A 144179-nucleotide genomic window follows, 5' to 3' on the forward strand; every position below is an offset into this window, starting at 1 on the left:
AATCAGCGCTGGTCACAAAGATATCAGCAGTTAAGTCTCCTGGGGCGAGGGAAGTTGGGGCCCAGGTATGAAGCCTCCGCTAGTTTGAATGGGAGAGGGTAAAGTAAAATAGAATTAAATCACTGGGAATAAAGTAACAGAAGTTTTAAAGTAGCTCCTTATAGGAAGTGGATTGTGGGCAAGGAGACAGGAGAAGAAGGGTAGGTCCCAGCAAACATGGGAAGAGGTTGGGGCCTGTGTGGAAAGATGGCAGATGAAGCTGAACAATAAATGTCTAGTCATCTGTTTTAAACTGTTCTTTCCCGGTGGTCTTTTCTGCCACAATTCATACTACAAATCTGTTAAATACTCATTCACCCAGCAACTGCTGCTTCTCATACTGCAGACCTTTGTTAGAAAAAAAGAAAAAGGAATAATTTTGAAGTCTTTACTTTCAGGGCCACTACTGAAGAAATGAAGACTATACCTTAGTGTTCCATGTGTCCTGGGAGAGAATGGTATTACAGACCTCGTAAAGGTAAAGCTGACCCCTGAAGATGAGGCCCATTTGAAAAAGTGCAGAAACTCCTTCGGAAATTCAGGAGCTCAAGCTTTAAAGTTACTTAAAACTACTATTCTGAGGTTATTGAAAAAGAGATGGTAGTTACAAGATTACATATGTCAAACTTCTGAATAAACCTGAATTCCTAAAAGTTGGAAAAATGGGGGAAGGGGGGCAGAGTGAGTCCTCTATTTAGCCCTTCAGCTCTGTTAGTTATCATCCCACATTTGGATGCAAATTCCTAAATGACTGCATCAAAGAAGGTGGTTTGGTGCCTCTGATGTACCAGTACTTGCCTTGTATATTACTTATGTAGTAGCCATTTGGTCCAAAAGGATGTTATAATGTATGTTTACTGTGTTTAGAAATTGATGCTTTTCATCAAGTTTATGCTAATTCTTTTGTTTTGGCTGGCTGATATATCCATGTTCATTTATATGCTGTAATAAAGCTGTAACTTCCTCTACCATGTAAAAATAAAAGTATATATACACAAAAATAACTCATATAAATGTCAGCTTCAATCCTAACACTGAATTAAACCTTGTTACTTTTTATTCTGATAATTTTTACAAGTAGATTTTAATTTTTTAAGATTTAAACTGTATAAACTCTTCAGTGATGAGACCAAATTGGTCTGTCTTCTCTTGGGAAGATTGCTTCACACCCTACATACCTTAAAGTATCTTAAATTAGAACGTTCGTTTCTTTAGAATCTTCCAGCTCTCATCTGACAGAGAACACTCTGTTCTGCTGGGTTAGCTCTATGGGACATATGGGTCGCTAGGTGGGTGACCACAGTCTTACCCAGAGTCACTCACCAGGGAGACGGGCTGTAAACGACAGTAAGTGCAGACAGGCAGTGTACACTGTACCTTCCTCCTCAATTGTGGCCAGGTCATCCTGCTGAGTTAACATAAACTCTCAGATGTGTAGCTTGGCACTGGCCACTCTGCTACTTTCATGATGAAAACAGTTATTGTTCTGTCAGGTCTGGAAAGGGAAAAAAACTACACAGAATTGGCAGGAGGATATGAGGACCTTTCACAGAAAAAGTCATTCAAATCCAAACATTTGAACATTTGGATTTCTATGTATTATATCCCATATTGAGTAGAATCCACTTTATATGCTAGAGAATAATTCTAGATTTCAACTCATGATGGATATACTTTGCTAAATTAGAAGCTGAGCTTTACTAAGGTTTCACATGTTTTGTTTCATATATTCTGTTGAGTAAAGAAGAGAAAAATTATGCAACAAATTTTATTTAGCATAGTCAGTCCCAACATTCAGCACAAAAAGAGTTTACAGAGGATAGAAAGTGCATTAATAAAAGCCAGTCTTTACCAAAAGAAAACAGAAAATATATTATTGATTCAAAATATTTTACACTTGAATGATAAACTGCAATAACTTATTTTGGGCACCTACTGATATAAGAGAAAGGAAGAGAAGAAAAGAATACTTTAGAAGAGTTCAGTCTCCCATCTGGTATCAGAGAAGTCAGTAGAGGTCACTGAGACCGGCAGTCTTTCTTGCTTTCTGCATTAGTGCCCTCAGCTGGAACTGTTTACGGGACAGAAGACGTACATGCTGTGAAGGGGAAGAAGTTGAACAGTTTAGACTAGCCCTTATCCAGGTCCAGGCATAAACTAGCAGACAGTTTGTAACCTAGATGGGAGTTAGGAACCCTAAACTCCTCAACGGTCCTCTGGAGCCCAATACTACATTTTATGTGGCTGTTAACTCACTGGATTGATGCTGGCAGGCTGTGTTAAGGAACCTGCGGAGGCTTTCCTGGCGACTCAGATGGTAAAGAATCTGCCTGCAATGCAGGAGAAACGCGTTCAATCCCTGGGACAGGAAGATCTCCTGGAGAAGAGAATGGCTACCCACTCCAATACCCTTGCCTGGAGAATTCCATGGACAGAAGAGCCTGATGGGCTACAGCCAATGAGGTCGCAAAGAGTTGGACACAACTGAGCAACTAACACACCTGTATTCAGGAAAGTAGTCTTCTGAGACCATACAATGTGTCACAGGGAAAGCACCCCCATGCAGGATCTGGCTCAGTTCAAGCTACATCTTGAGACAACCAAGACGCCTGGGAAACTTGTACTGTGATCCTAACAGAAGTTAAAAAACTTTTAGAACTGTTTGTCACTACTTAGCTAAAAAAGGGGAAGGGCAGGGATGAGCAGCACAAGGCCACCTTTGGTCCAGTGCCTAGCAAACAGCATCCTTTTCTCACCTCTCCATGTTTATCTTGGCCTAAGTTATGCCACCCAAGCAGAGGACAGCGTACAGAAAGAGAGCCCTCTCTTGGGTCCCAGCTATTCATATGCTTCTACCAGGTCCAAGAGTGGTTTGGCCATACACTCACAGTGAGATAGGCAGGGTCAGCAAGCAACCTGACCAGCCTTGCAGGCACACTGAAGCATCAGAAGCAGCTGTACTGAATATCCAAAGGGTGGCTGTTATCCCTAAAGCCATGCTCCTCATGACCTAACAGAGAACAGTAGCCAGACTTGGCTTACAATCTTCCACATCTGTACAGTAGCATTAAGCCTGGAATAATCATTTAGAAGCCCCTATTGCTAGCAGGGCAAGCCCAATACTCTACAAGGGGAAACAGGTATAAAAGTATGCAAGTCTAAGAAAATTAACAGAGGGAAAAAAAAAAGCAACAAGGATGGGGCAGTCAATGATCTTAATTTAGATGGTGTGACCTGAAAGAATGGAAATCTGACTGTGCCTGCTGCTCCACCCGGGTGCAGTAGTAAGAAGAATTACATTCAGCTTGATGCCGCCTTGGGGTAGGAACTGCAGCCACTAAGCCCACTTTTCCTCCCATACTCAGATTATCCTCAGTCCTCTCTGTAGGTGGGAAGACCCTGCTCATAGCCATTTACCCCACCTGCTCACTTTTGGAAAGAAAAAGAATTTTAACTCATCCCCTACAGACAAACCCTCTTGATTTGTGGTTTTCAGCAACAGTGGTTCTAAAACGTTCCAAAACTCTGGAGAGCAGAGTGAAGAAGACATACCTTTAGGAAGACATCTAGGTCTATCACTCCCCGCCTCAAGGCTTCTCCCAGGTAAAAAATAGTGTCTTCAATAGCATTTTCCTCTGCATACAGATTTAGGATCTGTTTGTATAGTGGGGCTGTGGGAATGATAACTTCATCAATATCATTGTTTTCAGACTGATTTTCCATTTTCTCCAGAGCAGAACTGAGTTCTTCATCCTTCTTTCTCAAAAGTTCTATGTTTTTATCAACCTCCGCCTGAAAACAGAATAGTCCAAGCATGATGATTTTCCACTAATTGTAATTATCCGTTTGTCAGACATCTATAACCCAACTGCACAGAAGCAGAATTGCTAATAAAACAATGCTTAAACAACTCATGGATGAGATTCACGTTTCAAATATAACACATTTCAAAGTTAGAGGAAAAGGTGTGCTCTAATAAGCTAAGTGCTAACAGGAGATGCTAAGCTGAGCACTTTTGGTGGCAGTGATAAGCCTGTTACTTACCAGTGATAAATACTGCAAACTAAACCTTCACACAAGACATGTTCCAGCAGGAGGTTTCTTACATTAAAATCATAAAAGAGGCCCTTCTTTCAAAACAAGGGGACATCTGCCTCAGAGGAACAACTTTCCCCAGTCTACACAGACAATTCAATGCACAGAACTCCACAAACACCTTAATTTTAGTCCCAAGATATAGCAGGTGGTGGCTGCGGGCTCTGAATTGTACTGGTGCCACTTTCCTCAGTGTTTGAAAATAGCTGACCATCGAGCAGCTCATTTTACACACTAGAACCATTTATTAGACTAACATGTACATACAAATCACTTTCTCCAAAGCCCTCAAACACTCAATAAACTCTATCCTTTCATCAAAAATGCACACTTACTGGAACGATTCTCCCTCACAAGAATGAAAGTGAAGGGTGAAGCTGGTACTCAAATTAAGCTAGTGCCTCTACATCTTTAAACTAAAGAAGTCACAGGACGGACTTATACCGACTCCTCAGGGCACAGCAGCCTGATAGAAACCTGAGAAAGCTGAAGAGCTGAAGGCTGCATACCAAAGATACTTTACATCGAGTTCAAACAATGTTGGCAAACAAAAAAGAACTGATCCTTAAGTCTGCACCCTGAGACTGCAGATCTTTATCATGGCTTAGAACTCTCTCAAATTCTCATTTCTGGTTAACTATCTGGTAACATCAACAGTCCTCCTATGGGTCAAAACATTATCCCACAGTATGAAGGTGCAAGCGAAAAATCCTCTAAATACATCCACTTCCCAGTCAAAGACTATATTTCAATCATAGGCTCCGTTTTTTAACAAGCTGTATAGGAGCTATGTTCAAGTGCTTAAAGAGTATGTACAATCGTTTGAACTCTAATACCCACAGTACTCAGGGTCCACAGTACATACAGAAAACTTTGCCATAGCTACAATTAAAATAGTGCAGTTATGCAATGAGTTACTTACTACTTCTTGATCTAAACGGTTAACCATCTCTTCGAGTTTCTGGTGACCTTTTTTCAGGTCTTCCTCTGTTCGTTTCAAGGCGTTGAGTTCTGCCTGGGCACGATCCATTTCCTCCTTCATCCGCCATCTCAGTTTGTCGCTGACTGCTGAGATGAGAGAGGCTCGGATAGTGTCCTCACTGATTGTGCCATCCCTACTGGGACCTGCAGGAGGAAAAGGCAAAACGCTTGCTTACTTCCCAGTCTCTCTCTATTCCTTTCACGGGAATCATCACAAACAGGACAAAATACGGGTCTACACTTTCAAAGTGTGAGGAAAGAAAATGCTGTATGCCATATCATTAAACATAACATTAAAACAGGAGCTGATTCAGAAATACTCTCCCCATGAGAGGTTACTTCTTGTTCAGTCACTAAGTCATGTCCAGCTCTTTGCAATCCCATGGGACTGCAGCATGCAGGCTCCTCTGTCCTCCACTATCTCCCGGAGTTTGCTCAACTCATGTCCACTGAGATGGTGATGCTAACCGTCTTATCCACCACTGCCCACTTCTCCTTTTGCCTCAATCTTTCCCAGCATCAGGGTCTTTGCCAATGAGTTGGTTCTTCACAAAAGGTGGCTAAAGTATTGGAGATTCAGCATCAGTCCTTCCAATGAATATTCAGGGTTGATCTCCTGTAGGACTGACTGGTTTGATCTCCCTGCAGTCCAAGGGACTCCCAAGAGTCTTCTCCAGTACTGCAATTTGAGATTACTGTTTATCCATATTTACCCACTTTCTTTGCTTACAGCCCAAACAATTAGCTATTTTCTCAATGAGGCAGAGGCTCATTGAGAGCCTCTACAGTTATCTCTATAGATTACAAAGATCCCTAAATCTCCAACAAATGGAACAACAAATTATACCAAGGAAAAACATCTGATTCAGGTCAAGTCCATTCTCAGGCTTTACTGCTAAGCTGAAAGAAAAAGGCACCACCCACTCTAGAGGCCATTAAGATTGAGAATGGGCAGTTTCCTTAAACCAATGTAGAGGTTAATACGGCTTCCCTTCTGTAAGATGTTTATTCCGTTACCAAAAGAACAGGAAAGAACAGATGTGCAAAAGAGAACGCCATCCAAAAAATTCAGCTGATAAACTTCTGTTCTCAGATTCTTTACTCTTTACCTTCCTAATCAGTGTCTTATATAAAACTTACCCCTCAGATATTTTCTTGAAAAGGTTCCTCCCTTTAATATAAGCATAGATACTTTTTATGACTACCAGTGTTCTTCAGCTAGGGTCATAAATCAGCAAATGAGACACGGTATTTTGATTTTCAGTTATGTTTGATGACAGAATACCATGTGGGGAATTATACTTACCTTTACTGCTTACAATGAATAAAGAATGATTACAGGCTAACACTATCACTTCCACTCTGAGCTGAAAATTTTTATCACCTTGATGCTGAGTTCTACTTACTGGGGAGTGGGGTGGGGGTGGGGACCTTTTAAGTCGGTTTGTAAAAATGTACCCAGATTCTCAGCACTCATGTTCTCATCCATCACAGGCCCATTCCTGGTCCCATGCAAAGCGCACAGTTTCTAAAAGGAAACTGCACTGTTCAAACTACAGCGCAGCCAGCACCACCTGCGCTCCCCACTGCTCCATCTAATCACAGCTCTTGCTATTTCATATGCTGATCTGGTCACTCCACTTTTTAGTTTTTGATAAGTAACGCTATCTTCTCCCAGAAGCTGGCCCGTAACCAGGATACCCTGAATGCTTTTCCAGGCTTTTGTAAATGACACTGGGAGACCTTGGCGTCCTCAGATGTCACTGGTTTCAAAAACAGAGTCTAAGTCTACGGTTCTGTTTCCCTCCCTTTTTTGTTTCTACCACAGAAGAACTGTTTTTTGTCACTTGGATTCTATTCTTCTTGCAAGTGAAAATGAGCACAAACAGCACCTCCCATGGCAAGGTTTCCCTGAGGAGTGTCCTCTGTCCATCTGTGCTAAGGACGCTGCATGTATGTGGTAAAAAGAAGAGCCCACCGTCAGACTCTCCTGCTAAGTCTCCCTCTTTCCTCTCAGGAACATCCCGCTAAGAAGCGCCCAAACAGCACCCATACTCCAGCATTTACAAAGAGGCAATTAATACTTTTGATTATTATGACATAAATCCATATATGCTTTTCAGAATTTACTTCCAATTTTACAAAAGTATGTCAGCTTATTATTTCACATTTCTGAGAAGCAAAACTATTAACTTTCAGATGTGTGCTTTGGAATTCAGAGGTGTAAAGCCAGAGGGTAACTTGAGGTCTTATTTTTCACATCCCTGACCTCTTAATACCTGACTTTTCCAAAGCGTTCTCATCAATTTACCAGTTACTGTATCATCTCTGGGCTCATTCCCCTCAAGTTTTCCCAAAATCTTCCTCAGTGACCACCTCTCTATTCACATTGTCTTGTACAGACACCGGATGACTCTTAGCGACCTCCCCGAATTCACCAATTCATATCTCCACTCATTCCTCCTCGTAGCTTTGGCCTCTTGCTTCTCCCACTCCTGTTCCCCATGAGCATCTCCCCCCAGCCCTAACCCCCTGCCCATCTCTTGGTCCTGAGCACAGGCTGCCTGCCATGACGGCCTCTCTCTCGTTGTGTCAGATCGCCAGCCATCTTCCAAAGGCCTTGTCTGCAGGAACCTAAACCAAAACCTGATCCTTTGGATTCTTTCCTAAAGCCCTAAGCCCTCTTTAACCATCTTCTCATAAAGAAAAAACAAAAACAAAAGTCCTCAGAACATGTTCAAAGACTGAAACTACCAGATGGGAGTCTTCCACTCTCTTCTCCCATTCTGCTTTGGAACAAGAATCCTAATCCTTTAATTACGTGCCTGACTCCTCACTATTCAAAAGCACTCACTTCCCTTTCTCAGGAAGACAACCTGTTTTCCTCTCAGTATGACTTAAAGATTTAGCTGTTTTAGACAAAACATTTTTGACATAAATTGATGTCAATCTCCCAAGACAATAGAAATAAAAATGAAAATAAGCAAATGGGACCTAATCAAACTTACAAGCTTTTGCACAGCAAAGGAAATCATAAACCAAATGGAAAGACAACCCACAGAATGAGAGAAAATATTTGCAAATGATGCATGCGACATGGGCTTAAATTTCCAAAATATACAAACAGCGCATCCACCTTGACAACAAAAAAACAATCCACTGAAAGATGGGCAGAAGACCTAAGTAGACATTTCTCCAAAGAAGAATACAGATGGTCAATAGGCACATGAAAAGATGCTCAACATCGCTTATTATTATAGAAAAATGAAAAAACTACAATGAGGTGTCACCCCACACCAGTCACATTAAAAAGTCTACTAATTACAAATGCTAGAGAGGGTGTGCAGAAAATGGAAACCTCCTACACGGTTGGTGGGAGTGTAAGTTGGTGTAGCCACTGTGGAAAACAGCTTGGAGGTTCCTCAGAAAACTAAAACTAGAATTACCATATGATCCAGCAATTCCACTCCTGGGCGTATGCCTGGAAAAAATTGTAGTTAAAAAAAGACATGTACCCCAATGCTCACAGCAGCACACTCACAACAGTCAAGGCATGGAGACAACCTAAACGCCCATCAAGATGAGTGGATAAAGAGGATACGGTATATATATACAACAATACCACTCAGCCACAAAACAACTAAATAATGCCATCTGCAGCAACATGGACACAATGAGAGATTCACATGAAGGGAAGTCAGAAAGAGAAAGACAAACACCACATGGTAGCACTTATATCTAACACGTGGCACAGATGAACCTATCCATGAGACACAAGCAGTGACACAGAGAGCAGGCTGGGGGCTGCCAAGGAGGCAGTGGGAGAGAGACGGCCAGAGTGTGGGGTCAGCAGACAAACCGGGGAGGTCCTACTGTACAGCACAGGGGAGTATATTCAATGTCCTGTGACAGAGCACAGTGGAAAAGAAAACGGAAAGCAACGTGTGTATACACATGTGTAACAGTCATTCAGCTGTACAGTAGCAACTAACCTTATAAACCAACCATACTTCAATTTTTAAGAAAGACTTAAAAAAGAAACACTTTATTTGGACAGAATTTATGCCAAATCAAAATCTCTAGTTTTTCACATTGCACTAATTTATTTAAGTCCTAAGTGACAGCAAAAAAGGGTACAACAGCTTAGCATTTTGTGCTCACAAGGTGATTTACAAAATAATGACTATAGATGGTATTTCACTAAGCCCTCATTTTATGATAGATGCATTAACAATAGGAATTTTAAAACTTTTTTCTGAAAGAACTTTCTTATTACGCCCATCTGAAATGTTACTATGATTCCTGTGAGATACAACAAAACTATTCCCAGTGATTAGGAACCCAAATGATATGAATATGGTTAGGCATTCAAACGTGTGGTCAATCACATGCCATCAAAGTGTCCCATTCATCTGTGCAGAGATGATCTGAACTAGTACAAACTTGAGGGTCTTCTTATAACTAGTTTGGATGTTTTACGTACAAACACATCAACAAACTTTGCTAAAATTATTACTTAAAATGGATCAAGTTATACTGATGCTAAATTTTCAAATCCAATTAAAAAAATTTAAGTCCTGGAATTTATATTGTTTCTCTTATAAAATATATTAAGGCAAATGAAATGCTACCATACAGGACCAAGTAAGTCCTTCCAAATAAGTTTCCAGCTAAAGCCACTATCATTCAAAACGGGAAGGAAGCTGAGGCAGCAGTCACTTGGCTTTCAACAAAGGTCACAGTTCACCGGAGGAGCCTAGAAATGCCAAGTCTAGACCTAGTCCTCTGCCTTATCACACATAGACATGTTCAGTATATCTGAACATTTTAACATCTATCTACTTTCTAAATAGAAGAAATGAATTGTAATTAAGTTATGAAATGTGAACGCCAAGAGAAAAGCCCAGATTAAAGTTCAAAATTAAATGAACCATGACACTTAAAGAGATTGTTTATGGGGGGTGGGAGGGAGGCTCTAGAGGGAGGGGATATGTATATACAGAGATGACTGATACATGAGGTATAGCAGAAACCAGCACAATGTAGAGCGATTATCCTATTAAAAATGAAAAATAATACATACATTAAAAAACAGATTGTTTATATAAACAAGTAAGAAAAAAGTTTGGTAGAAAATTCTTTTCTTCTTCCTGATCACTTCAAAAAATCTTTTTTTCTTCTCAAATGTCTTAAGAGAAATTTTAATTTGTTATAATGAGCCTTGGATTAATAAGAGTTTGTGGCAAACTGCCAAACCTCAAGTCCCTACACATTGACCTTTTACTCATGCAGAATCAGATTTCAGAAGTGCCCTTCTACAACTCCAGATTAGCAGCAATTGAAAAGGTAACAGAGATTTTGAGAAACAATCCTAAACAAAACTTCATTTAAATGTCAGATAGGATTCAATCACTAACCTTAATCCTTAAGAAGTGAGATAATTTTTCTAGTGTTAGGAAACCAGTACTCTACTCAGTGAATCTGATAATTCAATCAATAATTTGGGCCAGTAAAGTGCACTTTCTGATTTAGAACCATTTTTTAAACATTTAAAGATCATCAGTTTTATTTATCTCATAACAATACTTACTGATGATCACTACTTCCTACAACTCAAAAAGAAATTCATTAGAGAAAGAATCCATAGTAACTCCAAAGAAAAATACAAAATAGTAACTTTTCTGACCTCACATCTAACCAGCAAAAGTGAGTCATTTGCCTCCCCCAGCATTTTTACTTCTGATGTTACCTGCTCAAGACTCACATAATCAACTTCAGTAATAATGACATTTGTGCTACAGAGCAAATTACAGAGCCTAAGCAATCTGAAACAGAAGCTTAATGACCAACTACTCAGAAACTAGGTCAAGCGGACCCTGGGGATCACCGGATCAAGCTCATATTAGTTCCTTTTATAATAAAAACAAAAAAACAGGTCGCTCTAAAACAGAAACATTTCAAACGACTATATGAGCAAAGTCATTCTGATTTATGCTACTAAACACAAATCAAGCAAATTCATTAAGCTGTGTACAAAGGGATTTTTATTTATAGTCTATGAACAAGTAAGCTTCTGATACTACTGGCCAGGCTCTGGGCAGGTCATGGAACTTTCTCCCAAAAAAATCAGGGGACCTTAATTTTTTAAAAATCTTTTAAATACTAGTAGAGCAATACTCTGAAGTTTCCATAACCACAACCAATGAGAAAAAAGGAAAACATAAGCAGGTTAACACTTCTTGAAAATAAACACACAGCAGAAAAAAAGATTTAAATTAATTTACATAACAGTTCAACAGACCTTATTAAAATAGGATACCAAAGTAGTAACTATTTAAAAAGAAATGCTGCTACTATCATAATAATGAAAGATGCTACTAGCAAGGTTTAAGCACAAAGGCCAATTAATCTGAGGGACAGATTCCATCCTTAAAAAAATGGGTCAGAATCAGTCATTCCTGAAGATTATTTTGTGAAAGAGCACAATTAAAAAATTCTATAATAAGAACAAAACCAGAGGTATCGTGCTCCATGATTTCAAACTATACTACAAAGCTTTTCAGTAATCTAAACACTATGGTGCTGGGATAAAAACAGACAGATTAATGGGACACAACAGACAGCCCAGAAATAAATCCACACTCACATGGTCAATTGATCTCTGACAAAGGAGGCAAGAATACAGAACGGGAAAAAGACAGCCTCTTCAGTAAGTGGTTTCGGAAACACTGGACAGCTTTGTGTAAAAGAATCAAACTGAACTACTTTCTCACACTATATACAAAAATAAACTCAAAATGAATTAAACTTAAATGTTTGTAAGTCCTGAAACAAGACTCCTAGAAGAAAACACAGGCAATACTAGGGGTGAAACACACAGCATGATCAATGTAACTAACACTGCCATATGGGAAAGCTGTTAAGAGTAAATCCTAAAGAGTTCTTATTTTTTTAGTATTTTTTTCCTTAAAGTATTTTTTTCCTTTTGTATCTATAGGAGATGACAGATGTTCATTAAACTTATTGTGGTAATCACTTCATGATGTATGTAAGTCAAATCATTATGCTGTACATTTTAAACTTATACAGTACTATATGTCAATTATATCTAAATACAACTAACTGTAAGAAAGAAACTTAAAAAAAGAAAAGAAAACATAGGCAGTATACTGTGTTTGACACTGGTCTTCACATTTTTTTGGATATGCTTCCTCAGGTAAGGGAACCTAAACAAAAAAAAAAAGCACCACCCCCCCCCCAAAAAAAAACCCAAGCAATAAAAAAAACAACAAATGGGACTACATCAAACTAAAAAAAGCTTTTGATCAGCAAGAACTATCAACAAAATGAAAAGGTACCCTACTGAATGGAAGAAGATGCCTGCAAATGATATATCTGATAAGGGGTTAAGATCCAAAATATACAAAGAACTCATGCAACTGAGGATCAAAAAAGACGACCTGGTGAAAAACGGGCCGAGGACACCCAGATGCTGTGACAAGCTCAACACCACTGACCATCAGGGCGCTGCAATCAAAGCCAGAGTCAGAATGGCTGCTACCAAAAGGAGAACGGGTGCTGGTGAGGATGCGGAGGAAAGGGGACCCGCATAATCGCAAACTGGTGCATCCACCTCAGAAAACAGTATGGAGGTTCCTCAAAGAAATTAAAACTAAAACCACCACGTTACACAGCAATTCCACTGCTGGGTATTTTTCCGAAGAAAACAAAAACAATGATTCAAAAAGATATATGCACCCCCATGTATTGTAGCATCATTTACAACAGTCAAGATATGGAAGCAACCTCAGCATCCATCAACAGACAATGGATACCCCTCTTCAGCACATGTGACCACCTCCTCTGTCCTCACACAGGTCCAGGCCACCATCTCAGACCTGGATTCCTTTAATGGCCTCTTCAAGGAGGCCACCATTCCCTTCCAGGGTCTTGCACAGAGGTATCTGTTGGAACATCAATCAGATCAGATCACTCCTCTGCTCAAAGCCTGCCCGTGGCTCCCCAGCTCACACAGAGGAAAAGCCACAGGCCTCGCCCTGACCCACAAGGACTTAGCTGAGCCAGGTCTGTTTCCTCTCTGACCCCATCTCCCCACACACCCTTAACTCACACCACTGGCCTCACTACTGTTCCTTGAACCAGAAGCATACTCCCACCTCAAAGTATAAGATGTAGAAGCCTTTTTCCAGGCTTGGATAGAACTCTTCAAGCAGAGGTAACAGCAGTGAATAGATCTCCAGATCACCATACAAGCAAGCAGAGCACAGATGGGGCTGAAACAGCAAACCAGTGTGTTTGCTGCTCAGGGGGCTGCAGGAGGCCAGTGGTGTAAGCAAGGTGGATGCAAAGGAGGTGAGAAGAGGAGGCAGTCCTCCCCCTCCAGGTCTTCCTGTGCCCCTCTTCAATTTGAATGTTTCTAGATAGCATGTGTCTCCACCTGGCACACTGCCTATTTGCTGTAAGTTTGTTTCCTGTCTTCCCTCACTGGAATGCAAACTCCATGAAGGCAGTAAGTTACTTTGTGTTGTTCCCAGTGGGGTTCTTACTTCTGGTACGTAGCAAGCACTCAGTAATTATACACTAAATGACCACATTAATAAACAAATAACTAAAAAAAAAAAGAAAAAAACAAGGGCTTCCCTTGTGGCTCAGCTGGTAAAGAATCCGCCTGCAGTGCAGGAGACCTGGGTTCGATCCCTGGGTTGGGAAGATCCCCTGGAGAAGGGAAAGGCTACCCACTACAGTATTCTGGTCTGGAGAATTCCATGGACTATACAGTCCACAGGGTCGCAAACAGCTGGACACAATTGAGCAACTTTCATTTCACTTCAACTGAAAAAACAGATGAATAGATAAAGAAAAGGTGGTACGTGTATGTATGCGTGTGTTTGATGTACTGACAGTACATCCTCTAATGACCTTCATAAAGGAGCCGGTATGTCGACGGACTTTCTTCATATGTATATTCAAAACATGCGGAGGTGTCACTGAGCAGCACCACACTTTTCTGGGTACCACATGGGACCACACTTCAGTAACATTCTTGAACATTCGCTTGATACATCTTAAATCTTTCTTAACTTGGACTATAATATCCAACAACTTCATCACTCCTAGACTGCCACCTGGGTGCACCACCAGCACACTGGAGTCTGACAGAGAGAGAGTGCTACACGTGAATCAAGATGGAAGTGACTGGTCCCACATCACGCCACTCTTTGCTACCCAACAGTTTGGCCTTCTCCATGGGAATGCCCTGCTGGGGACCAAAGCTTTTCAAGGTGCCTGTTTTTCAGCCCTGAAAACATACAAATGACCACATATTCATACCTGTTTCTGCATTTTTCTGGGATCTGCTATTAGAACAAACAAATACTAATGCTGTCTCCTAAACTTATTCTTTATAATTTGGTGATGGTCAAGTAGTTTTAAGCCTTTAAGATCAGAGTTCAAGTTTTCTTATAGTCTTGGCAATGCCAACTTGGTAAAAGTTATATGCCCAGTCCTAACAAAAATGTTTGAGTCTTAAGAAATATATACTTGAATCTGAAAAAACAGAAATTAAAAATTTTCAGTTTTAGATATCAAGGAAAGTTCACCTTCCTTCTGATGCTTTGTTAATAAATACTGGGCAGAAAATCTCAGGAAAACCATCCAAATTCCTCATCTTTTCCCACTGATCTTCCAGTAGAAAATGTTTTTGATAGTCAAGTGCAAAGATGACATCCAAAAAATAAACCTGATCTTACAAGAACTTCAAGGAAGAATTTAAGTTACAGATCATAAATTTTCCCTCATTAAATAATATAAATGTATTAAAATATCAGACCTGATAGAAAAGCACCATCAAAAGGCTTTTCATTATTCAACAGCTGCTGTCACTGCTTAGTCAACGCCCTCTGCTGCTGCTGCTAAGTTGCTTCAGTCGTGTTCGACTCTATGAGACCCCATAGATGGTAGCCCATCTCGAGAAGGAAATGGCAACCCACTCCAGTGTTCTTGCCTGGAGAATCCCAGGGATGGGGGAGCCTGGTGGGCTGCCGTCTATGGGGTCACATAGAGTCGGACACGACTGAAGCGACTTAGCAGCAGCAGCAGCCCACCAGGCTCCCCTGTCCCTGGGATTCTCCAGGCAAGAACACTGGACTGGGTTGTCATTTCCTTCTCCAATGCATGAAAGTGAAAAGTTAAAATGAAGTCGCTTAGTCGTGTCTGACCCTCAGCGACCCCATGGACTGCAGCCTACCAGGCTCCTCCATCCATGGGAGTGAGGCAAGAGTACTAGAGTGGGGTGCCACTTCCTTCTCCGAGCCAATGCCCTCAGTGACCATCAATCTCATGGATGCAGTTTTAAAGGTCAGGTTAGGCCAGAAGCTGTCTGAGAGGTAACAAAAATATAAAATGAGATGACAGAACAAATTCCCTTATTTTCTTTTAAGTGGTGTTCAAAATCTACATGGAATGGAGTCAGAAAGAGCTGTTTTAAGTCCCAAGATCTGCATCAATCCTCAGTCTTCTGCATTATTTCAAGAGATTGCTATACAGAATGTCATCTCGCTCTTCCAGTAAGCAGCCTAACTAAGGTGATGTGCTATTCACTAAAAATGATGTGCTGTTCACTTGACCCAGAAACCCCCACAAAATCCAGCAAACGAAGAAGTTCAAATCTTCATGTTCACTTTAAGAACACTTGTGAAACTGCCCAGGCCATTAAGGGTACGCATATCCAAAAAGCCACCAAGTATCTGAAGGGTGTCACTCTACAGAAGCGACGTGTGCCATTCTGTCATCCCAACAGTGGAGTCGGTAGGTGCGCACAGGCCAAACACTGGGGCTGGATGCAGGATTGACGGCCCAGAAAGAGTGCTGGATTTTTACTGCACATGCTCAAAAGTGCAGAGAGTAAAAAGCTGAACTGAAGGGCTTAGATGTAGATTCTCTGCTCACTGAGCACATCCAGGTGAACAAAGCCCCTAAAATGCGGGGCAGGACTTACAGAGCTCGCAGTGGGATCAAGCGGTACCTGAGCTCTCCCTGCCACACTGAGACGATCCTAAGTGAAAAAGAACAGACTGTTCCAAAACCAGAAAAGGAGGTTGCATGGAAGAAAAAGATATCCCAGAAGAAACGGAAGAAACAAAAACTTACAGTCTGGGAATAAATGTCACCAAAAAAAAAAAAAAAGCAGATAAAAGTGTTGGTTGCATTAAAAAAAAAAGTAATCTCTATCAATTCATTTTAAGTGGTTCTTTTACTTCAATATTGTTCAATATTGTACAAGCATCCACACTAATAATAAGGTACGAGTTAATTAATGATGCCTTGAAACAAGTCTTTGTTTTATACCATAAGAGCAAATCTTTAAACTGTCAAGTTCCACAAAGGATAAATAAACACATTAATTCTTTCTCATGCCTAAATAGTACAAAAATAATAGCGCAAACCCTGATGACCACTGGCAGACTGAGAAAATACTGACTACTTGTCAACTCTAATATTTAAATGACACATTTATGTTTCTGCTTTCCTTTATGACAATTTTGAAGTTCAAGAGTGTTTTTCACAATGTACTCCTAAAATATGATGAAAAAAAAATCAAGTAGACAAGCAACAAAGGGTAGAAAAGCAACATACATTAAAGGATATTCTAGATAATCATATAATGATAATGTGTTTCTAGAGTTTCTAAGAAAGTACTCTTAGAAATACAATAAAACATTGCTTTGATAATTTGTTTTAAAAACAAACATTAGATTTGATCCAAAATATACCATTTTCCCCATATTCCTATTTCTTGTTACATGGATGTCATTTATTCTAAGCTATAAAATGCTTCATACCTATTGCATTGAAATAGGTTAACATAAAAGATCTTTGGAAACTTAGGTTCTCTACAAATCAGATAGCATCATCTCAATGAGAAATACAGGGTTATCAAACAGCACTATTAATTTATTGATCATGCCTGAGCCAAAATGGAGAACTTAACAGGAATTAGCATGTTTTGCTTATTGGAGTAAAGACCTCCCATCATCAGGTTTCTAACCCAAGCACTTAAATATATACTGTAGGACTTCCCTGGTGCTAAAGGGATCTGCCTGCCAATGCAAAAGATACAGGTTTGATCCCTGGTGCAGGAAGAGTCCACATGCTGCAGAGCAACTAAGCCAGTGCATCACAACTACTGCACCTGTGCTCTAGAGCCTGCGAGCTCAACTTCTGAGCCCACGTGCCACAACCACTGCAGCCTGTGCGCTCAAGCCTGTATTCCACAAGAAGCCACCGCAGTGAGAAGCCAGTGGCCACAACGAAGAGCAGCCCCCGCTCACAACTAGTCAAAGCCTGCACACAGTAATGAAGACCCAGCACAGTCAAAAATAGAGAAATAAAATTACACTGTTAAAAAAAAAAAAGACCTGATTACAGAAGGATGAGACAGACGGATGAGAATATTTAAAAAAAACAAAACCAATGCCACTAGAATCTCAATAATTAGAATGCATCAATGACAAAAACAACTGAAGAGAATACTTTTGCTGGGAGGGAGGGATATTTACAACAGATATCAGGATGGTTACAGTCTATCAGAAAATGTAATAGAAAAGTAAACTTCACAAGAGTCTATTGGGTTGGCCAAAAAGGTCATTTGGATTTTCCCATTTTACAGAAAAACCTGTATGAACTTTCTAGATGTTCCACATGTTTGTATACGTGTGCAGGGTTGTGGTGAGAATAGATTGGTCAGGGTAGGCCTGACTACTCCTTGCAAAGGAAATAGGCAGTGGACAAATCCTAAAATGAAAGAGTAGGAGATGAGTAGGAGATGAAGTCAGAAGTAATGGGGAGGAAAGCAGGATCATAAAGGGCCTTCCAAGCCTTAGAAATGTGGAATGAATTCTGAGTGAAACAGCAAAACCTTGGAAAGTTTTAAGTAGAGAAGTGATATAATTTATTTATCTTTTAATAGGCTCATTCTAGCTGTTATGCTAAAAACAGATGTAGGGGCTAAGGACAGAAGAAGGCTTCTGAGGTAAATCAGATGAGAGAATGGTGCCTTGGATCAGCACTGGATATGATCAGATTCTCGATATATTTTGAAAATAACAGGTTCCTGATGAAAAATCAAGGATGATGCCAAAATCAGAGTATTAAATAGGCATCATGGAGGTGATACCTTCAAGGATCACACCCTTGTCATGGCAAAGGGGCCTGTATAACTCATTGAAGCTATGAGCCGTGCTGTGCAGGGCCACCTAAGACAGATGCGTCACAGTAAAGAGTTCTCTGACAAATCATGGTCCAATGGAGGAAGCATTCTCGACACGAAAACCCCATAAACAGTATGAAAAGACAAAACAGATATGACACCAGAAGATGAGCCCCCCAGGCTGGAAGGTGTCCAATATATCTGGGATAGAGAAGAGGGCAATTATTAGCTCCATGGAAGAACGAAGCAAATGGGCCAAAGCGGAAACAACGCTCAGTTGTGGATGTGTCTGGTGGTGAAAGTAAAGTCCAAAGCTGTAAAGAACAATACTGCATAGGAACCTGGAATGTTAGGTCCATGAATCAAGGTAAATAGGAGGTGGTCAAGCAGGAGATGGCAAGAGTTAACATCAACATCTTAGCAATCAGTGAACTAAAATGGATGAGAACTGGCAAATTTAATTCAGATGACCATTATATCTACTACCACAGGAAGGAATCCCTTAGAAGAAATGGAGTAGCCCTCGTGATCAATGGAAGAGTCCAAAATGCAGTACTTAGGTGCAATCTCAAAAACAACAAAATGATCTTGGTTTGTTTCCAAGGCAACCATTTAACATTAATGGTTTAATGTTGGACAGTAATCCAAGTCTATGCCCCAACCACTGATGCCAAAGAGAGCTGGCAGAGAGAGTGCCTGAAAAACAATGGAAGGAGATTCATAACATTGTTGTACAGGAGACAGTGACCAAAATCATCCCAAAGAAAAAGAAAAGCAAGAAGGCAAAGTGATTGTCTGAGGAGGCTTTACAAATAGCTGAGGAAAGAAGAGAAGTGAAAGGCAAGGGAGAAAGGGAAAAATATTTACAACTGAATGCAGAGTTCTCAAGAATAGCAAGAAGAGATGCAAAGACCTTCTTAAATGAACAATGCAAAGAAAGAGGAAAACAATAGAATGGGAAAAGACCCATTCTCTTTAAGAGTAGGGAAAAAGCAAATACAGTGGTACAGGTGGTGGCAGATAGTCAGGAAGGGTGGTGGGAGTCTGCAGAAGTTCCTGTATCACTTTCATTTTTCCAGTTGAAGAAAATTACATTTCAGGTAACTCTACTAATAAGCAACATAAAAAAGCAAGAAATACTGGTCAGAAATAATAGGTCTTACCTGACCCACTCATATTTCCCAATGGTGCTTTCTTCTCCTAAAAATGCACATCTACCTTTACATATAACCAGGCTGGAAAACCTAAGAATCTGTTGATAGTTCAACACATACAAGGTTCACCAATAAAAACACAGGAAAAAGTGATTAAGAATCAATCAAATTTATTTCTATGCTCTGGTAGAAGGCTAATTTAGAGCCTTAGAAGGGATAAATCACTTCAAGATTTAGAGTATAGGACACTGATAGAACTCTTTCTAGAGTTTTAGCTCTAAAAAGAAAGAGTACTCTAACAATTCACATGTAAAAGTGAATGGGAGGAGGGTGATAAAACTGATGGCATTTAAGGGTACAAATCTGTAACAAGTAATAAACCACAGGGTTTCCCTGGTGGCTCAGTGGTAAAGAATCCACCTGACAATGCAGGAGATGTGGATTCAATCCCTGGGTTGGGAAGATGCCCTAGGGAAATGGTAACCCACTCCAGTATTCCTGTCTGGGAAACCCCGTGGACAGAGGAGCCTGGTGGGCTTCAGTCCAAGGGGTCACAAGAGAGTCAGACATGACTTAGTGATTAACCAGCAAAAGCAGCAGCAGTAAACCACAGTGATCTAATGCACAGTATAATGGACTTCCCTGGTGGCTCAGATGGTAAAGTGTCTGTCTACAGTGCGAGAGACCCAGGTTCAATCCCTGGGTTGGGAAGATCCCCTGGAGAAGGAAATAGCAATCCACTCCAGTATATTGCCCGGAAAATCCCATGGACAGAGGATCCTGGAAGGCTACAGTCCATGGGGTCGCAAAGAGTCGGACACGACTGAGCGACTTCACTTTACTTCACTTTATAATGAATATAGAATATAACAGTGTACAACAATTATGTAATTAATATTGCTATAATGCAATCACATTATAATATATAAATCTACCAAAATAACACACTGTACTCCTTAAACTTACACAACGTTACATGTCAAACTTACTCAATAAAAAAGAAAAGTGAAATGCACTTTTCACAACAGGAGACTGAATTTCCTTCTGAGCAGAAACACAGTTTTGAAGGGTACTTACCAACAGTGGTCACAGGAGGCTGGGAAGGGTACTGGGAACTTGTTGTGGCAGGATACTGACCACCAGGTGGGTAAGGACAGCCTGTGTAACCACTAAAGAAAAGAACAGAAAACATTAAATACTGTGATGGCCCAAAGAACCCCAGGAAGCTAAGCTGGATATTCTGTTGTTTTACCAGTTAATGACTTTCCAGTTTTAGAGCTACAGTCATCTATTCAAGCGAAGTTCTACAGAAATTCATTAATGACATTGGATTTAATGAAATACTCTTGCATGGCCGTGGTTTTTGTTTGCTTTTTCTTGGCCCACAGCATGCAGGATCTTAGTTCCCCAATCAACTATGCCCCTTACAGTAGAAGCATAGAGTCTTAACCACTGAACTGCCAGGGAAGTCCCTTGGCCCTGGTTATTTGAGGGCCACCGTCACAGTAGCAGAAAGCAACTTGAGTTTTCTAAAGGCAATCCAACAATATCAGAACTGAAAGCAACAGATATTTTGTGAGAACTTTTCCATTCTGATTTCCTAGCATATAGCACGCATATCCCATGAAAGTTGCACCTTTATTCTTTTCAATTCTCCTACTCATAATCCTGTATTTTCCTGATATATTAGAGTATTTCCTTATTCTTTGCTGGGTTTTTTTTTTTTTTTTTTGGTTTTTATCATACCTGTGACTACATAAATGAGTTGCTGAACTTGATGACTAATATGTTTCCTCAGCTGTAAAACGCTATTACTGTTTGCTGCTCCCTCCATCCCTAAATGCTTTCTTTTCTTAAGGTCATCCTCATAAATCAGTTCCTTCATTTATGAAGCCACCTCTGAGCTCCCACCTCCAAATCAGATGTGACCTCTCCTTTAAAGCTCAGTTTATCACAGTAGTTACCATTTTCTGCCTTTTCTGATATCAGGAACTCTTTCTAATAATACATGCTTGCTAGTATATATACCAAAACTGAAACAACTATTCTTGACATACTTTTTAATTCCCTTGTATACATGCTGCAGGCACTAAATAAAACTATCAAAAGATCTTAAAATTTGAAAGAGACCTTAGAGGTTATCTAGTCCAACTTTCTATAACAAGAATAAATATTCTCATATTCACTGTTTTAAAAATACAAATTCTTGAGTCACTGACTTATTAACTCTCCTTTAGGATAAAGGGAGAAGGGAAAGAGGTTCTCAAGCTCTTTTGCCAAGACCTTTCATATGCCAAAAGATATAGATAGCAATTTGAATAAAGTTACCCTTAACTCATCAGCATGTCATGAGATTAAAAGTTACATCACACACACACACAACCCCATTAAATCTTTGAAAAAGAGCTGCCTCAAAAAGCAACTTCTTACAAATAACCTTACAAAAGACACTGTGAAGGTTATGTAAGATTAAGTGAATATGATTCACATTTCTGTCAATATTTTCAGCCTTCATTTTTATCTACGAGTCTTTTTTGAAGTGGCTTTATTGTTCAGAAGTACATTTCCTTATTGTGTTTTTAATAATCATTCCCTATATACGTGAAGTTCATTCTAGCTTACTAGCAACTGTTGATTATAAAGGCTTCAGACAGAATTCCAGCCTTAAGAAATCCGAAACTGGTAACCGGTTACTGTATATAACAGCCATAGGAATCTGTCTCTCTTGTCTCTGATGGATGTTTATCTAGTCTCTGCTTACTCATCTAAAGGTAAAAGAGTATTTACTACCTTATTAAGCTAGTCCCTGAAACTAAGAAAGGCCCCCAAATAAATATGCTTGCTAAATTTAACTTATAAGAGCTGGCATATTATATATGTACATACATATGTTTATTTATGGCAGGTGTTGAGGAAATTTGGCTGCATTTATTTGTGAGGGTTTTTTGAAGCTGAGAAGAATTGAGGGTTAACATTTTGGTAATTCTTATTAATTTCTAGTAGCTGTAAATTTCTTCTAGGCACCAAGTACAGGCCTGTCTTGCATTCTAAGCTAGTCCCAAGACTACCTTGGATTCTAAGTTAACCCCAAGGAGTGGAACCTACTCCTAGATTGCCACTGAAACAGGGACACATTTAAAACATGAGTTAATAATTATTTTACTGATTTTTCTCACATGTATTATTCATAGACTGATTTTACTATTAGTTTACTTCTATACTATTATCATCATATGGATAATAAAGGTTGGCAATAAACTGAATAAACAGTAGTCTATGAACTGAATAAGTAAATATCATGGGGACAAGAGTGACCCCATCATATGAATTATTAATTCATTCCCAATAGTTTACAGAAAAGGTCAGTTTTTTAAAAAGGATATTAAAATATTTTTCTCCATGGCTGAAGTCATCATAATTAGTATTCCATTAATCCTTCAGCTATTTACAACAGATATACAGCGTTCTCAAAAGGAAAGAAGCAAGGATTTCAAGGTCCAAAACTAATCAAGATCATCGTCATTTCCCACCCCTTTCCCGTCTGTAAATAGAATAGAGCTGCATTTCCTTAGAATGGAAAAAAAACTCCTGTTCAACTATGTACATACCATAAAATTTCACCAATAAACTGAGTTTTACCTTCCATTAAACTGCAACCAAATTTACTTTAATGCCCTAGTTATCACCCATTATTTTATTCTAGATCTAACAGAATTTCTAAAACAATTATTCAAAAGATATTTTTTCATTACCTGGGATTGGGAGGGTACCCGGATGGGTATGCAGAAATCCCACTTGGCATGCCTGGCATGTAGGAAGCTAAAAATAATTTTTAACATTTTAAAATAATATGCACAGTCCTGGATATACAGGTTATTAAATAAGACTTACATCACCATCAAACCACGGCAAAATTTCATACAGGTAAAGAATTCAAATCTTGCCAAAAAACAAACACTCCATCCATATTAGTTCTTTACTACAGCTAATAAATATCTTCAAATCACCTAATTTTAAAACCATTAAACATGAGTTATGACAACACACATGACAATCCCAACAAGGAATAACTGGCCAACAGGTCAACTCGGTTAGCTCTTTAAGCCTAAAGCAATCTACAATCTGAGAGACAGGAGTCAATTCAGTTTGGAATTTGGAGGAAGGGGTCCAAGGTCAGTTTCTTACAAAGTGACCTCTTTATTATATCTAAGGTATCTTTTGATATTTCTTACAAGATTATGTTGACCGATTAGCACAGTTGGTTTTGTTGGCTTGAGTGAAGATTTTGAAGGACTTCAGATTACTATTAAGAAGTCCTACACAAAACTTATATTCACCTAGATTAGTTAAAACAAAACAAACAAAAGCTTGGAAATACTAAGGGGGAACACTAAGGGGTTCAAAGCTAGTATGCTTAAAGAATGTTTTATATATATTTTAAAGAGAACACTAATGATATAGAAGCTAGTCAGTGGTGCCAAGAAGCTAACCAACACTGGGGAAGAAAAAGAGAATTTCAGCCTTAACTGGAATTGACTTGTCTGAGAATCAATTATCCTCAGTGAGATTTTTCACACTGAAATAATGATGAATTAGCTATTAATTCAATCAGTCAATATTTTAGTGCCTTCCTATGAAAGGTATCAGACTGAAAAAAAAAAAAAAGACTTCCTGGCCTCAAGCTGCTTATAGTCTTATGAGATAAACAAAGGAATATCAATACAGAGAGACAAGTTGTTATGACAGGGTGAGTACAGAGTGTTATATACGGGATCATGTAGGAGGTAGCTAATTTCAACACAGGCTGTGGTGGTAAATAAGAGTGATCGAGTAGATGAATAGTATACAAAGGCTTGAAGAGAGGCGGAACCTTCGAGAAATAAACTTTTGGAGTACATAATGCAAGTAGATGGGAAAAGCTTGCTGGGATCTGACTATAGGCCTTAAAAGTCTTTTTTTTTTTCTTCTTAAAAGTCTTTATCAGAGTTGCTGAGCTTACATCTCCAAGCATCAGTGTTCATAGTTTTCTTAAGATGAATCTATAGGTGTCATAAGTAAATTTTTTCTTAAGAAAAATGAAGCTAAGGATGATGTTTAATGCTATTTCAGAAAGGGAAAACACCTTCCAAAATGTTACAACTGCTAAATCTCATAAAACATTTCTTCTTCCCAGGTCAAAACACGGTTGATCTTTATGAACATCAAAAGATGAGGCTGGCCACTATTAGGTGTCAGCAACATGTACAGTCACTTACTAGTTTCTCTCCCCATGTTAGTTTCTCTTGCACACATATAAATGACATTTCACCATTATAAGCAATTTTCTCATAATTATAAGTAATTTTCCTTTTCTAAGGTTCTGCAAAGCTATTAATTTGACCAAACTCTTCAAATTTTGATTTTGGGAAACAACAAAAGTTATCTGAGTCCAAGACTAATAAGGAAGCAGATAATGAGGTGAATTAATTTCAGGGCTAGAATAAAATGGAATACAAATAAGCATAACGTATATAAGGATTAAATAAGAACTAATATGAAGTGTTTAGCTGTGTCTCACAGTTACCACTGATTAAGTGTTGACTATTACTATTAAAATGAGGTTTGGCCATAGCACACTTTTTTGGTGTGACTTCTACCTAACTCAAAAGTCATCCTAACACCAAAGATCAAAAATGTTTAAAAGATAATGATGATAATAATAATAGAAGTACATAATTTTTCAACTAGAAGATTGTATTTGTTTAAGTATGGATCCAAATTTGTGGGCTATTCCTTGATGTGTATGTGTAGGACAGAATTCAGACCTTCATTTCTTTGCAGTCATACCTAATAACAAAGAATATTATTTAAATGTATAAAAAATATTGAAACTGTAATGGGTAGACAGTAAGTTGGTCTCTGAGTAATTCACATATATTAGCTCTAGACTGTTTAGTGATTTACAATGAGTGAGCACAGAATGGAACTGTAACAGTAATCTATTTAGAGAGATCTCTTTCTAGAATGCTGCACTTCCAATGTTAATATTAAACTAGGAGAAATTTAGGAAAAACGTGTTGCTTAGGAGACTAACTTTATCATAAGTGGTCACTGGCTGTGTTATTTGAGCAAATAAATATGAATGACAAGCTAGGAAATATTTGGCATTTCAAACTTAGATGGGCAAGATTAATCTTGTGTATTAAAATCAACACAATTTATTAAGATGAAAACAAATTTCTGGACCAAAAGAATCCCTAGAATCTACTTAATTAAAAGAGCTACAAAATGCTACAACCAAACTTTTTCTGGGAAAGTAGGGAAGGAAAAGGATTCACGAAATTCTGTTAGATTCCCATTCAGCTTGTGAGTCAAGATGCTACTCAAGATAGAATGAATTAAAGAGGAAGAGGATAATTTTCAGCAGAAGGAAAATGAAAGTTCATGTAATCTAACTTATAAGATAAATAATTTGGTTAATTACAATATTAAACAAAATCTGTTAAAAAAAACAAACCACAGCTCAAAACACAGTAAATAGGTTTAGTAAAGTCAAAACAAGTACAACCAACTCTCAATTATCTATGGTGATTTTAAAGTATCAGTAATAATTATTAAGAAAAAAAACAACCAGAAATAATAAGAGATAATGTACACCAATTAGGGGAGAATTGATACTGACTCCATGCCCCACCCTCTGGACTCAAAGTAAAATGAATTGGCTGTACTCAAGAGAAGAAAGCTGAGAGCTAGAAGGTCATTGTGTATACCCAGAATAGCTGAACATGAATGATATAGTTGATTTTTAAATTGATTATTATCTACAGCACTGATCCTGGAGTTGCAAAGAAAAGGAGGTCAGATTGCCTTTCAAGTTGTATCTGCCTCTAAATTGATCAAATAAAGCTATTCCATGGCATGCATAATTAAAAAAACAAAATTCCAGCTCTATTCCAGCATTCTTTCTCCTCCATTTTGGAATCCAGCACACCCATACTTAGATTTCTACCCACAAACGAAAGCCCAAATGCCAGTCTTTGTTGGGAATCTGTACATGCAGATGTGGGGCTTCAGAACACCTCCAAAAAATCCACTAACTTGATAAGCTAAAAAAGCAAAGGGAAGTCATTACAAAAAGCTCTTTTACAAGATTTTCTGTTTTCTTTTGTTTATGTGAGTTTAAAAATCAAATCTCAATTCTACTTACTATTTGGTGGCCCTGTTGCCTGGTATGGAGGATAGGATGCTGAAACAGTAGGACGAGAGAAGACAGGAGGCTCATCTCCAAACACCACAATCATGACTTGAATAAGCCCCAACAAGTCTGACTGTGGCTAAAAATGGAAAACAAATTTAACGCAGTTTTCAGATTTAATTTTTGGTAAACAGGAAATGTCTGGCTAGTTATCTGTTTTCAACTTAGCTCCACAATTTTCTTTGTAGGACTCCAAACGTGAAAATTACATTTAACTAACAGAGAGCTATGTGATTTCTTACTATTTATGTGTAGCAAGGCTGCTGTTTCATGTATAGAAAACCAGCACTAGCAAAAGCACTATACTGCAAAATTCAGATAGTACTGTTCTTCATGTGACACCATACAGCTAACCAAAATTTATTATATATCCAAAGGACAAATTAAGGATTCTGGTACAAATTTAGGAAAAGAAATAAGCACTAGTCACAAATATTATTTAAGGCCTTTGAAAACACATGTTCAACTAATTTTTATTAAAGATAGTATTGGAATTTCTTAAATTATAGGTAGACTCCATTTTAAAAATTACTAGATTGTTCTACAGAAGATACAAATTGTTAAAGGATCTTTCCTTCTAATACCATAGTCCAGTATTCTTGCCTGGAGAATTTTATGGACGGAGGAGCCTGGTGGGCTACAGTCCACGGGGTCGCAAAGAGTCGGACACAAGTTAGCGACTTCATTTTCACCATGCTAGGCAAAGTTGTTCAAACTGGCTTATCTGATGATCCCGTTTCCACCCCTTACTATATTTTGTGTGTAGCTCATCTCATATACTTTATTCATGAGTTCATCAAGTTCTGAAGGATTACTCAACAATCTTGATCAGCAAACCATCTTCATAATTTTCCCTTCTCCTAACAGAAGAATTTACTAGCTGTTTTCAACTTTCCTAAGCATCAATTTTGTTTACTTCTGTCCCAAATATGGTCAATGACAACAGATAACATTTCAGAAAGCTTCTTATGCAAACTTACTGATTCTCACTATTCCATTATCTTTCTTATGTATGTTTGTGAACTTACACACTGAGGCCGGGAGCAAGCATGTAAAGTATCTGTGTAGCACTGAAGAGAGTGGGCTAGAGATCATGGCTGGTGTGTGTGTGGGGTTGCTATTGAGAACCACAAAATTTAATCTCTTACTTTTAGTCCAAGAAAACTCCCAACTAACTCATAAAATGATTTTAAAATCATGCAACTTAAAAACTGAGATATAGCATAAAATTTACCATCTAAAGGTATACAGTTCAGTGGGTTTTTTTCCCCCATCATCACTATCTAATTCAGAACACTTCCATCATCCTTAGAAGAAATCTGTACCTATTAATGATCCCTTCCAATTTCCCCCTCCCTCCAGCCCCTGGTAACCACTAATCTATTTTGTCAATGGATTGCCTACTTTGAATATTTCATGTAAATGGAATATGTGTCTGATTTTGTTAATGTAGCGTATTAATTTCAAAGGCTCACTCATGTTGTAGTATGAGTAACGACTTCGTTTATACAGTCTCATAACCATCATTTTGTCAAGACAAGTTTTATTTTAATTCTTTATCATACCATTCCTTTCACGTTAGTTTTTGAAGGAAGGAAAAGGAATTGTTTTACATCTACTTCCAGGCCTATTATAAAGCAACAGGTCATTAATATTTCAGAATGACAAATGACTAATTCAAAATAATAAGGATACTAAAAAAATGGCAAGATATTAGTTTATTTTAGCTCAAATGCGTAAAGGTCAACTGAAACATATCTTTATAAAATTGCTTGCCTATTGAAAACCTGCAAAGAACAAAACTGCTTCCTTCCCTATCCCTGTTTGTTTGCTTTTCCAGAAAGCAATAAAAAGGTTAATTTTACATTCCAAGCAGTATATATGCTCAGAATTAAGATTAATAAGCAATTGGTAAGAGCAAGATAAATGACAGCAGCCCTCATTCATCCTCTGCATCATGCTGCTGCTGCTGCTGCTAAGTCGCTTCAGTCGAGTCCGACTCTGTGCGACCCCATAGACAGCAGCCCACCAGGCTCCCCCATCCCTGGGATTCTCCAGGCAAGAACACTGGAGTGGGTTGCCATTTCCTTCTCCAATGCATGAAAGTGAAAAATGAAAATGAAGTCGCTCAGTCGTGTCCGACCCCCAGCAACCCCATGGACTGTAGCCCACCAGGCTCCTCCGCCCATGGGATTTTCCAGGCTAGAGTATTGGAGTGGGGTGCCATCACCTTCTCCCCTGCATCATGCTAGATTACTGCAATAGCCTTCTGTGTGGCTTCTAGTTTTACTTATTTGCTATGATTGAGAGGACTGTCTATAGAAGTTCATGTTCCTCGCCCCTAATATAAGGTTGTTGCTGAGAATCAGTTGTTTATGCAGTAACTGCATTTTCTAGTCTCTCTTGCAACTAGATTTTCTAACAGACCATAAGCAGAAGAGATTTAACTTCTAAGCCAAGGTGCATAAGGAAGGCAGTCCTTCACTAGTCCCTCTTTGCTTGTCTTCCTTGATGCAGAGGACTCTGAAGCCCTGGCAGATGGTGGCACAATAAACTGGAAAGAGCCTGGTGCCTGAAGCTCTAGTGAAGGAAAGCTGGCTGCCAGCAAGGAAGACTCCTAGTGGACTATTATGTGGGCAAAAAATTTCCAGTGTTAAGTCTCTAGAATGTTTTAGAGCAGCTAGTGATTTTTCAGTCAGAAAGCTAATTAATGTATTCATCTAGTACACTTCAGATATTATACCTGATAATCACTGTATTTAATACCCTACTCTTGTTCAAACATTTAAAATGACTCCCAACTGCTTTTTAAAGGACAAAATCTGTAGCTAAAAATCAGGATCTTCCATGATATAACCTTGAATGCCATGCCAAAGTTAGCTATCATTATGTCTTGTTAGATCTGCAGAATATATCATACATAGATAAATGTATAAAACAAATGTAACTTTAAAGAGGAACCATAAAGGAAATATTTTTGTAGCCATCATCCAAGTTAAGAAGCAGAAGATTGCCAGTAACTTATAAGTTCTGGACTGTATTCCCATCTATCTATAGTTACCCACTTCTCTGACTTAGTGGATAATCATTCCTTTCTTTAAACATACTACATCTTATAAACAATTCTCTAAACAGTATGTTTAATTTTTCCAATTTCTGAAGTTCATATGAATTAAATCAAACTGTGTATTCTATTCAGACTTATTTCAGCAATGTTTGTAAGATACATTCTTGTTCAAGAATATAATTATAAATTCATTTTGATCACTGTATGGTATTCTACTGAGTGAATATACAACTTCTTTATTCATGCTTCTACACTAACAGTCACGTGGATTATTTATGTTGTCATGAACATTCTTGCTATGTTTCCTAAAGTATATATGTGCAAGGTTTACTCTTGTGCAGTGGTTTTCAACTGGGGGTGCTATTTTAGCCTCCTAATGAATACTAGAAACGTCTAGAGACATTTATAGTTGTCACAACTGTGTCATGATACTGGCATCTTGTGGATAACGGGCAGGGATTCTATATCCTGTAATAGACAGCCTTTCTACAGTAAAGAATTATCCAACCCCCAGCGCACAATGCCAACAGCACTGAGGCTGAGAAACGCTGCTCTAGTGTAAAAGTAGAACCAAGGCGTGGAACTGCTGGGACACAGGGCACAGGCGCTTACAGGTAAGGCCAAACTGATCTCGAGCAGCCGTGTAAACCTCCATCAGCGTGCCACATCCTAACTCTTGGTATGGTCAACTGGGAGTGAAAATTTAATGGACATGTAATGGTATCTCATGATTTAAAATTATTATAGATTTCCCTCTCTACTAGCAGGATTAAAATCTTTCCATATATTGATTGGCCATTAGGATTTTTTGTGAAATACTTATCCAATAGTTTCATCTATTTTTCTATTGGGCTTCCTTCTTTTTATGATTCCCAAAAGTTATTTTTATGTTCTGGATATTATACTGTAGGTGATGAGTATACTCTTTCAGTTTATGGTTAGTCTTTTCACACTTTTTAATTTGCGTTTAATGAACAGAAGTTCTTAATTTGCATGAACTCAAGGTAAAATTTAGTCTTTTCTTTTATAGTAAAAGTTTTGCATCTTCTTTAAAAAAAACCCCCACCTATTATGAGATCATGAAGGCAGTCTCCTATATTAAGTTTTACTTTTCTGCTTTTCACAATCTACCTGAAATTAATTTTTGTGTACAATACAAACAGGAATCTGTCCCAACTCCACTACTGAAGTTCTTAATCTTATTCCCACTGGTCTTCTATACCATCACTGTTATACATTAGGTGTTTATACTCAGGCATAACTTTTTTTTTTTTTTACTGTGCTTAGCTTTACTGTGTTTTCCAGATATTGCAATTTTTACAAATTGAAGGTTTGTGGCAACCCTGTGTTGTCAGATAATAGTTAACATTTTTTTAACAATAAAATATTTTTTAAAAACTTTCTTGAAATATACTTGATTTACATTGTTCTGTTAAGTTCTGCTGTACAGCAATGTGATTCAATTATACATATTCTTTTTCATATTCCATTATGGTTTGTTATAGTATACAATAATTTTTTTTTTAATTAAGGTATAAACATTGTTTTTTTAGACCTAACACTACTGCACATTTAACAAACTACAGTACAGGGTAAACATAACTTTTATATGCATTGGGAAACCATGCAATTCATGTGACTCATTTTATTACAATATTTGCCTTATTGCTATGGTCTGGAATCTAGTCTACAGTGTCTCCAATATATGCCTGCACAGTGGATCTTTTTTCTCGGTTATTTATTATGCTCCATCTATCCATTTGAATACTTCTCTGACAATTCCAAGCCATCTTAATTACTATTTTTTTATAAAACACTTTGATACCTAAAGGGCAAGTCCTTTCCATCTCATTCTTCTTGGCTATTCTCAATCTTTTGAATTTCCATATAAATTTTAGATTCAGCTTATCAAGTTCACAAAATTAAGAAACAAATACACAAAGAAACAAAAGCTTCTCTTAGGAAACAGTTCAGTTTGTAAATATACTACAAACTAAAGAGTCTATATAATACTGAGTCTTCCAATCCATGAATAAGGTTCTCTTTCTTTTGACTTAAGTCTTCTTTAGTGTCTTTCAATAAAATTGAAAATTTTCTCTGTAATAATGTGTACATCTTTTGTAAGGTTTGTTTCTAGGTCTCTAGCATTAAAAATATGAAGTATTCATATGCCAGTTCATTCTCTATTCCACTGAGTCCAATCTGCTACTGACCCATCTATTGAGTTTTTAAATTTCTATTTTTCTATTTTTCAGTTCTAAGATTTCTATTTGGTTCATTTTTTTAATATCTAATATAGTTCTCCACCCTGAACACATCAGTCATAATCATTTTCAAGTCTCTGTCTGATAACTGGGTTACCTGAGGGCAGTGCCTGTTTCTAGTGTCTTTTCCCCCCACTCTATCTATGTCCTATCTCTTGATGTACTTGGTAATTTTAAATTGTATGCTTGACACTGTTCATGAATAATTACACAGGTTCTATATACTATCTTCCTCCAGCCAAAGTTCACTCTATCTTATCCTTGGCAGATAAATGTGGAAAATCACCTTAATATAATCAGGGGCTAGGCTGATTCAAGGCTGGAGTTTTACAGAGCTCATTCTGAGTTCTCACTCACAGGGTGTGTTCCTCCAGCATGCCAACTTAAGAATCTAGGGTATTTACGTCTACCTATCCCTTATGGCTCAGACGGTAAAGTGTCTGCCTGCAACGCCGGAGAGCCGGGTTTGATCCCTGGGTCGGGAAGTTCCCCTGGAGAAGGAAATGGCAACCCACTCCAGTATCTTGCCTGGAAAAATCCCATGGATGGAGGAGCCTGGTAGGCTACAGTCCATGGAGTCATATAAGAGTCGGACACGACTGAGCGACTTCACTCATCCTCCTTGATAAGGTTTCAAGCTCCTACTGCTTCCACAACCTAAGACTGCTGAGAACTTGGCTGTGTTTTTCAGAGGCTCTCTGCTTGGCTTTTTTAACATCGTGTCTTTGAAATTTAGGAATTCAGCATATGTCTTGAGTGGGAAATGCAGATTATATCTGGCTCACTTCTTTGTAGCTTCCTTTTCTCCTAAATTCTTGGCTCCTAAAATACTGGGTGCCTAGCAGACAGACCAACAACTGTTGTCTTTTGAGCTCTAGGAGACTGTCAGAAACTTTGCAGTCTTCTTTGCCTCTAGCTAAAGCCTTCTGCCCAGATTCTCAGCCTCTCACCTTGCACCAAGAATCAGTAAATACTCCTAGGGAAAACTGGCAGAAAGTTGATTCATCTTTTTGCAGTTTCCTTCTTCACAGGATCTTGGCCCTTCAAGTCCTAATTGTCTCACAGTTCTGTAACGCGTTTCACAGATGTTGGTTCTACTTTGTTTGGCTTTTCTAGCAATATTTTGGATAGAAATTGTCAGAGCTAAACCATCAAAAGTTTCTTCCTATTACTTCTTGACTGGAACACTTTGAGTAATGAGATTTGAGCGGTTTCACAAATACATGCCAAACAATACTACTTTTTAAAATGTATTCCCCATATGTGAATTCTATCTACTCTTAAAGGTTCAACTCAAGCAAACAAAATAGTGACTACACGTATTCTGTAAAGTACCAAGCTCTATAAAAATACAAGACATGTTTCTTTCAAAGAGCCTTTTTCAATTACCCAGCTCAGTGATTAGTGATCTTACATGAATTTATCCTCCTTTAATCCTACTTGAGTGTTAACATAAAGTAAATGCTAGTAAACAAAATATATAATACAACAAATTCACAGAACACCATTAATACTTACGTGCTTCCACTCATGTAGATAAGGAAGATATATCTTCCCATTAGCATCCACATGCTTTCCTGTTTTAATAGTCATTGAGCTAGTAGGCTTAACGAAACAAATAGGGGGATTATACGGATATGTGTCCAGCAGCCACAGGCAGATTGGAATATTGTATGTATTACCTGACAGAGAAAGAGAAACTTCAGTTACTCTAATGGTTTAGTAGATAAGCAAGAAAGAGCTACAACTAAGCAACACTTAAAAAAAAAATCATAACAAATATTTTATGCTTCAAAGTCTGTTTAAGATCAGTTTCTCAAATTTTCAGTTTGTAAAATACAAGAGCAGGATTAAGGAGTTAACTGATCACTACTCTACCAGTGTGAGCTTACTGCTGTAAACATTATTCACAAATTATCTTTTGGTTCAAGCCATTATTATTTGACTTCAGTTACTAAAATTTCCTGGGAAGACCAGAGACAATGGCATTCTATCAGAAAGGGATATACACTGGACTTGAAACTCCCGTGCCAAAAGTCAGACTGTGTAAGACCTAACCCAAATGTCAAACAGATGCTGACTACTGGTCACAGCCTGACCATCGAATGGCTCTTCAGAGGTAGTTTCAGAATCAATGATGTCATCTCCTTCTCTTTGCTTTATGAAATAGAATCTCTCTCAGTTGAGAAATCTGCCTACATATAGTCAAAATGAACTGTGTTTCAAAGGATCCAATAGAGTTAATATACTGAACATAAATCAAAGACTTTTCCTACTAAGCTCAAAGCCCAATGTCCCAAGCAATCATCTGAATCACCTAACAATTTAGATATATGTCCCCTTCTTAGAAAGAGTGTTACTTCATAAAAGTATATATACATACATTTCACTTGAAAAAAATCAGTGATGGGACTTTGGATTTATTTTTTTATTCAAAAGTACTTCTACAATGAACCGACCCCCACCTCCCAAAGGATACATCTTAATACATAAAACATAACTTTATTTCCACCACCTAGAATTCTTTTTCTTTGTGAAAATGATGCTTTCTCCAGAATTAGGCTTAAGAACTGTGCCATATAAAAAAATGGTGAGGGAACAGAGGTTTAGTTTAGATAAAATGCACATAAAAAAGGGAACCTTTGTGCACTGTTGGTGGGAATATAAACTGGTGCAGCCACTGTGGAAAACAGTATGGAGATTCCTTAAAAATGAAAAACAGAAAAACAGAAAAAAATATGATTTGGCAATTCTACTTCTGAGTATTTATCTGAAGAAAATTAAAATACTAATTTGGAAAGCTGGAACATTAGTTACAATAGCCAAGATATGGAAGCACCCTAAGTACCTACTAATAGATGAATGGATAAAGATGTGGTATACAGATACACAATGAAGTAATACTGAGCCATAAAAAAGAATGAAATCTTGCCACCTGTGACACCATGGATGGACCCAGAGGGTATTATGTTAACTGAAATAAGTCAAACAGAGAAAGACAAATAAAGTATGACTTCACTTACAAGTGGAATTGAAAAAACAAAACAAATGAACAAACAACACTAAACAGAAACAGATTCATAGATCCAAAGAACAAACAGGCAGTTGCCAGAGGGGAGAAAGGAGATCAAGAGGTACAAACTTCCAGCTGCAGAATAAATGAATCATGGGTATGAAATGTATAGTGAGGGGAAAGTCAATAATTATGTAATGATTTGTATGGTGACAGATGGTAACTAGACTTATCATGATGATCACTTTGAAATGCACAGAAATATCAAATCACTGTGTTGTGTAACAAAAACTAATGCAGTGTTATCTGTGAGTTATCCTTCATACATGCACAAATAAGCAAATATAGAAAAAGAGATCAGATTTGTGGTTATCAGAGGTGAGGGCTGGGGGGAAGGGTGAATTATAGGAAGGTATCAAAAGGTACAAACTTCCAGATTATAAGATAAGGAACGTAATGTACCACATGATAAATACCATGAACACTGCTTTATGTTATATATGAAAGTTAAGAGAGTACACATCACAAGAGAAAAATATTTTTTTTCTATTTCTCTAATTGTATCTGTAAGAGATGATGGATGTTTACTAAACTTAATGTGGTAATCATTTCTTGACGTATGAAATAAAATCATTTCACTGTATACCTTAAACTTATCAATGCAATTATCAATTATATCTCAATAAAATTGGAAGAAAAAATAATGCTTTTAATTATGTCAACCAGAGTTTTCTGCCTCCTACTTTCACTCATACCTATTTCCTCACCAGAGCTTACTTCCTGGGGTAAAGGGAAAGTCAGCTATCCTGCATTTTACTCATACTTGCTCTATGAAATGCTGATGCTCAAGTGTTTTTTCCTTCTGAATGGCTGACTCATCCCTTAATATTAGGTTTGAACATCATTTCTTGGATGACCTTCCTATATGTTCCTGTTCTCCTCTATAATCTCACAGCACATATTTTATTATTCTATAGCAGTTATAGAATAGTATAAATATCTATCTATTCCCCATTTCCTCTATTTGTGTATTTCTTCCAGAGACAGTACATCTTTTATCCACCTTTGTATCCCTAGCCCTTAACCCCTACAACATAGCAGGTACTATATAAGATCAGTGGGTAGGTTACAGAGACACCGGCCTTATCTAGTCACAAGAAACAATTAACCAACAAAAACAGAACAGCTGCTTATGAAGCTGAATGCTCCATTATCACTTTAAGTATTTTAGCAAAGGGTGGCTGACTGGCTAAGAGATGTAATTATCCTTCATCAGCATTACAACCATAGATAATAGCTAATTTTGGTACCTCTTTATTATATACCAGTCTCTGAGCTAAGTCCTTTACAATATATATTATTATAAATTAATTATTCTTTGAGTTAGGACCATTATACAAATGCCACAGATGACCACTACCACAAAGCTTGGAGAAGGCAATGGCACCCCACTCCAGTACTTTTGCCTGGAGAATCCCATGGATAGAGGAGCCTGGGAGGCTACCATTCATGGGGTCACAAAGAATTGGACACAACCAAGTGACTTCACTCACTTTGTACTTTATCACTGGAGAAGGAAATGGCAACCCACTCTAGTATTCTTGCCTGGAGAATCCCATGGACAGAGAAGCCTGGCAGGCCATGGTCCATGGGGTCGCAGAGTCGGATATGACTGAAGTGACTAAGCATGCACCACAAAGCAAGAACTAAAACCCTACTCTGCCCTGACTGTAAAGCCTCTCTCTTAGTCACTACATTACACAGCTTCCCACTGTCAGGTAAGTTTGAACAGGATGGGAGGCTGAACTAGGAGGCAGCCAAGATCCCTTTCTAGTTCTAAGATTCTCTGAAACAAAAATCTCTAGTGCCCCTAGGCACATACTTGTTGATAAATCGTTGTAAGGAAGGTGGTGGCGAAGGAAGCTTTGTAAGGAAGCTGAAAATATTAGGTCCTGCTGCCAAATGAACTTCCACTAGAAGTTAAAGCTTCTATATCATCATGAAAGTCATGAGAAAGCAAGCTTAATTTACTTACAATTCTTTGGCAACTAAGTATGAATTAAAATGCATCTATGCTAGAAACATAAATCACAGAAGACATTTACCTCTATAAGGCACAGGAATTGTTCCAGTAAGGTTCATTAGTTCCCTGGAACTGCCATCATTAAAAACTGAAAGGTAAGAATATTGAGTTAATCAATAAGCATTTTGACAGATACTCTTACGTAAGTTATTCTTTCCGAAACAATGGCTACAATGCATTATTACTCTTGAAAGGGACAAACCTGCTAATGTTCAAACATTTTGTCCAATAACAAATTATCCTTTGTTGATTCACTTAATGGGATCAACTTTTGAATGAGTAAAGATACTATGAATTACTTGGGAAAATATATGTGAATGCTATAGTATCAAAAAATAAGAGCTCTGGGTCTTCAACCAACATGATTATAAGATTACTTAAAAATCACTATTAATTTTTGCCCTGGGGGCTCAGATGATAAAGAATCCACCTGCAATACAGGAGACCTGGGTTCGATCCCTGGGTCAGGAAGTTAACTGGAAAAGAGAATGGCTACCCATTTCAGTATTCTTGCCTGGAGACTTCCATGGACAGAGGAGCCTGGTGGACTACAGTCCATGGGGTTGCAGAGTGGGACACGACTGAGCAACTAATGCTTTCACTTTCACAAATATTAACCTTAATAGCATTAAATTTTAGATTTCTCAGATGTTCACTCCCACTCACTATGATTTTCAATCCCAATGCAGTATCTCACAGTAATAAAAAGGAAAAAAGATTTTCACAAATATGGACATCTTTTAATACAAGCATTTCTCACATCACACAAGTTTTCCTATCTATAATTGATTGAATAACTAGGGTACATAATCTGTATTCCATGGACAGCTATTATTTGCAACAATTTGGAATTAACCCTGTACTATATGGGAAAGGGCTATAATGTACAGTACAGGAACACAGAACTATACTGTTGACCTCAGTTCTTTTATCTACTATTGGCACTTATACCCTGTGAGGTAATTTACTCTGATCTTGTGTTTTAAAAATACTCCTCCATTAAATTCTAGGATGATATTTACTCTAAAAGCATGTTGATGTTAATGGTTTAGACTTGGTCCAGTCACACAAAGCTATATAAGATTTGTTCAATGAGGCTGCAGTCTTTGTCAATTTTGATCATCTATTCTTTCAGTATTCATTAAAAACTACACACTTACCATAACTTTCTAGCCTTAGTCACTTTATTCCCCCAGAGAAGCCATGTTAAAAGTAACTCTAACTTTGGAAAGATGAGTTTTTTGCAGCTCTAAATACACAGTGCAGCAGGTGGACAGGAGGGAGAGCTGGGCCCTCGTGTGGGAGAGGACTTCTGGTTCACGACTGTTCAGGAAATTCAGGACCGATTCCCCCTCTGCTGCCTCCCACCTCTCCACCAGGCTCCTGTTTACAAAGCCCTTGGGGTGAGTGGAGTTTAGAGCGAGTCTCAGCTACAAATTTCAGCTCCTTGCACTCACTGCCAGGGGCCTCACTACAGGCACAAGGCAGCACGGTTTCCCTCAGCCCTGGCACACTGTCTACACGGAGACGGGGTCGGAGAGATTACGTTAGGATTGGTGGGGCCAAAGGGACTATTAAAAACACCTCTAAATATTGTCATTTCTTACTTAAGTCACAACTTCATTTCATCTCAATTAAGTGGACACAAACCATCACCTACACACTCTACAGAATTAAGGACAACAGTTTTTAAGTGTTTTCTTCATCTATAAAATGAAAAGAATAGTCTAGAATATAATTTTACAAAATGTGTTCCTAAGAATACAAAGCGATGCTCTGGAGAGAAAAAAACGGTTCACTAATTAACTCTAGAATATACTGAACAATGTATTATCTTCTCTCCCCTCTTGGTGAGACAAAATACATAAACATATTAAAGGTTCTGAGAAATCTTGCTCCAAAGAAATCCATTTAATTTTGTTTAACCTGTAAGTATTCAAACTTATCCACAGAATCCCCTCCATCTCCCCACCCCCTAAAACAACATTCTTCACAACTATGGATACTATTTCTGGAAATGATGGACTATACTATCTATAACATCACTTCTAGGTCTAAATTTGCACCACTTTTGTTAGAGTAGTATTTTAAAACTTAAAATAACTAAACAAATATAAGATGTTATTATTACATCTTGTAATTTCCTCTCCCCCGAACACATTTTTAGGTAAAGGCTCAGTCCTACAATGAAAAAAAACAATAGATTTAAAAGGAAAATGGAAAACCCACGATTATTAACAAAAACAGTAAACTCCAACTTGATATTTTTATACATAAACTCACCATATGAATCCAATACAGGTTTGAGATCTTTGTATAAACTAATAACGTTAACAGTTTCACGTACAGTTAGGTCTCTGTATTTGTACTGAAAAGAAAAGTAAAAAATGTATTTAGTTTAAAACAAATACACAAATGATACTGCTAGTTCAACTTTTTTAAAACTATTTTCTTAATAGCACTTTTCTTTAAAGTATAATGGTTCTGACTAATCAATAACAATTAAATAAAGACTGAAAGAACCTCAGTAGCTTTCTCTGTCACCTCTTCAAAACTTTACCTTCATTTTAGCTTTTTCCAACTTAAAATATGCTCTCCACCAAATCAAATCTCATTCTCAAAGACCTAGCTCACATCTCTTTCCCTATCAATCAATTCTGTTCCAGACTTCCCTTTAGCCCATACCAATCTCGCCCCACAATGTATCATGTGCTGTATTGTATTCTCATACCCCTGCCTTGTGCCACTCAAGTCCAGGAAACCTAGGAACCTTGCTTACAGCTCTGAGCAGACTAGGAAACCAGGAAATGGGAATCTCCATGTGTTCACAACACCCTGAAGCTCCAGTTGACAAGCTCCACTCAGGCACACAAAGCTTTCAATCAGCTTTTAGTGCTTCTCTCTTAAAAAGGAACAGTCAGCTATTCCAAAAAGAAAGTCTCCAAGAAGCATGTCACAGACCTAAACAAACAGAAAAGAAGAAACTAAAAATAAAAATGGGTGTTCCCTGATAGCTCAGTTGGTAAAGTATCCGCCTGCAATGCAGGACACCCCGGTTTGATTCCTGGGTCGAGAAGATCCACTGGAGAAGGGATAGGCTACCCACTCCAGTATTCTTGGCCTTCCCTTGTGGCTTCGCTGGTAAAGAATCTCCCTGCAATGCGGGAGACCTGGGTTCTTTCCCTGGGTTGGGAACATCCCCTGGAGAAGGGAAAGGCTACCCACTCCAGTATCCTGGCCTGGAGAATTCCATGGAATGTATAGTCCATGGGGTCACAAAAAGTCGGACAGGACTGAGCGACTTTCACTTTTAAGAATAAAAATAATGCAAGGAACAGAAGAAAACTTCAAAAACAATCAGCATTGAAAATTTCAAAGAAAGAAGAAATGATATTGTAGTGATAAGAACTCTCAGAAAAGGACGGACTCTTGGACATTTAAACAAAAATAAAAGAAGAAACAAGACATTCTTTTTCCTCTCCTGTGTTTGCCCCTTCTCAGTGTTTTGGCTGGTTCTTTCTCTTCTCCTAACCTTTGATCGATTGAGTCCCAGGGCTCAGTCCTCGATCTTCTTCGTCTAAACTTACTCAGGAGTGGACCTCCATGCATTGCTTAAAATACCATTTATACACTGATAACTTCCAAATTTAAAAATTCCACTTTCCTGAACTCCAGACATGTATATCCAATTTGATATCTTCACTTAGATATCTAACGAAAGTCAAATGATGTAACATGATCAAATTGAACCCTTTGTCTTCCCCCCAATTCTATACCTCTTGCTGCTGCTGCTAAGTCGCTTCAGTCATGTCCAACTCTGCGACCCCATAGACGGCAGCCCACCAGGCTCCCCCGTCCCTGAGATTCTCCAGGCAAGAACACTGGAGTGGGTTGCTATTTCCTTCTCCAATGCATGAAAGTGAAAAGTGAAAGTGAAGTCACTCAGTCGTGTCTGACTCTCAGCAACCCCATGGACTGCAGCCCACCAGGCTCTTCCGTCCATGGGATTTTCCAGGCAAGAGTACTGGAGTGGGCTGCCATAGGCTTCTCCCTCTACCTCTCTTACATTCTTCCATATCCATATCCTTCTAGATGCTCAGCACAAAAACTTCGATATTATCCTGGATGCCTTGGTTTCCTACACATCCACAGTGAGTCTGTCAGAAAATCTTGTTAGTTCTACCTTCAAAATCTCCAGCATCTGATCACTTCTCACTACCTTCAGAGCCACACTTAGGTTATTATTATACAACAGCCTTTTTAGAGGTGGCTATCCCTCTACTCTACTGAACCCGCTACGGTCTAGCCTCAGTACAGCAGCTTGAGCTACACTGTTAATACAGCCCCACCACACGGCAAGATGCCAAAATGCTGACAGTGGCCTGCAAGCCCCTCCAAAATCTACCACTCCTTTATTTAGCAGCACTGTTTCCCTTTTCTCACTCCAGTCCAGCCCCTTTATGCCCCTTTGCTGTTTCTCTATCATGCATGACAAGAGGGCCCTTGAGCTTGTTTTTCCTTCTTCCTGGAACGTTCTTACTCCAGACTGTTCCAGTTTGCTTCCTCACCGCTTTCAGGGTCTCTGATCAAACAGACCTCAGGAAGGCCTTCCTTTACTATTCTATAAAACTGCAACCTATCCTATCCTCACATTTGAGAAGTCTATCACCCTTTCTTGCTTTACTTTTCTCCAAAGCACTTAACACCCTTCAACACGCTACTTAATGAACTTACTGAGTTGTTTATTCCTTCTATGCAAATTTAAATTCCACAGGTACAGAGTTTTCTATCTGTTCACTACTGTATCCCTAGAATCTAATAAAACAGTGTGAAGTGCATCACAATGTAATGATAATGTATCAGCTCTCTCCTAACTAGTTGGCAGTGACTCCACCCTGGAAAATCCCATGGACGGAGAAGCCTGATAGGCTGCTGTTCATGGGGTCACAAAGAGTCTGACAGGACTGGGCGACTTCACTTTCACTTTTCACTTTCACGCACTGGAGAAGGAAATGGCAATCCACTCCAGTGTTCTTGCCTGGAGAATCCCAGGGACAGTGGAGCCTGGTGGGCTGCCGTCTATGGAGTCGCAGAGTCGGACACAACTGAAGTGACTTAGCAGCAGCAGCCACCAATAGGAATGCTGTTACATACAGCATGAAAGAATACAGATAGCTGTCTGTATGAAAAATCTAAATAATTTGTGTAAAGCAAGATGGACCAACAACAGATATACCTCTCTTAATTACAAAGATGATGACAGAAAAGGATGTTCAGCTAAAAGCTATATTTAAGTTGGAAGCTAAAAGTTGCTCTAAGGAAAAAAATAACTGTAGTAATATATAAAAAGATAATATAAAGTTGTATGTCAATTATACTTCAAAAAACATATGTCAAAGCAGGTAGCCCAAAGTAATATGATGGGTGATGGAAGTCCCACAATCAGATAAGAGTAAAGGACCATCACCCTAGCAATGTGTCCCAGGTCCTGGCTACCAGTTCTTTCATTGGGCCACATCTACCTGAAAGGATAACAACTGAAGCTAATCCTCCACCAGAAGGAAAAAACTCCACAAATAGCTTCTATTATCCTACTTACTATTGCTACATATCTATCTATTAACAAGCTGGATAGAAAAGATGCCAGTAATCAGAAGTGACATCACCACTTGTAAGAGACTCAATTTTTCAGGTATTGGGTCAAGAACCAGATGAAAGACAAACATTCTCTCCCACCTCTGCTCTATGTCCTTTTTTATTAAAAAAATATTTATTTTTAATTGAAGGATAATTGCTTTACAGTATTGTGCTGGTTTCCACCAAACTATGTCCTTCTCTGCTCTTAGGATATAAAGAGGATGGAGGGAGGAGATGGCAGGTGTAGGTATAAAATATCTTTTAAAGATGTCCTGCCTCTGTCTTCGAAGGCAGGTTCCTCAACAGAAAGTTTAGGAAACTTGATTATGGTTTCTACAATTCCAAACCAATATTTGAATATTCTTGTCCTTATATATAGGTACTTTCATATACATACATGAAGGAATAAAACTTTAAGGACAAGATTTTTTTAAATGCTATGGAACAGACACCCTTCAGTTACATAGTATATAAAATAATGTACTTTGAAAAACTAAATGCTACAACATAGATTCAGGCCACAGTTTTCTAAGGCTCCCTGAAACTTCTTCTGCAATTAAAGATAAGTTTACTCTATCAAAAGAAAATCAACTATATTTTAATTAGAAAAAAAGAAAGAAAATAAGAAGCCTCGAAGATATGATTAGAAAAATCAAAGAGTAGCTTTATTTCAAAAATCATTAATTTCTCCTTAGAGATTATTTGCTCTTCAATCAAAGACTATAGGGATGATTTTACTGGGCAAAAAAGTATATTCTTCTAAGAAATAAGTTTACATATAATAATGTGTTTTAATAATACGGAAAACTGTTTTAAAATACTTCACTTTCTACCATTCTTATTTTGACAAAAGTATCTAAAGGTAAACCTGTTTAACTGGAGAATATTCAACTCTCAACCATTTCACATACATCTTATCCTCATTAATTAGCTTTGATAAATTGAAAAAAAAACACAAAACAACAAACCAAAAAGCACCCAATTCACTCCGGTATCAGGTGCCATATTTTAAGTAGTTGTTAAAATAATTCACGGTTTTAAATACAACTGAAAAATACAACTTTTTTAAAAAAGGAGAAAAACCAGAAAACAAACCCACACCGGTCTTGAACTGTTTAAATTAAAAATTTCAAAGTAAATCAACTGGCTTTATAAGCAGCATACAATTAAAAGGGAGTCACTCTGAGCAAATCAAAGACCCTGGAATGGTAATGGAATTCCATTTCACCCGAGGTAATGAGCTTCTCAGGACGTTTCTATTCATAATTGAGCCAATTCAACCAACAGTTACGATTTCCCGCGGGGTGGGCTATTGAGCTGCGTGAAGAATACAAACTGAAAAGGATACCACCTCAGGAAGCCGGGAGGGAAGAGCGAATAAAGAATGAAGAGCCCTGCACTGGGACAAGAGGGGAGGGGGTGCCCAAGACCGAGTTTTAAGTACAACCCCCTCCTTGTGTTGGTGAAAACTATGCTGCCCCACAGACCGCTCCAAACTCTCTCTCCCCGAAAAGAGGAGGGCGGGCGGCAGGTGGCAGGCGGCCTCGGCTCCGCTCCATTGTTGACCGTCGCCGCCCCCCGCCGGCTCCGGCCCAGGGACTCCGGCCCCGGGCGACAGACATCCTGGCGCGGGCGGCGGCAGAGGCGGCCGGGGGAAGCCCGGGGCTTCGGGCCCGCCTGGGGGGCTCGTTGGGCTGGTCAGGCAGGCCCTGGCGGCGCGGGGGGGAGTGGTGGGTGTGCGCCGAGAGGAGGGCGCGCCGCAGCCTCACCTTGGACACCATTTTCTTGAGCTGGCTCTCCGACCCCGCCATGGCGGCCGCCTCGCCACTCCGGTCCCTGCAGGCAGAGGGTCAGCCGCTCCGGGGCCGCCCCAGGCCGCCCCACACAACCGCACACGGACGAGCCAGCCCCCCACACCCCCGCCTCTAGCAACAGGAAATCGGCCTCCACGCCAGCACTTCCGCTTCCCTTACGTCACTTCCGAGGTCGGCGGTGGGTAGGGGTTGACGGCCTAGGCCAGCTCCAGGGAAACCCGTTCCGAGGGTGGAATTGCTGAGCCGGGCTAATAAGATCGGCAGCTCTTTCACAGTTGCCCTCACACTAAAAGAGCAGGTACAGGGAGGGTAAGAAGTAGGAGTACCTTTCCAGTGAGCTTTAATGACTGATGCGTCAAGTGGGAAGACTGGACTGGAGTCAGAAAACTATTCTGCCACTGACTTACCCTTCTGATAATTGCAGGCAAGTGCAAGGCTTGCTCGAGGCTTTTTTCCAACTCAAGAGGAAAGGCTTGGATTAGGCGATGCCCAGGGTGTCTCTGGTTGTCAGGTTGTTTTTCATTAAGCTTCATATTACATTCACAAGGGCAAAGTGCAGAGCTCTCATTTCACAGGAAGCCAGGCAGTAATTTCTTTACAAGAGACCATTCACTTAGGTCAGAACTCCACTGTGCCCGACATGAATGATAATACAGGCTAACTTCTTCCTTGGACTTGGTGTGTGTACTAGCCTGTCCACTATAAAAATCCAAGTCTTTGAAATCAGGCTCAGCTTCAGATCCTCATGGTTTTGTACAGTGCAAGAGTAGGTACTCTTTTTTTTGGCTGTTGTTTGAAATCTGACAATTTTTATTTCACAGCACCCTAATATTGAAAAAGTGAACAAGCAGTTGAAAATGGTGCTCTGAAGTTCTGACATGATACTTAACAGCTGTAAGTTGCTAGGTTACAAGCAAGGTGTACACAGATGGAAATGAACACGTAATATAAAAAGTTTAGGTAGATAAGAGATTCATATTTTATTTCTCCACTGACATATTTACAGTTGAATATAAATTAAAGGCCTGCTTGCACACCAAACCCAGGTCCTTTTGGTGGTTCAGTCCAAGAGGTAAGACCTCCAGCTGGCTCACAGAAGTGTCCACTCCTTGGCCCAGGTTTTGGGATTTTGCCAGCCTTGAGTTCATCAATAATTTCTTCAATATCCTTAGGTGTCAGATCCTCATAGTAGTTGCCATTTATTTGAACCATTGGTACATTTACACAGGCCCTCTAAACACTCCACTTCTATAAGAGGGAAACGTTTGTCAGGTGTAGTCTCCAACCTTTATTCCAAGTCTTTTTCTGAATGGCCTCCAGTATGCTGTCGGAGTTTCGGAGCATGCAAGGCCTAGCAGTGCAGACTTGAATGTGTTACAACTGGCTTTGGATTATACATTGTATAAAAAGTTGATACTTCATACACTCTCACTGGAGGTACTTGTAAAATTTCTTCAGCATTGTTCATAGCAGAGATGGGCAGCCATACATCCTGTCTCTGGGCTAAATCCAGAACTGGAAGCAGAGCTGCTGCCTTATGCCCTTCTGGGTAGTTTTTCACAACGGCCTCTATCCTCTGGTGTGAAATCAAATGGAGTTTCTGGGTTATTCTCAGGAGTATCTCTGTGCACAAATAAGCCTCCAGCTCCATTCTGAACAGCTGTCTTATGCAAATTTCTTATATGTCTTCCCCAGTGGGCGCCGCAGAGAGGAATATGGCTGGCCAAACTGCAGGCCTTTGGGCCTCACCAGGCACGGTCCCGAGCAGTTGGTACACATGGTGTGCACACCCAAGAATAGGTACTCTTAACTGAATTTCTACTACCCATAAAAGCTCCTCATGGTCATTTATATTAGTCATTATACATATATATAAGTGTATATATATACACATATATATATAATTTTATATATATATATATATATATATACACACACACACACATATATAAAAGTCATTATACATTAGTCAAACACCTCACTACCGGTTTTGTAAGTACAATGCCATTCAGGGCACTTGGGTTTGAGGGGGTGTGAAGTATGATTATTTGGATAATTTTAGCATCGTGGTACTGAGGAACAGGCTGTAGTATTAATTCTCTTCTAAATTGGCATCTAAATGAAGGTCACATAAAGAAGGCCTAAGTGAAGATATGTGGAAGCATCATTACATATTGTTGCCAACACACACACATAAAATATTCTATTCTAATAGGTATCTTTCTTTGGACACTATATACTAGTTATGCATACAGCTTCAGTCAAACCAAACTATAGGACAGTCTGTCCTTCCCTGTACCTCTTCTTTGTCACTTAAAAATATATGGTTTTCAAGCTATTCTTAAAGACACAGCTTATTAGCCAGAAGCACCTTCAATTAGAGCAACTCTGCTTTTATCAATTGGAAGAATGTAGGTTATATATTTTTCAAAAGGTTTTGTTAAAAATAATTTTTAAAATTTTGAAAATAACAAAATACATTCTCTTCATTTTGCAGTTAAGCCACTTAAAATGAAGTAACTAAATATCCTGAGGACTTATGAATCATATGAAAGAATCTTTCTCTTCAATCCGAATAAATTTCCTTCCACTCAATAAATTAGGAATCTCCTGGTAATTTTCAAGTCAAAATTTATTTTATTCATTATTCTTGATATTTAAGAATAATTATTTGATACAGTGTAAGTTGGAAAATATTTATCTCTGTTATAATATCAAAGAAGCATTTTAATCCAAGCCCCATTAAAAACCATAACAAGTAGAGGGAATGCATGATTTTGGAAAGATGAAAAAAAAAATGAAGGTTAATAGAAACCATCATGAATGTCAAATTATCACCAATTCACACTGAGATGGTGGTGGTACTACTTAACTTATATGTGATTTATAATACTCAACACTCAAGAAAATATGTGATAGAATTATTTCTATATTGTGGGTTTCCATAGGGCAAGGACTATGACTATTCATCCTTTTTTTTTTTTCTTTGCTTTATTCCCTCCCCCATCCCATCCCCCCAATTTTTTGTTATCCACCTTTGACTACTCATTCTAACACAGTTCTTGAAATAACAGTACAGTCAGTAAATATTGTACTGACATGTTCTTTTTATAATGCAGTTAATTCTTAGCAATTCCTCTATTTATACAGTATCTTATAATTAGGTTATTCTTCAAGAGCATAATAAGGTATCTGATATTAGAAAAGGCTAGGATAAAAACACAAGCAATGGTGCTTTTAGTTTTACTTTCCTAGTTCATACAGAAGGACAGTGAGGATACACCGTTACAGTTAACACCAAAATAACCTATTCATGTAGTGAAATTACACAGAACTAATGTTCATTTCTTCAAATGTCCAAAGTTTTTACACCTTTCCAAGCATATTAAATACTTTTCTTTTTTCTTAAACATGGAACATTGAATAAATTCACCTTTCCTTTATGATTTAAGCTCATCATTATAAGCATCCATTATTATGCTAAATCAGCATGAGTTTAACTACTTCCTCTCTGCCTAAAATGTGTCTGCTCTTATAATCCATTGGCTCCCATCTCACTGACCAGGTTTAGGTTCACCTATAATATGCTTTCAAAGCACCTGGGGCTTCTTCATATTACAGTACCACACTTGGAATTGTACATTTATTTGTGAGGTTTGTCCCTGCACTAGATTATAAGCACTATGGGAGCCTGTACCTAGTCCAGGGTTTGTTCACCATTGTATCTGCGGTGCCTAATATGGCACCTGGTGCATAGCAGGCTCCAAGTCTAGACTATCTCAATGACTAAATAACTAAATACCTACTTCAGTGCATACAGTTCGCCCCCCACCCACCCTCCATCCCCCACCAAGCTATTTACTAAGGAATTTACTAAATCAAAGAATCAGTGTTTCTAAAAAATGTGTTGAAGAAAAAAAGCCCCTACATGAGAGTATCAGAGTACAGACCCCAGCTTTAGGGTCTTGTGGTAACTGTTTTGACTCTTAGGCCTTTTTCCTCTTCTAGAGTTTAGAAAAAGTAGAGGTGGTATGGATAAGTGTCCCTTAGTCATGAGATTTGGGGCATTAAACCTCAATTTCCTCCTCTACAAAATGATGATAATAGTCTCTACCTCAGTGGGTTACTGTGAGGATTAATAAATGGTCCTCAGGAATAAAACAATAAAGTGCTTATGACACTGCCTGAAATATTGGAAGTGTTGATGCTAGGTGCTGCTATTAGTTATATGTCACATTCCTAATAATATGCTGTCTTTCACATATGAAGATGTTATTGACCCATCACCCATTCAGGGTGCATAATGGTGCACCCTGAATCATTTCTTCAGGAGTAGTTAAAGGATGTACCGTGAATCATTTCTTCAGTAGTTAAAGAATATGCTCAGAACAATCAGCCCATTCAATCAGTCTCTCCCCATTAAGACCAATGCCTTTACGAAAGCCTCATATATTAAAGTAAATGCTTGGCTTTCATTCATAACCTATTTCCACTAAAAATATGCATGTCTCTATGGTTCTACTTATGGCATGGTGTGTTCTTGAGATGCTAGAAATCTTATATAGCCCAGGAGAGATGACAGAAAATTGCAGAAAGGACAGTCCTGCTGGATATTAAACTACACTTCTTGTTCATATATTTAAAAACTGCATTTTCCTTTTTACTATATTAAAGTATGTGTACAAAGAAAAGTATGTGCACACTTCTTTTCCATTTTTTTGGTAGCTAATTAATTTGAAGAGGGAAAACAAAACCCTTTATTATTATTATGTTTTTTACCAACATTATTTTAAAGAAAAACTGTAAATAGCATAAACTGGATCCTTTGAATGTAGAGCTAGCACAGATTTTAAATACATACATACTGGGCCTTCAGCTTATGATGTTTAACAGTTAGAGGGTAATTTTCTTTTAAAAAGTTATGATTTTTAAAATATTCCCAAAGTGCTGAATGTGCTAATTGAGGATACATAATTTTTAAATGATGTATATTGCAGATGAATGTTTATCTTTGCTTAGGTTTAAAGAACAGTATAGATAATGTCAAGAACAGAGAAAATTAGATTTTTTTTCCTTTTTATCTAACTACCTAAGGATTTAAATTACAAAGCCAACCAAGAACCACCGACCTTAATCAAGCAGTTTGTAAGGATAAATAAGATAGAGAAGTTCTCCACCCCATATATATGTGTTGGTAAAATTAACCTTTCCTTTCAGGTAACTCTGAACTTTAAAATCAGAGTTTTAACTGTTGCTGGAGACCATGGATGGAGGACGCACTGCTCTGGAGTTTCTCAGTCACTGTTTCTTCTTTCACTGTGGTCTTGATGACTTCAGACACTCCACTCGTTCCAAGGATGCAAGGCAAACTTAAAAACACTTCACTATTTATATCATAATATCCCTGAAAGGAAAAAAAATTAGGATTAGAGCTACATCACTGCCATAAAGTTAATATCATAAATATGGATATTTTCCTCCTTTTCTGGTCCTAGAACTACAAAGTGATACAAGCTGAATTTTTAAAAAAACTTTGTTCATTTATTTTCTAAATGAACTGCAGTTAATTTTTGTGAGAAGGGAAGAATTTGGTCAAAGATACTCCCTTTATGGGGAGGTAAGCTAGCACCCTACAATATGGGTAACAGGATAGAGGTAAAGAAAAAAGACTGTCATTGGTTTCATATCTGGAGCAGAGAGGGGAAAGCCCAGGGATGTAGTGAAAGGAGGTGACCTGTTGCATCCCAGGGACTAACTTTCTGAGCTCTGTATCCAAAGCTTTATTCCATTAATGCTGGTGCTCTTGCATCTCACAGGTATATCCTGTTTGTCTGTTCTCTCCTCTCTATTTCATTGTCCCCATTCCCCCTCCTGGACATGCGGAAGGTCAGCACTGAAAGCGTTAAGCATCAGGCTTTGGTTCATGGTTTTAATTCCTTTGTAAAGTAAATTGGGCAATGCCAAAGGTTGTGGATTTGATCCTTGGAGGAAATGTGGGCCTTACAAAATGGGAGAGTAAATTTTGAAGGGTTTTATTGAAGAAATAAAAGATATTTTTTACATCTTTCTTCCCTGGAGACCCTCATTTTCATAACTTGGTTCCTGTTGGTTTAGTTAAACATGGAAAGTTAAGATGTTGTGTCCACCTGCCTTGGAGCAGACCCAGGTCTGAACTTTTTCAAATCCTTGATGCATTTGACTTGAAGGATATGAAACATGCAAGCACAGGTTACATAGTTCAGACCTACGTTCTACTGGATTAAGTTTTTCTTTAATGTCTGAAAGCATAGTTTTATGGTAGTCCTTTTGGGGAAGAACACAGTATTATCTAAAATTATTGGCAAAGTTAAATGTATTTTATATAACAAAGTTCTTAGAATGTTGAGAAGTAACTGAAAAAAAGAGTGATGACTAAATGTTTAGGCTGAGATAATTTATTTCAATAAATCTTTCAAAAGCCTTTTTTAAAATGCTGTTAATAAATTTCTGTGATTTTTCTTTTTAAATTCGTTTTCCTGAGAGCATAGCTATTTGTTTTTTATTGTGAAACAATAATAATAATAATAAAGCAAACTCTCAAAAAAAAAAGAAAGAAAGAAAAAAGATTGTTAGAGTGGATTCCCAGGGGAAGGAAAGTCAAATTTGGTAACCTGTTTTCAGTTTTTCCCTTCCATGTTTTATTTCCCTTCCAGTATTCCTAAGTTTTTGAGAATATTTGGTTAAGCATTTGTGCCTCATCTTAGCTGTGCTTTAGGGACTTTATACTTGGAATAAAGCAGTAAAGGACAACCTGAACTGGAGAAACAGCCTGATGACCAGCTGAGGCCAGTTGGCATGTCAGCCTGGGGTGACCTGGCTGGCTGAGGAGATACATGACAACCAGAAGTTTATGGAATATATAAATGCTTCTTGGGAATTCCAAAAATTAATGGGAGTGAAAGGCAACCTTGTAGAAGTCCAGACTTCCCATAGCCAAGCAAGATAGGGGTTAGACCAAACTATCTTCTGCCGTGTGTTACTCTGAAAGCTGGTGATACTCAAGACATCAGGTTACATTGTGAACAGCACTTTTTTTGTTATATTAATAATGTAAATACTTAAAACTATGATGAAACAATGAGAACAGCAATTACCTTTGCTAAAACTGATACAGAATGTACTTTCTTTTTATCATTCACAATACTGTCAAGCAGGTCAGCTACTGATAGTCCAACAGACCATGATCTTTGACCTTTTACCCTTAGTAGTTCCATGGCCCTAGGTTATAAAAAACAGAACAGACAAATCATGATTTCAGAAAATGCACAAAATATGTATGTTTAGTTTTAGCTTATGTATAAGGTATTAATATTTTTATGACACAGAAGAGTTATATGACAATTGTTAGGAAAACCAACAGATAGCCCAGTAATTAAGCTTTTCTTAAAATATTAGGCAGTCCACAGGGAATCAATACAGATGGCCTAATAATATAAAAAGATGCTTACCACCATTAATACTTACTAAATATGAGCTAAAACAATAAATACATCAATTTTGCCCATCAAAATTGGCAAAGAATAAAAAGACTAATGGGCTTCCCTGGTGGCTCAGCTGGTGAATCTGCCTGTAATGTGGGAGACCTGGGTTCTATACCCCTGGGTTGAGAAGATCCCCTGGAGGAGGGAAAGACTACCCACTCCAGTATTCTGGCCTGGAGAATTCCATGGACTGTATAGTCCATGGGGTCGCAAAGAGTCGGACATGACTGAGCGACTTTCACAAAAAGACTGATAACTACTTTTGCAGAAGCTACAGAGAAACTGGCATTCCCATAAGTGCTGTTCAGAGTGCAAAATTATTCAAGTTTTTAAGAGGAAGATTTGGCAACACCTGATCTAGAAATTACTCTTCTAGGAATTTGTCCTATGGCAATATGCTCAACTATGCAAAGATATACATATAAGTATGTTTGCTTTGTTGGAGACAGAAAAAATTTTGGAAACAATTCATCCAAAGAGGACTTGTTAAATAGATGACAACCAAATGTAGGACCATATATAGTTCTTGAGAAGAACATAAAATACATTTATGTATACAATATGGGAAAATATCCAACATTTATTATTAAGGAAATAAAGCAAGTTGCAAGATAATATGAATAGCATAAATGTATTATAAAAACAACAATAATGATGATAAGCCTTGCAGAAGCATGAGAAAACAACGTTTGGACACATGGATACTAAATTGTTAATAGCGGTTGTTTCTGGAGAACGAAATTACCCCTGCTTTTCACTTTATAGACATCTGCAGTATTTAAAGCTTTATTTTTGCTGTACACCAGAAACTAACACAACATTGTAAATCAACTATACTTCAATTAAACATAAAGTTTTATGAGTGGATACATTCTTTTTGTAACTAATTAAAAATTATACAAATTAAACAAACATGTTTGAATTCATTCCTCTTGAAAGCTATAAATGCAGGATTATATAGAGAAGCAGATTAGGATGGATTCTACAACATTATTACTATTCTCAATATGAGGCTATTCCTTCCAGTTGTTATAGTCTAAAAACCATAAACTGAAGGTTTAAGAAGCTAAAATCACCTGAATCAGAATTCAGGAAAGGATGTTATATTATGAGACAGTAAAACAACAAATGGCATGAAAATATATAGTATGTAGAGTCCAACCTATGGGGTCCAGACCCCTAGAAGGCCTCTGAATAAACACAAAAGATTCAAGGATCTGTGCATTATACTTGGTTTCTGCTTGAAATTATAATGGGGGTTATCCATTCACATGAGACTAATTTCCAAATGTATTCAACTAGGATTAATAAATACATACTGATTTTTAAGTGGTATGGGCCAATTCTCCTCTACTTTTAAGAAAATAACCAATATCCTTAGATACAGGATCCTGTATCCTAAATATAGAAGTGGTAAATCACTGCCTACAAATAAGGAGTCTATTCCACCCTTTAAAAAGTCAACTGCGTATCTAAATATCAGGCTTGCAAAATACTCTTAGATCTACTTTGAGATAAGAAATCAAAGAATAGAAAATACTGCTCCCATGCACTCTGGATTTGTCCATACTAGTTACTTTTATTTGCAGAAGCCTGGTAAGTACATGCCATGCAAACAGCCATTATGTTAGCTATGAAGTGTATGGATTTCAGTTGGATACATGCAAATCTACACTCAGCGTTACCTGTTGGACAGCTGCATCTGAGAGTCCTGATTTGTTACTTCCTCTTGGCCACTCCATATGGGCACTAAAAATTAAATGAAAAATTGATTATTATCTTGTCAATAAATCTCTTAGGAGGAAGATGTGATAAAGGATCATTTGCAGTCAAGGGTACCTGCATCTAACTTCATAAACATTTCCCCCCTTCTGGATAGAGTTACATACTTCCACTGGTGGCATTAAATGTGCTGTACTGACTGCCTGAGGTGAGAAGGCATAGAGCTGTAGTTCCCTCAAAACATGATCCCAGAGTCTACTTGCAGCCCGTTACCTGTTCTCTCTCAACACTGGGCCATTTTACTGACTGAGTAGAAAGATTTTCTCAGCAAGCAGTGTATAATAGGCTCCCATGTGCTGTAAGCCCTTGGCATTTGCTCCACTGGGAACCACACAGCTAATTCTATCATGACGAATAATTTGGTCACCTATGGCTTCCCTGGTAGCTCAGCTGGTAAAGAATCTGCCTGCAGTGCAGGAAATCCGTGTTTGATTCCTGGGTCTGGAAGATCCCATGGAGAAGGGATAGGCTACATACTCCAGTATTCTTGTGCTTCCCTGGTGGTTTAGGTGGTAAAGAATCTGCCTGCAATATACAAGACCTAGGTTTGATCCCTGGGTTGGGAAGATCCCCTGGAGGAGGGCATGGCAACCCACTCTAGTATTCTTGCCTGGAGAATCCCATGGACAGAGGAGCCTAGCAGGCTACAGTCCGTGGGTTCACAGAGAGCCAGATACGATTAAGCAACTAAGCACATACACTCTGGATGAGACTTCCACAGGTGTCAGAGAGCAGGGTCTTATTTTCTAAGAGCATATTTGGGTTTTCCATTTCCTTTCACTACACCATTTATAAAAACAACTTAAAAACTCAAAGCTATACATGTGAAATAGATATTTATACCATACTTTAATACAAAAAGTAACATTCTGAAACCTTTTTAACAGTCATTGATTTCTCATCACTGTGAAGACATTCTTTGATACAAATCTTTGGGTAGGCAAAATAGAAATACATTCAGATATGTAATACATATTTTACGCTCAAGATACAAGTCTTCTTTTCCTTGTTTTATTTTTCTGCTGTGCCGTGCAGCTTATAGGATCTTAGTTCCCTGACCAGGGACTGAAACCAGGCCCCGGCAGTAAAAGTGTCAAGCCCTAACCACTGGACTGCCAGGGAATTCCCATAGCTCTTCTAAACTGCATTAAAAGTGAGGCCAATTAGTGATTTCTCAGCATCAGCAACAAAGGACACCTTCCTTCCTCAAACTGATTGTTAAGATTCCAGGGGGCAGGGATCATGTGTCCTTCTGTGTCCTCTGGCACAGATTCTCTACCAAAGGAAAGAATGCACAGGAGGCAATACAGAACCAACCTCACACATAATCCATAATTATACTAAACAAAGGAAAACATGCTTGGAACGGTTAAGCTGGAAAACATGGAAAAGTTTTAGAAGTTTTGGTTTTTTTTGCTTTTATATATGTATATATTTGTAGATATTAAAAATCAGTTTTCATCTTTCTCTATGGTTTCCTTATTATTTAATGTTAATGGGGTCACCGGAGATTGCAGTTTAGATCTTTAAGTTTCAAGATACCCAAGAGAGAGAATGACTGAGCTAGAAAAGAAATGAACACTATTGAGGTGAATAGAATGGTATATGGGATTTTTTATCTCCCCTTTTGGGAGATGATTATGGCTTTGACTTTACAAAGATTTTCCTATGAGAAGAATTCAGGACATTTGGAAGGCTGAAGTGAAGGGGAAGTCATTATTCCCTGATAGAAATGAAGTTCACAGTAGTACCACAGCAAGCTCTTGAGGACTACGCCTTTCACTGTAGCAGACTGGATTATTTGTGGGAGATCCTCAAAAGTCCTCAAAGAATGTAGCAGCTTCCAGGCAGACACTTGAGCATATCTGGTTTGGTTAATTAAGATTAAAAAAAAAAACAAACCCCAGCATCAGTGTCTATCTCAATGATAGCCACTGAAGGTCATAGAAGTTTTTATATTAAGTAAAAAAAAAACAAAACAAAAAATTGTTACATGAACAATATAAATGCATGTGGACAAATTAATAAGGGTCTTTTTTTTAATGTTTCACTTGAATAGGACTATACATGAATTATTTTCTTAAAAAAGTTTGGTACATTAGTATATTCACAATAGACAGAAAATTGCAGAGAACAGTCTGCTAGATGAACGAGGATTTACAGACCTTAGGAAAATAAATAAAAAGGGAAAGGTAGGTATGGGAAAAGAACAGACACCAAGAAGTCTGGAACTTAATTATGAGTATTACTGCTATTATTACAAACATAATCACGTTTCATCTTTCCTCTCTGAGTTTAGACCTTTTTATTTGAGTTTAGACTTTTAAGAGCCATGAGAAAACAATGTTCAGAGATGGAGAAAGCTTCACTATGCTCAAATTTGCTTCTGACACAGTCATTAGGATTTTCAGTTAAGTTTAGATAGACTTAATTATTTCATTTTTTGTTCACTTATTGCCCAACCGTTCACACTTCCTAAATGCATATTTATCCTAGATTAAGGATCCCTTTCAAATATTGCATCTAATCAATCCTTATCTTTCTGGTTCTATTCCTTAAGAATAGTAATCCTCTGGTCCCAAAAATTTTAATAAAAAATGACCATGGGATATTTCTTTTCCATTACACCTAACACCTACCCCTTAGGTAAGACTGATATACACAGCAGATGAGCTAAACTGTTTTGAGGTCCAGTCCTTGGATTTCTAAAACATCACTTGAAGGCACTACCTGCACTTTACATGATTTCACTATCACAGCTAAAAACAGCAGCTCCAAATCACATGTTGTAACTAATTTGGTGGAGCACAGCAATGACCTATGATTACAAAAAGATGGTATCAGGATCATTCAAAATATTTCAAAACACATTTACTGAGGCCATTCCAAGTTCAAGGAGTTTACAGTCTGGTGGGGTAAAGACAGGTAAACATGCAATTGTAACACTGTGATAAGGAATATAATAGAGGCATGAGCTTACTTAACCTGGAGAATTAAGGAAGGCTTCCTGGGAGAGGTGGCACTCAAGCCCAGTCTTAAAGGATAAGCAGGACTTAGCCAAATGAATGAATGTTCAGGGAAAGGAAGTATCAGGTGCAAAGGCAAGGAAGCATTAGAGTGCATGAGCCCCTCAGGAAGCTGCAAGCTGATGTGACTAGCATAAAGTGCTTGTCAGAATGGCAGACGATGAGGCTCGGGAAGGAAGCAGGAAACAGATCCTAAAGGGTCTTACATGTCATGGAATTCTTCCCCATGTCATGTTGCAATTGTCATTTGTAGAGGAAATAACTAAAGAAAATAACACCTCCTTTTGGGGGTGTTTTTAAATTTTAAATGAGATTACAAAGCATTTAATACACACACTAAGCACTCAATAAAAAAATTATTCTAATTTTGCTATGGTGTCACCAATACAAAGACATAACCAACTGGTGTCTATACATGAAACCAGCAGAAAGTGAGTCACTCAGTCATATCTGACTCTTCATGACCCCATGGACTGTAGCCTGCCAGACTCCTCTGTCCATGGAATTCTCCAGACAAAAACACTGGAGTGGGTAGCCATTCCCTTCTCCAGCAGATTTTCCCAACCCAGGAGTTGAACCCAGGTTCTCCCACATTGCAGGTGGATTCCCTGGTGTCTGAGCCACCAGGGAAGCCCAGCTGAGGAAAACCAGCAGAGGGAGCCTCTAATCCGAGGGAAGGCTACCTGTCAGGGCAGGCGTGCCTGCTAAGTCACTTCAGTCATGTCCAATTCTTTGCAACCATATGGACTGTAGCCCACCAGGCTCCTCCGTCCATTGGATTCTCCAGGCAGGAATACTGGAGTGGGTAAGCCATGCCCTTCCCAGGGGATCTGCCCCACCCAGGGATGGAACCAGCATCTCGTGTGTCTCCTGCATTGGCAGATGGGTTCTTTACTGCTAGCACCACCTGGGAAACCCAAGAATACTAGAGGGTGTAGCCATTCCCTCCTCCAGAGAGGATCTTCCCAGCGCAGGGATGGAACCGGGATCTCCTGCATCGCAGGCAGATTCTGTACCATCTGAGCCACCAGGGAAACCCATCCATCAGTGGATGTAATTATTTCTCAAACAAAGTAGAAGACATGATAAAAAAGTGATCTGACAGCAGTCCAAGGCTCAGTGGTAAAGAATCCACCTGTAATGCAGGAGATGCAGGTTCGATCCCTGGATTGGGCAGGTCCCCTGAAGGAGAAAATGGCAACCCATTCCAGTCTTTCCTGGAAAATTCCATGGACAGAGGAGCCTGGTGGGCTACAGTCCATGGGCTCACAAAGACTCAGACATGACTGGGCATGAACATGAGACAAGACTAGACATAGGGAGTTTGGCTGGGGAGTACATAAGTAGCTTCATTGGCATTCATAGTGTTTTTAACTGAGTATGGATTCATGAATGTTTGGTCAACTGTGTTTTAAAACAAATATATACATTATATATATATTCTATGTATCAAATATTACATAAATCATATTTAAGTAATCTCAGTTCACATCCATCTACATCTATTTCTAGTTCCTACTTGAGAGTTCCATTCCTTGTACTTAAAAATATATATGTATTTATTTGGGGGGGGGGGGCTTTGGTGGGTCTTCATTGCTGCATGTAGGCTTTCTCTAGTCGCAGGGAATGGGGGCTACTCTTCCTTGTGGGGCATGGGCTCTAGGCACGAGGGCTTCAGTACTTGCAGCTCTCAGGCTTAGTTGCTCCAAGGAATGTGGAATCTTCCTGGACCAGGGATGGAACTGGTGTGCCTTGCATTGCAAGGCACATTCTTAACCACTAGACCACCAGGGAAGCCCAGTTCCTTGTGCTTTTACCCTACTTCTCTTGGACCTCTCTTAAGGCTCATCAATACTGCCTATTATATTCACTTTCTGTGTCAGTCTCTAACCTACCTAAAGACAGGGTCTTTATTCATTTATGTAGCTCCAACAGCAGTCAGCAAAGTGTCTTAGGTTTACTTATCAAGTCACACCATCCTTTATTTTCTCTTTACAATTTGAGATATTCCTATAACCATAATGTAAAATGTTCTTATTAATTCAAAAATTGTAACTTAGGGGATTGGTTACAGTTTGGTATTCCAGTACTTAAAAAGAATGAATGATGTCTATATGTTACTATGTAGTCATTTCCCAGTCATAACAATTAGAAAGAAGGCAAGATGGAGAATGATGTATGATGCATATTTCATATGCTTGTCCTTACACAGAACATTTCTAAAAAGTGGCATTGCTTCTACAGAGAGGGACTAGGTGTCTGGCATAGAAGGGAGACATTTAACACTACATTATTTTTTTTATACTATTTAATTGTTTTGCAATGTGAATGTACGACTTTTTCAACTAAAAGAACAGCTTAATAATTTACTTTCAATAAGGAGAAGGTACACAGACAAAATTCAAATTGGATCAGAATAAACAGCAACTTTACAAAAGAATAAACATCTTGAGACAATATATGATTAATTACATTTAACTAGCAAAAGCTTTTAACTCAAAGGAATGAGGGAATTTGTGATGAAGTGATCAGGAAAAATTTCAAAGCTAAGTAAGAGGGACTTGACTGAGACCTCAAAGAATAAGATTTGAAAATGCTAAGTGAGAAGGAGAAGGGATTATGAAAAAAGTAAACACAATGGGCAAAGATCCCTGTGGCTGAAGCAAAGCTGTAGGGCAGTGCCGAGATGCACAAGACCTTTAGTCCTTCTTTGACCTGAATGTAAGGCAACGCCAAAGAATGCTCAAACTACTGCACAACTGCACTCATCTCACACACTAGTAAAGTAATGCTCAAAATTCTCCAAGCCAGGCTTCAGCAATACGTGAAGCGTGAACTTCCAGATGTTCAAGCTGGTTTTAGAAAAGGCAGAGGAACCAGAGATCAAATTGCCAACATCCGCTGGATCATGGAAAAAGCAAGAGAGTTCCAGAAAAACAGCCATTTCTGCTTTATTGACTATGCCAAAGCTTTTGACTGTGTGGATCACAATAAACTGTGGAAAATTCTGAAAGAGATGGGAATACCAGACCATCTGACCTGCCTCTTGACAAACCTATATGCAGGTCAGGATGCCACAGTTAGAACTGGACATGGAACAACAGACTGGTTCCAAATAGGAAAAGGAGTACATCAAGGCTGTATATTGTCACCCTGCTTATTTAATTTATATGCAGAGCACATCATGAGAAACACTGGGCTGGAAGAAACACAAGCTGGAATCAAGATCTCTGGGAGAAATATCAGTAACCTCAGATATGCAGATGACACCATCCTTATGGCAGAAAGGGAAGAGGAACTAAAAAGCCTCTTGATGAAAGTGAAAGAGGAGAGTGAAAAAGTTGGCTTAAAGCTCAACATTCAGAAAACGAAGATCATGGCATCTGGTCCCATAACTTCATGTCAAACAGATGGAGAAACAGTGGAAACAGTGTCAGACTTTATTTTTTGGGGCTCCAAAATCACTGCAGATGGTGATTGCAGCCATGAAATTAAAAGACACTTACTCCTTGGAAGAAAAGTTATGACCAACCTAGATAGCATGTTGAAAAGCAGAGACATTACTTTGCCGACTAAGGTCCGTCTAGTTAAGGCTATGGTTTTTCTAGTGGTCATGTATGGATGTGAGAGTTGGATGGTGAAGAAAGCTGAGCACCGAAGAATTGACGCTTTTGATCTGTATTGTTGGAAAAGACTTTAGAGTCCCATGGACTGTAAGGAGATCCAACCAGTCCATTCTGAAGGAGATCAGCCCTGGGATTTCTTTGGAAGGAATGATGCTAAAGCTGAAACTCCAGTACTTTGGCCACCTCATGTGAAGAGTTGACTCTTTGGAAAAGACTATGATGCTGGGAGGGATTGGGGGCAAGAGGAGAAGGGGACGACAGAGGATGAGATGGCTGGATGGCAGCACTGACTAGAAGGACGTGAGTCTGAGTGAATTCTGGGAGTTGATGATGGACAGGGAGGCATGGCATGCTGCGATTCATGGGGTCGCAAAGAGTCGGACACGACTGAGCGCCAGCTCTCTAACAACATGACTGCCTCCATAACTATAACTGGGAAGAAAGATTAGGGCTGTATTTTGGGACTACTTGAATGGCAAGTAAAAGAATTTAATGATTTGGTCAGAGGAAGCCTGTGAAAGTTTTTGAAAAGAGGAATGTGATTTAGGAAGACTGAATTAATATGTGAAACATACTGCGTTTGCAGTGTTTACTGTAAGTTTTAGCTAATATCATTATTAATTTGGCATCATTTATAGGGTACACTAGAGGGAAAAGGGCAAATTAACTGGAAGATTTACAATAATCAGACAAGCAAGAGATCAACATGGACCAGAACTCAAATGGCAATAATAACATTTGGGGTCTTGGGTTTATTTGAATCCCTAGACATGTTACTCAAATACATCTGCTCCAAGTTCTTATTTGCTCCCCGTTTTCTCATTCTATTGATTAGTCTTTAGTGTCAGTAAGCATTTTGAGCCTGAAAAGCTATGTCTGCTTGAATCACATAGTCAGGATTTATAAAGATTTATTCTATTGCCTGGAGAAGGCAATGGCACCCCACTCCAGTACTCCTGCCTGGAAACTCCCATGAACGGAGGAGCCTGGTAGGCTGCAGTCCATGGGGTAGCAAAGAGTCGGACAGGACTGAGCGACTTCACTTTCACTTTTCACTTTCATGCACTGGAGAAGAAAATGGCAACCCACTCCAGTGTTCTTGCCTGGAGAATCCCAGGGATGGGGGAGCCTGGTGGGCAGCCGTCTATGGGGTCACACAGAGTCAGGCACAACTGAAGCGACTTAGCAGCAGCAGCAGTCTATTGCCTGAGTCTTTCTAGCATTGAACTTTCTAGGTGGCCAGTGCAGATTTATACAGATTTTAAATCTTCCTCCAGTTCTTGAGTTAAATGATCACTTCCTCACAGGCAGAGAAGTTCTTTTGTACAATGTGCTCTACCTCTCAGCAACTATAGCATGAATAAAGCAGTAATAATACACTTTAAGAGTCAGACACGACTTAGCAACTGGAACAGTAACAACAATACACTTTAAATGAGGAAGCAATGATAAATTTCCTCCAGATTACCTTTTCAACATATCACTCGCATGCTCAAATACCTTTAATAGTTCCCCTCTGCCTGATAATCTTTCCAACCCTTTATCAGGTATTCAAGAAAAAAATACCTCCAAAATGAGTTATCAACAAGTTATCAACCAAGCTTATCTGGTTGAAACTCTCTAACAACCAGTCTAGATTTTTCTATCCCATGAACATGCTATACCTAAGTGTGTGCCTTTGCCTGTTTTCCCGTTCCTGGAATGTCTCCCCTACTCTTTGCTATTTATTTGAATCCTAATCATTCTTCCAAAGTGCAGTTCAATGATAGCCTGCATAGAGTTTTCTCCAGTCATTTCAACCCATGTTAAATGCTCACTCATAAGTGTCTAAGCACTGTAAGTCTAAAATATATTCATTCTGGCCCTTACTTTTAATGTCAGCCAAAAGAGCTTTATTAAAAATTTTGTCTTATCGCTCTAAAATAATTTTTTAGAAGATTTTTTGATGTGGACCATTTAAAAATCTTTAATTTTTTTTTTACAAGATTGCTTCTATTTTATGTCTTGGTTTTCTGGCCCCAGGCATGTGGGATCTCAGCTCCCTGAACAGGGACTGAACCCACCCCTCTGCACTGGAAGGCAAAGTCTTTACCACTGGACCACCAGGGAAGCCCCCAGAATAATTTTTAAGAGTGGCGAAGGAAGAGGCTGTGCTCTGTGCTTCTTCTGGATCACACTGGCATCTTACAGTAGTGAGTAGATATACTTGCTTAAAATGAATGAAAATTAGCAAACTTAGGATAACACACTTTTATCACCAGACCAACCTGACTTTACAGCATGAGAGAAATAATAAAGAAAAAAAAAAAAGAGATTATTGAATTAAGTAGGGAAAGCAATCTTATGGGATAGGAAAAAGGGCTTTCAAATCCAGGGGGACTAGGTTTTATAACTGGTTTCTATGGTAGGGACAGAGCACAGAGCAAGTAGCTGGTTAAAAGAAAAAAAAGGGGGGGCATAAGGGTAAATAAAGAGTGAATATTTTGTTTAAAAGGTGAGAAAGAGACAGGAGGTATGCACCTAGGGAGAAAGTCTGGACTTAGGAAAGGTAAGCAAGACTGCAGGATGGGAAAGAAAAGGAAAGAGTTCTGTACATGCTTTATGTGTGTGTAAAAGTTGCTCAGTCAAGTCTGACTCTTTGCGACACCATGGACTGTAGCCTGCCAGGCTCCTCTGTCCATGGGATTTTCCAGGAAAGAATGCTAGAGTGGGTTGCCATGCCCTCCTCCAGGGGATCTTCCAGACCCAGCAATTGAACCTGGGTCGCCTGCATTGCAGACAGATTCTTTACCATCTGAGCCACCAAGGAAGACCTGTGTATGCTTTAGGGTTTATTTAAATGCTGCTCTCCAGAAAATTAAACTTTTAAATTCATCCTGGATGCTGAAATTCAAATACAAAATATAAAAATATATAACCTAAGGAGTCTTGCCTTTTATTTACAGAAGAGTAAATACAATTAGAATGACACGCTTGTAGAGTTTATTTACGATACAGGGCCCCACATACAAAAGGCACTCAAATATGGAAGGAAAACCAGCTAGGCTCCACAACTGGAATCCCCAGAACTGTGCATATATGCATACCATGGCCTCTGGTGATACAGATTATCAACATACGTAACTAATAAACATGTATTTCTTACCTTTGTCTTCTCCCTGCTCACCGATAACCCATACTTGTTTTCCTGAAGTCTGTGCCTTCAAGACATGTGTAATAATATATTGTAATCTCTGTGAATCCAGATTGCACCCAATTCCAATCACTCGGTTTGTAGGAAATGCACTCAGTTTCCAAGTCACATAGGTCATGATTTCCACTAAATATTACATGCAAGGTGAAAATATAAATTATGTTTTAAAATATACTTCTAGCCTAGTTCCTAAACAAGATATTTTAATAAAGTATATCAAAACCTGTATATATTCTTCTTAGGTCTTAAATGCACTATGTGGCATTATTTATTTTTATTATATACTATATAAATTTATTTTAATCAACAACAGCTAACCAGTATTTGGCATCATTTTACATAACTTTGTATTAAATATAAATTTTTAACAGTGGAAAACAGATCATGTCTTAGAGCAGTTAAGGATGAAAGAGGAAAACTGGGTATAGAAAACCAGAAGATAATTTTTTTTCATTGATCAAGTTCTCTTTTACATCTAGCTTAAGGTGAATTTCTACCTTGAAATTAAAATACTGATTCATACACCACCACCATGTAGTACAGCATTATCAACAAAAACACAACCATTTTTTTATTCTGTGCCAAAAAGATGTCAGGAATTTAAAACCAACGTCTTTCAATCAATTACTGTAAGAAAACAAGTGAAATGCCTATCATACTCCTCTATTGGAAACATTTAAAAAAAAAAATCTGTTCACCCATTTGAGTCCAGTACCATCTAATCCTTTGAAAAAATTTCTCAAGTAATTTGAGAGACAATTAAAAATAAAAAATGTTGAAAAGTCACTCTGGCGTGCTCACTAGCATCTTATGACACTTCAGAGTTAACAAAAGATCCTTCCTATAAGATATTGCATCTTTCTCTTGGGCGTTTTTAAATGTTTTCTCACTGAGAAAGGCATGGCTAACAGCCTGGAACATATTAAAAGTAGTACTGTATAAAAAATTGTAAGTTGCAACCTTCTAGTTAATGCCAGTCAGCAGTAGTAACTGGCTGACAGGATGTGAAAAGTACTGCCTTGTTCATCAAAAGAGCAAGTTAACTGAATACTCTAGCTGTCCCTTTATAACCCTGTTTTATGACTTTTATCAGAAATGGCAATTCTACTGAGGCACTGGTCCATCATATTCATTTAGAATAAAACCTTATACCTGGTTGAGATGCAACGAGCAGGATGCCATGCTGACTATAATGTCCCAGAGCTGGGACAAGAGCTCTGAACATGTCCACATTGCTCTGCACCACATCGAGGTAGGACTGAGAACTACCCAGAGAGTTGACTGTGAAGATCACCACCTTGGAATGAGCAGAGGCAGACAAATCTAATGAATAAAAAGAAACAGTCTGAGCTCAAGATAAAGGTTTTAACCAAGTTCTTGTTCATGATGATCAGGTTTTTCTTTTCTACAATTACACAGCTTTTAGCAGTTGCCTCCAGATCAACCCTGGCTCCATAGGAAGGATTCAAAATGCTGAGGTCTGCTCCAGAAAGAGAATTAGAAGCAACAGCGTATCCCAAGGGAGGAAAGAGCCGAAAAGATAAAATAAATTATAGGATCCAGACTTTACAAGCAGGGAGGGATTTGGGTTTTTATATAATTCACAAGAATATATGCTACAGGCAGAATGCACCTATAATCACTTACATCACTGATTTTTAAACTCTAAGTTTAGGAGTCCTACAGTTCCTTGAAAGTGACTCAGAGACCATGTAGGAACAGTAAAAAGTATAAAGATGGCTGGCAGGCACAGCTTCATGCTATTTACTTTGACCTCTGCAAGCGGTGCAGTGCTGCTTGCATCTGCTTTATTTATTAAGGATTCTACTCCAAAGAGGAAAAAAATTATTTGAAAATCTTTAAATAGTGTTGGCTCATTTGCTACTTTTCCTTACGCTGAAGCCCAGTATCTTGGTTTTAGGTTCAAGTGAAAGAGGAGAGTGAAAAAGTTGGCTTAAAGCTCAACATTCAGAAAACGAAGATCATGGCATCTGGTCCCATCATTTCATGGGAAATAGATGGAGAAACAGTGGAAACAGTGTCAGACTTCATTTTTGGGGCTCCAAAATCACTGCAGATGGTAACTGCAGCCATGAAATTAAAAGACGGTTACTCCTTGGAAGGAAAGTTATGACCAACCTAAATAGTATATTGAAAAGCAGAGACATTACTTTGCCAACAAAGGTCCGTCTAGTCAAGGCTATGGTTTTTCCAGTGGTCATGTATGGATGTGAGAGTTGGACAGTGAAGAAAGCTGAGTGCTGAAAATTAATGCTTTTGAACTGTGGTGTTGGAGAAGACTTGAGAGTCCCTTGGACTCCAAGGAGATCCAACCAGTCCATTCTAAAGGAGATCAGTCCTGGGTGTTCACTGGAAGGACTGATGTTGAAGCTGAAATTCCAATACTTTGGCCACCTTATGTGAAGTGTTGACTCATTGGAAAAGACCCTAATGCTGGGAAGGATTGTAGGCAGGAGGAGAAGGGGACGACAAAAGATGAGATGGTTGGATGACATCACCGACTCAATGGACATGGGTTGGGGTAGACTCCAGGAGTAGATGATGGACAGGGAGGCCTGGGGTGCTGCGATTCATGGGGTCACAAAGAGTCGGACACGACTGAGCGACTGAACTGAACTGAACTGAATGGGACTTACATATAAGCAACTGTTATGACGTAGGAAAAGCTGTTCAGAATTCATGCCTCTGATCCTTAAGCACACTTAAGCTATTTCACAACTGCATTTCTCTCTATTACATAGTATGTCTTGCAGTAAACTGAGACTGAAGTCACTCAGTCGTGTTCAACTCTCTGCGACCCCATGGACTGTAGCCTACCAGGCTCCTCTGTCCATGGGTTTTCCCAGCCAAGTGTACTGGAGTGGGTTGCCATTTCCTTCTCCAGGGGATCTTCTCGACCCAGGGATCAAACCCAGGTCTCCTGCATTGCAGGCAGCACTTTACTGTCTGAGCCACCACGGAAGCATTGTCTTGCAGTAAGTACATGCCAAAACACTGGCCAGAATTATCAGCATCAGTAACAGCAGAAAAATAATAAAGTAACAGATATACCAGTTCAGTCAACACGTATAAATCTTTATTAGCATCCCAGTGGGACAATGAGTAGATTCCAGGGTTTACAGTCTTAATTAAGCCTCTTAAGGCCATTTTTCTAAACAAGTTGCAGAAGGGAACCTGTGTGCAATGTGTCTGTGAGATGCATTATCCAATTTTAGTTCATGTTCTGACACAATTGTGGGGGTAGAGATCCAAAAAACTGAAGTCCTAGATTTTAATTATGTTTCTTCATGAGTACTCTTAATTTCTATGTTCTAATGCTCAGACGAAAAACCTGGTGATGAGTCTAAATCTCAGTACTGGAAGACATTAGAAGTGAAAGGTATATAGTTAACACTACCATACCACTTCTATGTGCCAGGTACTGTTCTAAGACCTTGACATGTACGTACTCGTTTAATGTAGTCCACAACACACTGTGGGGTCCATATCATCCCCATTTTACAGATGAGTCTGAGGCGAGAGAAGTTTAGTAACTTGCTCAAAGTTACAGAGCTAGTAAATAGCAGAGTCAGAATTCAAGCCCAGGCAATCTGGCTTCAGAGTGCTGATAAACATTATGCTATATTTAGAAACTCAGTCCTATACTCTCATAAAATGGAAGGAAATTGATATCTGGAAGGACGAGGGAGCTTGTCCATATTATTAAACATCAGCGAATGGTTGAACTATGATCCTACAACCAAGACAGGCCCCAACCTATCTTGCCAAGATTTTTCTTTTCTTTTCTCTTCCTCCTGTAGCTTCCTCTACTTCGAATGATGAAAATGCCCTCACCCTCAAGGATGACTTAGAAGTAAACAGAGCAGTACCAAGTGCAAGAAAGGCTTCCTGCTTCAAAGCCTTTTACTCTCTCCATAGGCCTGGGGTGGACACCAGGCTTCTGTAAGTTTAAAAAGCACACAGGTGATTCTCACACAATTGATCAACCTATAACCCGCTGACTATTGAGCAAATTTTACTTTGTTCTGTATGTCAGCAACAACTTATAATATTCAACTACTGAACATTTTCTTCTCCAGGCACAGACATACTCATACACACATTTTGCTCATGTATGCAGAGACTATTTATTTCTGGAGTGAATCATAAGAAATTGGTAACAAACTTATTTGAAATGCCAGCTCAGCTGGTTACTGTGTGACTAAAGCCACAATCTCTCTGAGCAAACTATAAAATAAACTAAGAGCAGTAATGGGATATGAATACATGTAAATTAGCTAGAATATATTGCTGATTCCCTGATAAAACATGGCATCTATAATTATTATTAAGGGATAAGAGACCAACAAAATAGTGTCTTCAGCCAGGAAATGACATAATCAAAATAATATCATAGGATAATTATTCTATTAGCTCTGTTTAATATAAAATAAATCAGCAAGAAGGAAATAGGAACCTTCTTATACTGCTGGTGAGAGTATAAATTAGTACAACTCAAAAATATATATTTTGAAAAACACCTTTTGTGAATTCCCTAGCAGACCAGTGGTTAGGACTCTGTGCTTCCACTGCAGAGGGTAAGCACTGAACCCCTGGTCTGGGAACTAATTTCCTGCATGCCCCAAGGCACAACCAAAATTAAAGAAACATTTTACTTAACATAAATAGAAACAACTTTTGACCCAGTAATTCTAGTTTATCCTACTGGGTAGAGAAATACATAGAGATTTTTACATTACAATGTTCTCTGTAGCATTATCTGTAATCACCAAAAAACAAACAAAAAAGTTAAATGTCTATACCAATAGGAGATACTCATCCGATGGAGTATTATTAAGAAGCTGTTCAAGAAATATAGGTATTTAGATCTTTATGTGCTGTTAATAATGATCTTCAAAATGATAATATAAATTCATTAATAACTTAAAACACAGAATTGCCATATGATCTGGCAATTCCACTTCTGGGGACATCCCTACAGGAACTGAAAAGAGGTGTTCAAACAAATACTTGTACATACATGTTCATAGCAGGACTACTCACAAGAGCAAAAAGATGCAACCCAAATATATAGCAACTGATAAACAGATAAATAAAACGTGGCATATCCACACCACAGAATATTATTCAGCCATAACAGGAGGGGTGCACTGATACACACTACAATATGGATGAACCCTGAAAACACTACGCTGAGTGAAGAAAGCCAGGCACAAAGGCCACATGCTCTGTAATTCCACTCATATGAAACATCCAGAGAAGGCAGATCCACAGAACAGGCCAGTGACTGCCAGGGCCTTGGGGAGAGTGGTAAATAGGGGAGTGACTGCTTAAGGTACGGAGGGTTTCCTTCGGGGCTAGGAAAAATGTTCTGGAACTAGAGAGTGGTGATGGGTGCACAACACTGTGAAAGTGCTGACTCACTAATGTAAATTTACGCATATGTATTTTAGCACAATAGAAAACAAAAAAAAGGGATAAAAGTGCAAAAAACAAGTGCAGAACCAGTTTCCCCAATATGACTCCTAAAGCAATTACTCTTTTAACAGTTCCCTCAGTATTTCTCCAGATTTAGTCTATGCACACACTGTTTGTCTACGTATATATAGTATGGCCATTTGTAGGGTCATATACACACATGTATATCCTTCTCCAAAGTATTTTAGCAGCTATTTAAAAACTCCAAACGGAGCAAAGTACAACTCTAGGATGATCATCAATGCCTGTTGTGATGGGGCATTAGTAAAATGTCAAAATGAGCTTCAGTTCAGTTCAGTCGCTTAGTCGTGTCCGACTCTTTGCGACCCCATGAATCACAGCACGCCAGGCCTCCCTGTCCATCACCAACTCCCGGAGTTCACTCAAACTCATGTCCATCGAGTCAGTGATGCCATCCAGCCATCTCATCCTCTGTCGTCCCCTTCTCCTCCTGCCCTCAATCCCTCCCAGCATCAGAGTCTTTTCCAATGAGTCAACTCTTCGCATGAGGTAGCCAAAGTACTGGAGTTTCAGCTTTAGCATCAGTCCTTCCAAAGAAAGATCCTTCCCAGAACTGATCTCCTTTAGAATGGACTGGTTGGATCTCCTTGCAGTCCAAGGGACTCTCAAGTCTTCTCCAACACCACAGTTCAAAAGCATCAATTCTTCGGCGCTCACCTTTCTTCACCATCCAACTCTCACATCCATACATGACCACTGGAAAAACCACAGCCTTGACTAGACGGACCTTTGTTGGCAAAGTAATGTCTCTGCTTTTCAACATGCTATCTAGGTTGGTCATAACTTTCTTTCCAAGGAGTAAGCGTCTTCTAATTTCATGGCTGCAATCACCATCTGCAGCTTACTTTACAATAATTATTAATGTGCTTTTCCATATCATAGAACATATCTGAGATGTTACTAACATTAAATCACTTCATATAATAGTAATTAAATTGTTATCAGGACTATGCAATCAAAATTAACAGGGGGAACATGAAAGTTACCCCAAAATAGTACTCATTCATTCAAAACTCCTTACCTGGTGGCCAGCAAACCCTATATATCTACCCCAAGGATTGTAGTCTTTCAATTATCTGAAACAATTGTTACTGATGGTTAATGAGACACACAGGAAGAAACAATTTCCTCAGGTCCTAAATGGCCTCACAACCTCTAGGGTCCATGTACTAAGCAGTCTCTCCTGGAGAGATTTGGAAGGGTTACGAGGTCCATTAAGAACTTCAGTACCTGGAAACTGGTAGGCACAAGAGAATACTCAGCTCCCCAAAGGATCTTACAAAAGGATCATAAGCCAACTATTGTACTCTTTCCAGAGAAGGAAAATAAATCCATTGTATCTTACAGGGATCAAGAGACACCACAACTACTATATCCAATGTTTATAACCTACAGGTACAATTTCAACTTTTCTGATCCACTGTGGTTCTTAGTACATTGAGGCTTGTGAAATCATATGTCTCATTATTTCACTTAGAAAATATGGTTAAGAATACTGGAGACCTGAGTAAGGAAAGGCGAAGGAAAGCTAAGCAACTATAACATATTACCACCTGACTGACTCTAGCTATAACCTGGTTTCTGAGACTAAACATTCTCTAGTTCAATGGTCTTCTAATTTTTTTGATCATGTATCCCCGGTAATAAAGTAATTTTAATCCCCAATCATATTTATATTCACCTACATATATATGTGTCTATACTAATATATTACATACATTGTTAAATAGATGCAAATCTTTTGGATTAAAAAGAGGAAATAAAAATTACTTTTTAACATTTTAAATTTCATTTGTTAATGATATAAATTCTCTTTTTGTTCCTGTTAAAATTCACTTTAACAATTATTTTTAGTGAAATAATGTGAATTCAATTTAAAAAAAGTTTTTTTAATTCAAAAGATTTGCATCTATTTAACAATGTATATAATATATATAGGGTTTGGTGCTTGCCACCAAGTAAGGAGTTGCTATATATAGCACTTTGCTATATACCAAGAGGTATATATTAATTCCCATTTTACAGATAATAAGATTGAACTTTGAGAGGTTACATCATCTGGCAAATGGCAAAACTAGTATACAAACCCCAATCTGTCTAACTCTAAAAACCGTGTTGTTAACCAATATATTATGAAAAAAGAAGAGTTTAGAGGAAATAATGTATACCAAGGTGTGAGTCAGATACCAAGAACAAATCCTTCCAACCAATATGAATGTTATCTGCTTATCTCTTATTAACATCATTAGTTGTGATCTCTCTACTTCATTTATATGAATCTTAGTTTCCCAATATGTAAACTGAGGGACTTGGACTAGGTGATCTTTAAGATGCTTTCAGTATTTAAATTCTAGGACTCCAGGCAGAACACAGAATTTTTAGGGCAGTGAAGTACTGTTTGATACTATAAAGGTAAATACATGTTTGATTTGTCCACATTCATAGAATACTCAGACAAGAGTGAATCCTAATGTAAATAAACTATGGACTTTAGATGATAATGATGTGTCCAGGGAGGTCTGTCAACTGTACTACTCAAGGAGGGGACGTTGACAATCCAGAGCCTATGCATGTACAGGGCAGGAGGTATACAGAAAATCTCGGTACCTTCTGCCCAACAGCACCCTGAGCCTCAAACTGCCCTAAAAAATACAATCTACAGAAAAACTGACTCAAATACAGAGGCAAACAAGGCACAAATCTTTGAAGCAGAATAGCCAGACCTTTGCTGATTTCCACATTAGGCAGGTTGAAGATGTCAAGGTCCATCATCCCTCCTTTAGTCCCTTCTGAGAAGTCTAAAAGGACCACTTTGTCTGCAATGCCCTGGACAGTGCAAAAAGAAAAAGAACAGTATTACACTGAACATGCACATTTACTCAGCTGAAATTTATTCAGAGATGACAGCTAAAGAACATGTTTGTGTGTGTGTGTGTCTGCTCAGGTCCTCAGTTGTGTCCAGCTCTTTGTGACGCCATGACTGTAGCCCACCAGGCTTCTCTGTCCGTGGAATTTTTCAGGTAAGAATACTGGAGCAAGTTGCCGTTTCCTACTCTAGGGGATCTTCCCGACCTACATCTGTTGCATCTCCTGCACTGGCAGGTGGATTCTTTGCCACTGCACCACCGGGGAAGCCCAAAGAACACACATAGGCCTTATGTACTCTCTTATGAAGGAAGTAACACAACAGCAATAAAAGGGATATGCAAGCAAGAAAACAGTATCATGCACTTGAACGATGTGATCCTTTGGCTTAACTAAAAACTGTGTTCTAACAGGGTTTAAATAGAAAGTCTCAAATTGCAGCTATCTTTTGATGGGATAATGAGTAATAAGGACAACATGGTGCACTCAATATGTTTGCTGTTGTTTTTGAGTTTGTTTCTGTTTTGTCATAACTTCCAATCTAAAGAATCTAGAGTGATTTTTTGATCTATTTTAGCACCATTGGTCATTTAGCCTTTGGTTATTTTAGCACCATTTGGTCATTTCAAGCATGAAAGTCAACACTAACGCCAAGTTTCTCTAAAGAAAACAAAAAAGTTAATAGACATAGAGCTAAAACAGAACCAATTATCATGCAGTTCTCTCTCCCAGAGATCTCATGGGAAATACTCCACACGCCAGGAGACAGCTCCCTGGGTGCCACGGTGGGTTGACTGTTTACGACGGCATAGAAACTCCTGAGAGTCAATTACCTTTGTGAGAGTCCTTTTTCCAAAAAGTAAAGGATCTGAGCATCTCTCCTAACTTAGAGCTTCTCAGTGCCTTTATGGTCCCTTTATGAGGGTACCATTTAAAACATCAGTGAAGCACACTGATCATGAGGGATACTTTTAAACTGCAGATCTGGAATAGGGCCTGAGATTAGGCATTTCTAATAAGATCTCAGATGATGCCAATGCCACACATTGGGTAGTAAGGATCTAGGATACAGGATCCATAAACAGAATGCCCAGCCTCAAACCCTGGTTCCTTTTATTAACAGTATGATTTGGGGCAAATTGGGTAACCTCCCTAAGCCCTGGTTTCTCCATTTGTCAAACAATAGTAATGATAGTACCTGAGCAAATTTGGAAAACTCAGCAGTGGCCACAGGACTGGAAAAGGTCAGTTTTCATTCCAATCCCAAAGAAAGGCAATGCCAAAGAATGCTCAAACTACCGCCCAATTGCACTCATCTCACATGCTAGTAAAGTAATGCTCAAAATCCTCCAAGCCAGGCTTCAGCAATATGTGAAGCGTGAACTCCCTGATGTTCAAGCTGGTTTTAGAAAAGGGAGAGGAACCAGAGATCAAATTGCCAACAACCACTGGATCATGGAAAAAGCAAGAGAGTTCCAGAAAAACATCCATTTCTGGTTTATTGACTATGCCAAAGCCTTTGACTGTGTGGATCACAATCAACTGTGGAAACTTCTGAAAGAGATGGGAATACCAGACCACCTGACCTGCCTCTTGAGAAACCTATATGCAGGTCAGGAAGCAACAGTTAGAACTGGACATGGAACAACAGACTGGTTCCAAATAGGAAAAGGAGTACGTCAAGGCTGTATATTGTCACCCTGCTTATTTAACTTATATGCAGAGTATATCATGAGAAATGCTGGGCTGGAAGAAGCACAGCTGGAATCAAGATTGCTGGGAGAAATATCAAGAACCTCAGATATGCAGATGACACCACCCTTATGGCAGAAAGGGAAGAGGAAAAAAAAGCCTCTTGATGAAAGTGAAAGAGGAGAGTGAAAAAGTTGGCTTAAAGCTCAACATTCAGAAAACGAAGATCATGGCATCTGGTCCCATCACTTCATGGGAAATAGATGGGGAAACAGTGGAAACAGTGTCAGACTTTATTTTGGGGGGGCTCCAAAATCACTGCAGATGGTGACTGGAGCCATGAAATTAAAAGACGCTTACTCCTTGGAAGAAAAGTTATGACCAACCTAGATAGCATATTCAAAAGCAGAGACATTACTTTGCCAACAAAGGTCTGTCTAGTCAAGGCTATGGTTTTTCCAGTGGTCATGTATGGATGTGAGAGTTGGACTGTGAAGAAGGCTGAGTGCCGAAGAATTGATGCTTTTGAAGTGTGGTGTTGGAGAAGACTCTTGAGAGTCCCTTGGACTGCAAGGAGATCCAACCAGTCCATTCTGAAGGAGATCAGCCCTGGGATTTCTTTGGAAGGAATGATGCTAAAGCTGAAATTCCAGTACTTTGGCCACCTCATGTGAAGAGTTGACTCATTGGAAAAGACTCTGACGCTGGGAGGGATTGGGGGCAAGAGGAGAAGGGGACGACAGAGGATGAAATGGCTGGATGGCATCACCGACTTGATGGATGTGAGTTTGAGCGAACTCCGGGAGTGGTGATGGACAGGGAGGTCTGGCGTGCTGTGATTCATGGGGTCGCAAAGAGTCGGACACGACTAAGCGACTGAACTGAACCGAACTGAGCTGAAGCCATAAGGTTGTTGTAAAAATGAATCAAGTGTTTAGATGAGTGCCTGGTACCTAGCAAACATTTAGCAAAGGTTAGTTATTCCTGTAACCATCATTATAACTACTGCCATTATTATGACTACTACTGTACTAGTTGAATATTGTTGCACTATTTGAATACTGTACCTCATATCAAAATATTAGTAACTTTTTTTCCTTTTGTTTTGCTTTTTTTGGGTCGCATGGGCATGTGGGTCTTTGTTCCCCAACCAAGGATCAAACTCATACCTCTGCATTGGAAGTGCAGAGTCTTAACCACTGGAATGCCAGGGAATTCCTCAGAATACTAATGTTTAAAAGGAAAAACAAAAAAACTTTCTATCTAGACAGTTCACAGACAAATACTGATAGTGAGACTTCTAACTGTTAAGGGGCCTTCTTGTGCTGTGCTGTGCTGTGCTGCGCTGAGTAGCTCAGTCGTGTCCAATTCTTTGCAATCCCATGGATTGCAGGCCACCAGGCTCCTCTGTCCATGGGGATTCTCCAGGCAAGAATACTGGAGTGGGTTGCCATGCCCTCCTCCAGGGGATCTTCCCAACCCAGGGATCGGACCCAGGTCTCTCGCATTGCAGATGGATTCTTTACCATCTGAGCCACCAGGTAAGCCCAAGAATAGGGTAGCCTATCCCTTCTCCAGGGGATCTTCCTGACCCAGGAATCAAACCAGGGTCTCCTGCACTGCAGGAGGATTCTTTATCAGCTGATGTACAAGAGAAGCCCACTTACTGCACTTACCGAAAGCAAGTAAAATCGATAAAACTCAGTACTGTTGGGGATGCCAAAATGAGGTTGACGTGTACATTATTAGCAGCATAAATTACTTCTGCCTGTCTGAAGAGCAATCTAGCAATATATAGTAAGTGCCACAGAAACTACTCATGCCCTCTGACTCATAGTACTACTTCTGAGATTCTGTACACCTAAAAGAAAATTCAGACAAGAAAATAAGCAACTTCTAAGGCAATGTTTATAGAAATACTCTATTTAGTAACAAAAGATCTGCAAACATTTCAAATTCCAATTAAGAAGAAGAGTGCATTCAGACAAGAGGATGGAGGAAATGAAACTACAATGTGCCACAAGTTAACATATATTATCCTGAACAGTCAGCTTTTAAAATCTTCTAGCTCCCTGGATACAATTTCACTCTTTGCTTAAGTAGAACCTACCTCCAAGACTTAAGTGAATCTTAAATAGAAAGAGACGAATTTACATGTCAACCAATCAAATTTTAATAGAACAGAAACTCAAATACCAGCTACCAAACAAATATATCAAGGGAGAGCCAGTCTATCTGGGGCTACATTGCTCAAATGACACAGACACGCTACTACCACAACACTGGGGACACTGGGCTGGGGAGGGTCTTTTCAACTTCCGTGGAGGGAGATTTAAGCCTTTCTAAAAATAATTTATATAGAAAAGATCCAGTAAAAAAGGACTGATGAAAAAATAGACAAATCTCAGACCACTGTAAAATATCAAATCAGGAACTATGATCCTAAAAGAAAGTGGAGTAATTACACAAGAAAAGGCAATTTAAAAAAATGTTAACTTTAGAAAGAGCTAAATTAAGTATTATATTAAATGAGAGTTTAATTAAAGCAGCATGACTCAGAAAACACAAAAGAATTTGTGACTAAGTCTGATGAGTGTCAACCTGAGGTTCCCTTGGATTAGTGATGAGCCCATTGTTCAAACCAGGTTTTCCAAGCCTAGTCCATGTCTAACTACTAATTATGAAACAACATTACTAATGAGAGCTTTCAGCCATTTTTTTGTCAACTTACTAAATATATTTTAAGGCAAAATGAGGTTTTCCCACATGACAAAATGAAGTCATTATTTCTTGTGTGTTAAAACAGAAACTGCCTAAAAGTGTAGCAGTATGACGTGTATTTATAACCACTATGCTTACATACTTTGGCTGAAATTGCTAATGTGCAGGCAATTCCCAGTTCTCCACCTCCAACCACAGTAATTTTATTGACTGTTTTATTCTCACGATTTGCCCAGTTCTTTGAATTTATGTCTGAGACACCTAAAAAGAAAAGCAGATTATCATAATTTAAAAATAATATCAAAAGTCTTTTTAGCATTAAAAAAAAACAAACTTTAATAACTTGAAAAGTTATTTAATAACAGAAAAGATGGTACTAGGCACTCCATATAGGCATTCAAAAATACTTTTGAACAAATGAAATGCAAGGAAGACAGAAATCTCATATTAAATATTTTATTAGAGGCTCCCCTGGTGGGCTGCCGTCTATGGGGTCGCACGGAGTCAGACACGACTGAAGTGACTTAGCAGTAGAGGCTACCACTTTAAAAAGAAAATGTCTTTCTAAGCTTTAAAAAAATAGGATTTCCATAATTTTGAAAAACATTGTGACTCTTACTGCTCTAGTCTACAATGAAAAAAATGTTTAAAACTTACTAAATTGTTGCAAGAATGGTTATTTTCCTTTGTCCTCAATGAAAAACAATGAGAATCACAGATTCTCTAGTCCAATAGAGGCAAAAAGCTACATACAAATATAATGAAAGAGGTTTGGGATCATTAATACATATCAAATGGTATTCAACAAAACAAATTATCTTATCTGTCAGGATAAAAGTAATCTTTTACATTTTAAGAAACCATATTCATTGGAACTATATGGTAATATCCTATGATAAATATATAGGAATTTTTGATCCAACACAATTATGTATATACACAAGCATATTTATAGAACTCAAGTAGCAAAGAATAAAGGATATTCGTGAGAAACTAAACTCATAAGCTATTATTAACAAAAATACAAACCTTCAGTGATTTTTGCAATATAGGCTAGCAAGTCTATCTGCCGTGCCTCGTCAGATGATGACAGAGAATACAGGGGAAGTTCCTCTTGAAATTTGGCAATCATTTCTTTAATTAATCCAACAATGATAGATTTAGGCTACAGAATACACAAAGGGAAAAGTTATGCAGAAATTTTGCTAAGGAATACTACCTTATTAATCTATACACTGTTAGAGTTAGCCAAAATACTGCATAATGCTCTCATTTTTTGAAAACCCATACAAACCCATACAAAAATTACATGGTATTTTTAACTGAAAAACTTAATTCTTTTAATTAAAAAATACAGGGAGAAGTACTAAAAATACATCTCCAAAAAGTGCAACAACAGCAGAAATGTGTTTACTAGCAGAGTATCTTTATGTGGGAATAGTCTTGTCTAACTGCCTTTAAAAATTTTTTTTTATTTTTAAACAACTGCAGATTTACAGAAAAGCTGGCAAAAACAATAGTACAAAGAATTTTCATATGTTCTTCACTCAGATTGCTCAAATTTTAACATTTTATCACATGTACTTTCTCAGTGCCTTTTCCTCTATTTTCTGAACCAACTGAGAATAAACTGAAGATATGATACCCTTTCACCCCAAATACTTTAGCATATATTTCCTGAAAGAAAAAACAAAACACTGTCCTATACAGCCACTATCAAATAAAAAAATTAATGCTCATAAAATATTTATCTAATCCATTACTGCTTATTTGAACTGGTAAAACAACCTTAATGAAATGCACTTAACCTCTCTGAGCTTCAGTATTATTAGCAATAAATGTGAATAATAAATTCCAACAAATATGAGAAACAAACGAGCTAATGTATGCAAATTATGTTGTGAGTGTAAAATATATGTTTATTATTATTATAAGGAATACTTAAAATGGTTTGCTCATTTTAAAAATTGCTTAATTCTTCAATCTGAGTTTCACTATATAATATGTGAAGTTGTCAAGTGTAAGAAAATTTGGGGAGATGGTCATTGTGGCAAATTGGAAAGAGTACATGTACAGTCACTCAAATTCATATTAAGAACATAACAAAACAATGCAAAACAAAACCTCTTTGTTGTTCAAACAAAATTCTGTAGGCCTAATGCTGCACACTGACTCTCTTGGGGAAAATGTCTGCAATCCTTAGCCTAAGTGACCTCCAGAGTCCTTCTAGCTCCAAAACACTATATAATCATAGTAATACTATACAATTTCAACTGCATGTGGGACTTACTGCAGTACTTTTTAAATCATAACTCATACTTTTTGAAGTGAAATATAGCTGATTTACAGTGTGGTGTTGGTTTCAGGTATACAGCAGAGTGAATCAGATATAGATATATAGACACACAGATTATAGACATAAGTATATCTATCTATCCAGTCTCTTCCAGATTCCTTTCATTATAGCTTACTACAAGATAGTGAAATATAGGGCCCTCCTGGTGGCTCAGTGGTAAAGAATCTGCCGGCCAATGCAGGAGACACAGGTTCCATCCCTGATCCGTTAAGACCGCGCCGCATGCCATGGAGCAACTGAGCACATGTGTCACAACTACTGAGCCTGCGCTCTAGGGCCTGGGGGCTGCAACTGCTGACCACACAACACAACTCCTGAAGTCCATGCGCTCTCAAGCCTGTGCTGCGCACCAGGAGAAGACGCCACAAGGACAAGCTCGTGGCCTGCAGCTAGACAGCAGCCACTGTATTAACGAAGACCCAGCACAGCCAAAAATGAATAAATAAATAAACATTTTTAAAAGGATATTGAATATAGTTCTCTGTGCTATCCCGTAGATCTTTTTAATCTATTTTATTCATGTATTTTTATTTTTTGGCCACACGGCGCTACATGTGGGATCTTCATTCGCTGACCCACGTACCCTGCTTTGGAAGTGCAGAGTCTCAACCACTGGACCACTTGGGAAGTCTCTACATATTTTATATATAGTAGTGTGTATCTGTTCATCCCAAACCCCTAATTTATCCCTCCACTCCCCCTAAATGTAATTCTTCTAAGTAGGGCCATTTAAATAACGTATCTTCTTTTAAGACTAGTTTTGGCTTATAACAAAGAGGTTCAGGAAGTGAAATCAATACTGTCTGCAAGCAAGCACAACCTTGACTAGATTTTGGGACTACCTCTGAGTATTTATTAAACAAACTATGAAAAGAGATGCCAAAGTAAACCACAAAGAGGAAATAGGGAAGATAAGTTCACACAACAGGACACAGCACAGATGTAAAAAAAAAAAAAAAAATAGTTTTTTGTTTAACAGAGAGTAAAAATGGATGGAGATAGACAATTCAAAAATGAAGAAATATACATGATAAATAAATACAGGATAAGATTTCTATTTCTCAAGTAACCAAAAAACTAAGCATTAAGGTTAAAGGCATCAATTTTGTCCTCCCAACTAACAAATTTTTATCATGCCCTAGGGAAAACCACTAGACCATTCAGATATGACCTAAATCAAATCCCTTATGATTATACAGTGGAAGTGACAAATAGATTCACGGGATTAGATCTGATAGACAGAGTGCCTGAAGAACTATGGATGGAGGTTCGTAACACTGCACAGGAGGCGGTCATCAAGACCATCCACAAGAAAAAGAAACGCAAAAAGGCAAAATGGTTCTCTGAGGAGGCCTTACAAATAGCTGAGAAAAGAAGAGAAGTGAAAGGCAAAGAAGAAAAGAAAAGATATAAGCATCTGAATGCTGAGTTCCAAAGAATAGCAAGGAGAGATAAGAAAGCTTTCCTCAGCAATCAATGCAAAGAAATAAAGGAAAACAATAGAATGGGAAAGACTAGAGATAAAAAAGACTATCTCTTCAAGAAAATCAAAGATAATGAGAATATTTCATGCAAAGATGGGAACAATAAAGGACAGAAATGGTATAGACCTAACAGAAGCAGAAGATATTAAGAAGAAGTGGCAAGAACACACAGAACTGTACAAAAAAGATCTTCATGACCCACAATACCACGATGGTGTGATCACTCACCTAGAGCCAGCCAGCCAACCTGGAATGCAAAGTCAAGGGGGCCTTAGGAAGCATCACTATGAACAAAGCTAGTGGAGGTGATGCAATGCCAGTTGAGCTATTTCAAATCCTGAAAGATGATGCTGTGAAAGTACTGCACTCAATATGCCAGCAAATTTGGAAAACTCAGCAGTGGCCACAGGACTGGAAAAGGTCAGTTTTCATTCCAATTCCAAAGAAAGGCAATGCCAGAGAATGCTCAAACTACCACAAAACTGCACTCATCTCACACGCTAGTAAAGTAATGTTCAAAATTCTCCAAGCCAGGCTTCAACAGTACATAAAATGAGAACTTCCAGACGTTCAGGCTAGATTTAGAAAAGGCAGAGGAACCAGGGATCAGGTTGCCAACATCCATTGGATCATTGAAAAAGCAAGAGAGTTCTGGGAAAACATCTACTTCTGCTTTACTGACTATGCCAAAGCCTTTGATTGTGTGGATCAAAACAAACTGAAAAATTCTGAAAGAGATGGGAATACCAGACCACCTTACCTACCTCCAGAGAAGTCCGAATGCAGGTCAAGAAGCAAGTTAGAACTGGACATGGAAAAACAGACTGGTTCCAAATTAAGGCAGTATATTGTCACCCTGCTTATTTAACTTATATGCAGAGTACATCATGAGATATGCCAGGCTGGATGAAGCACAATCTGGAACCAAGATTACTGGGAGAAATATCAATAACCTCAGATATGCAGATGACACCACCCTTATGGCAGACAGTGAAGAACTAAAGAGCCTCTTGATGAATGTAAAAGAGGAGAGTGAAAATGCTGGCCTAAAACTCAACATTCAGAAAACCGAGATCACGCCATCCAGTCCCATCACTTCATGGCAAATAGATGAGGAAACAATGGAAACAGTGAGAGACTTTATTTTGGGGGGCTCCAAAATCACTCTAGATGGTGACTGAAGCCAAGAAATTAAAAGACGCTTGCTGCTTGGAAGAAAAGCTATAACCAACCTAGACAGCATATTAAAAACCAGAGACATTACTTTGCCAACAAAGGTCCATCTAGTCAAGGCTATGGTTTTTCCAGGAGTCATGTATGGATGTTGAGAGTTGGACCATAAAGGAAGCTGAGTGCCAAGAATTGATGTTTTTGAACTGTGGTATTGGAGAAGACTCATGAGAGTCCCTTGGACTGCAAGGAGATCCAAGTCCATCCTAAAGGAAATCAATCCTGAATATTCATTGGAAGGACTGATGTTGAAGCTGAAACTCCAATACCTTGGCCATCTGATGTAAAGAACTGACTGATCGGAAAAAACCCTAATGCTGGGAAAGACTGAAGGCAGGAGGAGAAGGGGTAGATAGAGGATAAGATGATTTGGATGGCATCACCAACTCGATGGACATGAGTTTGAGCAAGCTCCAGGAGTTGGTGATAGGGAAGCCTGGCATGCTGCAGTCCATGGGGTCGCAAAGAGGCAGACACAACTGAGCGACTGAACTGAACTGAACTCATCACATTTAACTGGTAATTTTATTATTTAAATCACCAAGCAATGCAAATAATCTACAAGTTCATCAAGTAAACTCCCCATCTAAACTCCACTACTGACAATTTGGTGTGCATCTTTTCCTTTCTTTTTTTCTCTTCTCTTTAGAAGTTTTCTTTATGTGAAAAATATAGAAAACCATAAAACCAAGTGAAATGCATCCACAGTTGCATATCCTTTTACAGTACATATATAAAATAAGAAATGATAATTCTAACACCACCCACTTTAACCTCACTTTAACACTTTAACCTCACTCCTCTCGGACATCCCTGTCCTACAACTTTCCCAGTATATACAAATATATTATAAATTCTTTTCATAAAAGTTTTACTTATAAAAATCAGAGCATATTCTATATCCATAATTAATAAAAATAATAAATGAACCATAGGGATAAGCCAAAGCTTGTTTTGTTTTAAAGATAATACCTTCTTTTAGGGTGCTATAAACCAGATACCCTCCTTCACTGATTTCTATTAATGGCAGAATCACAAGACTCTGTCTACTTCTTGGAAGCCAATTTGGGAAAATATGAGAATAGCCTTCAGAACATTTTAAAACTTTGATCCAATAATTCCATTCCTAGAGATTTATCATTAGAAAATTATTAAAGATTTATGAGATGTACAAACATTTTATATTTACAAATATTTATATTTACAAATATTTATATTTAAGGATGTTCATCATTAAATTTCTAACAAAGTAATTTACAAATATATCATGCAATATCCTAATGCTGGATCATCCAGCAACCATTTAAAAACCATGTGTTTTGAAAATACTGTCTAATATGGAAAAATGTGCAATATAATGATAGATGAAATATACAGAATGCATAATCTGAGGGTTTCTTTTTGTTTTGTGTTTTAAACCTGGGCCATATTTTTTTATATTTTTACATTTATCAATTTATTTGGCGGTGTCCCATGGCACACAGGATTAGTGCCCTGAAACTCTGCTCCCTGCAATGGAAGCTTGGAGTCTTATCCACTGGACCACCAGCGAAGTTCTTGTGAGGGCTTATAAACTATATAAACTAGTTTCATGCATCATCAGGGTGAATTTTTAAAGCTTAACACTCAGTTAAAACAAGGCATGTAACAGAAGATCATATACAATATGATTAAATTTACATAAAGGTTAAAAACAGGCAAAGCTACAAATAAACACACCTATTACACAAGAATCTTTACTGGGGAGGAACTAGGAAATAATGCCTCAATATTTTGCTAGTAGCTCTTCATTTGCTGTATCAAACAGCAAACAAGTGTAAAAAGACAGGGAGCAAACAATGGTCGGCTCCCAGGCCTGGAGAGAGCAGATTCAAGCAGGCTGCTGTCACCAGGGTTCTGGGACTTGGGTGACCTCTGGGAAGTTCAATTTCAAATTATGTTTTAAAGACCATAAGAAGAATATCATTGAAAGAAAATTCAGTAACTTATTTGTACCATCAGTATCAAAGATAAACATTCAGAAAAATAAAAATTTTCAAAAGAAAATCCAAAATGATCTTACATGGCTCCAGTTTTGGAGATAGGGCAGGTATATTCTGCCTTGAGCATCCACATGCTTTCCAACTAAGATTCCCATATTTGCAGTTGGTTTTAAGAAGCAAATGGGGGGAGCAAAAGGGTGAGAATCCAAAATCCACAAACGAATAGGTATGTTATACGTATTACCTATTTGAGACAAAACAAACACATCTTCAAACAATAATGAAAAGCACACGTTATATTTACGGTATAGCTAAGTGGCATTTTAAGATACAAGTCTAGTCAAATGTATAGGTAAAGGGTTAATGTAAACTGAGGCCTATTTCCCTATATTCATCCACATTCATATTGGAAATATGTTTCCATTACAGCACCAGCATAACATTTGAGGAAAATTAATCAAGACAATGGCCAGCTTATTCAATTCAATTCAGTAAATATTTATAGGACCTACTGTACTAGAAGTATGGGATACAACTTTTTCTCTATGTAACATTCTTTGCTCCACCCAACTTATTTGTCTACAAGTCTGTTTCCCCTTTAACACTATAGATGTCTAGAGGCGATTATATATTATTCATTTCCATGTTCCCTACTACAGTGCCTAACATATCAGATGCTCAGTAGAAGTTTCTTATATAAATAATGAATGAATGAAAGATGAATTTGAGACTAGCCCTCAAGGTGCTCATTAATTAAAGATACCATAATATACAAGCTGGGTTAGATACACAGAACTCAGAGCTGAAAATAACCTTAACAGTCACCTCATTCAGTGGATCTTAAATTTTGGTGCACTGAGATAGGGACCCAAGTGAAAGCTCTTCCATGTACATGTACCATGTAACGTGCTATATAACCATGTACATCATGCCTCATTTCAGTTCAGTTCAGTCGCTCAGTTGTGTCCGACTCTTTGCAACACCATGGACTGCAGGATGCCAGGCCTCCCTGTCCATCCCCAACTCCTGGAGCTTACTCAAACTCATGTCCATCGAGTCAGTGATGCCATCCAACCATCTCATCCTCTGTCGTTCCCTTCTCCTCCGGTCTTCAATCTCTGCCAGTATCAGCGTCTTTTCTAGTGAGTCAGTTCTTCGCGTCAGGTGTGAGGGCCAAAATCTCTGATTGCTTTGGTTTAGAGGAAGCCCAAAGCTAAAGCCAGGTGCAAAAACTAACCTTAAACCAGAAATCTGATCAATCACCTTAACCCTTCCATTGGATCTCCCGATATTCGCTCCTGCTTTCATAGCCTTACTGCATATGTTTTCAGTGTATTTCAAACATGGCTGCTCAGGAGCAAGAATACACAGGTTCAAATCCTAGTTCCACAAGTTACTAGCTATAGGATTTTAGGCAAGTTACTTAACTTCTCTGTGCCTCAATTCCTTCCTCTACAAAAAAGAGTAATAAAAGCTCCCACTTCATAGGACTATTGTAAGGATAAAATCAGTTAAGGTACATAAAATGCTTAGAATAGTACATGACATGGTAAGTACCATGTTGTGCTCAGTTGCTAAGTCATGCCTGACTCTGCAACCACATGGACTACAGTCCACCAGGCTTTTCCGTCCATGGGATCCCAGGTAAGGATACTGAAGTGGGTTACCATTTCCTTCTGCAGGAGATCCTCCCAACCCAGAGATTAAATCCGCAATTCCTGCATTGGCAGGAGGATTCTTTACCACCAAGCCACCTGGAAAGCACAGTAAGTACCATGATGGTTCGGCAATTTTAAAAATTATCTTCAAACCCATTTTGGAAATAAGCAAGGTATAAATAAAAAGTTTTCTCCTCTACTGAAGAAATCTTTTCTCACTAAGGAAATCCTATATTTTTTTCATCTTGCTTCCTTCTCCCCTAAGCACAATGATACTTAGCTCTGCCTGTGTATTAGAAACTCTTTAGGAACTCTGAAATATACCAATACCCAGTCCTTGCCCCCCAAGTTTATGATTCAATGGGACCAGGTCTGGACAACATTTTTTAAAAGCTTCCCATGTAATTCTAAAGGACTGAAAGGCAGTACATAATAGAAATGTCCTGGGATGATTTTTATTATTTTATATCAGCAGTTGTCAGAACCATATTCCTCTTCTAACTTTATTGAAGTATTTAAAATTTTTGTTTTTATTTGGGTATACAACACAATGATTCAATATTTCTATATACTGCAAAATAGTCCCCACAGTAAGTCTGGTTACACCAGACACCATACACAGTATCTAAGTACTTACAGTATGGGAACAGACATAGCTGTTGGTCCAAACTTAATTTTATGACTATAAAGTCATGTGATCACAGCACCAAAAAATGACTAACAAATACTGAGACACATCGTCACATTCCTCCAGAATTCACTCTAACATTATATACTCTAGACCAGTATATAATGACCAGCATTTAATGCTGGTCACAATCAATAGCTCATGAAATTAATTTAGTGGACTGCAAACAATAAAATTTTTAAATGGAATCAAACAGAAAAATACAATGGCAAGTAGTATGGAATTTCAGTTATATACATATATAACTACGCATATGCAAGTATTTCTTATTGTGGGTCACAATCAAACACTTAAAAGCCACTCTTTAGGCCATGCAATTTTTTTGTTTTGGAGCGGTAGTCCCAATCTCAATGGAGCCATTTTCTAATGTTAATCACTACCCTTTAAAGAAAAGGAAACTAATGTCTACTGAAGTTATCTTCCTGGTTGATCAAGGTTCTGCTGTCTCCATCAATGCCCCTCCCCAGCTGCATTTATGCATTTTAATATCACACTCATGACAAAGCACGTGTGAGCCTGATTCCCATGGCATCTGGTCCCGTCACTTCATGCCAAATAGATGGGGAAACAGTGACAGACTTTATTATTTGGGGCTCCAAAATCACTGCAGATGGTGACTGCAGCCACGAAATTAAAAGACACTTGCTCCTTGGAAGAAAAGTTATGACCAACCTAGACAGCATATTAAAAAGCAAAGACATTACTTTGCCAACAAAGGTCCGTCTAGTCAAAGTTATGGTTTTTCCAGTAGTCATGTATGGATGTGAGAGTTGTACTATAAAGAAAGCTGAGCACTGAAGAATTGATGCTTTTGAACTGTGGTGTTGGATAAGATTCTTGAGAGTCCCTTGGTCTGCAAGGAGATCCAACCAGTCCATCCTAAAAGAAATCAGTCCTGAATATTCACTGGAAGGACTGATGCTGAAGCTGAACCTCCAATACTTTGGCCACCTGATGCGAAGAGCTGACTCATCTGAAAAGATCCTGATGCTGGGAAAGATTGAAGGCAGGAGGAGAAGCCGACGACAGGGGATGAGATGGCTGGATGGCATCACCGACTCAATGAACATGAGTTTGAGTAAACTCTGGGAGTTGGTGATGGACAGGGAGGCCTGGCGTGCTGCAGTCCATGGGGTCGCAGAGCCGGACATGTCTTAGTGACTGAACTGAACTTGTAAGATTTCACTACTGGTATTCTCTCTGCCCTTCTTCCTTCTTTTTCATTCCTTTTTGTCAGCAAATGCCCTGCCTCCTCGCCTGCCCATTTACTTTCAGTAATTCATTACCCAAGATTCAGAACTCCTGGTAAAGTCCTTGGATTTAAAGTAATTATATCATAAGAAAATAATTTGAGCTAGCTGTATAAAAAGTTCAGATGGGTGTGATACACATCTCTAAAGAATGGGTGAATGAAGAAAAAGTGTATCACCACCTTGACACAATCTGGAGGGATAAGAAATAATCCAAAAAATTTCTGCAGGTATATATTAGGAAATATCAAGAGAAGATTCACCTGCAGATTAGGATTGGGTAATGGGAGGTTAGATATAAGCTTAACCTCATCTTTTCTCAACTGTTTGAATTTTTTTAGCATGAACGTATATTTTTTAAAATTATATTTTATTTTGATAAGACTTGGCCTCTGTTTTTAAATTTTTTATTTATTTACTTTTGGCTTGCTGCACAGCTTTTCTCCAATTGCTGTGAGCGGTTGCAGTGCACGGGCTTCTCACTGAGGTGGCTTCTCCTAGAGCACGGGCTCTAAGGCGCTTGGTCTTCAACAGTTGTGGCACATGGGCTCAGTAGTTCCCAGGCTCTACGGCACAGGCTCAACAGTTGTAGGGCACGGGCTTAGCTGTCCTCAGCATGTGGGATCTTCCCTGATGAGGCATCAAACCCACGTCTCCTGCACTGGCAGGTGGATTCTTGACCACTGAGCTACCAGGGAAGCCCAGTATGTACTATTACATTAACAAAATTAGTAACCAGAAGAGAGCAACAAAGGCAAAGAAATAAACAGGCAACATTTAACTGGGCACTTACTACGTGCCAGCAACTGTAAAAGCCAAGAGCTTTACTTAAGGGCAGCCATTTAATCCTCAAAATTCTAGAGTTAAGCTCTACCATTGGCCCACCTTACAGACGAGAAAGATAATAGACTCTGACCTCCTCCTATCAGCTTAGAAATAACTAGTGTGCATCACAAGGAGTTGATATAACTCTAGTCAAAAGCAAAAGGGAAAAAAAGGGTATACTACAAAATGAAAACGTATTGCATTACTACCTTGGAATTACTACTAGCATCAGAATCAATGACTCTACAGCTCCAGGAAGATGCAGAGGGCCAACAATTGACATTTTAAGATAACTTTTATGGCCTCTTTTACCTCCCTACATGATTTAACAAGCAATGATTCATTTAAATCCGTAAGTTCCTCTGTCGATATGCAACTACCCTTGACATCACCAGGGGTTGCTAAGAACTATGAATTAATAGTGATTTAGTGTTTAGTTAGTGATTTTTTGTTTCTTTTTGGGGCAATACTTAACTATTTTAACCTGTCTGGTCATCTGAAAATATGTTGCTTTTTTTGAGTTTTAATGGGCTCTGTGTTTTAAAAATTTCCTGTTGGAGTTCTAAGTTCCAGTCTGATAACCAGCTATGTGGGCTCAGATAAACCACGTGACCAGGATTCAGTTTCACCTACAGCACAGGGATAATGCTACATCATACAGAGGGAAAGGAAGGGGAGCAAAACATGCAATGGGAAAAAAAGGTGGAACCCCTGCAGTTTGCTATGGAAAGCAGAGTAAACTCCACAAGCACAGGCTTATGTCTGTCTGGATCACTTGTGTACCTCAAAACCTAGCAGGGTAGTGGGCAGACAGCTGACATTCAATAAATAAATATCCACTGAACTGAACTGAATTTGTTGATATTAACACCTAGGCCTTCCTTCTCTGGGACAGCATTCTGCTATATCCAGTAGGATTCAGTATAGATCATTTACATTTTAAGTGAGGGAATTCCCTGCCAGTCCAGTGGTTAGGACGCCAAGCTTCCACTGCTGGGGGCCAGGATTTGATTCCTGGTCAACCCACTCCAGTGTTCTTGCCTGGAGAATCCCATGGACGGGGGAGCCTGGTGGGCTGCCATCTATGGGGTCGCACAGAGTCAGACACGACTGAAGCGACCTAGCAGCAGCAGCAGCAGCAGGTGAATGAAGATCCCACAAGCCACGTGGTGTGGCCAAAAAAAATTAATTAATTAAAAATAAACAATTACTTAATTAAAAATCAACCAGCTTTTTAAAATGTTCTTTAACAAGTACTTTGAGAATGTTATGGAACTAAACGAATACAAGTTCTAATTAAATTGCTCTTTTACAAAATTCCCACATTTTCTCAACTTCCATACTTACCCTGATATATCACAGGAATAGTACCAGTGAAATTCAGTAGGTCTTTCTGGGAACTATCTTTGAAAACTAGAAGAAAAAAAAAGTCCCCAAAAGTGCAATCAGAAGTAGGAAGAACTGTATTATTAATGGGCATGCATGTACATACACACAAACAGAAACACACAATTTGTAAATACCATAATCTACAAATCAGTAAATACATTGACATGGGCAAAGTACTAAATGATGTTCTCTTGGAAAGCAGAGCAGATAGCTGAAAGAACACAGAACTTTGATATTAAATCCCAAGTTCTTGGCCTGCTTTCCTACTTAGAAGTGATGGAAGAAACTTTTACATATTGAGATATGGGGAAGTCATCCTGGCTCATACATTATTTAACTTAAGCTTTATGCTAACTAGAATAGCCAGTTTTGTGGCCCCTTAAACATACATCATGTTAAATTTGTTTTAACAATGAAAGAAAAGGATACACTGTCCAGGAGCAAAGAATGTTTGTTTTGAAGACAAAGATAAATGCCTCTCTGCCCTAAAACCTCAATGCTGGTACTCCTTCAATGATCAAGTTCCCTTCACAGGTGTCAAGGCCATGTTGACTCACTGTGTGTATGCTCATGAATGTTTTATTTGAAACCCTGAAGGAATGAACCCCTGTCACGTTTGATGCTCTTTGTTCTGACATATAAAACTGCTGAAAACCATGCTTCTTCAGACTAGCCCTTCAGAACTTTATGAGAGGCTGTCTCCTAAGCTATGATCCTCAGCTTGGCTTGAATAAAACTCCTTTCTGAACTTCCCTGGTGGCTCAGTAGCTAAGAATCCACCTGCCAATGCAGAGGACACGGGTCCAGGAAGATACCATGTGGCGCACTGCAACTAAGCTTGTGTACCACAACTACAGAGCATGCGCTAGAACCCTCGAGCCGCAACTACCAAGTTTGCTGCAAGTGCTGAAGCCTGCCTGTGCTCTGCAACAAGAGAAGCCACCACAGTGAGCAGCCCGTGCTTATTAACATCAGTTAATAATCACTTTCAGATATCAGATTATAAATTTTATAATCAGAAAAAAAGGTTTTATTTTTCAAAGTGACCTTCCAGAAAGATTACTAATAATCTTTGACTTCTCAAACTCCATTATTCTCAACCTTTTTTCAGTCTTCACATTCCTGAAGTTTCAACTTATCCATCAATAATTGGAACACACTGACAGACAGCTAATGCCCTATTTTCTGACCTGGATACAGAAAACACTACATGTGGTTTCAAACTGTCAAACTGCCTTAGAACAAGGTCCTTTTAAGACCTCAGTAGCTAACTATGCTACTTGGGCAGTGTAAGAAAAAAGTCTAAATAGATTTGAAGACTTATCAGAAAGGGAGAAGAGGAAAAGCTAGGTTAACAGAAAACTCAAGGCCAAGAGTGTACATAAGTACACATATTTACCTTGAACTATATGAGTGAAAAACAACAACAGGTGAAGGGGTCACTCTCAGGCAAAAACTAAAGTGGACAGAGGAGCAGAACAGAGATTGTTTCTCAGGGACACAGAACAATCTGGAAATGTGGTACAGAAACTACAGCCATTGTCCAAGCAAATTATTCAAAAACCCAAAAGAGAAATGATTATTACACATGACCAACACTGTCTTCAGTAACAAAATGTACATTGGCAATATTAATCCTATAGCTTGAGGGTTTAATGGCACCATAGCTCACTTCTCTAGATGAGAGAAAAGAGATAAAGAATTAACTGGTACAACAAAGCTTTAAATCTATAAGATGAAGGACGACATTGTAAAAGAACATGTATTATTTAAGCAGAGGGCAAGATGAGCATGAGTACAAGCCCTAACTCCATGCTTAACTAGCTGTGTAATCTTAAGCAAGTTATTTCAACTCTCTGAAAACTGAAGATGATAATACTCACCTCACAGTTCTGGTTGTAAAATAATACAGATAAAATATTTGGAAACATATTTGGTGTTCAACAAATAGTAGCTGTTAAATCCCTCATCCCCTGGCATTTATATACCAGATGCCACGGTGTTATTCAAGAAAGGCAAGAAAAAGATGGGCCAGAATCTAATCATTTCTTCCACACATAAAATTAGCTATTCTATGGCCACTGTGAAAAAAATCTACAAACAATAAATGCTGGAGAGGGTGTGGATAAAAGGGAACCCTCTGGCACTGTTGGTGGGAATGCAAATTGATACAGCCACTATAGGAGGTGGTATGGAGATTCCTTAAAAAACTAGGAATAAAGCCACCATATGACCCAGCAATCCCACTACTAGGCATATACCCTGAGGAAAAAAAATTTAAACAACACATGCACCCTAACATTCACTGCAGCTCTATTTACAATAGCTAGGACATGGGAGCAACTTAGATGTCCATTGACAGATGAATGGACAAAGAAGCTATGGTACATATACAATGGTACATATACAATGGAATATTTACTCAGCCATAAAAAGGAACACATTTGAGTCAATTCTAATGAGGTAGATGAACCTAGAATCTATTACACAGGTAAAGTAAGTCAGAAAAACAATTCTCGTATACTCATACACATATATGGAATCTAGAAAGACAGTAGTGACGAACCTATCTGCAGAGCAGCAATGGAAAGCTAGTGGAGGTGATGGAATTCCAGTTGAGCTGTTTCAAATCCTAAAAGATGATGCTGTGAAAGTGCTGCACTCAATATGCCAGCAAATTTGGAAAACTCAGCAGTGGCCATAGGACCGGAAAAGGTCAGTTTTCATTCCAATCCCAAAGAAAGGCAATGCCAAAGAATGCTCAAACTACCGCACAATTACACTCATTTCACACGCTAGTAAAGTAATGCTCAAAATTCTCCAAGCCAGGCTTCAGCAATACGTGAACCATGAACTTCCAGATGGTCAAGGTGGTTTTAGAAAAGGCAGAGGAATCAGAGATCAAATTGCCAACATCTGCTGGATCATGGAAAAAGCAAATGAGTTCCAGAAAAACATCTATTTCTGCTTTACTGACTATGCCAAAGCCTTTGACTGTGTGGATCACAATCAACTGTGGAAAATTCTGAAAGAGATGGGAATACCAGACCACCTGATCTGCCTCTTGAGAAACCTGTATGCAGGTCCAGAAGCAACAGTTAGAACTGGACATGGAACAACAGACTGGTTCCAAATAGGAAAAGGAGTACATCAAGTCACCCTGCTTATTTAACTTCTATGCAGAGTATATCATGAGAAACACTGGGCTGGAAGAAGCACAAGCTGGAATCAAGATTGCCGGGAGAAATATCAAGAACCTCAGACATGCAGATGACACCACCCTTATGGCAGAAAGTGAAAAAGAACTAAAGAGCTTCTTGATGAAAGTGAAAGAGGAGAGTAAAAAAGTTGGCTTAAAGCTCAACATTCAGAAAACTAAGATCATGGCATCCAGTCCCATCACTTCATGGCAAATAGATAGGGAAACAGTGGAAACAGTGTCAGACTTTATTTTTTGGGACTCCAAAATCACTGCAGATGGTGACCACCGCCATGAAATTAAATTACTCCTTGGAAGGAAAGCTATGACCAACCTAGACAGCATATTAAAAAGCAAAGACATAACTTTGCCAACAAAGGTCTGTCTGGTCAAGGCTATGGTTTTTCCAGTAGTCAAGTATGGATGTGAGAGTTATAAAGAAAGCTGAGTGCCGAAGAATTGATCCTTTTGAACTGTGGTGTTGAGTCCCTTGGACTGCAATGAGATCCAACTAGTCCATCCTAAAGGAGATCAGTCCTGGGTGTTCATTGGAAGAACTGACGAAGCTGAGACTCCAATACTTTGGCCACCTGATGCGAAGAACTGACTCATTTGAAAAGACCCTTATGTTGGGAAAGATTGAAGGCAGGAGGAGAAGGGGACGACAAAGAATGAGATGGTTAGATGGCATCACTGACTCAATGGACATGAGTCTGAGTAAATTCCAGGAGTTGGTGATGGACAGGGAGGCCTGACGTGCTGCAGTCCATGGGGTCGCAAAGAGTTGGATGGGACTAAGCGACTGAACTGAATCGATATGTAAAATAGTAGCCAAAGGGAATTTGCTGTATGACTCTGGGAACTCAAACTGGGCTGGCAACAACCTAGAGGGGTGGGATGGGAAGGGAGGTGGGAGGGATGTTCAAGTGGGAGGGGGCATGGGTAAACCTATGGCTGATTCATGTTGACGTTTGGTAGAAACCAACACCAGGGACTTCCTTGGTGGCCCATTGGCTTAAGACTCCATGCTCCCAATGCAGGGTTCCTGGGTTCAATCTCTGGTCAGGGAATTAAGATCCCATGCTGCTGCTGCTACTGCTGCTGCTGCTAAGTCCTCATACACCACAACTAAGATGTGGTACAGCCAAATATATTCATTAAATAATAAATAAAAATTAAAAAAAGAAAAAACCAACACCATACTGTAAAGCAATTTTCCTTCAATTAAAAATAAATAAATTAAAAACAAAACAAAAATTAGCTACTCCTAAGAAATACTTCAATTAACACCCAATTTTTCTAATATATGAGCTGAATTAGATATATTTTCTTAACTCAAGCTAATTCAAATACAAAATATATAGAATAAAGTTTTCAAAACTCTGTGCTTTGACTAATTCATAAGTCCTGAAATCAATTTAGTCAGTCTTAGTCACCACTTGTTTTAAATGGGAGGGAACAGAAAATGCCAGAGTGTACATCATATTTTAGTTATGTATACATGGGATCATGATATAAAATGTATTTCCAAGTATGAGCTGGGGTCAGAAATTTTGAAAGACGAAGAAGGAAAATCTTTCTCAGGTAACCAGACTCTCTATATTAAGCTAAAAAGATAACTAAAATGTCATTAATTTATTATCAACTATATATGTGATAGTCAAAATAATGGCCTCTGAAGAGGTCCAAAACTCTAATCCTCGGAACACATATATTTATATTACCTTGCTTGGCAAAGAAGCTTTTTTAGATGCAATTAAGTTAAGGACCCTGACAATTTCCCTGAGGAAATTATCCTGTAAGATTAGAGTGGGCCTAAGCTAATCACTGGAGAAGGCAATGGCAACCCACTCCAGTGTTCTTGCCGGGAAAATCCCATGGATGGAGGAGCCTGGTGGGCTACAGTCCATGGGGTCGTGAAGAGTCGGACACGACTGAGCGACTTCACTTTCACTTTTCACTTTCATGCATTGGAGAAGGAAATGGCAACTCACTCCAGTGTTCTTGCCTGGAGAATCCCGGGGACGGGGGAGCCTGGTGGGTTGCCGTCTATGGGGTCACGCAGAGTCGGACACGACTGAAGCGACTTAGCAGCAGCAGCAGCAAGCTAATCACATTTGGTTCTTTCTTTTTTATTATTTACTTATTTTCACTGTGCTGGATCTTCATTGCTGCACAGGGTTTTCTCCAGTTGTGGCCAGTGGGGGCTGCTCTCTAGGGGCAGTGCAGGGGCTTCTCATTGCAGTGGTTTCTCTTCTTGCGGAGCACGGGCTCTAAGGCCTGTGGGCTTCAGTAGTTGCAGCACATGGGCCGAGTAGTTGCGGCTCCCAGGCTCCAGAGCACAGGCTCAATAGTTTGGTGCTCCCTGCATTGGCAGGCAGATTCTTTACCAATGAGCCACCAGGGAAGCCCCATAATTGGTTCTTAAAAGCAGAGAACCTGGGTTTCCCTGGAAGTCCAGAGGGTAAGAATCTGCCTTGCAACACAGGGGACACCAGCTCAGTCCCTGGTCTGGGAAGACCCCACATGATGCAGGGCAGCTAAGCCCACATGCCACAGCTACCGAAGCCTGACAACTCCAGAGCCCACGCTCCCAGCAAGAGAAGCCGCCAAGCAGAAAAGCCCAAGCACCGCAACCAGAAAGTAGCCCCTGCTGGCCGCAAGTAGAGGAGGCCCAGGCGCAGCAATGAAGACCCACACAGCTAAATAAAACAGATTAAAAAAAAAAATTTTTAAGCAGAAAACCCTTTCTGTGGAGATTTGTGAAGGATGGACAGAGAGATGCAAATTGCTAGCTTTGGAGGGAGGTGACTCTGAGCCAAAGAATATGGGTAGCCATTAGAAACTAAAAAAGGTAGAGTCTTTTTTGCCTCTTTTTTTTTTAAATCTCCCAGAGCCTCCAGAAAGGAACTAAGACCTACCAACATTTCCAACCTACAGAGACTTATGCTGGGCTTCTAACTTACAGAACCGTAAGATAGTAAATTTGTTTCAAGAGACTTACTGTGTGTCAATTTGTTACAGCAGCAATAGGAAACTAATACAATACAAATTTTATTAACTTCAAGTTTCCTTAAAAACCACAGGTCATAAAGTGCAGTTCAGAATCAGGGGATAAAAGAGAGAAATGAGAAATTATAACACAGTTATAGCTCTCTAAGAACAAATAATTAATAGTTTAATAATACAGCAAAATCTAGAGTAAATGATTCTTACCATAGGTATCCATGGAATATCTGAAATGTGGGAAAAACATGTTTACGTTCTTCAGTTCTTCCACAGTTAAATCCCTGAACTTGTACTGAAAAGAGAAAAATGAACACAGAATAAGAATAAAACTATAGGCAATGGAACAATTACAAATTAACATTTAACTGAACACTTACTATGGGCTAGGCCCTGGGCTCTGAATTTTACAATCATGAATGGTATTTGATTTAATCTCATTAATAACAACCCTGTGAAGTAGGCAGGGCTTATAACTGCTCGACTTTATAGAAAATGAAAGCTAGAGAATCAAAATAACTTGCTGAGTTAGATAGCAAGTGAAACCACAGCTCAAACCCAGTGCCTGGGCCTTTAATATCTACATGAAATTACACTCCTGACATCATGGTTAAAGATCCACCTCTCATGTCTGAATACCTCATTCACTTGAGATACCTTGAATTTCCCTTCCTGGCACTACAACTAGGTTTCAAAGAAAGAACAGAAAGCATGCAAGGGTTTGCAGTCAGGCTGAGAGAACTGCCTCCTCATTCAAACAGATGTAGTCTCAGAAACACCACCTTGGTTGCCCTGTGGGTAAAATCATGTAACTTCCTTGATCTTTTCTCATTGGCAAAGAGAAGGAGACTCCTACACTCCACCTCTTAGATTTGTGGTGGGGATTAAATGAAAAAAAAAAAAAAAGTATGTTAAGAGTCTACTACCATTCTGAAAATGAAATTGAGAAAACAATCAAAAATAATAAAATACTTACGAATACATTTAACAAGATGCAAAACAGACTCTAAAAACTACAAAACATTGTTGAAAGTAATTAAAGTGGGTCTAAGTAAATAGAAAGACATCCCTTGTTGCTACATTAGAAAACTTCATATTGTTAAGATGGCAATAGTCCCCAACAGATTCAATGATCAACAATCCACAATAAAATCCCAGCTGACTTTTTTTTTGCTCATTTGCAAAAATTCACATAGCGATCTTAAAATTCATATGGAAATTCAAAGAACACAGCCAAAACAATCTTAAAAAAGAACAAAAAAATCAAGAGTCATACTATAATCAAAAGACAGGCTACAATAAGACAGACAATAACAAATGTGGGAGAGGATGAGGAGAAATCAGAACCGTCTACACACACACCACCACTGGTGGTAAAATGGTGCAGCTGCTGTGGAAGAGTCTGGCAATTCTTCAGAAGACTGAAGAGTTACCACTGTTGTTGCTTAGTCGCTAAGTCGTGTCTGACTCTTTGCCACCCTAGGGACTGTAGCCCACCAGGCTCCTTTGTTCGTCGGATGTCCCAGGCCATCATACTGGAGTGGGCTGCCATTTCCTTCTCTGGGGGATCTTTCCAACACAGGGACCAAACCCACATCTGCTGCAATGCCAGGCGGATTCATTACCACTGAGCCACTAGGGAAGCCTGTTAGAGTTACCGTATGACCTAGCAATTCCACTCTGAGGCATACACCCCAGAAAAATGAAAACATGTCCACACAAAAACTTGTACACAATTGTTCATAGCAGCATTATTTATAACAGTCAATAAGGAAAACAATCCAAATGTCCAGTATGATATATCCATGAAGTGGAATTCACCCATAAAAATGAATAAAGAACTGATATATACATGGATAAATCATGAAAACATTATACTAAGTGAAAGAAAACAGACAAAAAGCCACATATTAAATGACTTTCATATAAAGTACAAAAATAGGAAAATCCATAGAAACAAAAAGTAGATTAGTGAGAGCCTAGGGCTAGAGGTGACTAGGAGAAAATCAAGAATAACTTCTAACAGATCCTGTTTCCTCTCTCTGAATCTTTTTTTTTCATGTACAAGATCAATTTTTCATGTGCAAGAGATATAGCTCTACCACCTGGCAACTTCAGCAGGAAAGTATGAAAATCTCATGATTAACATTTGTAAAAGTGAGGTATTAAATGAAATGTGTGTACAACAGTAAGTGCAGACAGGAAATGATGAATCAACAGCATATCTAAATTACAGAGAGGCCTCTGAAAAGAGCTGTCTACAATTCATGTTAGAGCCTAGAAAGGTATAGGAAAATAGAGGGAAGGAGGAAGGTCATTTTAGGAGGTCATTTTGTTTTGGGGAAAAATTTTGGCAGAAGAAAAAGCATATCATTTATTAACAACTTGAAAACAGAAAACTCTTACTCATCTTTGTATTTCCCCACAGCAATTTGCACAGGGCATGCCTTCAATAAATATAGGCTAACTGGATGGCAGCCAGCAAAGAGACAACTGTCATACAAGTAGAGTGGATATAGAAAGCAATTATGATCCACAGGAGCAGCAATCACTAAGATCACTAAAATGAAGGGTCGACCAGTATTCCCTACAGCAGGGTAAACATGAATCCCAGATTCAGTGTTCCTGACTCAGTGAAATCAAAAGTGAATGAAATCATCCCAACTCTAAACACTAAACAAATGTACAAAAAGCTGCACTTGGATTACACATTTATTATGCGTCATATCATTTCTCTTTTGCTTTCTAGTTGATATTATATGCTGTTTTCTACATTCTTAACATCCTCTGAGAATATAATAATTAATGGGTGCATAGGGATATATACTAGAATTGATCTAATTGCAAAGTAATATGAAAGTCTGTTGAAAAAGGGCAAAAGCACTCTTTGTTAGGGCTTGAAAACCCAAATATCACTACTAGTCAAATAGGTGATTTTCATTCTTGATGAAAAAGACCTATTTTATCTGTTAAAAATATATATATATTACGGAAAAATCCCTAGAGGTCCACTGGTTAGGACTCCACATTCTCACTGCCATGGGCCCAGGTTCAATCCCCTGTTGGAAAACTAAGATCCTGCATGCCTTGCAGCATGGCCAGAAAGAAAAAGTCATGTCACTTTTAGTCTATATGAAACAGAGTATCTTCTTAGTGTAATAGTAAATATAATCCACGACTATTAACATATAATCCATTACTATTCCTATACCACCTAAGAGAAGTCTGTGTAACATTCTCTGAAGATATACCTCAGACAATGCCATTTGCTTAAAGGGCGCAAGCAGCAAACTAAAGAGGAAAACTGGCCCATGAAATCCTAAAACATTTATACTATCATACAAATCATTATGACTGGGGTTTCCCTGGTGGCTCAGTGGTAAAGAATCTGCCTGCCAATGCAGGAGACATGGGTCCGATCCCTGATCCGGGAGGTTTCCACATGCCACGAACAGCTAAGCCCACGTGCCACACTGTTGCGCCTACGCTCCAGAGCCTGGGAGCCTCTACTGAACCCACGTGCTGCAACTGCCGAAGCCCATGCGCCCTAGAGCCGTGCTCCACAGCAAGAGAAGCCACCTCAATGAGAGGCCCGTGCACTGAAACTAGAGAACAGCGCTGCTCACCGCAACTAGAGAAAAGCCTGTGCGGCAGTGAAGACCCAGCACAGCCAGAAATAAACAAATAAATAAAACTGTACACTAAAAAAATGGATACGACTGCAAAATTGAGAAGTTACTAAAATTCAATCTTAATCTGCTCCACTGCAGTGTGCGTATTTAGTAGACTGGTATTTAGAACATCAGAGTACTCCTGTATGACACTGCTCAAATGTTGGACACTGAGGAGTATTTTACGGCATCATTTCATTTTTTTTTTAACAAATTAAGCATTAAGGAATCTTACAAATTAAGTCCAATCCTATTATTTTATGAGTGAGCAAATCTAGGTTAAGTTACCTGTTCAAGGTAACTCAGTCAGGGAAGGTAGAAATAGAAATTAGAGAACCAGAAAATCTTTCCAAACCTAGTATTTAATATATACTAAAGAATATATATATATATATATATATACACACACACACACACACAGACACATAAACATATATATACATATATACACATTTTGAAAAATAAACACTTATAAACCAACCTACCCTCCAGTGCTGTTCAGCAAAACTTTCTGCCATAATGGAAAAGATCATTGTGTGTGCTGTTGAATACGGTAGACACTTGTGGCTGGTGTGACTTGAGAAACTCAATTTTTAATTTTATCTAATTTTGATGAATATAAGATGCCGGGAGCCAGCGTGAGGAATTCTGCCCATGGCAAAGGTCATGAGGAAGGAGGCTTCGGCATACGCAAAGGCGGGATCGAGCCTCAGGAAACCCCGTTTCTGAGCATCTACCCCCAAAACCAGAGTCTACCTACTTTACTGTCTTATGCGCTCACCTATACCTCTGACTTTACAGGGGGCTGTTCCCCCACCACCTCTCTCGGAGAAGGAGTTAACTTGCAGCTCCAGTTAATAAAAATTCCTGGGCGTGACAAGAATGTTTCAACTTACAAACTCCTCTGAAGGTTCTCTAGCCTGCCTGAGCAGGTTCATCCAGCCACATGTGATTGTTTACAGCCTCCCAACCGTGAGAGGCACGAGATGCTTTAAACTTTCTATATACAGATTCTTTTGAGAAGTTACAAAATTATTAGTATAGTATTAGTGGGTTGATTAGAAATTATATTGGTGAAGGGTTTTTCATTTGTTGAGCCAATATTTGGTGCTAAATCTCCATATTCCCTGCCCTTATAATGAATATAACTAGCATATAGGAGAAATAAGTATTAACCTTTAAGATTAATTATGTTAAACCTTAGGCTAAGTAAATTTCCTTTCTTGATTGTAACTCACTACACCCTCACCCTATAGGAATGCAACTTTATTTGGAGGGTGGCGCCTGGTTTAAGAAAAAATCACCCCTGGAAAAAATAAGTTTTCTGGTTGACTGACCGTTATCAGAAAGGGCCATAAAATGTCAGCAGGCCTCATGGCCAGAAGATGATGTAAAACCTCTAAGACCTTTGTATAATTTTATATGAAGCACCTGATTTTGACAAAGGTCAGGTCTGCTGACTCCGCGTGACTCTGTATTCATCCCTATGTATAACAAAAAGTATATAAGCAAACCTGAAAATAAAGAAATCAGATCAGTTTCTGGAAAGACTGATTCCCCCGTGTCGTTCTTTCTTTCCCCTTCTGGCTGAATTCCCATCTGGAGCGTGGATGCTATTCGATGAAAACCAAGTTATTCAGCCTCTTTTTCTCCACTAATTTTCCTACTACAGTATTCTTTTCTAATCTCTCTTTATATCTGTAATTAAGTAAGTTTTTTCCTAGGACGCCTACTCCATCTCCCCTTCGAATTACCCTGGATCCACCGGGGCTGGACCCCGGCAGTAAAAAGCCACATGTGGTGAGTGGCTACCATACTATTGGACAGCACAGACCTTTCCAATCCCATTACATCTGTCTGGGTTTTTCTTCTCTCAACCATTCAACTGCCTACCTTAAATTGTAGTCATATTCCTTTGCCTTTCCTCGTCCATAGTTTTTATCATTTGTGTGCATCCTTAAGTACCACTCTCTATTGCTTAGCAGCTTTTTGGTTTAATTAAAATATAATTTTGTATATAATCTCCAATTTTTTTCCTGAACATACTGTTTCTAAGATTCACTCCTATTGCTGCGTGTTGTAATATTTCATTCATTTTCACTGCTGCAGAGTAGTGTTTTCCATTGTGTGAATGAATATAGAACAAACCATCTTTTCCATCAATGAACATCTGGGTTGTTTCTAATTTTGAATTATGAATAATTCTGCAAATGTCTCTTGCTTCATATATTATGAATCATCTACGGTATCTACTTAGATGTAGAAGGACATAAAATAGACATAATCAAATTAATTTTTAAAAGCCCAAGCTGTTTCCCAAATGATTAAATAACCATTTAACCACCAACAGTGGGGATTCCCAGGCGACACAGTGGTCAAGAATTAGCCTGACAGTGCAAGAGACCCCTGGGTCAGGAATATCCCCTGGAGGAGAAAATGGCAACCCACTCTAGTATTCTCGCTGGGAAAATTCCACGGACAGAGGAATCTGGTGGGCTATAGTCCATGGGTTTGCAAAGAGTCAGACATGACTGAGCAACTAAGTCACCCACATAGTGAGAGAAAATGGTGTTTTACCATGGTCTCAATTTGCTTTTCCATGGTTACTAATGGATTGGAAAAACACTCATTTCCCTGTCGTCTTCTTTTATTTTTCAAAAAATGATTATTTATGCCTTTTGTCCAATTTTGTATTGGTTTTAATATTGATATGTAGGCTAATTTATATAATCTGGATACCAATACTTTCTCAATTATGCATTACAATATTATTCACCAAGTTTGTATTTTGCCTCTTCACACTCTTTTTACACATAAAAGTTCTTAGTTTGAATGCAGTCAAATTTATCAGTCTCTTCTTTGAGTATTTTACATCTTGTTTAAAAAATGTTTGCATACTCTGAGTTCATGAAGATTCTTCCCTCCATTTACCTCTGTATGTTTTTAAAGCTCATCTCTTACATTTAAATCTTTAATCCATGGGGAATTTCTAGTTAGTTAGTAAGGTCCAATTTCATTTTCTCCAACATGGATAATCATTTGTCCCTGTATTCTCCTTTCTGTAGTTTTCTGCAATGCCTCTTCTGTTTTATATAGCATTTTCAAAACATATGTGAACATGATTCTAAGCCCTCTAGTCTGTTCCCCTGGTTAATCATTCTATCCTATACCAATACCACACTAAGTCTCAATTACTAGTCTTGATATTTGGTAGAGCAAGCCCCACACCTATTCTTCTGTATGAATGTCAAGATTATTCTTGGCCTTTTGTCCTTCCAAATGAATTTTAGAATCAATTTGAAAAATTCCCCATACACCCTGTTAGAATTTTGATTGGAACTGCATTGACTCTATAGGTCAACCTGGAGAAAGCAGATATCTTCATAGCCATGAAGTTGGAATATTTATCTAGGCGGGAATATTTATAAGGTTTCCTTTGTTTTCAAGATTTTTCACATTCTCCATACAGTTGCTTGCTTTTAATGTACTATTCACAAAATTTGCAGCACTAAAATTATTTCTAAATATTAAGTTGTTATATTATTTGCCTACTTCAAGGACTAAGGAACTTTGGAAATATCTGCTAGACTGACTTGTTTCTAACTGGTTTCCTTAATTTACATATCCAACAGAGATTTATTAAGCACCAGTGTGCCAGACTCTATCCTATGCACTGATAAAAATCTTCCTCAACTATTCTGCTTCAACCCCTGAGAAAATCACTGTCTCTCTTTTATCTTTTTCCTGCATTCCAGTCCCCTCAAAATTATTAAGTGTTTTTTTCTCGTCTCAACTTCAGCAATTCTTCCCCCTGGACACATCATGTTCCCCTCATTGAAAAACTTTATAAAGCGGTTCTTTTAATTTAATATTCTCTGAAGAGGAGCCAGAAAGCCTGTAACCCTAGGTACGATGATATTTCTTTTCCTACAAGACCTACACATCTGTCACAATAGATAAAATCATCCAAATCAGGCATATAAACAATTTCAATCAAAAAGACACGAACCCAACAAAAACGTCACAAATGTATGCCTTCCGCACAGGTAAGTCTTACAAAGCGTTATGAATCACTGAACTAAGAAACTGGTGGAAAAGTATGCCTCAAGACTGTACACTGGTGGGGAATCAGACAGCCTGGACTAACAGCCTGGTGTAACGTGGAAACTGACCTTAGTCACGCCCTAGAATTGCAGGTCAGACTTCTGGGTCAGCCCTCCCAGTCAACCTTTCAACCTTAAGAGGATCTCTTCTGGGCCTTCCAACCCTGTTTTCATCCCCAAATCTACACCAGTCTTTCATTTACCGCAGTTACTTAGCACCCCCGTCGTTGTCAGACACAGGGCTAGATGAGGGAATAAATAAAGCGCTGTCTGAGCCGCCATGAAGTTCACCTTCAAAGAGTAAGGTCTGTATAGAAATAATTACTCCACGGTGTGATCATCGATATATCCGAAAGCAAGGAGAGAGGAGGGAGTGATTCTATCTCCTAGGGAGTAACATCTGAATCCCAAAGAATGAACACTGCAAGTCAAAAACAGAGGGGTGTGGGTGGGGGTAGGCCATTTCTGCTGAGAGAAAGGCGTGGTTAAAGGGATGGGCGAGTGCTGGAAGCTGAGACAGAGAGAGAAGCTGGTGGCGTGAGAAGGTGTAAGAACGGGTGCAGGTTGGGGGGAATCTCGGAACTGCGGGGGGGAGCCAGAGCCGCGGCCGCACGGCACCCATTCCCCGCAGCCGGCTTCAGGCCAGCCCACCCTGGCTCCAAGCCCCGAGGAAGTAGGCTGGCCACGGGCGGACGCCCCGGGACCCCGGCGCCCCAGACCCTGCCCGGCCGGCTGCCCGCACCTTGCCAAGGAGTCGCCGGAGAGCCTCGCTGTCGAACTCCATCTCCACCCAGGACCGCGAGGCCGGTTCCACGACCCCAGCCCCAGGATCTCCTTCCGCACTTTCCCTGGACGGAGGCTGCCGCGGACCAAACTTCCCGAGCGGTCCTAGAGCCCGCCCCTTCCCAGGCTCGAAAGTCCGCCCGCGTCCAATGCCCGGGGCTCAGCCAGGCTCCGCCCGCGGTCTGATGACCGATCCGCTGAGAACCGTGAGCGCCCACGGAACCATGACCCGGCTTGCTGGAAGGAAACTCGGGGACATCTGTGAAGAAAGGAATAGGAAGGACCCTAGGAGAGCCAGTAAAGGAGGTAGAAGATATTGGCGCTGTTCTGGGGAGAGAGTTTCGAGAAGGATGTGTTAAATTCGGCTGAGTATCGAGAAAGATCAAGACCCCCGAGTTGTAGTTGCATTTAGAAAGGAAGGGGTAATGGAACTTCAAAAGCAAATCCTCGGGGCGGGTGGGGGGGGGTGCGGCTAGACAGGAAAACCGAACAGGTCTAGAACTGGGAGGTAAAACAGCTGAGTGAGGGTTGTGCAACGTGGGGGGAAGGGGTTGGCTTTGCGGGACGGGGCAGGGCAGAGCATAGCCACGCTGGCGGCAGAAAGAGGAAAAAGTCAAGTGACAAAAAGATTTTGAAGACAAAAGTAGGAGATTCGCTCATAAGGTCATCTGGAGCAGTAAGACGAAGAGATGCAATTTGCTGGCCTTGTTTGGTCTGCTTGAATGAGTTACTTACTTACTAGCTTTGCAGCCCTGGTTTGAGCCAGTCTCCAGAGCTTGCTATTGTAACTCTAAAGAGGTTGTGTGGGCAGGAGGGTGATTGTATTTATGAGAAGAGCCAAAGGTAGGAATACTGTGACTCTCTTAGTAGATGATGATGAAAGGTTGGAAGGAGCACTTATTTATTCAACAAACTTTTGTTGAACATGGGCTATTTGCTAGATATTGTTGGGGAGGAAGAAATTTTCCTCTATTTTTGTAACTTCTTCTCGCTGGTCTAAAAAGTAAACTGACACCAGACAGAAAAACAGGAGAAAATCAGACTGAAATTAATAACACGTATATCTGGGAGAGACCCAGGAGAACTGTGAGTAACCACAATGGCTGAAGCCCCCACCTTAAATACCATCTTCAGCCAAAGGCAAAAGAGGATGTTGGGGGTTGTGGTTTGAAACCTCAAAGGGGAGATAGTTTACATGGAGATGAAAAGTAAATGTTTGATAAACAAATATTTGCTGAGCCTTGTAGAGCCTAGGAGACTCTGAGTTCTAGGCTCTGCCCAGTTACTCTCACGCCTAGCTCATATTCCTTGCGGGTGATAGCTTACCTGGGGAACAGACCCTCTATCTAAAACCTTTGAGGCAGTTGAAAGTGAAAGTGAAAGTGAAGTCGTGTCCTACTCTTTGCGATCCCATGAACTGTAGCCTATCAGGCTCCTCCGTCCATGGGATTTTCCAGGCAAGAGTGCTGGAGTGGGTTGCCATTTCTTCCTCCAGGGGATCCCGGGGCCCCCGCATTGCAGGCAGACGCTTTACCGTCTGAGCCACCAGGGAATAGGGGAAGGTCAAAGATTCTTCCTGAGTCTCTTGGGCTTTAAAAGTAATCATCGTCAATTAATCCTCCTACCAAAGGGACACGTTTTAGGGTGGCAAATTTTGCTCCCCTACAGTATTTTTCTAGATCTGACGATAGAGAAGTAAACAAAGTAGACAAAAGTATTGGCAGTCCTCAGGATGTCATTCTTTTATTAGTAAGAGCAAAACAATAAATATACTAAGTAAATGAGACCATATGTTAGAAGTGATTACATGTCGTGAGGAATAGATTTTTTAAAGGCAGGGTAAGAAGGTAAAGGTAGGTCTCCCTGACAGACTAAGCATTCCGTGTTAGAGGACATCCAGGGCCTTTAGACAGGTGTGTGCTTGGGGAAACTGCAGGGAGGCCAGTGTGGCTGGAGCCAAATGAAGAGGTGAGGAAGCAGAAGTAGGCAATTCAAAGAAACACGGGGCAGCCACAGATGGTTTAGGGGCAATGATTCTTCCAGTATGGTCCCCAGATTTCCTCGGCATCACTTGGATCTTTACAGAAATGTGCATTCTAAGGCCCCACCCCAGACTTAAATAGGAAACCCTGGGGATTGGGTCAAGCGGTCTTTTGTTGCTTTTTGTTTTTAGTTGGAGTTAGTTTCTGCTGTAAAGCAGTCTTTACAAGCCTGCGTGATTCTAATGCATGATAAAGTCTGAGACCCACTAAAGGGATTTTGTGGACAATTGTGACTCTGGCTTGTTAGTGCCCTCCCGTGAGAGACCATCAGGACCACACCCATACTCAAGTAGGGTTGATCCCTCCTTGTGGTAAGGGAGCACGTACTGTGGAAAACTGCCAGGACGACTGAGTAAGAGCGTGGAAAGAACCTATTTCAGGATTTGGGCTCTGGGTAATTTGGGAGAGGACTTATGGAATCAAAGCTTTACTTTGGATTGAGTGTTTTCAGAAGCCAGGGACAATTCTGAGACTGGATATCTCAATAAATATTATCTCTCAGATGGCCAAATGGGAGCAGGGTTAAGGCTGTAATTGGTAAAGCAGCAGTAGTCACATCAGCAGAGAGAAGAGGATGTTTGCTATTTCCCGGGTTGCACAGTAACCTTGTTTTTGTCTCTGCTTAGATGAAGTTATGATAAGGACTTGTTTTGTCTCATCTTATCATGGTCTGTGCTGTATGATGCCAGTGTTCGGAGAGATTGTTTATATCCAACAAGAGATAACAGAAGCTTGGCTGTGAGTCCAGGTCATCTTCTAGCAACACTGAGGCCTATCTGGGTCAGTCCAGTTCTCAGATGTCAGGGGCTGCTTTTTTCTTCCTTAAACTTTTGCTCTGAGAAAAAGAGGATGCCACTGCAGGGTTTTGAACAGAGGAGTGACATGACCTGAGTTGTAAAAGAAGTCTGACTGCTTCACTGTGAAGAGAGGAGGCGGGGAGTGGAAGCCAGGAGACAGGTGGGAGGTGAGAAGGTTGAAGGATGAGGCCTCTTAAGAGCACATCACCCAGACCTATCACACCTCAGGAACTGTGAAACTTCCAGGGATTCTGAGGTCTTACAGATCCCGTCACAAATCCATTAATCAAGGAAAAGCGATCTAGTTAGAAGAAAGGCCTAAGCAAGTTTCTTCAGTCTTTTATGAAAACCTTTTATGAAAGAGGCCTTCCATTCAAACCAGAAATTCTCTTCTGGTTTAATCACTGTGGATGGATCACAGGCACTAGGACACTATGCCTGTTTGTGCATGCACGCATGCTATCATTTCCCACATGGAGGATACATTGCTCAAGAGTTTTATGTGCTCTATTGCATGAATTCACCTAGATGGGATTTGTATCAATTATTATTGATAATAATATTGTTGTTGATAATATTATTGGAATAATTATATCAATTATTATCTCTTTTACTGATGAGCAAACTGGGGTTTAGTGAACTATTTATTATCTATGTTCTTGTTTCTGAGATCCTGTTGAATAAGAGACATATCACTGACAGTGTTTGGAGGGAGAAAAGATTATGAAATTAAATATGTACTAGTTTTAACCTCACTTTGGGGAATTTGTCTTACAGAAATAAAAGTACCTGGGATGTTTGTGCAAAGATGTTCATTATATTAAAAGGGGAAAAAAAGCCCCCAGGCTAAGAAATGGGTAATGTGTATATTCTGCACCTTTGTTTATAGCTTGAAAAAAATCACAAGAATGGCTTGTTTAAAATTATAATATTTTTTATTGGTGCTCTGCTTCTGATCTCTGTTTATATTCTGCTTTCACAGTTATGGGTCCTACCAGACACATTGTTTAGGGATAAAACCTTGGTATTCTGACTATCAGACAAATGTATCCTTATCATTTACTTCTTAAAAAAATTTTTTTTAATTATAAAATACACATAATGTACAATTTACTATCTTAACCATTTTAAGTAAGCAGTTCAGTGGTAATAAATACATCCATAATGTTTTATAGCCATCACTACCATCTGTCCCCATAAATCTTCTTATCTTATGAAACAAAGGCCATACCCATTAAATAATAACTTCCCATTCTTCCCTCCCTCCAACCCCTGAAAACCACCATTCTACTTTCTGCCTCTATAATTTTTACTAAAGTATGCCACCAATGGAGTAGAGAGTCCAGAAACAGACCCTCACATTTATAGTCAATTATTTTTGACAAAAGTGTCAAGACCATTCAATGGGAAAAGAATAGTCTTTTCAGCAAATGGCATTGGGAAATCTGACTATCCATATGCAAAAATGAAGTTAGATCCTTATGCAATACCATATACAAATATTAACTTAAAATGGATCAAAGACCTAAATGTTAAGACTTAAAACAATAAAACTCCTAGGAGAAAATATAGGAAAAAAACTTCCTAAGATTAGATTTGGCAGTGATTTCTTGGATATGACATGAAGGACATAGGCAACAAAAGAAAAAAATAGACAAATTGGACCTCATAAAAATTTAGAAATTTTGTTCACCAGAGGACAGTATCATTTACTTCTTAGATGTGTGAAGATTGTGGTGTTGTTCACTGACCGACAGCATATGCTGCATCTCAGGCAGTCCTTCCACAAATGTCCTTTGACCTCGTGAAATGAAACTGTAATCTTTCTTTTTTAAACTGGTTCTTTTTTTATAAAGATTTTATATAACCTCTCATGCTCTGTCTGAACCAGCATAACTCTTTGAGGGTCACTTTGCCTTCTCTGGTGAAGTAAAAAAAAATAATACTCAAGAGAAATTTGTCTAAGAAATTTTGTTTTTCGCAATCACAATAATGTTTATCGTGGTAAAAAGTTGGGGGAAAAAAGAAGTCTAAACGCATATTTTGCCTATTGCTTGCTTATTACCTTTCAGTTCCAAGCCCACCATTCATTGCTTGCTCTGCAATTCTGGAACTGGACCTTTTAAGCATTTTCCCCCGCTAGTGGGCTTGATATTAAGTTCTGTCGATAGAGGGCCTAGGGTGATACTAAGGAGGAAGAGACTTCCTCCCTCCAGTGTGCTATTTTGGTCCTACTGTGTGGCTGCCAGGGGTACGAGTGGGGTGGTGGTGCTCACTTTGTGCAGCTTCAGTGGTCCTCTGTAAACTCCTCCTCACTGAGTTTCAGTGGCACCCGTGGTAGTCAATCAGTTCTATGCGCCGCCCCCGCCCCCACAATGAGATGGCTTTCTAGTCCATTCTACTGGCATATCCGCAGAAGGTGGATTCTCAGTGAAGATCAGTAAACCTGACAAACCATCCCCCCACCACCTCCCGCCACCGGAGACTTCCAGCAAACTCCACCAGCATCTCAATGAGTGGTTCCCTATGTACCAGCTCCAGCCTACAGCAGCTCATTGGATTTTCCCTACCATCCAGCTGGCCCTGACCATCACTTCTCCAACAAGTTTTGGATCTCTGCCCTGGAGGGGAAGGCACTCTTTCCAGTTTATTCCTACCTTGGATACTTTGCCTCAGTTCTAGTGGTGATGACTGCTGTCCATATATGCTAGTCCTATGATATGTACAGCTTTCAACCTCTTCCGTTAATCTCCTGTTCCTAGTTACTAATTCTTTTTGTTGAACTTTCTCTGTCCAAATTATTGTGGTTTCTATCTCCTGACTCGATCTTGCCTGATATATCTATTACTGAGATAAAGATGAGGGAACTCCGTGGCAGTGGTTAGGAGTGGCACTTTCTCTGCTGGGGCCCACGTTTCATCCCTGGTTGGGGAAGCTGCACAGCACAGACAAAGAAAAAAGAAAGAGTAAGAGAAAGGGAGAAGGAGGACATACACGTGGAATACTACACAGGAACAGAAAAATAAGTTAGACTTCTGCTTCTATGAACGATCAGCCTCTACAGGAGTTGCCTTCTTTCCATAAACAAATAGAAAATTGTACAAAATATATGAAATAATTATCTTCAGGTCTTGCACAAGGGCCAGCACCAGTCCGTGAACTTTGAAAGACAGGAAACAAGAGAGTTGAGCCTTCCAGTTGCCCCAGCCTACTGCATCGAGGCAGCTTTCAGCCTGCAGCACAGACATGGGTTACCTGAACGAAGCCAAGTCAAAAAGAAGGATAGTGGTGTGCCAAGGAAACCAGAGTGCCAGGAACTTGCAGGGTGGAGTCCTGAAAAGAGGCGATTCCACAGAGGAAGCACTCTGGAGATCTCCACAGGGACCCCTGTGAGTCTTTGGCTGAGTTCTGTCTGTGCACACGTGGGGTAAAGACTCCGTGAGGCTGGGAACAAGAACCACCCAGAAACAGTAGGCCAAACACTTCTGGGAGCTCCCAAAGAGGCTGGGGATGTGGAAAATTCCACGGAATGGGAGACCTAACACCATAGGCATCAGGGAGAGTGTTCAGAAGGGTCATAGTTCAGCAGTAGGGGTGATTACTCTTAGAGTAAAGGCTGCTCTTGATCCACCGCCGCAGAGCTTAAAACACACCTCAGAGAACCAGACTGACTCAGAGAACGTAACTGAATCCCAGAAGGAAACCCAACACTGCTGAATAGAATGCAAAAAATTCCTGCACTCAAGTGTAAAATTCCCAATGTTGAACGTCTAACCAAAGTTGCCAGGCATTCAAAGAAGCAGGAAAATATCATCCATGACAAAGAGAAAAAACAACCACCGAAACAGCCCCAGAAGTAACAGCAATGGACCCTTAAAATGTTTATTATCAATCTCACAAATACGCTCAATGATGTAAAGGAAAACATGAACAATATATGGAGAAAACTGAAAGATAGCATTTGAAAAAAAAAAGAAATTGAACTTCTAAGAGATGAGAAATACAACATCAAATTTAAAATATACTGTATGGGATTAACAGAAGCTTAGAAGATTAGCAGGAAAGATGATTGAAGTTGAAAAAGACTGCAATAGAAAATATCCAAAGTGGAACACAAAGAGAAGAATAATGAACAGAGTTCCAGCAGGCGGTGGGACAAACTCCACATGTGATGGGGGTCACAGAAGAGGAACTGGGGGACAGAAGAAATGTTTGAAGAAACAGTAGCCAAACATTTCTCCAATTTTATGAAAACCATAAACACACTGATTCAAGAAGTTCACCAACCCCCAGGTAGAAAAAGCATGCAGAAATTTACACAAAGCAACCGCAAAATCAAATTGCTGAAAATTAGTGATAGAGAAATTTTTAAACAGGCACTTTCCCTATGATCCACTAATCCTCCTCTTGGGATTTACCCTAGAAAAATTAAAACTTATGTTCCCTCTAAAAATTATATGCAAGTATTTATAACATCTCTGTTCAACATAGCACAAAACTGGAAACAACCCTAACGCTATTTGACAGGGAAATTGACAAACTGATACAACCGTACAATGCAATAATATTCATTGAGAAAGAACTGACTATTGTACAACATGAATGAATCTCAAAAGCGTTAATGCTAAGTGAGAGAAGCCAGTGGAGAAGCCAGTGGAAGAAGGTTATGATTTCATTTAGATGAAGTTCAGTGGTTGTCAGGGACCAAGGAATTTAGGGAGAAGGGATTGACTTCAGAGGGGTATGGGGAGTTTTTTGAGGTGATCACAATTTTGTCTGTCCTAATTGTGGTGGTAGTTACAAGACTGATACATTTTTTAAATTGTATCAGTCGTACACTGAAAATGAATGTGTTTTATCCTATGTAATTTATACCTCAATAAAGCTCCTTATTAGAAATGGAAAACGGAATGTGTTTAGATTTTTTTTCTCAATTGACCTAGGATGTATTGTTATAGGAGAAAAGCCAGTAATGAGTTAGCAAAAAGTTCGTTCAGGTTTTCCAGTAACAATTTAGAGAAAAAATCTGAACTAACTTTTTGGACAACCCAATATGTAGTAGAATATGTGGTATGATCACCTTTAACCCCAGTTAGTGGGGTTGGGGCAGAAGTCAAGGTGTGAAGTGTGGAAGCAAAGCATGGACTGGAAAGAAAGGCTTTATGAACCACTTGTTCAGGAAGTGTGGTCATAAAAGCCGGTTTAATAGACAGGACAGTTAAGAAGGGAGCCATGGCATTAACTGGAGTTTTCTGTGAGAATAGGTAAAGAATGCTTGTGGCTTCTTGAAGGCCAAGAAAAGAGAACCAGTGGACAGGAACTGAACAAAAGTGTTAAAGAGTGCTATAAAATGATGAGGAGGAGAGGTGGGAGGGGAAGGGTTGCAGGGACAGAAATAAAGACTTCTCATTTCCCTAGAATTCAGTTGTGTTTCATTCACAGTTGTCATTGACCTAGGAATGCACCTTTCCCAACCGCAGTCTTAGTCTAAAGAGCTCAACTTCCTAACAGGCAACTGGGCCCTGATCTGGAGCATCACCTGTGTGACCTAATGCAGATCACTTGGGACCATACAGAAAGCTGAGCTCTGAAGAATTGATGCTTTTGAACTGTGATGTTGGAGAAGACTCTTGAGAGTCCCTTGGATGCAAGGAGATCAAACCAGTCCATCCTAAAGGAGATCAGTCCTGAATATTTATTGGAAATACTGATACTGAAGCTGAAGCTGCAATACTTTGGCCACCTGATGCGGAGAGCCAACTCATTGGAAAAGAGCCTGATGCTGGGAAAAGATTGACGGCAGGAGGAGAAGGGGATGACAGAGGGTGAGATGGTTGGATGGCATCACCGACTTGATGGACATGAGTTTGAGCAGGCTTCAGGAGTTGGTGATGGACAGGGAAGCCTGGAGTGCTGCAGTCCATGGGGTCACAAAGAGTCGGACACGACTGAGTGACGGAACTGACTAGGCTTTGTAAGCCTCAGTTTTCTCATTGGTAAAATGGGGTAAATAATAGTACCTACCTCATATTGTTGCCGTGAGATAACGCATTCAGAGAGCTTACATTGCCACTCACTGCTCATCTGGGGGCAGTCTCTCTGACCTTCTGTGGTCCAGTCCATGTCATCATGATGTCACAATGCCCTACTGAACTCCAACTTCCCCACTAGAGAGTTGTGGATGCTTTGGAGCTAAGGACCTCTACCAACTGAGGGTTTCATGAGCACATTCCTTTGTCAAGATCTTGGTGAATAGCCCTTCACTGTGCAATCGTGTCTTAGAAATTGTTTTACTTGTTATCATGATAGTGCTTGGCTGGATGCTTTTTGTTGGATTTGCATGTTACTTGGGCACATTTCCAGAGTTCGTGGTAAGTAATGACCTTGCCTGTTAATTCTTGGTAGTCAGTCTTGGCTCTGGCTCACCCTCCCAGCTGGGATTTCTGACCAAACAGGAAAGATGGTTGCGGTCTCACCACTAATAAGAGGTCAGAGTGTGGTGGGAACAAAGTTAGTTTCCCAGGCTACTTCCCATCCCATTGGGACATCTTTAAGCCTTTACCCCTCCCCTTGGTTACTTAATATCACATATTTCAAAGCATGATGGAATCTGTAAGGGCTCTGCTAGAGACATTGCCTGACTTCTGAATTTCAGGCCAAGTGGATCAGTGGTTGCTGAGAGGAAAGGGAATGTGGGTATAGGTGGATGTTTGAGCAGCCCTTCCAGTCACATACAAGGGCAGTTACCTACTGGGACAATGAATAGGGCCAGCTCTGCCTTTAAGCTTCTTTTTGCCTCAGCCTCCAACTCTGAAGTGGAAAGAGAGGTGGGTTGTTCAGGAGAGCAAGACACACCTGAGGAGCCAGCCTTTGGATGAAGATCTGCAGCTCTGAGCGATTGTGGTGGTCTGTTGAGCTGGATTCCTCCCTTTCAAGACAACTTGATAGCACCCAGAAATGTCAATGGAAAGTTTACTTTCCTCTGGAAAATAAAATGAACTGTGAAACAGGAGAGAATTTGAGGAGCACTGCTGAGGACAGCAAGCCCTGGTTCAAAGATTTGTTAATAACTGCACACCTCCTGTTCAATGACTGTTCCACCTATAATTTTTTCCATGCAGACTCTGTAATAAATTACACCAGCATTTTTAATGCCCCTTTTGGCAGATTCTGAAACTTGAGTTAATGTAAATTTGAGTTCAGGTCCTAACTTTGCAACTTCCTGGCCATATGACTTTAGGAAAGTTTAATCTCTCTGAACCTGTTTCTTCATCCATATGATGGAGATACTCCAGTATCTTTCTGTTTTTGTGAGAATTACACTTGGAAATTCATGTGAAGCATTTAATGCAAAACTTGACAAGTTAGTAAATGCTAGCTTTAAGTAGTAAATGCTAACTTAACAACTAGGCCAAATAATGAACTAGTCAACAGACTTACTGGTGACTATGACCTTACTTGCTTACCTAGGGCCACACCAACCCATTTGTGAAGGTGAAGCATAGATCTCTGGACTTAAGACCTCTCTCATTCATTCCATTTGGCCAGCCTGTCTATAGGAAACATTAGTATCAGTGTCTTTTTAGCAAACTATCTCCTGAGTTTCTTGAATCCCACCCCATTTCATTCAGACTGGTTTTTTCAAAGATGTTCCCATTGTTAAAGAAACTTAACTCTTAAGAGTCTTAATATTATATAATATAATATGCAATTACAAGAGCAGGTTTTCTGGGAAGCTTCTCCAGAAGGCATGGGTATCAAGCAAGTCCCAGCCCTAGATATCCTAGGAGCAGGGCATAATGGGGTTCTTTTTTTTTCGCCATGTGCTCCAGAATTTCTATGAAAGTATCAGCCCAACAGTCAGACCTGTGCAGGGTGGGGTTGCACGTGGAGTTACTGGGCACCTATTTAACTTGAACCACTGCCAAGGAGAAGGCAATGGTACCCCACTCCAGTACTCTTGCCTGGAAAATCCCATGGATGGAGGAGCCTGGTAGGCTCCAGTCCATGGGGTCGCTAAGAGTCGGACAGGACTGAGTGACTTCACTTTCATGCATTGGAGAAGGAAATGGCAACCCACTCCAGTGTTCTTGCCTGGAGAATCCCAGGAACAGGGGAACCTGGTGGGCTGCCGTCCATGGGGTTGCACAGAGTCGGACACGACTGAAGTGACTTAGCAGCAGCAGCAGCTGCCACGGTGTGATCCTGACCAAACCATTAAAATTGTGTGTGCCTCAGTTTCTCCAGCTATGAAATAAGCAGAATAGCCCATCTTCCTCTTCCCTTCTCAGGAAAGTCAAGAGGAGGCTTTCCCTGCATGATGAGGGTTTAGCTGTATCATTTCTCAAAGTGCAAGACTTTTCTTCTTTGAGTAGCCTAACAACAGTTATTCAAGTTATTTAAGTAATTGCTTATAGTGTACATAGCCAGTGACTCCTCCCCATTAATCCATAGTGTGTTGTTTTGTTCACAACAATGCCTTGTGCATCTGACTGCATAAAACAGGTAGTCAAACGTTTGGCAGGTGATGAGTTAATAAAGATAAGATCCCAGCTAGACCCTAAACACACAGTCACCAAAGAACAGGGCCCTCCTACTCAGAGTTCTTTAGCCCTAAAACACCTGACACCCTGGTCAACTGTCCCATACTTTCTGACTCTGACTGGTCCTCAAGGTCACAAGAGGTGATGTCACAATTGGTGTCCGAGCTCTGCCCCCCAGATAGCCATGACGAGCCACTTCAGGTCAAACTAGACCACGAAGCTCCCCAGCCAGGAGCTACCATCCTGGACCATCTACCATCTGGTCTTGAATGAAGACAGCCCAGTTTCCAAGGCTCGGAATAGAACACCACACCTTCCAGAACCGCCTGTTTCGCTCTGCACACACCACCAGCTAAGAAGCCCTGCAATGATTGTGGTCTTATGGATGCTTCTCATTGCAGGAACAATGTGGAAGGGATACAAATATCCCCCAGGAGGGGTAAGTGTGCCTTCAGCTTTGTTCTCTCTTCCTACTTTGAAAATGTATTCCCTGGGATACATGAACCAAGCACCAAAATCCAACTTTAAAAACACTCGCTTTATTTTAAAAAGTTACTCTAGCATAACTACTTCTATTGTTATTCAGTATCTATCTGTTTAGAGTTGAGAGAGTTCCCTGTGCCTCTCATGTGATCTTTTATACATCTTTCCCTGAATCTTTACTCTTAAGTTCTTTAGTGTCTTTCCAAAAACAGAAACAAAAAACTGGAGATACAGAGGGTGAAGATATTTCAGGCCCAGAGTCAAAGCTGTCTGACAGGCATGACCTGTTCTCATACTTATGGAACACTTCATATGCTCTGCCTTCAATTTCCCTTCTTAAATTAGCCCACATCAGCAACCCAGGCTTAACTGTCCCTCGTCACATAAACACTGAGTTGTAAAACTGTCCTGTTGGCAGATGTCTTTCCTCTCTTCTGTTAGACCCTGGGTGTTTGTCTTTTCTCTACCACTTGTGTGCTCCCACACTGCTAAGTCCCAGTGGCAGCTGAGCTTGGAGGCATTAGGTGAGGCAGAATGGGACACGACTACCCCTGCCTGCCCTTGGGAAGGAGGGCAGTTCCCGCAGCCCCACACCCTAGCCAACACTAGTCAAGACCCACCTGACCTCCTTTTCTCCCCCTAGACCCCAGTGGAAATAAGCAAAGATGATCCTGGTGAAGTGATGCAGCTCTGAAGCTTTCCCACCCAGCTGTACAGCTCCTGATGGTGTCACATATAAAGTAATTGCACTATTTTGTCACATTTTATGTAACAAGTTACCACACTTTTAAAGATGAATGAAGACTTGGTATTCTGTTAGCTCCAAACAGGGAGATGGACAGCAGGGAGGTGGCTGGGGGAATGGGAGGGATTGGGTCCCCTGTTTAATAATCCATAAGACTGGCATTAAGACTAAGACCCTTAGTTCAATTTGTCCCCTATTCAGTACCCTTGAGGAAATTCTGTAGAGCTCTTTAGACCTGTTTCCCACATAATACCTTTCTCCTGGGTCCAAGGACCAGGGTCCAGGCAGGGGTGTAAAAAAGAGACTGCAGCAACTTTAAGCCTGTCCTCTGGGTGGGGCTATTTCTCTGTGGCCTTTTCACAGCTGTCATTAAGAGCCCAAAGTTTACACCATATGGGGAAAGGGGATTTTAACATTGGGTGCTAGATACTATTCGGTATTTTAATCCTTGTAGTAACCTTCTTAGCAGCTTTTTACAGTGGCAAAAATGAAGTTGGGAGGCTTAAGTACATTACCAACCCATACAGTTCTGTGTAGCAGAGATTAAGATCCAGGCCCATGTAAAGAGCATGCCAAGGAAAAGAGCTGAGCAAGAGACTGGGTTTTCCAAGATCTTGACCACCTTGGTTCAAATGTCTTCCTCACCTGAATAGCCCAGCAGTTGCCTTTTCTTTTAGCAGTGATCGCTGCTGAGCCCCGCAGCATGGGTAGAAACAAAAGCTAACTGCCCAGCCCTCAACAGGATGCAGTTTTGAGTTCATGAGACCCAGAAAAGGTTCCCACTCTTGTGTATAAGACTCATGCTATTAATCTGGGTGTCTGAGCCCTAGGATATTCCTAATAAGCCCTCTAAAAGTGGTTTGAGCTTTCTGACCCTAAAAGAGAAGTACATCTTTTGGTTATATAGACATCATTTTGTTAATGACTATAGTATATGTTTGCTGAAGTATTTTTAAGTGCCTCTATGCACTGCATGGCTTACCCTTTTTAATAGAACAAGTGAATTCAAAATTTATATGCAGGACTGGATACTCATATCTTTTATACTTGTATGACCTAGAGTCAACACATTACACTGAGTACATACACTCTCTGGCTGCACCCACTTGCCTCATATATTCCTAAGGACTCATCTTCCCATTTAGCTCAGGCTCTTTTTATCATAGGGGATCGGAACTGCTCAATTTCTTGAAAAGAGGTGCTAAATACCCAGTTCTTCTCTTGTTCCCTGAGTGTATCTCCAAACTGTTCTCCTAACTTGTATGTCTGATACCAGAATAGTTCTCTAAGCTGGTGGGGCGAGAGGGAAGAGGTGTCAGTGGCAGGGGACTGAGCGGACAAGAATGGGTAAGGGAGAAGGAACAGAGGTGTGTGTGTGTGTGTGTGTGTGTGTGTGTGTGTGTGTGTGTGTGTGTGTGTGTGTGTGTGTGTGTGTGTGTGTGTGTGTGTGTGTGTGTGTGTGTGTGTGTGTGTGTGTGTGTGTGTGTGTGTGTGTGTGTGTGTGTGTGTGTGTGTGTGTGTAAGGAGGTAAATCCATCTCTAAGTCTGATGAGTCTGCTGGGGTTTCTAGCTGGAATAATATTCAGGGTGATGAAATAAGGAATATGAGTTTTGTTAAATAAATGCAAACCAGTGAAAATATCAATAAAATATTTTTAATGCCTACAATTTCTTTTATACATAATTGCAAAACTTTTATCTGTATATGCAAAAGTAGATTCTCTTGCAGGTCAACAGCACCAGAAAACAAGCTATGCTATGTAAATGTTTCTTTAAACTTGATTTGTCCATTATGTAAAAGACATGGATTTAATAACTTCAAAGAAATCTATATCCCACTCTTAATCATACACTAACACCTGAATATTTCATCACATCCACTCACAAAATAAATAGTAGTCTAATATATTCAGCACATTGAAAATAAAACAACCAGTCTCTATATATTTATTCTCTTTCCAAACATGTTTTGGTCTCCTGTTATATCTCAGAAGTGTATTAATAGCTGCTTTTAAATTATAAAATACAAAACAGTAATTTATTTCTTGGAGATCTTAGGGATTACATTAAAAAATGAAATTTCGAGTTCCCATAGACTTTCTTGATAACAGTCTTTGAACCTTCTCACGGCACACATGTAAGGCTGCCTGTGACATGTGGTACCCTGGCCTCCAAATGGACATAACTGCATTTGCAGTTTAGAGAAAATACAAAGACAAGTTCTGAAAGTAGCTTTTAAAGAAAAAGTGCCCCCTGCTTTAACATAGCAACATCTAAAGCAAGTGGGACTGTGCAATCAGAGCTCTATTGAGTTTTATGAAAACTACTTTCCCTTCACATCGTGTTTGAGAATGCTGCATCCATGATCATGTAACATTATTACAATAGTGAAATAACATTACTACATTCATGACTTAACATTACCCAATAAAAGGCACATCTTCAAATATTAATAAAATCTGAAAATCAAAAGAGGATACATTAAAAATCAAGCACTTAATTTGTAAACCTTGATAAAATAACAGCCTATTCCAGTTTCTTTAAAGATTTGTGAGCTGTTTAAGAGTGGTCAGGAGTTACAGAACAAAGTGGAAGACAGGATTTGGAACAAGGCCAAGATTAAAAGATTCAGAACCTTTTTTTTTTCATGAGCTACATACAGAAGTGCTCTTTTATAATGGTGATGTTGAAGAAAACTGAAATCAACGTCTGTCTCATAGCAGAATGCAACCCGAGTGATCACACATAAGGATCTTTTCTACCAAGTTCTGTAAACTTTAGCTGGCATAATGGTGCCTTTCTGTACAAGTAACTGCACAATATCATTGAGTAAAGTGCTAGTAAGCTTTAAGCCACCAGAAATCTTTCAGCTATGACAAGCACTTGATTGTGATTACATATTTCAGAGTCTGAATATTAAAATGTATATATATTTAAGCAAACTTGTGAAGCGGAAAAAAAAATCACATAAGGGACAGCAAAGGAAATAATGTTCCAAACCTGTTTATTACATGGAATATTACACTACTCTTGAATCATTAAAAGTATTTGAGATAGGTGAGAGGCGTCTACAGGCTTTTCTGCCACCAGTGTTTTAACAGTTATATGTGATCATTAATAGTGGTTATCGATAACACCCCATTGTAGAGAAAAAGTAAGCTCTATAGATAAAAAAGAATACACAAAAACAACTTTCAGATCTTTTGAAGAGTCAATCTTCTTGTAGGATAACCTCTCCTACTTCCTGATCCCCACTGACAGATGGCTTAGGACAGCCACAAGGTTTATTATAGAATTTTCTACAAGCTTATGTCCCATTGTCCCCAGTCCTCTACCCAAGAGTCAGGGACACATGCTCTCTGGCATCATCACACCTCATTTTCTATAGCTGACCTTCCTTGAGACTTGGCTTTGCTCCAGCCAGAACCTAGGTCAGCCTGATTGGAACTGCTTAGACTTGAGGCTTAAGAAATATAACAAGTCTACAGATACGACTTGAAGAAAGGTAAGAATGAAGATGTTCCACAGCCTAGTAAGCACAGTAACAGGGAACATCCTCTTCTACCTGGGATAAAATCTCTTCACAGTGCATAGTTTGAAATAAAAGTGCAACATGGGCAAAAAGAGAAAGTGGTGGCCTTGATACACATGAATTTAGTTTTTGGTTTTTTACCATTAATCACTAAAGAATTTAAGATAAAAATAGTCATTAACACAAAAAGGTAAAGGGCACCTTGAATTCCAAAATATCCTTACAATGGGGAGTGGAATGAGGCTGAGGGGAGCCTCACATGTCACTTCCTTACGTCTGAAACTATTACTCTTCCAAATCTAATGTTTGAATAAAATAAGTATTTTTTCAATATAAAAATGAAATTTTTAGATAAAAATCAAACAGCACAGTGACCTTGTCTATTTTACACCAACAAAACAGTAAATCTGAAAGTAAAATCTGGAAGAGAATATTCTTAAACAAAAATGGCGTAACTTGTATTTTAACTTGGAAAATTCTGTTAATTGCCTAATCACCTAAGTTAGTGAATAAGAATGCTCAGCATCCAATCCATGAATAATGCAGAATACAATTTATTCTACTTTTTACTTTCAAAGTCACAGAAATGACATCCATATAATTATAACACCTACTCTACATTTTCAAGTTCTCAATCCAAACAGAGATTAGGACTGGTCACTTTATTGCTGGCGGCATTCCGGGAAGGGCCAGGTTCCTCATCAAAAGACAAATCTGACTGGGAGCCAGGCAGTGCTGTACTCACGCATCAGCAGAATTATGGAAGTAAAGGAGCAATCCTTTATTTTCCTTTTTAGAGTAGCAAAGGAATAATACAGGATTGGCTGAATTGTGAGCGGCCCCACATGAGAGTGCATAGCTCATGAGGATCAAGGCTGGCTCCTGTGAATAGTTAGCTTCGTAAGAGCACTCACTGGGCATTATGTCATCTGCATTACGATTTCACCCTGCAAAGTATGTGAAAATACTTTATGCTCTAACGACAGCCTGCAGATAGATGACAGTATGCATTCCTTCTCCTTGAGTACCCAACTAGAATTCTAAAATGATAAGGGGCTTCTTCAGTTTGAAGGCAGGACTTCCTTGCAGCAGTCTTCAGAAGTTCACAAAAATAAAAGCAGCAGCTAACGCTTCTTCAGCTTTTTGGCCTTTCGACGTCTCATTTCTTCTTCTTCACGTCTCATTTCCTCTAAATCTTCTTGCATACCTAATCTTAAGCTGTCAGGAAAAAAAGCAGGTATTTGTCAATAAACATGAAATTATCACGTTCTTTAAAAAGCAAGACTGAAATTTCAACTGGGAGCTTACATGGAATGCGCTGATGCACTAAAAAGGCCTCAAGGCTTTACCAGTGAAAACAAGACTAAGCAGGGATATTATTTTTTACCAGGAGCCACTGCCTCAAGTTATAGTGGAAAAAAGACCTTACATACAACTCAACAGAAAACACCTGAATATTCCCATTACACTAATAAATATAAATCATCTCATCAGCTTTAAAAAATAAACAACAAGAAACATTTATGCAATAAGTAAGATTGTATTCTTGTCTCTTCCCAACACTCCAGTTTGCTATTTTATCTAGTTAGAGGACAGAGGGCAAGAGGCAGAGAGAGGTTTAATATCTGAGTTGAAAATGAGGTGAATTATTTCACCAAGTTAACACTATAAACGAAGTAATCACTTGTTACCCCTACACAAGAAATGATTATTTGTTTGATAGCCAAACAGGAATCCAACATCAGGAATATAATACCCCTCATCAGGTCCTTGAGGTCAGTGGCAGTACAGGTCAGCAAGACTGAGATGTATCTCATGTGGACAGGGAATTAAGGATGGGAAAAGGAAAATAACAACATGCAACAGCGGGATCTGGGGAGCTCTAGCATTTACTGTGTGCCTACATGGGTGAGGTGTTGCACTGTGCAACATGCACGCGTGATCTGGATCCTCACAAAACCGCAGTGAGGAAAAACAGTACATTCCCAGCTTACAAATGGGAAAACAAATTTTAAAGGCTAATTTGTCTGAAGCCCACAGCAAGTAAGCAGGATTGGAATTTAAACTGAGTGGCCCAAAGCCCCAGCTCCCGAGGATGCATCTGAAGCAGGGAACAGGAACTTTTTAGGAATTTCCACGCATGTATAGCTTGTGCTTACTTACCTCTTCGCTTCTTCTTTCTGCTGCTCCTTCCAACTACTCTCCATGTAACGTAAGGCATAATCGCTTTCATCTTTGTATCTGGTAAGAAAAAATCGAAGTTCTTAGGAAAAAATAACCCAAGTTTCTAAAAGAATTACATCTTGTTTTTAAAACCAACATCTTTATAACTAAATCAAACATACATTTAGGATTACTCTTCCTTGTTTGCAGGGAGTAGGGAGGTCAGAGGTTGGGTAAAGGGGAGTTTCTGAAGTAAAGATAAATTATATGAGCCCTTCTAATTTCTCGTATCTGTGACATCAGAGGAGAAAACAAGTGCTGACTAATTTACACATACAGTTGGCCCTCGAACAACATGGGGGTGAACTACATGGGTCCTCTGACACAAAGATTTCTTTTTCATGCTACAGTAGGGCACCGTAATTGGTTGCATCTATACACATGGAACCGTAGAGAGGGAGGAATGTGTATACAGAGGAATCATACATAGGGCTGACTCTAAATTACACGTGGATTTTCCCCAACCCTCACACTGTTGCGGGTCAACTGTATGTCACCTCATTTAATCCTCCCAAATGTCATCTGATAAATAACTGACTCAAGTTTATCCAGCTAGTAAGCTATGAACTTTAAACCCTGATTTTTCCTCTCCATCAGTGCTTCTCAATCTTTAAGGCTGCTGTGAACCACTGGGGAACCTTATAAAGCTAGTCTGGATTTAGATCTAAGCTGGGGCCTTGCAAGCCTGCATTTCTAACAAGTTCCCAAGTGATGTCAGTGCTGTTGGTTCCATGGTGCTGCTCAGGCACCACACTTCTGCAGAGCTTTTACACCAAAGAAAAGCAGGTGTCAGATCAGACTTTCAACATAGCTCTGTGGATGCTTTTCTGATTTCAAAGCCAATCCATTTCTACTATACCAAGCTGCTTCACTCTTATCAAATATACATCTTATAAGGACAACAGTTAAATAGGCCCTTATACAAGTAACTACATAATTTTGCAATAATTCTTAAATACCAAGTGCCAAAAAAGTAAATCTAAACAATCAATGAAGGATTCCTAATTAAGAATTGTATTCAATGCCTCTACTATTAATGTTTATTTTTCCCCCATAGAATGGATTATTCAAAATAAAAGTTTATATATACACACACATATATATTTATATATAAATATATATATATAATTCTTTATCCTTACTTCTTTCGGTCATAGCCAAAGATTTCTCGAATGTGCTTGGATATTTCTTCCTGAGGTTCTCCTTCATCTTCAATAAAGTCTTCCATTTCAGAGTCATATTCTTCTTCTTCATCATCTTCCTCCTCTTCATACTCTCGCTGCCTTTTGTAACCACTAGGAAAGGGAAGCCTTTGAGGACCTAAGGATAAAAAGGCCATTATTTATGAGTAGTAAAATTTAATAGTCCCAACAAAGTCCTACGCAAGCTGAGATACTAAGAACTTATTAAGATGGCAGCCTCAAAAACCAGAGCCAGCAGGCTGGCCCCCAGCCAGCTGAATTCACTACTCCAGTCCTCTCTGTTGCTTCATGGTACTCAACAAGGAATACAATTTCTGTCTGTCCCAAGGCTTACCAGAACTGTTACATTTTTCTAGCTTAGTAGTTTCTGTTCTTTTGGATTTAAAAGACTAGAAAAATTTCTTAAAAAGAAAAAAAAGTTACAAATCACTGAAGGAACACAAATTTTAATCTTGCCAAAAAAAGACACCAAAGGTAACAGTCTATTTATGATCATAATTCCATTACAGTTTTTAAAAGTCCAGTGAAGTATGAAAGATTCTCAGAAATGGATCATAGTTCGAACCGAGCAAGTCTGACTAAAAGGAAAAACTTGCCACACCAACCTTATTTTTGTCATTTTGCAAAAGCCAGGCACTGATCAACAGACTAGTATCTGGGAACAGCTGCTTCCTAGCCCTTGACTACAGGCACTCTCTTTGCTGTTCTGCAGCTGTTTTTAATATGCATGGCTCGTCTCCTTAGCTCAGAACTCCTTAACTTCAGCGCTTTGACATTTTGGGTCAGCTGTTTGTTGGTTATGAGGAAGCTGTCCTGTACAATGAAGGGTGACAGCATCCATGGCCTCCATCAACTAGATGGCAGTAGCATCCCATCCCCACTTGTGTCAATCAAAAATGTCTCCAGATGTCGTCAAATGTTCACCGGGGATCAAAACTGTCCTTGGTTGAGAACCAATGTTTTGACAAAAGTAGGAAGTTTAACACATGGAATACCATCTTTTGTTTCTTTTTATATTCTCCATGGTGTCTAACAACTGCTTCAACAAATCCTTACTACCGTGTAGAAACGACGATCTAGCAGTTAATAGGTGCCAACAATGATCCCATACCTTGGGACAGTAGATCCCTAAAGGACTGGTAGCTAGGGCCACAATGAGGAACAGAAACACAAGGACAGTCTGAAATCATTCCTGGCGATCATGGGTGCTCAACAGTATTTGATGGAATCAGTGATGCACCAAATGCCTTCAAGCTTATAAATGCACTCTAGTCCCTGAAGAGAGGCACTTACAGTCTTCATGAAGAGGTAAAGATGAATTCATTCATTGAACCACAAAAGGCATATACAATATATACTTACCCTATCAAACCACAAAAGGCATATACAATATACACTTATCCTATCATATACATTCCATAGCTAAGCTTATTGCACTTGGAGACATTACAGAGGTGAACAAACAGGGCCCCAGATAAGTCTCTTTCTAAAGACTTTTCCAAGCCATAGTTATTAAAGGAACTCTCTGGCACAGGGCAGACAAAACATCAGGATTCTATCAACACAAGAATACATTGAAAAGCACATAGAAGACCTCACAGCATCTTTGGTTCTATAAAACAAAGCGTTCTTTCCAATTTCCTACTGACAAATAAATACTTTTAGGATAAGGGGAAATCTTACCATGGGCAGATCTGTAGCCAGATAAGGATGGCTTCATTCCATTCATCTGTCCATTGCTGGGCCGGCTGATTATATTCTTGGAAGAAATTGTTTCTGAGACAACAGTGCATTTGGGCTTCAGATGGGGACCTGAGGTATTAACTGTTCGCCCAGGTCCCAAGCTGCTCACTGGTCTACCGGGGCCTGAGCTGCTGACAGGTCTTCCAGCTGGAGCTGGGCCATTGACTGACCGGCCAGGGCCACTGATTGACCGCCCAGGGGGGCCTGAGCCACTCACTGGTCGTCGGAGGTCATGTGGACTGCTTACAGGCCGCCCAGGGCCCCCAGAGCTGCCCATGGGTCGCCCAGAACCACTGGAGCCACTGACAGGTCGCCCAGGGCCGCCTGAGCCGCTTGCAGGTCGACCAAGGCCACTTGTACCACTGACTGTCCGTCCTGGGGGACTGAAGTCACTGGCTGGCTTCCTGTTCCCACTGACTGATCGCTCGGGTCCTGAGTTGGAGCTGCCATTCTGGCGCTTGGGCACAGGGCCAGAACTAACCGTGGGCCGGGCAGTCCCTGTGCTAGGCCGCCCAGGGGCTGAGCTGGAGCTGCTGCCTGGCGGCCTGACACCTGGACTCTTGGCCTTATTGTGTGGGGTGGCCATGGGTCCAGGCCTGGAATGGCTAGGATGGGAAGGAGATTTTTTGGCTTTGTGCTCGGTAGCAGATTTCTGAGGCCCTTTAGCAGAAGTCTTTGGGACACTTGGTGAATAGGTGCTGGGGTGGGGCTTTCCAGCCCCATTAAAAACAGGTCTATCACGGCCCTCATGAAGCGAGGGTTGGGAGCAACTGCCAGGGGCTACTTTGGTCCTCTCCCCTGGCACAGATTTGGACGAAGACAAATGCAAGCGTTTCTCATCAGCTGGGCTGCGTCTGGGTTTCTTCTCAGGATGAGGAAGGAGAGTACCCTTGCAAGGAGGATGTGTGTCTCCAGAGCCTCTGCTAAGCTTTGTGCCCACACCTTCTTTCTGAGAGGGTGCTCTTCTGGTTGGCGGCAGTCTTGCATCTGTCTCAGGTGTCCTTTTCCTCCGCTTTCGTTCAAGGAATTCTCGCTCCCTAAGTTCTTCTGCAGTCATAGGCCGCTCTTCCGTCTTCTTCACGACCTTTATCTCCACCGGCTCGTACTGCTTCTTCTCAGCCAGCCTGAGTAGATCACTGAAGTTCATGACTGGTGGGGCACTTTTAAGGGGGACCTTTGGTTTGCTTTCAACTTTGGGAGGTTCTTGTTCTTCCTCGTACTCCTGCTCTGACTCTGCTTGATTGTATTCTAAGAATTCATCCTCTTCTTCCATCTCGTACTCTTGGTCTGCTCCCTGGCTAGTGTGACTTTGCATTGCTTGCCTCTTCTTTGACTTTTCCTCAACAGGAATCCCATTGTAACCGTGGAAATTATCCTTTGTCCTTTTGGCCATAGCTCTTGCTTTCTTGTCATGTTTTAGCTCAATTCGCTTTTTCACTAGTTCTTCTTTTCTCCTCTTCTCTTCTAAGGCTGAAAAAGACAAAACAACACATTATTCCAAGGTCTTGATAAAACTGTACGTTTATCTGAAATCAGTAGGTGGCCGAAACCAAGCAACATTCAAGCTACAGTTTGAAGAAATTTGAAAACTTCTAAGAATCAAATGAGGAAGTCATTCAAACAAGTATCAATGAGTCATCTTTACACAATGAGTGGATCACATATGGGTTTTTCTATATGACTAAGCAAGAGACAGTCTTGGCTTTTAGCTTTAAATACAGAAAACAGTTCATACTAAATAAATATACCAAGTTAAGAGAATACTAGTACCCACGTAATAGTTATTAATTATGAATCAATGGATACTCAGACTTACTGAATCAGTTTCCTTGTCATTTGCATGAAGTAAAACTACTGCTTGAGTTTACTGGTTTTCAAAAACTATCCCTATTTTAACCTTTTAGATAGTACTCTCTATATTAAAAAAAATTAAAATACAAAGTAGGTAGAAACAAATTCAAAACTAAGGTTAAGAGGGAGTTTCCTGTGGTCTGGTGGTTAGGGCTCAGCACTTTCACTGCTGTGGTCCCAGGTTTAATTCCTGGTTGGGAAACTAAGATCCCACAGGCTGTACAGTACAGGCGAAAAAAAAAAAAAGGAAAAAACCCACAAAAATAAACAAACAAAAAACAATAGTGGAAAGGAATATTTTTTAAATGTCTACGTGTGTATAATATAACTGAGTCACTTTGCTGTACAGCAGAGATTGATACAACATTGTAAATCAATGACACATCAATTAAAAGTACAAAGAAAAAAATAACCAAGGTAAAAGAATGGAATTCTTACTGGAGTTGCTAATATGATCAATTAGAAGATATGGTCACTATTCTCAAAAGGCTTTTAATTTAAGAGGAAATAAAAGATAATATCTATACAAATGACCAACATAAGAACATATGTAATACTACAAGTACAGATGACTCAGATACATACAAAACAAATCCATTAGCCGCTTACGATATTACAAGCATCCCATGGTTAGTTACAAGCCAGTTGTGAAGACAGAAGACTTTAGAACTGAGAATAAGGCTATAGATTCATACCTTTTCGTCTGAGCTCCTCTTCTTTCCTTCTGAGAAAAGCCTGGACAGCTGCTGACTGGACACCCTTAACTTTGGGGTCTTTTTTGGGAGGTCCCACTGCCAAACTGTATCTTTTCTGAAAATAAAAACAGAGTAAAAGTTACACACAATTAACTCTGAAACAATAGAGAGGTCTAAATGTTGACTAAAAAACCTATTCTGAGTAATTAAAAGACCACATAACCCTCATGAAAGCTCAGCTATAAAATTTCAGGCTAAAAATGATTATATATGCCTGTTTCCAGGTGTAGAGTCTCTTTAAACATCTTCAACAATACATAAATGAACAACTCACAGAAACATCATTTTCAAGCTATTTTCCCAAAAAGGTACCCGGACTGGGGGAATTGAAAAAAATCACCACTAAAACAGACTGTTCTAGAATTCTGATTTAAAAGAGTATCCTTTTTCAGAACTTTCCAAGTCTACGGTAGAAAAACCTATCACAACTGTTTTCCTCCTGAGTACCCAACTCATGGTTTTCAGCTGCTACACTGGTTATCTTGCCTACAATATTAAATATCGAGATCCTACTGTGATCTCGGGCAAAGGAGATGGCAAACCATAGCTAAAAGGCATTTCAAAGAAACGGAAGCCTCAAGAAGGGTCCAAGTCTCTGTAACCTTTAAGTGCAGCTCTATGTTCATTAAATATTAATTCTCCACACAAATCCTTTCAGACAAGTTTCCAGATCACCCAAAAGGTACTAACATCATCTTGGAACAGATGGTATTTCTCTGGTCTTTGATTTTTATGCAACTGCACTGGGAAATGACTAAAACTAGAATAACACTAATTTAAACCATAAAAGGAAAAATATTTTCATTTTATAACTATCATTAGAGAAGTATAATTAAACAGAGCTAATAACTCAGACCAGGATGATTAATCTCTAGGACCATTTCACATTAAACTTACAGGCTAGGAAATAAGAATTTTTTAATGCCCTTCTTTCATCTTAGGCAGATGACATTCTTATCCACTCAACCTTGCTGCTGTGCTGGTTTAAAAAGAAACCTTAACCTATAAGAACAAATTGAGCTACTAAGGAACCAAAAAAGCAACTCCCAAAATGTGTATCAAATTCCTGGAGGAAAGCCAAAGGACTCCTGCTTACTATACAGCTGCCAAACAGAAGGCATCTTGAAACAGGCTGGAAGTTCCAGCTAAGTTAGTCTACCCATGAAGCAGCTGGCCAAGAAAGCAGGCCCTAATCCAACCTGAAAATCCTGCGTGATGGCAATGCTTGAGACCTGACACGTCCCTCACACAGAGAAATCCCAGGAGAGCATCCAGATTCCTTTCCCAGTCGCCTTGGCAGCCACAGTGAAATTCTTTAACAAGTCCCTATCTTTGTAAATTTAGTTGCAGGCCCTTTCCATAGTGGATTGGGGCCCAAGGTTTAAAGGAGAAAAGGAGAGGGAAAGGAAGATAGGAGAAAGAGAATACTGCTTACCTAATTATATAAACATAAAATCTGTCGTGGTTACAAGAACCTCAAACATCAGCCTTATTCATAGGAAACGCACGTTTTCTTAACAGAAGGGCTACTGTGAAGATGATTCAAGTTGCATAAGATACAACAAACTCATAAGCAGAGGCACGCACTCACATCAGGTAGATATATGAGAAGAAGGGTGCATTTGTGCTGCCAAGCTCCAAATATTTCTCTCCCTGCCAACGATATAGCCCAGATTCACCTGCCAAATCGAAGCTTAATATAGGGGTCCCCCTACCCCAAAATACCAATCTTAATGTTAATTATTTAAAATAGGATTAGTTTGTTATCTAGGTATTGCAACAGCAAATGAGCACTTCCTAATTTGATTTCAGGGTCGATATCTTTCTTCCTAACCTGGCACTTAAATAGGTAGGTAGTGGGTTATGTATTTTTGACTAGAGACACCAGAAGAGAAAAATAGTGCCAATGGGATATAGTTTAATACTGTGTTTAGTAAGCTTCAGCCACTCCCATATCACTGTCATGATTTTGCCCTTTTAGTATGCCAACTGTATTATTATTTACTAATTTTAAGAAAATATGTAGATTGAACACCATGACTTATTATTGCACCTTTACCTCAAGCAATAATACTCATGAAATGACAGGCCTGAAAGGCTAGTTGTATTTTCCCAAATTCTATCAAAATATAATTTTAAAATATGCATCTATGAGAATAAAAAGCATTTATGAGTCACCTAAAATCATGGTGACAGCCAGAGCTACGTGTACCGCACTTTGGGAAACACCAACTGAGGAACATAAACCCCGGAAAGGTGGAACGCAAGAAAGCAGCAAGGGAGGGGGTTCAGGAACTTGGATTCACTCAGAAGAGAATCCCAAAGACTCACTTAGCTTTCTTCCAAGTATACACCTATTTTCATCAATTCACATGCCAATTTCAAATTCAGCTTTGTTTAAAAAAAGACCTCCAATCCTTAAGGACACTTACTAAGCTGGGCTCACACTGAACTCAACAATTTTGCTGTCCTTGTCCTGTCCCTACGATGGAGAAGGAATTCAATAAATCTATAAAATGTCTTGTTTTGTGGGTCTGCTGGGAAACAATTTAAGTAGGACAAGGTCCTACTTGATAAGGCTTGATCTTATTTACTGACTTGAGCTGAGTCATAATTAATAGTTTCTTACATCCTCTGTAGCTCGATGCACTCAAAGGCAGATACCAGGAGAATATTAAAATATTCTCTTAGGCAAAATTTAGATCAAAATGTAGACATTTGGGGCAGGAAAAAAAGGGGGGGCTAGGCCTCCAGAGACAGTGATCTTTTTTTAAAACATTTTTAATGAGATACAATTCACAAACCATAAAATCCACTCATTTAGTGTGTACTAGTATATTCCCAGAGTTGTACAACCATCACCACTATCTATTTCCAGAGCATTTTCACCTTCCCCAAAAGAAATCCCTTACTCTTCAGCAGTCATTCCCCATTCCCCTCACTATGGCCCTGGCAGCCATTAATCTTCTTTCTGCTTCTGTGGATTTGCCAGTTCTGGACACTTCATATAAATGAAATCATGCATCCAGTGTACACACACAGTGATTGATAATGAATCATAAAATAAAGTCTAGAAGCCATAGATACTATATCAGTTCAGTTCAGTTGCTCAGTCGGGTCTGACTCTTCGCGACCCCATGAATCGCAGCATGCCAGGCCTCCCTGTTCATATAGGTAAGTGATTATTCAAAGTATCTAAGATTTTCCAATTCAAAAAACTTTTTTTTCTCTATCTGCTCCAGAATTTCTATGAGAAGCTCTAACCCATCAGACTTTACTGGACATTGAGAAGTGTCGTCACAAAATATAAGTTACTACCCAAGGCTTTATTAGGCTGGAGTAGAGAGACGGACGGAGAAGGCAATGGCACCCCACTCCAGTACTCTTGCCTGGAAAATCCCATGGACAGAGGAGCCTGGTAGGCTGCAGTCCATGGGGTCGAGAAGAGTCAGACACGACTGACTGACTTCACTTTCACTTTTCACTTTCATGCATTGGAGAAGGAAATGGCAACGAACTCCAATGTTCTTGCCTGGAGAATCCCAGGGATGGGGGAGCCTGGTAGGCTGCCGTCTATGGGGTCGCACAGAGTCGGACACGACTGAAGCGACTTAGCAGCAGCAGCAGCAGCAGCGAGACAGATTCTGGTTTTATAGATGGCAAACCTTATTCACATCCCATTCCTGATGGACTACAGTATTAACTCCAGCCTGAGTCTCCAGCCTGTCCTACAAATTTCAGACTTGCCAGTCCCCACAATTATGTGAGCCAATTTCCTAAAACATATCCTACTGGTTCTGTCTTTCTGGACAACCCTAACTGCTGCAGTGGTCTTTTGTATTAATATCTTACCACTTTCATTTAATGTTTTAAAGGTTCGTGCTGTAACATATGTCAGTACTTCACACCTTTTCTGGATGAAAATTTCATTTTATGGCTTATACCACATTTATCTAATCATCAGTTAATGGATATGTAGATTGTTTCTGCTTTTTGGCCATTATGAATAAGGCTCTGTGAACATATGTATACAAAGTTTTCTGTGAACGAATGCTTTCCTTTCTCTTGGGTCTATCATATAGACCTTAACATTGAGCTGGCTAGACTTTTGAAACAGGGGTTGCAGTCAGACCCTGGTATTAGCAGATTTGCTGTAAGAGAACATTTTACTGGACAGTTTTCTTCCTCCTCATGGGGCGCCCAGCAGAGAACCATGTTTTTAAAAGAAAGCTTCAGGCTGGGATTACACTGTATGCCATTTAATACGGCAGGAGAACTATTTGGCACTTTCTCCAACATCAGATGGTCACATTTAGCTCTAGCGGCAACACATCAAGATGTACCCATCAATTCTGAATCTGATTCAAGGCACCAGGCTGTTTCATTGTTTGAGCTTCATGAAAAGCAGCTGGACAAGAGTTTCTTTTATCCTAAGTGTATCCATTTTATTACACTGCAGGCCAACTCAGTCATTCTGCTGGGCCCCAGTGAATGATCCACAACAGTGAAGCTTATGCCCTCTAAATGCAGTATCAGAGATTTTGCCAAGATTTGTAATTCTGAAGCCAAGAGAACTAGAAAACATTAAGTCACTTTAAACATATGTGTTCCTTGCACTGAAACCATACTGTCACAGTCTGATTAAGAAAAGCAAGAGTTTTCAGTGTGGAAATACATGTTCACCAAATATGTTATTAATATATAGGAATCAACAGCAATTCCTTCTTGAAAGTTCTTCTTTACTCGAGATAATATATTGTTGTAAATGTAGAAAATAAATATTGTGATGATTTTATATAGAGATTTATCATTGGTTAGAAATCAGAGTTAGAAATATTCAAAGGATATATCCTTAACTTTAATGACTATACAACTTCTACAATCCTCTCAATACATCGTAGTCAAGGAATGAATGCAAGCCTGGAAAACCACTGATACGCATTAGGCTTGCTTACCTGGGTGGCTAAGAGAGTGAAAATAAAAGCACCAAAAAGCATGCTATTCAAGACTGCTAAGAGGTCAAATATAAATTTTAGTATTACTGTTTATAAAACTATACTTGATTATAAAGTATAGTATCAAATAGATACCTCAGAGTCTCTAGTTCAACTTCATGTTAGAAATGGCCCCCAAAGGACAACTGTATATTTACTGGCTATCACTCATACCATTTGTAGCAAAGACTGAATTAGAATCTAGATCTCCTGACTCTGGGGCAAAAGTTTTCCTATTACAATGTGCCTCACTTCTAACTTAATCCCAACACTTTCATCTCTAGCTCTAACTTCATTCTGCATGCCCCTCCTTAACTTCCACCTGCTTCCTAGACAACGCCATTACTCCAAACAAGTCCATCACAGAACCTTCCCCCAATCTCAGACCCCATTTCTGTTAACCATGCTGGCACTCTCCCAAACAGCCTGTAAATCTCTATTCACCAGTTTTCAAACGCTGTTAGTTTAGCCTTTACATTTCTCTCCCATCGGATTTTACTGTACAGAGAGAAGTGTCATCAAAAAAACAACGCGGTTACTGCCTAAGGCTCTATTAGGTTGGAGTTGGGGGTAGGGAACTAGATGGATTCAGGCTTCATAGATGACAACCTTCCTCATCACCCCATTTCCAATAGACTCTCCTCATTCAAAACAGGGTCATGATTAAGAAAACTCTGGAGCCACTTTGCCTGGACTAGATTCTCTGCTCTGCCATTACTAGCCCTGCCACTTATTAGCTGTGTGACTTTGGAAACGTTTCTTCGTCTCCCTGAACTTCAGTTTCCTGATCTGTAAAACAACCTTCCTTATATGGTTACTATGATAATTAAACTAATTAATATATAGAAAGTGCTTAGAACAGTGCCTGGCACAAAGTAAGCACTATAAATGCTAATTGCTGTTGTTATTATCCTTACTATTCATAAAGAGATTGCCTAGGTAGGGATGGGAAAGAGAACAGAATCTCCGTGGGGCAATATTACAGATGGACAAAAAGCACATGAAAAGATGCTCAACAGCACTAATTATTAGAGAAATGCAAATCAAAACTACAATCAGGTATCACCTCATAGCAGGCAGAATGGCATAATCAAAAAATCTATAAACAATAAATAATGGAGAGGGTATGGAGAAAGGGGAACCCTGTTACACTGCTGATAAGAAAGTAAATTGGTATAAGCATTATGGAGAACAGTACGGAGGTTCCTTAAAAAACTAAATATAGAACTACCTACCATATGATCCAGCAATCCCACACTTGGGCATACATCCAGAGAAAACCATTATTCAAAAGATAACATGCAGAAAAAAAGATACATGCACCCAGTGTTCACTGCAGGACTATTTACAACAGCCAAGATATATGGAAGCAACCTAAGTATCCACTGACAGAGAAGTGGATCAAGGAGGATTGGATACAATGGAATATTACTTAGCCATAGAAAGAATGAAATAATGCCATTTGCAGTAACATGGATGGACCTAGAGATTATCATACTGAGTGAAGTCAAGACAGAGAAAGACAAATATATGATAAATGTGGAAAATCCACCTGCAATGCAGGAGACCCAGGTTCAATCTATAGGTCAGGAATATCCCCTGGAGAAGGGAATAGCAACCCACTCCAGTATTTTTGTCTGGAGAACCTCATGAAAAGAGGAGCCTGGAAGGCTACAGTCCATGGGGTCACAAAAAGTCGAGCATGAGAGTGACTAAGCATGCATATATAGCAGAGGGAACTCTACTCAGTACTCTGTAATGACCTATATGGGAAAATAATCTAAAAAAGAGTGTATATATGTATATGGAAAACTGACTCATTTTACTGTTCACCTCAAGGGTCCATAGACCCCCAAATCCTTATATGTCTAATACCATATGAAGGCTTCCTCTTTACTTTTTGATTTGAGGGTCACACCACAGTTACAGTATCTTGCCCGGGACAGTTTTCAGTCTGACTGTGAGAAAAACCATGTATCTTGCTTTGTGCACCACAAGGCATCAATTATAGTTACCTGAAACTTGCTTTTGCTAGAGGAACTTAGTGAGAAAAATATTAAGGGCAAAGTTACCAAAAATATCTTTTCCCCTTTATATATAAACAAAGCTAATAACAGTGACTGGTTACATCACCTTGATCAGCTGTGGGGTTTTTTTGTATTCAGTTTTCCACTGGGAAAAGGCATGATGCAATCCTCCTTTGGTTTTAACCAAAATCTTTTACAGATAACTATTTCTCTTAAAAAGAAACAATATGAATGAAAGCTGTCCCAAATGGGAACTGTTCACTGCTTTTCAAGTCAGATATAGTGGACATTTCTTTAAATAAAGAGTTCAAAGTGGCTGTACAGGTGTTTCAGATTTTAGCCTCCTTTGGATTTTAGTCTAATAAACGCCAGTTTATTTCCTTTCTGTAACAAAGTTGTGACAAAGGAACTTGATGACTGAAATTGAAAGTCAACTATGATACGATCCAAATGGAAGGTGGGGACAAAGATGGCTAAAAGAGAAATACAAACCAAGCCCTAGAGAAGGATGGATAACTCAGTATTTGTGAAGCAAGGTGTGTCTGTGTGGTGTGTGGTGTGTGTGTCTGTGTGTGTATACTGTAATGCTGTTTGACTTGGATGTTGATTTATAAGGATACTTGCTTTGTAGTACTCTCCCACTGTGCAAAATGTTAGATTTCAGAACTCATAGTGTGAGCTAAAAGGTTTCACTTGGAGCTGATAAAGAAAATAAAATAATCAGATGACTTAAGATCATGGATGAAATTTAATACAATCTTGCTCTATTCCTCAATAATTTCTTTTGTGTTTTACTTTCATCTGAAGTAAAAAGATAAGGATTATAGTGCTGATAACTAAATGAAACCTCCAGGCTTACTAGCTTTTGGGGTGAGTGGGAGGGAAAAACATACTTTCATGAAGTATATGCCTATAATCATCTATTAAATTTTAAATGACCTCACCAATTTACCCATTTTCCTTTTGCTTCCAATCTTTGTTATTCCAATCATAGATCAATAATGTATATATTCCAAAATACAGACATAATTTGAAATTTCCCACTCTATAAATATGTACTTCTCTGTCAGCAATTTGGTTTTTAGAATAAGAAACAACTAACTTGGTACTGGTTCTTTCACAGGATAGTCCTGGGACTCAGGGTATTATTTTTCTTTGACCTCCACTGAAATTGAGGAGGATGTAGAAAGAAATATGGACCCAATTATGCAAAGATAAATGTTACTAGATCCAATATTGACTTGCCTAGGAAATTTACAGAGGCAGAAAATAATTCTGTCTTTCAAGGTTTCATAACTTCAAGATCATTCAGAGTATTTGAGATGGGATGTGAATACATATAATAAACTGATCAATGTCGGTTTTATTTACCAGTTATTTTTACATCAGTATCTTCAAATGAGTAAAAGAATGAGCACAGGAGAGGAAAAAAAATATTGCAAATATACAAAAATCTAAGAAATGCAGAACACATCATGAGAGCTCAATAAGATCTAGTTGAACTGACTTAAAAAGAGCGCCGTTTGAGCTCCACACCTCGTCGCTCAAACCGCAGGTATCACAATGCAATTCATCGGTTTACAGCTGGGGCTGTGGTACCATCTGAGGATCCTGAAATGATTAGTTTATGCAAAACAGCTACACCCTCGCAAACCAGGCCCTCACCACCACTACCCATTTAGATACTAAAGTCTTACATCGCTCAGCGAATTAGCAAACCTCATAGGGTAAATGGGACCTAGATTTCAAACAACAACAAATCTGGAAGACCACAGGTAAACGGAAGCTCAAACTATTTCTCTCATTCTGTTGGCCAAAATTTCGTGGAATCCACTCACTCCCTTTCTAGGGAGGTGATAATTCAATCACCTGGTTGGCTGAGTGGGTGGGGAACACAAGTCAAAAAACTTGTTCGGGAAATCACAAAACGTTTAACCCAAAGATCAGCGGAAAATCAGCTCAAAATCTATCAGGCCAAGCCCCTAATATTCCTGAACTCCCCAATCTCTGGGTTGAAGTTTATGCCGAAGCTAGAAACTACGAGCATTAGATTCCACTACGTGCCAGGCACGGCTCTACTCACCAACTTTCACGCAACTCTAAAATACCCTAAACGCAAAGTTCAAGTTGTAGGGGTAACTAAGCCGAAACAAACCAAATCTGCTCGTCAGCACGCTCCCGCTTGCTTATCTCAAGCCCCCAGTAACTTCACCCCGCCGTACCCAGAAGTACATGTCCAAAAGTTTAAAAAAAAAAAAAATACGGCGTCCAGATCTTTCTTCTCCTGCAGCGGATGTGCTGATTCCTGAAGTTCCAAGGACCACACACTCGGAACTTGAAGACCAGGATCTCCTACAGTCGCGCCCCGGCTAGTACTTACCGGCACGTTGTTGACACCCTGCGCTTTGGAAGCTATCAGGAGAATTTCCCTAAAGTCCATTCTGGTCGAAGAGGAGGACTGGGCCAGCCTCTCGGAGATGAGGGAAAGCGCGCCTTACCGAGGCGACCAGCAACAGCCTAATGATCTATCTGGCCAGCCTCTCTCCCACCCCGCCTCTGCACGACCACTTCCGGCGCTTTCCAATGCCGTCCGCCCGCCCACTTTCCTCCAGAGGCCAGTATCCTTTCAGGACCGCCGCTTCCCTCGCGAGTCTTTGGCGTAACTTCCGCTTTCAGGCTCGAGACACGTAGAAACGTGGGACGTGGCTGCTGGCGTCGGCTCGAAGGGGCGGGACTAAGTCCTACCCGGACCAAGGAGACTCGACCTGTAAACTGGGGGGCGTGGCCGACGGAAAGAGCCGCTTCCCTGGAGGCGCTGGCGCAAGGCCTGTTTTCGTGCTCCGTGTGCGCTCTCGTGCGCTAGAGCGAGGGGGATGAGGCGTTACTCTCTGAGTGTCACGGTTGGACGCTCAGGTCCGAGACGGCGGTACCTCAACAGCAGAACCGACAGGTCTCGAGCAGGGGGTTACAGTTAGGCGTTTGTAGGCACTCGCCAGGCTGCGCAGATGCGAACGACACCGACTGGTCCCCTGTCCTGGGAACGCTTGATTCTTCGCATCCTGGCATAGGGTGTGTGCTCACCTCCTACACAGATGCAGGCGTGTGATGTACAGAGGCGCCCGCTTACTGCTTTTGCTTCATTTTCGATTATAAGCCCCACGTAGGGCAGCCAACTGTGCTTTGTGTAATGGCTGAATGGAGAAATTTCTCACAGACCCAGCCTGGATATATTTGGTGCACTGATCAAAATGTACATATATGCCCCAATTTCACATTTGTTGGGAGTCCAGTCCTGGCTTCCTCTTAAGGGTTATTTGGGGTCTCTAACGTCATTTCTAATTAGTGTAAAGTACACTAATTAGGCAGATAGGCTGTGGCTAAGAATAGGTGGGAATCCACCGCAGCCAAGCAGTAGGGATCTTCCAGTGTGATGAAACTGGTCCAAGACTGCTTTTGGACTCAGAGGGAGAGGGAGAGGGTGGGATGATTTTGGAGAATGGCATTCTATCATGTATACTATCATGTAAGAATTGAATCGCCAGTCCATGTCTGACGCAGGATACAGCATGCTTGGGGTTGGTGCATGGGGATGACCCACTGAGATGTTATGGGGAGGGAGGTGGGAGGGTGGTTCATGTTTGGGAACACATGTAAGAATTAAAGATTTTAAAATTTAAAAAAAAAAAAAAAGAAATTGGTCCAAGACTGGTTATACTGATGGCTGGGCTACATTCTTACTAATCATCTTACTCTTAAGTCAGTTTTACAATGTGTAAATTATCTCAATAGGGTAAATTATCTCTGCTGCTGCTAAGTCACTTCAGTCGTGACCGACCCTGTGCGACCCCATAGACGGCAGCCCACCAGGCTCTGCCGTCCCTGGGATTCTCCAGGCAAGAACACTGGAGTGGGTTGCCATTGCCTTCTCCAATGCATGAAAGTGAAAAGTGAAAGTGAAGTCGCTCAGTCGTGTCCAACTCTTAGCGACCCCATGGACTGCAGCCCACCAGGCTCCTCTGTCCATGGGATTTTCCAGGCAAGAGTACTGGAGTGGGGTGCCATTGCCTTCCCCAAAATTATCTCTGGTGGTTGTATATTCGTTAAAAATCTGACTGCCAATGCAGGGGACAGGGGTTGGAGCCCTGGTCTAGGAAGATCCCACAGGCCACTGAGCAACTGAGCCTGTGCTCTATAAACTGTGTTCCACAGCAAGCAATGAGAAACCTGCGCACCTGCAAGGAAGACTAACCCCTGCTCACTGCAACTATTGAAAGCCGGTGGGCAGCAGTGAAGACTCAGAATAATCAATCTTTAAAAAAAATCATCTCAATAAGGCTGTTTAAAAGTATTAGGCAAAGCCTCTCAGTCTTGCTCTTCCAATCTAAGTTTTAAGGCTGAAGTGTGGCCCTGACTACATTTCCCTGTTTATGTTTGCCCAAACAACAGACCGAGATTAAATCCTTGTCCAATGGCAGAACTGTAGTTCGCAACGTTTTTATTCCATCTGGGAAGTCCAACATAGCCCACAGTAGCCTATGCCATCTTGTTGTTCAGTCGCTCAGTCGTGTCCAACTCTTTGCAACCCCATGAACTGCAGCATGCCAGGCCTCCCTGGCCACCACCAACTCCCGGAGCTTGTTCAAACTCCTATCCATCAAGTTGCTGATGCGATCCAACCATCTCATCCTCTGTCCTTCCCCCGCCCATTTTTCCTCATGCTCTCAATCTTTGCCAGCATCAGGGTCTTTTCCAATGAGTCGGCTCTTCACATCAGGTCGCCAAAGTATTAGAACTTCACCATCAGTCCTTCCAATGACTATTCATGGTTGATTTCCTTTTGGATTGACTGGTTTGATCTTGCAGTCCAAGGGACTCTCGAGTTGTCTCCAGTACCACTAATCAATTCTTCAGTGCTCATCCTTCTTTATGGTCCAGCTGTCACGTCTGTACATGACTATTGGAAAAACCATACCTTTGAACATACTGACCTTTGTCATATTTCCTTTCAAATACATATCAATCTGTTTTAAATAGTTCACTTGCAGAAGACCAACTCTACAAGTATTTCACCCTCAAGGGATTGTGGGTTATAGGGAAGCTTGAGTGTAATATCAATATATTGAAAAAACTAACATGTCAGATTCCTCATCCATTAAAAGTTAAAACATAGATTTTTAAATTTTCTCCTAGTGGTTCTCTATCCAGTAGGCAGAGTCATCCTTCAATGGTTTCCCATTGTTCTTAGGATAAAGAACAAAATCTTAATCCTACCATGGCTTGAAAGGATTGCTATGATTTACCTGCACTCTCATCTTTAAGGTCATCAGATAGATTCTTTCATTTTGTTAGAAGAACCAAGCTCTCTTCTATTGCAGGCCCCTGGTATTCTAATCCCATCTGCCTGGTATGTGACCTCTAACATTTGCTGGGCCAGCTCCAACTCGTTCAGCACTCCATAAGCTGATGGTGATGGATATCAGGGTTCAAGGGCCAGTTTTGTTGATTCCTAGGTATTATATGAGACAAGTGCTTAACCTCTCTCTGTACCTCAGTTTAATCTATGATAGTAAAGTAATAATGATAGGATTGTTGTAAAATAATTCATGTAAGGACTGTAGATTAGTACCTGGCTGTTATGGGATGTATTGTGTGCCCCCCCCCCCAAATTTCATTGTTGTTGACAGAAATAAGCAACACTCTATAATGGGAATGAGAAGACTCTTGAGAATCCCTTGGACAGCAAAGAAATCCAACTAGTCCATCCTAAAGGAAATCAGTCCTGAATATTCATTGGAAGGACTGATGCTGAGGTTGAAAATCCAATACTTTGGCCACCTGATGGGAAGAACTGACTCATTGGAAAAGACCCTGGTGCTAGGAAAGATTGAAGGCAGGAGGAGAAGGGGACGACAGAGGATGAGATGGTTGGATGGCATCACCAACTCGATGGACATGAGTTTGAGCAAGCTCTGGGAGTTGGTGGTAGCCAGGGAGGCCTGGCATGCTGCAGTTCACAGGGTTGCAAAGAATCGGACACAACTGAGCAACTGAACTAAACTGAACTGAATAATGGGACTAGAAAAGAATTTTTATTTGAAGAATTGATGCTTTTGAACTGTGGTGTTGGAGAAGACTCTTGAGAGTCCCTTGGACTGCAAGGAGATCCAACCAGTCCACTCTAAAGGAGATCAGTCCTGGGTGTTCTTTGGAAGCAATGATGCTAAAGCTGAAACTCCAGTACTTTGGCCACCTCATTCTAAGAGTTGACTCATTGGAAAAGACTCTGATGCTGGGAGGGATTGGGGGCAGGAGGAGAAGGGGACGACAGAGGATGAGATGGCTGGATGGCATCACCAACTCAATGGACGTGAGTCTGAGTGAACTCTGGGAGTTGGTGATGGACAGGGAGGCCTGGCGTGCTGCAGTTCATGGGGTCGCAAAGAGTCGGACACAACTGAGCGACTGAACTGAACTGAACTGAACTGAGGATGATAGCCAAGGAGACAGTCTCTCAGGTAGCTCTGAGGAACTGTTCCAAAGAAACATGGTTTTTAGCACCATGGTTTTTATATCATGTCAGAACAATGAACCTGAACCATCACAGGGTATATTCCTTCAAAGTTTTAAAGAAGGTAGATGAGCATGTATACAGCAAGTCAGCCTGGCTCTGACGCCTGGGAAGGGAGCCTTATCATTAAAGGAGCACCAGCACTGATGTCGGAGAAGGCTATGGCACCCCACTCCAGTACTCTTGCCTGGAAAATCCCATGGACGGAGGAGCCTGGTGGGCTGCAGTCCATGGGGTTGCGAAGAGTCAGACACGACTCAGTGACTTCACTTTCACTTTCATGCATTGGAGAAGGCAGTGGCAACCCACTCCAGTGTTCTTGCCTGGAGAATCCCAGGGACCGGGGAGCCTGGTGGGCTGCCATCTATTGGGTCGCACAGGGTCAGATACGACTGAAGCAACTTAGCAACAGCACTGATGTGCCAGGAAAGGAGGCATTTATCTCTATCTTCAAAACACATTCTTTGCCTCTGGAAAATGTACCCTTTTCTTGAATGGTTACAGCAGATGTATAGTGTATGTTTAATAGGCTACAAAACAGGCTATTCTAGTTGGCATTAAGTTTAAGTTGACTTGAGTGTGCTAAGTCGCCTCAGTCATGACCTACTCTTTGCGCACCTGTCCGGCTTAGTCGCTCTGTGACATGTGGGATCTTCCTGGATCAGGGATCAAACCCATGTCTCCTGCTTTGGCAAGCAGGTTCTTCACCACTGAGCAAAAGGGAAGACCTTAGATAGGGTCCTTAAAAACATTTTTTTTTCTTTAGCCACTCCACATAGCTTGTAGGATCTTAGTTCTCTGATGAGGGATCCAACTTGTATCCTCTGCAGTGGAAGTGTGCAATCCTAACCACTGAGCAAAGGAAATCCCTGCAGATAAGGTTTTTAAAGACATAGCTAAGTTAAAATGAGGTCATTAGAGTGGACCCTAATCTAGTATGATGGTGGTCCTTATAAGAGGAAATATGGACACAAGTTCAGAAAGAAGACACAAGGAGAGATGATTATCTATAAGCCAAGGGGAAAGGCCTCAGAAGAAATCAGCCCTGCTGATACCTTGATCTCAGACTTCTAGCTTCGAAAATTGTGAGAAAATAAATTTCTGCTATTCATGCCATGCAGCCTACGGTTCTTCGTTACGGTAGCTCTAGCAAATGCACTGGCGTATGGTGAGTATTCAATAAATGTCAGGTATTATTTCTCAAGAAAGCTCTCTGTGAACTAGCTCAGGGCCAGTTTTGTAAATTCTTACAGGTCCTGGCATTTTCCTGTGTAGAACCTTTCACAGTTTGTAATTACATATTTGTGTTTTTTCTTTCTAGTTGCTGACTGTCTCTCATGTTAGATTGTAAGATCCATGAGAACAGGGACCAAGCCTATTTTATCCATTATATTCGTGTCACCAGCACAGTTCCCTGCACATAAAAGCTGCGATAAACACTTTGGTATACAGTTTTAAGTTGCTAAGAGAGTATATTTTAAAAGTTCTCATCACAAGAAAAAAATTCTTATAAGAAGGTATGGCAATGCATGCCAATTAGACTTAAGTGCTGATCATTTCACAATCTATACAACTACTGAATTGTTATGTTGTACACCTGAAATTTATATAATGTTTCATGTCAATTTACCACAATTTGAAAATAGATCTACCACTTAAAAAAAATCACATTTGGGGCAAATTAATGAAAGCCCTCAATATTCAATATGATAATATTTGATTTAATCATAAGTGCCTGTGGTAAGGTACTTGATCCTATTTTAGAGATGAAAAAACTGAGGTTCGAAGAGATACCAGTCATACAGTACTTTTCCACAAGGTACTGGGCGTAGAGTTGCCAGATTTAACAAATAAAACGTTTATCTGAAACACCAAAAGCAATTTGTTGTTTATCTGAAATTCAAATTTCACTGGGTGTCCTGTATTTTATTTGGCAACTCTAGAGGAGATGTAGTTCCAGCTAGAACATGAGCAAAGGCAGAGAGGCAGGAAAGTGTATGAAAGCATTTAGAGAACACGTAGGGGAGGTGTATTTAGAAGAATATAAGGTGACCCTCGTTGGATCTGAGGGGTAGGAAGAGCCGCTGGAGTAGGAAATGGCAACCCACTCCAGTATTCTTGCCGGAGAATTCCATGAACAGAGGAGCCTGGTGGGCTACAGCCATGGGGTGGCAAAGAGTTGGACACAACTGATCAACCAATATACACAAAGTCAGATAAGTAGGTGAACCCATGTTGAGAAGGTCTTGAGAGCCAAGCCAGGAGAGAAGGAGGAAGAAAAGCCAGTAAAAGGCCAATCACAAGACTTCCCTGGTGGTTCAGTGGCTAAGACTCCAAACTCCCAATGCAGGGGTCCCAGGTTAGATTCCTGACCAGGGAACTAGATCCTGCATGCTGCAACTAAGACCAGGTGAAGCCAAGTAATAATTAATTAACTTAGAAAAAAGACCAATCAGAGAGGCAGGCGGAGGACCGCAGGAGTAGAGTGCAGTATTC

At 39.7% G+C, this 144179-nt stretch overlaps 4 protein-coding genes and 1 pseudogene across 6 annotated transcripts; 1 reads left to right on the forward strand and 4 right to left on the reverse strand.

Annotated features, from left to right (window-relative positions):
• Positions 1-1838: 1838 nt before the first annotated feature.
• On the reverse strand, positions 1839-44694 carry TSG101 (tumor susceptibility 101). Its single transcript, XM_068978429.1, has 10 exons — positions 44565-44694; positions 39442-39526; positions 37181-37246; positions 33581-33744; positions 26684-26810; positions 23250-23316; positions 20575-20666; positions 5057-5259; positions 3592-3831; positions 1839-2137 (listed from the first exon to the last, which is right to left on the reverse strand). The coding sequence occupies exons 1-10, from the start codon at positions 44604-44606 to the stop codon at positions 2048-2050; spliced, it is 1176 nt and encodes a 391-aa protein (XP_068834530.1). The 5' UTR covers positions 44607-44694; the 3' UTR covers positions 1839-2047.
• A 932-nt stretch (positions 44695-45626) lies between these two features.
• LOC138083504 (NADH dehydrogenase [ubiquinone] flavoprotein 2, mitochondrial pseudogene) lies at positions 45627-46451 on the reverse strand (annotated as a pseudogene).
• Positions 46128-104234, reverse strand: UEVLD (UEV and lactate/malate dehyrogenase domains). Of its 3 annotated transcripts, XM_068976575.1 has the most exons (13): positions 104138-104234; positions 95832-95916; positions 89375-89440; positions 83687-83850; positions 77584-77719; positions 76697-76815; positions 72000-72102; positions 64909-65079; positions 63709-63882; positions 53815-53878; positions 51743-51866; positions 49815-50013; positions 46128-46185 (listed from the first exon to the last, which is right to left on the reverse strand). In XM_068976575.1, exons 1-12 carry the CDS (start codon positions 104177-104179, stop codon positions 49846-49848), a joined length of 1416 nt encoding a protein of 471 aa, XP_068832676.1. In that variant the 5' UTR covers positions 104180-104234; the 3' UTR covers positions 46128-46185; positions 49815-49845. The 3 variants fall into 3 exon arrangements, with proteins under 3 accessions (XP_068832676.1, XP_068832675.1, XP_068832677.1); XM_068976574.1 differs by lacking the exon at positions 46128-46185 and having other exon boundaries at positions 48669-50013; XM_068976576.1 differs by lacking the exons at positions 46128-46185; positions 89375-89440 and having other exon boundaries at positions 48669-50013.
• Positions 104235-113319: 9085 nt separating this feature from the next.
• Positions 113320-113911, forward strand: MISFA (mitochondrial sheath formation associated). Its single transcript, XM_068977356.1, has 2 exons — positions 113320-113388; positions 113819-113911. The coding sequence occupies exons 1-2, from the start codon at positions 113320-113322 to the stop codon at positions 113909-113911; spliced, it is 162 nt and encodes a 53-aa protein (XP_068833457.1).
• Positions 113912-118531: 4620 nt separating this feature from the next.
• Positions 118532-137575, reverse strand: SPTY2D1 (SPT2 chromatin protein domain containing 1). Its single transcript, XM_068977716.1, has 6 exons — positions 137496-137575; positions 128035-128149; positions 125429-126958; positions 123686-123863; positions 122484-122561; positions 118532-121538 (listed from the first exon to the last, which is right to left on the reverse strand). The coding sequence occupies exons 1-6, from the start codon at positions 137553-137555 to the stop codon at positions 121445-121447; spliced, it is 2055 nt and encodes a 684-aa protein (XP_068833817.1). The 5' UTR covers positions 137556-137575; the 3' UTR covers positions 118532-121444.
• Positions 137576-144179: the final 6604 nt, after the last annotated feature.

Source organism: Capricornis sumatraensis, chromosome 8 (genome assembly GCF_032405125.1).
Source record: "Capricornis sumatraensis isolate serow.1 chromosome 8, serow.2, whole genome shotgun sequence".
Taxonomy (NCBI): Eukaryota; Metazoa; Chordata; class Mammalia; order Artiodactyla; family Bovidae; genus Capricornis; species Capricornis sumatraensis.

Bases quoted from the DNA above. Each gene is read 5' to 3' on its own strand.
- MISFA (XM_068977356.1), top strand. From the start codon at position 113,320: ATGATAGTGCTTGGCTGGATGCTTTTTGTTGGATTTGCATGTTACTTG. The intron at 113,389-113,818 runs GTAAGTAATGAC...TTTTTGCCTCAG, and splicing joins GCACATTTCCAGAGTTCGTG to CCTCCAACTCTGAAGTGGAA.
- TSG101 (XM_068978429.1), bottom strand. From the start codon at position 44,606: ATGGCGGGGTCGGAGAGCCAGCTCAAGAAAATGGTGTCCAAG. The intron at 39,527-44,564 runs GTGAGGCTGCGG...TTTTCTTTTCAG, and splicing joins TCAAGAAAATGGTGTCCAAG to TACAAATACAGAGACCTAAC. The intron at 33,745-37,180 runs GTAAATGTCTTC...TTTCTCTGTCAG, and splicing joins AATTCCTGTGCCTTATAGAG to GTAATACATACAATATTCCA.
- SPTY2D1 (XM_068977716.1), bottom strand. From the start codon at position 137,555: ATGGACTTTAGGGAAATTCTCCTGATAGCTTCCAAAGCGCAGGGTGTC. The intron at 128,150-137,495 runs GTAAGTACTAGC...TTTTATTTTCAG, and splicing joins AGGGTGTCAACAACGTGCCG to AAAAGATACAGTTTGGCAGT. The intron at 121,539-122,483 runs GTAAGTAAGCAC...TTTTCCTGACAG, and splicing joins CAGAAAGAAGAAGCGAAGAG to CTTAAGATTAGGTATGCAAG.
- UEVLD (XM_068976575.1), bottom strand. From the start codon at position 104,179: ATGGAGTTCGACAGCGAGGCTCTCCGGCGACTCCTTGGCAAG. The intron at 83,851-89,374 runs GTAAGTATGGAA...TGTCTCAAATAG, and splicing joins TATTCCTGTGATATATCAGG to GTAATACGTATAACATACCT. The intron at 63,883-64,908 runs GTATAAGGTTTT...TGTAATATTTAG, and splicing joins GCTCGTTGCATCTCAACCAG to TGGAAATCATGACCTATGTG.